At 24.9% G+C, this 144,179-nt stretch overlaps 6 protein-coding genes across 6 annotated transcripts; 2 read left to right on the forward strand and 4 right to left on the reverse strand.

Annotated features, from left to right (window-relative positions):
• The first annotated feature begins 3,334 nt into the window (after positions 1-3,334).
• On the forward strand, positions 3,335-24,271 carry LOC145831601 (N-alpha-acetyltransferase 35, NatC auxiliary subunit-like). Its single transcript, XM_082938907.1, has 18 exons — positions 3,335-3,494; positions 4,837-4,870; positions 5,464-5,551; positions 6,378-6,479; positions 7,096-7,245; positions 8,885-9,013; positions 9,846-9,986; positions 10,571-10,638; positions 10,699-10,809; positions 11,065-11,176; positions 12,377-12,604; positions 13,659-13,751; positions 14,919-15,059; positions 15,153-15,226; positions 16,351-16,546; positions 17,597-17,770; positions 19,423-19,530; positions 23,821-24,271. The coding sequence occupies exons 1-18, from the start codon at positions 3,380-3,382 to the stop codon at positions 23,959-23,961; spliced, it is 2,205 nt and encodes a 734-aa protein (XP_082795033.1). The 5' UTR covers positions 3,335-3,379; the 3' UTR covers positions 23,962-24,271.
• Positions 24,272-31,823: 7,552 nt separating this feature from the next.
• LOC145831360 (uncharacterized) lies at positions 31,824-58,670 on the reverse strand. The gene is made up of 11 exons (XM_082938596.1): positions 58,543-58,670; positions 48,598-48,766; positions 48,399-48,469; positions 46,843-47,020; positions 45,509-45,806; positions 45,052-45,173; positions 44,200-44,284; positions 42,843-43,022; positions 41,229-41,407; positions 37,002-37,214; positions 31,824-35,824 (listed from the first exon to the last, which is right to left on the reverse strand). The coding sequence occupies exons 2-11, from the start codon at positions 48,704-48,706 to the stop codon at positions 31,902-31,904; spliced, it is 5,358 nt and encodes a 1,785-aa protein (XP_082794722.1). The 5' UTR covers positions 48,707-48,766; positions 58,543-58,670; the 3' UTR covers positions 31,824-31,901.
• Positions 58,671-69,519: 10,849 nt separating this feature from the next.
• Positions 69,520-77,877, forward strand: LOC145832297 (cytochrome P450 2D3-like). The gene is made up of 6 exons (XM_082939614.1): positions 69,520-69,658; positions 69,948-70,057; positions 73,767-73,899; positions 76,238-76,356; positions 76,778-76,957; positions 77,533-77,877. The coding sequence occupies exons 1-6, from the start codon at positions 69,520-69,522 to the stop codon at positions 77,875-77,877; spliced, it is 1,026 nt and encodes a 341-aa protein (XP_082795740.1).
• An 11,969-nt stretch (positions 77,878-89,846) lies between these two features.
• On the reverse strand, positions 89,847-116,674 carry LOC145831392 (protein slit-like). Its single transcript, XM_082938645.1, has 33 exons — positions 116,502-116,674; positions 116,156-116,227; positions 115,893-115,964; positions 113,772-113,918; positions 112,952-113,121; positions 111,277-111,418; positions 111,081-111,152; positions 110,797-110,868; positions 110,661-110,732; positions 109,920-109,991; positions 109,590-109,661; positions 108,507-108,636; positions 108,053-108,240; positions 107,604-107,750; positions 105,793-105,864; positions 105,534-105,677; positions 103,221-103,444; positions 102,326-102,470; positions 101,379-101,522; positions 99,524-99,595; positions 99,216-99,379; positions 98,970-99,086; positions 97,874-97,973; positions 97,677-97,814; positions 96,705-96,815; positions 95,986-96,132; positions 93,408-93,582; positions 93,133-93,234; positions 92,716-92,883; positions 92,450-92,651; positions 92,102-92,308; positions 90,625-90,786; positions 89,847-90,423 (listed from the first exon to the last, which is right to left on the reverse strand). Exons 1-33 carry the CDS (start codon positions 116,654-116,656, stop codon positions 90,071-90,073), a joined length of 4,530 nt encoding a protein of 1,509 aa, XP_082794771.1. The 5' UTR covers positions 116,657-116,674; the 3' UTR covers positions 89,847-90,070.
• A 12,350-nt stretch (positions 116,675-129,024) lies between these two features.
• LOC145831536 (tRNA (adenine(58)-N(1))-methyltransferase non-catalytic subunit TRM6-like) lies at positions 129,025-138,146 on the reverse strand. Its single transcript, XM_082938821.1, has 8 exons — positions 137,968-138,146; positions 136,710-136,791; positions 135,546-135,755; positions 133,673-133,860; positions 133,372-133,569; positions 130,386-130,584; positions 129,657-129,828; positions 129,025-129,283 (listed from the first exon to the last, which is right to left on the reverse strand). Exons 1-8 carry the CDS (start codon positions 138,140-138,142, stop codon positions 129,197-129,199), a joined length of 1,311 nt encoding a protein of 436 aa, XP_082794947.1. The 5' UTR covers positions 138,143-138,146; the 3' UTR covers positions 129,025-129,196.
• Positions 138,147-139,239: 1,093 nt separating this feature from the next.
• Positions 139,240-141,504, reverse strand: LOC145831515 (methionine--tRNA ligase, mitochondrial-like). Its single transcript, XM_082938793.1, has 3 exons — positions 141,223-141,504; positions 140,766-140,893; positions 139,240-140,659 (listed from the first exon to the last, which is right to left on the reverse strand). The coding sequence occupies exons 1-3, from the start codon at positions 141,498-141,500 to the stop codon at positions 139,419-139,421; spliced, it is 1,647 nt and encodes a 548-aa protein (XP_082794919.1). The 5' UTR covers positions 141,501-141,504; the 3' UTR covers positions 139,240-139,418.
• Between the last annotated feature and the right edge of the window lie 2,675 nt (positions 141,505-144,179).

The following is a 144,179-nucleotide window of genomic DNA, read 5'->3' on the forward strand; positions in this document are numbered from 1 at the left end:
ACTGCTTGTTTTAGCTCAAAAACTTTTCCAAAATTTAGTTCATTTTCAAAAGCTATATATATACTACCAGAAATAAAGAAATTAAGATTATGTTAAAATGTAAATATATTAATGTACAATAAATGTAAACATATTAATGTACAATTTTAACTATAAGCAGTAACTATAAAAGTATTCTTTTAAGTTCATTTGACTAAAACTAATGCTGTTTATTTATTACAAAAAATTTTGATAATATCTAAAATTTTAATAAAAATCAAATGAAATTAGTTTTAAGTCGAAGTAAATTATTTTAAGAAACAATTTAAACGTCATTTTAGTTATGTCTGGGTGATATAACATTATGGTTTAATTGAAATCTTTAGTTGCAAAACCTAAAAACAAACAAAAAAAAAACAGTATGAGTATCTAAATAAATAAAAATAGGGCAAAAAAAATTATATGAATTTGCTGTTATATAATCAAGATTTTGGATAAAATAAATTTTATTAAATTAAATTACCTGTAAGCTGGTTTTGTACAGAACCCTAAAAAATTTAGAGAATAAAAAACACTGTATTATTTATAATACAAATAACTATCTGCAAGGAGGTACAGAAAATGTTTTACTCTGCATAGAAACTTTGGCTAAAATTAAAGGTTGTTTTTATTTAAATTAATTTCAAAAAAATGTTTTTGATAACTAAAATGAATTTTTTAATTAATATGTTGCAAACACAAATAAACCATAATTATAACAAACTTTGTTTAAGAAACTTGTTTAAGTCATTATCTATTGTTGAGCTACCATGGATAACTTAGGCTAGTTTAAAATTTTAGAAACACTAAGCTTAACATAGAAAAACTCAGACAGAATCAGACTAGTCTATATATGTTTTAAATATAAGTTTAGTTTTTCTGATTCTAAAAGTTATGTTTTTATAAAGCCCTTCTGTTATTATTTCTTTTTTTTTGGAATCAAAGCTAGACAAAATAATTTTTTTTAATTTTTTCAATTTTCTTAAGTTCTCAGGCTGACTCGACTCAGGATAGCTTATTTTAACTCAGCTAGCTTTTGGTCACTCAGGCTGAACTTTTTGAATAAAAAAGTGGAAACCCTTTAGCAGGGTTGCTACAAGGTCAGGAAAGTCAAGAAAAACTAAAAAATGACAAAAGGCAGGAATAAATGGCTTTTGACAAAAATTCAAGAAATTTGACAAAGTTTGAAAAAACTTCAGATTTTGTCAGTTCAAATTTACAAATTTTTTTACTTTCCAAAGCCTTCAATTGGTAAAAGATTAATTAAAAATCATTTAAAGCCAGACTAAAATTGCAAAGTTTTCCTAGAAATTTACAAATTTACTTAATTTCCAATGCCTTCATCTGGTAAATATCAATAAAGTATCCTTTATAAAACTGCACATTTTTTTCTATTCACATATTCCCTACTAGAACAAGCAGTTTTTTTTATTGATGATCTGTGGCAAGGACACTTCCATAGTGAAACTGTTATATATGCACAAAAGTTTTCTTGCATTTCTTTAGTTATGTGATATCTCTAATGGAGCCTTTTTTGACATTGTACCAGAGTACCCATCCTGTTGTTGCCTTTATGCATGAGGACATTTTGTGCTTGGTAATTAAATTTCTCTGCATCATTATGAAAGAGGTGATAGTTACGAACCTCAACCTTGACCAATTATTCAAGGTTGAATTGAATAATCAAGTTTCCCTAAAACAGGCCCTTGATCGTGGTTGTGCTGCAATTAATTTGCTTGCAAATTTGAGAAAAAAGAAACCTAGTTGAGGAAAAAAAGGTCTTATATTTCAACAAAAAATATAGAGTATTTGTTATAAAAGCGGTTGAAAATCTCTGGAGCAGAATGGCTATTGGAAGTACATTTGTAAAAAATATGTCATGCCTAAATCCGCATAGCCTTGAAAAACTAGGAGTCACAATTGTTGTTAAGAGTTTTGTCAACATTGTGCACTCCTTACAAAGTGCTCCACTCTGATGGTGATGCTAGCATTGAACAATTTATAACTTTAGTAAATTGTCCAATTGATGCATTAAAGTTCAAGAAATTCAAGCAAAGTGAAGATCTTTTGGACCAATTCTATTTTCAAACATTGAAAGTTCCTGCCAAATCTTCTCTTGAAAAGTTGTTGCAACCATTATTTGTGTTGCACAATGACCAGGCTGAGTTTGAACGAGTTTTTAGTATTAACAAAGCTCTGCTTGAAAACATTATGAAAGGAGAAACTATTACACCGTGAAGAAGAGTTAAAGTTATATGTATGCACACAAACTAGAACTGTATCAAGTTAGAAAATACAAGTTAGCTGTTTATTGCAAATACATCAATCATACCTAGATAGTTCAAGTGATGTGATGGAAGTAAGATGATTGAATTCATCAAAAAAAATTGTTGTTTTAACCTGTATAAAAATAAGATTGAAAGCTTTCTATAGTTTCAAGTGTTTTGTTATGTATTTTAGAATATGTTTAGATTAAGAGTTTAGATTTAGAAAAGTCAGGAACATTTTATTAAATGGTCAAGAAAAAGTCAAGAAATTTTTCTCAGCTTGATCTGTGGCAACCCTGCTTTAGTTTGAAGTCAATTGCTTAAATGATAGAGAAAATATTTTTACTGAATTTCTAAATTTCCCACAAAACTGACAATGAAATATTTTCAGTCTGTATGTTTGTATTGGAAAATTTTTCCAAATGCCACTATATTTCAACAATTAAATGAAGTAAATAAATTCTATAAAAACTAGTTTATAGTTAATACTTTGAGCTTTGAGGTAAAGCAAATGTAAAATTCTGTAAAAAAATCCTTTACTCCTATGCCTTTAATTAATTCTATAGTAATAAAATGTTCATTTTATATGCAAGAAAGACAAAAAAAAATTCTGTTGGTTGAAATTACAGAATTTTAATTTTATAATATTTAGCTTTTTAACTTTTTAAATTATATAAAAATAATTTTTTTGTACAGTTCTTATATCTTGTAAACTATATAAAACCAAAAAAAAAACAAGAATTTATCAAAAAGTTTTTTCTTATTACCAAACAATAATTTTCAAAAACTTATACTCAGTTAATAATTAAGTAATCACTAACTTAAATCTTAGTTGTTTTATTGTAGGAGTATTAATAAATTCTTAATATATTTCACTATTGGAATATTGCTAGATACAATTACAGTTTTTCTTTCTTTTATAAACCTGGTATCTCAGTATAGTATTTTTAGTTAAGTCTTTTTTTATTAAAAAAATTACTATTACAAAAAGTATTAAAAAAGAAAAAAAAAATTATAAAATTTATCATAAAATTTTTTTAGTTATAGAATAAGCAAGTGGTTTAAATTAAATTATTTTTTAATTTTGTTTTGGAATGGATGCTTTACCAACAGTTACTCCTCACTGTAGTCCTACTTTAGAAAAGAAGGAAATTGCTTCACTTTACAACTGGATAGAAATAACTGATGATTTTAAAACCTCTGCTGAAAGTAATTTTTTTAGTTATTTTAAAAGTAATTACCATTCATTACTGATATTATTAAATATAACTGATATGTTTTTATTTTTTACAACTTGTACAGCATTTTAACTTAGTTATTCAGGATGGACATTTATCTTGGAACTTTAGAAAAACCTAAAATTTTGAACAATTTTTATATTTAGTAATCAATTTAATAATTAGATAACAAATACGCAAAATAAGTGTTTAGCATTTTATTTATTATATAACACATTTTAAGTAACATTAAAGTATCTTTCTAGTAGTTTAAATATAGTTTTTAATCTTAAATTAAATTATCTTTTTAAAATAAAAAAGATAACTTGTATTTTTAAAAACCTGGAAGAAAATCAGAAAATCTTGAAGAAATTTTAGAAAAACAAGTGGTGATTGTGATTATTTTATTTTATTACATATATTAAAATTGTTGATTATTTAATTTTATTACCAAAATTTTTGAAAATGTTAAAACTTTGCAATTGAAAATAAATAAAACTAGCAGTATCTCAAAAAATAAGGCTATTGGGGTTTAGGCACTTTTTTACATGATGATCTTATTTTAAAGATCGTTAACTTAACTAGTAGTTGCTCTTTACCGTTTTGTAAAGTTCAAATTATTTTTTGTGATATGAGGGTGCAAAGTTGAGAGCGCAATAGGTTCCTTGTAGAAGGAACAAAGTAAAAAGGCAAAAAAACTATTATATAAAAAATGTATATTTTCCTACAGGTTTTAAGTAATCTTTCTGGAACTTTCTCAGTAAAATCTTAGTTATGTAATAAACATTTCTGTTGTAAGTTTTATTACTTAGGTTATAGATTTCCTAAATTTAAACTTTTAAAAGTTATTATAATACAATTTTTTTCTTTTAATGCAAAGACCATTTCCTGAAAATTTGAGGTTAATTGAGCATTAAATGAAGAAGAAGATAGATTTTTCTAAAATCTCTAGAAAATAGGCAGTGAAAAATCTTTCATATGGTTGTATCAAAAAAATTTTACACAATTGATGATATCTCGAAATTTAAATATTTTTTTTTACTTAAGGAAAAGTATTTATATTATTTAAATATAGCTTTCATATAATATAAGGTCTAATGTTAGTTTTTGTAAAAATAAATCTTTGAACCCCTATGGCCTTAACCAATTCTTTTAGTTGTGGTTGATACGTTAAAAAGTTTTCTTTCAATTCTATAATTTATGCTTTTAATGTTCATATGACGTAATAAACTAATTTACAAAACTACTGTGTAAAATAAAATGTATTGAACTTTAGTAAAAAAAAAAATACACTTTTAAAAATAATTTTGTTAAGAAAAACTAATGTTTTTAAGGTTTGGAGCCTGGTGAACTTATCAAAGATTATGGGTAAGTCTATTTTTTACCCAAACTAAGCTCATTTTTAAATTAAGTGTAAAATGATTTACAACCAAAAGTTAAATTTGATAATTTGCCTCTTTTGATATAGCTTGTGTGATTATTTTTATTTACTTTTAAAACAAAATACTAAATATGTTATATAACAATTCAAAATTTAAGGTTAGAAGTTTGCTAATAAAGATCATAGCAAAACAAGTTCACTGGAATATATAATAATAAGAAAAATTATAAAAAGTACTCTTTTTAATTATTAAACTACCACCACTTTATTTCTACAACTATCATAGCAGTGTTGAAGTGTGTCAATTTGTTATCACACAGAAACTTTTGTTAGTTTAATAAAGAAAGAGTACTGTTTAAATTTGTTATTATTATATGTTATATACAAATTTAACAAAATGTTATATGTAGAATGTTTAATAGCTACTAGATTTAAGTTAGTTTTTTATAAAAAAGTTTTAAATAAGGTGACTACTACTAAAGCTACAACTAAATTTTATTAGCTAGTAAAAATGTAAATTGCAACTAACCGAATGCTGCGCACATACTACTTCTGTCTTATTTTTTGTTTTATTATACAGGTTTTCATTGTACGAAGCAATGAGCGCAATTGAGCTGATGGATCCCAAAATGGACTCCTGGATGGTCAGCAAGCAAGTTAAAAGAGAGGTAGATACTTTTTGATATAAACTAATTCTAAAAAAAAATTGAAAACTATGTTATATCTATTGTAACTAGATTTTTGTAATATAAATTTAACAAGAGTTAGTTCAGATTGTTAATGTGTAAAAACATTTATTAAATTTACACATATATATAGTGTATAGCTCACAATTTGACTAGATTTCAAGTGTTTTATATTTAAAGCAGGAAAAAGTAATGTGGTAAAGTCGATGTTCTCATTTTAATTTTTTATAAAAAAGTGTTTGAATAGTCCTAGAAGTAAACTTGAAACTTTTACTAAATTTTAAAAGTATATACCCCTGAATTTATTTTTTTAAACCAGAGATTATTTTACGCTGTAAAAAACTAATTCTGACTTTTGTTTTTTTTTGTTTTTAGATATATTTTATCAAAAATCAAGTAGTTTTATAAGCTACCTATTTGTTCCTTTTTAAAAAGTATTGAAATGGCTTAGCGTCTTCAAAATTATACTTTTCAACATTCTGTTGATAAGTTGTTTTTTTTACAATGAAGCTGATTTCAAATTAAAGCTAATAGTTTTATTTCAGTTCACATAGATATATGTACCAATTTTTTTTTTAAGTTTGAAACATATGTCATTTAACAAAGCATTTTAATAACGTTTTACTCAAAGTTGAATATATAAGACTATATTAAAAATTTTATTTTTTAATTAAAATAAAAAATCTTATTAATGAAAACTATTGCCCAACCTGAATGCAACTTATTATAAATACTTAAGAAGCAAATATGTATAATTAATAAGCATATATCTGTATATATTAGTAATGTAAATATTGAACTGTTACAGATATACACATTTAAAGAACGCATAGAACAAAAAAGTATAAAACTAGATGATTTTTCACCAGGTGAGCTTATGGTGTTAATGGACCACAGCCACGCTTGCTTTGTTAGTTTTTTTTTTTAGTAAATAGATTTATAAAATACTCCAGCAAGATTAATGCTTAAGATATATTAAATGCTATTCCATAGTAGTTGTCTCTACGGTAATTAAAACATGTGCACTCCCAGGTCAAAACTCCCCAAAAATATGCTACAGACATTTTTTGCTCTTCATCATAAACACCATAATTTCTAGTGTAATTTTCAAAATTTTCCCTGAAATGTATACATAATGTAGTACAAATTTTAAAACTCCAACACTCCTAACAAATATGCTGAGGACTTTTTTTGCTCTTTATCATAAACTCCAGAATGTTTAGTATAAGTCTAAAAATCAATTAAATATCGAGCATACCTACGAAATATTGTTTTGTAAATAATTCGATTTAATAAAATTTTTAAAATTTATGTACTTGTGTTTAACAATTAAACAATTATTATTGCTTAGTTTAGAACTTAAATCGTAATACACGAAAATGTTTAAAAGAAAATGCACAAAATACAATGTTTAAAATACATCAATGTATTTTGATGTTAATTTTTTTATTTTGCTTGCATGGTGGTTTAAAAAAAATATTTTTTTGTGGAAAAAAAAAACGTTTAAATTTAGTTTTATTTTTCAGCTATCATGGTTAGATGGTCAATCACTTGCACAAAGCTTGTTTACTTGTCTTTATTTACATAATCCGAGTGAGATTCAAAACAAATGTCTTCAAACGTGGTCTTATGCTATGCTTAAGCTGTGTAGGCTTGTAAAGGACATTATAATTATGGTTAGTGCAAGATAAAATTCAAAATGTTGTTAAAACTACGAAAAAAAGTTTGTTTAAGTTCAAAGTAAAGTATAAATATAGTTCAATTTTCCAGTTTAAAAATTGACAGGCAACAAATGACCAATTAAACAAATTTATCTGAACTAGAATATTTTTTAGCTATTTAAACTTGTAAAAAGTATGATAAATTTAGTTGTGAGTGAGCTGTGGTTACAATTAATTTCATAATTATTTTGTTGATTGGACAAAATAATTGGACGTATAATGATTGGATCTGATGACTTGACAAAAAAAACATACTCTTTAATTAAGTAAAATTTTACAAAAATACAGTGGCCTGCGAAAAGATCTGTCCAATATATTGAGTCCCTTATGTAAGAATATCTGCCATATTTGACTCGCTGGTTAGAGAAGTTGAATTTCCTTTTTTTAAACGGAGTGTATATAAACACACAATGATAATATATAAATTAAAACAGTAAACTGAACGGCTATGTATAGATGAATTGTACTTGTAACTGTTGAGATATAAATTTTTAAGAATTTTATAACAAGGTAGAAAGTCTCATTTCCGAGGTACAAACAGATACACAGTTTATTAAATTAAGTCACATCGAAATAAGAAGATAAACGTTTGTGTAAGATTAAAAAGAAATTACGATGAAACCCATATTTTTTGTGATACGTAATTTGTTTTCTCCTGACTAAACCATGTTTAAAACTTACTAAGCTAGTTTTAAATTTTATAAATGAATAAGCTCACTAATTAAGGGCATACGGGAGTAAAACACTTTTTTAATCTTCCTTTTTACATAAAAATCTAAGCAACTAGTTACTTTTTACCGATTGATAAAGTTTGAAGTATTTATTGAGATATAAGTGGTCAAAGTTAGAGATTTCAATAAATTCTTTATAGGAGGTGCAAACTAAAAAGGCGAATCTAGACTATATCACTAAAAACCTATCTCCTCCTACACTTTTGAGATAAATAATTCAAAATTTTACGCAATGTTCCCTGCATTATTAAATAAATATCTCTTCAAGAATTTTAGCGTTTTTGATTAAAAATAGATTTTTTTTCGTAATTAAAATAACTTTTTTTTTGTTTTTTGGTGATAAGTTTTGTACTTTCAAATTTAAAAAAAATTGTTATTGCAGATGTTTGAAATTTTAAAATAAAATTGTAAAAAAAGTTAATATGTGCCCTTAACTTTTGATTAGTTTAGAAAAAATAACTTATGCTCCTTTGAAGATTTTTAGCAAGTTTAAAAATAGTTAAGCTTGTTCTGTAAAATCTAGGCTGTTTTCAACTTTTTGTGTGTTAAAAACACTTTTTATTTTAAATAGGTAAGCGATAATCAATACATAACAACTATCTTTATAATTGGAAACTTAATTTGAAACTTTGTAACAACTATCTTTATAAAGTTATTTATGTATCTCAACTCGTTTGTTTTAAAACAACTGAAGTTTAAACTAGTTATTCTGCTTAACATTTTTTTTAATTTGATTATTTTGTAAGAAGTTGAAAGAAAATAATTTAGTTCGAAATAAAATTGATTGGGCTTATAGAAGTATATATTTGTTATTATGGTTATTTTTATCTTTTATTATTTCAAATTGAATTATTTATAATTAGGCACATGTGGTTGAAGATGAAGACTTTCAGATGAACCACTTTGGTTTCAAATTGTTTGATGACTTAAAAGTCAGTAAAATTGTTTCAAATTTACGTGAAGTTGAAGACGATTACGGAAGACTAATAAGAGTTAGTTTAAGTTATATTGCATATCAATGTAATCTATCGTATTTTTTACTTGTCTCATTTCAGTTTCTTTATTCAACGTAATTTCTTATTATACATTTTATTTTTGTCTTATGTTAAGTTCATAAATACTGTTGAATATTATTGTTTTATAACTAAAAACCTTCTGAGATCTAAAATAAAAATTTGTATATAAAGTACTTTTTTGTAATTTGCAAAGCTTGTCCCTATGACACAGACTACTATTAGTTACATTTTTTAGATCTTATATAGATAAATATACATTAAAAATAATAAATGTTAATAATTTTTAGATCAATCAATTTATTATTTAGTATAATATTCTTCAACACAATTATTTTTTTTTTGTTTTAAAATAGTATACTTCAACGTTTTAAGTGTATCTTAGTCTTTTTTTTCTTTCAATATTAACAGTTTTAGTTTAAAAAAAAGAACATGTCAGTAACTGATTTTTTATAAACTTTTTGTTATTGTCAAACCAATTTAGTTACAAAATAAGACTTTTTAAATTCAATATTTGCTAAAGTTTTTGGTATCTTATATATAGTATGATAGTTATTAAATATTAAAAAAAAGTATTACTATTTTTATTTTATCTGTTTTCTAGCGCTTACATCTGAGATTTTTAATTACTATATATTTAATAAATTTATTTAATTAAAAAGTGTCTTGTACTTAATTAGGCTTTAAAGTTACCTTAAGTGTTTTTTATTGCTGTTGTTAAATTATATTACGAGGATATACAAGTATTAAAAACTACTGACTCAATTTTTTAGTTTTGGAAACTTAAAATTCAGTTTTATATGTTTTTAAGGCAACAAAGTCAAAGCAAGAAAGTCAAAACGTAGAAAATGTAAAAAACATGATTGAAGATTACGAAGGAGTGCAACGTAGAATCAGGTTCACAAGAACCCTACTGCAAGTTATCGAAAACTTCGCAACTAGCAGGCAACAGGTGAAACATACTTTTTTGTAGTAAATATCAAAGTTTTTCAAACTTTTGATAGTGTTTTACATTTAACACTTTATTTGATCTTATAGTTGAACTTAAATCTTTAAAAAACTGTAGTAAATTAATTACACCTAGAATATATATTTTTCTGATAACTGCTTAAATTAGTTTCAGTTTTTTGATATAAAATAAATACAAATGTATACATAAATTGATATATAAGTTTGTATGTAATGTGATACTCTTTGACCATCTCATAGCCATATATCGAAATAATTTGTTCATCTAAGAGAAGTGACATTGTTGATTTATTAGGCTATTTCTTGCTTAAATATTATTAACTTCACTTTTGTATACTTTCGAAAGCAGTGTTAATATGTTAACCTTCTACAGTTTTAATGAGACCTGTATGTTGCTTTTTAGCTTTCAAAGATGCATAGAAAATTCCTTCTAGACTTTTAAAACTTAATTAACCGGATAAACTTATGCCGGTTTAGCTTAATAAATCGGCTATGATCAATATCTTTCGGAATTTTTCGCCTATCAACTTCGTAGGAAATGTTTCTGTATAACGATTTTTTTTACAGAACAAATCTTCTATATCAATAGAAAAAACTCTTCAGCAAATGACGGAAAACTTGAAGTTCATGGAGAAGTATGTTTTGTTAATAAACTTAATTAATTTAATAAGCTAAGAAGTGTTTTTATTTTTTAGAACATCCAAGCTTGATGTAAACACAATTACCAACCCTTTTGACACTGAGCTTGCTATACCTTCCTTCGAACCTTTGATCAATCAAAGTATTTTACCTGCAACTTTTCCTAGGTTAGCAAGACTTCCTAAATTCGAAATGTATATACCCCTTACTTATACTAATAGTACTAATTGAAAAATAGTTACAGGTTTTTCTTTAAAAGTTTTTCACTTAAATTTAAACCAATGCATACTGTTTGCCTGGATTTTAATTACAAAAGTATTTTTGATTTGAATCTTTACAAATCTAAAATTAGATCAAATAAAATCAGTAAATTAGTTTGATAAGTATTAAAGTGCTTCATAACAACTTATTTTATTTCGTAGGTGTGCGACAATTATATCAATAAAAGAGTCATTTCAGGTCTACGAAGACTTGATTAAAAAATTTTTACATTTAGTTTCCATTTCAAAGACTAATTCAATTCAGTATCTATTAGTAAGTTAACGTTTTAGTTTGGTATTAAATTGTTTGTAGTTTTCTAAAACCAATAGACAAATATTTTTAGAATAAAATGTATAATTATTAATAATAGTGTTAATGAAAGTTCATTACTTCTTTTATATCAAGTGTTGCTTCTTTTAATATTTTCTGGAAACGGAATATCTTAATTCATAACATTAAGTTACTTTTAAGTTCAATGTTATTATATAAAAAATTATATTATACTATTATAACAACTTTATTGAAAAAAGTATATTGTTTTTTATAGATTTAAAAGACATGTTTTAATTGAGCTAAAAATTCACCAATTAGTTATCTTGCAAAAATTTTGTATATATTTTTTGTTTATATTTAAACAAAAGTAAGTGAGAATGTTATAATTTTAAGGTTATTAAATGCAATTTTGTGCATGTGAAAATACTTTCTAAGGTCTATTAGTTAAACTAATACTTACTCTCTATTTAAGATATGTTATTTAAGTTGAAAATATTTAAGATGTGTTATTTAATAAACTTTATATAAAATATTGTCTAGATGAAATACGGTCAATTGTACTCGTTATTAACTTAAAGTAAGTCTTAGCTTTGTTACTTGAAACGGACTACTAGCACACTATAAATTGAATTTTTATTCACTACAAAGTATGATAAACGTATTTAGGAATATTTATTAATGTTTGGTACTTCTAGGTTCTTTGAATAAAACGCACGCATTTTTACAACTACATATCTTTATTAAACTAAAGTAATCAAAGTTGTCTTCAGTAAAACAAATAAAATTTTCAAATAAATTAGCTTAATAGGTAACCACGAAAGCTATTTAAAACAACCAGTTTTTCAGTTGCTACTACCGCACTAAAGTTTTAACGATCAAGTTTAGATAATAATCATAACTTTCAAATCAAGCTTAAGTTATAGTGAATGTTTATAAAATGAAAGTTTATAGTTAATTTATTATAGTAGATTAAGTTTACAGCAAAATAGATGTACTGTATCTAAAAGCTAAAACCAAGATTAAATTCGGTAAAACTATATATTTGGCTATAAATTACAAATACAAATTAAGACTGTAAAACTTTTTTTTTACTGTTGACCTTATGCCTGTTAAGTTATTCTACAAATGTATAAAAAGCCGTTTAGTGTTTTTATTTTTAATTTTGATAAACTTCAAACTTAAAGCAGCATTTTTCTCCAGAATTTTTTAAAGGAGTTTTCAAGAGGCCATACTTGTGTGCTCTCTCGTTCCGTTGCTCAACTTCTGTTTCTGCCTCTGGTCGATGATTCTTTTTCTTTAGACGCTGTTAGAGATTGCATGCGCACTCACAATGCTCCCCCTACACTTTCCACCATTTTGCCCCGGTCTATGTCAAGTCAAGCCCAAATAAAAATTCCAGTTGAAAACTTTCTTTCCCAGGCTCTAGTAGTAAGTTTACACATAAAATTTTTAGTAATAAAGCTGAACGTGAATATTTAGTTCTTTTTCTAATTCAGGTTTAATTTGCTAATATGATATTTTTAGTTCTAGATTCAGCAATAGTAAATTTCAAATTAGATAAATTTAAGGATATAAGTTTTCAAAATTTTAGAGTTCTATTTGAATAAGGTTTAACTTATAACTGAAGAGTCTTACAGGGCGAAACATTGTTTTGTAATTAGTATCTAGTTAAATAAAAATTTTAAAGTTTAATTTATCAATTAAACAAACCTGTTTTTTGAATCACTTTTTATTTTCATATCCCTGGTTAAGTGTAATGTTTGTTGTTAAGTTGAATATTTCTTACAATATGTATATACATTTAGCATTGTTTTGTTAGTTCATATTAGTCAAATTGTTTCACTGACACCTGTTTTTTATATATAAACTGATACTGTTGCATTTACTTTCAGTTGAATAGTCATATTATTTTAAATACTTGGCGTAGAATCAGTTTAATTCAGGGTTGTCACTCTTTAAGTCAAAAAAACTGCTTTGAGTCACCCTGATTTTTTTATCGAATCCTTAAAAAATATCTTAATTAATAACCCTGATTGTGCAAGTAATTAAAACTTCGAAAGATTTAAAGTTATTGAAAATTATTTTAATAAGAAAATCTAAGTTGTATATAGCTGAAACATAAAGATTTTGATTATACTGTTTCTTTGTTTTCATAAATTAAATAGTTTTATATGTTATTACGTGTATTTTATTTATTTTTAGTTTCATAGTAATTAAAAGTGCTTATATATTGTAAATTACCCTTTGCTTTTTATAATTACTTTTGCATTGATTACCTTTTGACTATAAAAGCTAGATTTGAAACTTTATTTTAATTGCTTAGTAAACAAGTGAAGAGTTAAGCACGAAGTATATATTGTTATAAAGTTTGATTATGTGTATTTTTTGAACTATATCATTTAAAACTGAATTTTAAATGTTTAGCAAAATAAAATGTAATTGATATTTTAATTTTTCAATTAAAAAAATATACTATAAACAGACTGTGATCAAGTTATTCCAAGTTTATGGGTTCAATTCAGCGCGTCAACGGGAAAAACTTTCTTTGGTGCTAGAATGTTTATCTGAGTTACAGGTTAAATTTATTTTTTGTAGTTGTGGTTGATATATACTGAAGTAAAAGCAATAATACAGGGTTGCCAAAAAACCTGGAGTTAGACTGAAATAAAAGCTATAATATAACTTAGGCTTAATTCAAATTTGTATAAGTTAGACTATAAACTTGAATTATACAATTTACAATCTGTCAATACTGTATACCTTGATAGATAAAATACAGTATGCTTTTAAGCTCAGGTTTCATGATAAATTATTATTATATGCGAGTATTTTTTTCTTTATATTAAGTATAGAATAGACATAATTAAAATTAATTATAAAAAGTGTTTATAAAATAAAATTAATATTTGGAAAAATAAAACTTATTCTAAAGTAGCATTTAAAAAAACTTAAATTGAAGCAATGTTTATTTTTCTATTATCAACTGTACAGTGATAAAATACAAAAATAATAGTTAAATGTAACAGTTTTTAAAGTTTATAAACAAAATTTAAAAGGTATCTATTGCGATAATAAAGTTTATTAATAAACTTTTCCGACTGTACTTACAAACAGTTGATTCAGTTATTTTTTGTCATTACTGGTTTGTTGTCTAACGTTGGATCTATGCATTAAAATCTAAGCCATTTAAACTGTAAGACACACGAAAAAAACGTAAAAGAAAATTAATGCAAAAAGTTCATTTAGTATAAAATTGTAAAACACAAGTTAAATTTTGTAGATAAACATTAAAAAAGAAAATTAGCAAGTAGATTTATTGTATTTTGAAAAAGTTTTAAGCTTAAATTATTTAGTATAATTTAGTTTTTTAAAGAGTGACACTGTTTTGTATTTTTATACTGTGCATGATGCTTACAAACAAGTTGTTAAAAAGTACAACTTTTTCAGCATTATAACCCATTAGTTTTATATTTTTTAAATTAAACAATTTGTTTTAAAGATAAGGCTGTAGTATAGCAAGTTTACTTTAGTTTGCTTATAAAAATATTATTTTCCTTATTGAATTGAAAAGTTGCACATGAATAATGCTTAGTGTTGCATTTTTTACAAACATAGTGTATACAACATCAAATGTACAAATTAAAGGGAAACAAAACTTTATATCCAGCTTTAGTTTTTTAGAAAAATTTAAAGCTGCTACCTAAAAGATTTTTATGCAATTTTACTTATATTTTTCAATTAGGAATATGGTGATAGCTGCGATTCAAATCTGACTGATTTCATTAGAAGATGTGATCATGAAATTATTAATCATCAGCCTGCCAGCACAACTATAACTCATATGGCTTACTTCGGGGGTTGGAGTCTTTACTACACTTTAAACGTACGTATTTTTAGTTGCAAATTGACTAAGAGTCTAAAATTTATTTTGATTTAAGTTTGTTAATTTTTTTTTACTCACTTCTTTTACTTTTAGGTCATGATTGCATACGTGAACAGCGGTTTTTTACTGGATCTTTACAGCAACCATGAGCTCCATTACATTTATTGGTAAGAATAAGTTTTTCATTGTTGCATTCGTTTATAACAGTATTATTAACATTTAAGAAAGATGGTTATACGCTTTTTGGTATACTTGTGTTTTTTTGTTGCTTTTATACAATATTTAAGTAGTAGGAAATATTTAATGTTTTTCTCTCATTACAGAGTAAAAGTTGTTAAGAACTTTTTCAAATAATGTGGTGTAAATTGCTACTACAATTATTGAAAAAGTTGTTTAAATATTTTATTATTATTTGGTTTATGTCTATACACATTTTAAGTTTATGTTTTGAATTATTTTTTTACTTTCAATAAAAGTGTTATTAGCGATAAATTATTCATTATAATTTATGTAAGTTAAGAATATTTTTGTACTAAAAATGTTATCCGCAGTATTTTGCATAATTATTTTGAAAATAAGTTTTGCTGATTAGTAACCATGAACTAAACTTGTAAACAAAAGATCATCATACTAAAAAAAATAATATTAAATATATAGTTTTCAAAAAAGTTCAAATACCGTGTTCGAATTAGATTTATTTAAAAAAAAATTTTCAAGCACATAGCTTTGTTAAAGCATTTAACAGCAGACATTGTTTTATTATTGTATTATTTTACTAATGAAAGTATTTACCATTAGTTTTAGTATAATTTTATATATAATAGTTTTTAACAATTAACAGTAATGTTATTCTTGCTAGCATTGTCTTTTGTTTAGTTTTAAACTCGAATTCTAGACTCAATTATTATGTCATTTTAAATTAAAAAAAAGGTGTTTTGATTGAAATATATTATTATTTTAGTTTATTATTTATATAATATTGTTTTTGTACGCCTTAGTTGGAATATCTCAGCGATATTTTATTATTAAGGAAATTAGTGTTGTTAAATGTTTTAATTAATTTTGTATATGATTTTTCTATAAAATTTTAAATGTACAAACACTTGCTGCATAATGTTTTTCTTCAAAGTAAAGCGATTAATATGCATTTTGAAACTCTACACTGAGTTACTTCTTATTACACATAATTAATATGAGCTAAGAAAATCAGCATCACATTTGTAAATTTGTTATTAATATCACTTAAATTAAATGAAAACCTAATATTCCAGTAAAATAAGTGCTTTTTAAGGTATTTAGCCGAAACTCTACTTTATTGGAAGATGCAGCAATTAGGACGTGCAAATACCCAATTAAATTGGGAGAAAGATTTGGTTGAAAAATTAGAAATTAGCAATAAAAGCGGAAGAAGTAGAAAAAATACTAAGAAAGCTAAAAAGAAAACTACAATTATTAAAACTCATATCCACGAGTCAATTTGTACTAAAGTTCGTTTTTATTATTTTTTTACATTAGAGTAAGTTTTACATTAGTATTGTTTTTAAATACAAGTAAATTTTATAAGTATATTTTATTTTTTTGAAATTAATTTATTTTGTTTTGTATTTAGACACAAAATCCTTATACATAAATTACAAAATAGATCTAATATTTTTTCGACCTAGATCATTTGATGCAGTTAAAATTATATGTAATTTAATATTGATTAATTACTAAAGAAATTATCTGAAAATTAAATTTTATAGTTTTATATATAAAGTTTTTTTAATACAAATGTTTAAGTAAAAAATCTTCACAATTTTTTTAGTAAATTTTTTGTCCATAAAACGATTGTTGCTAAAACCTTTATAAATCGAAGTCTCATTCATTTATACTCTTGAACTGTATTATAAAAAGATTATAAGTTATACAACTTAAATAAATATAACTTTTGATATACTTATCGTACTTTTCAATAATTATAGAATTAACCTAGTACTTATTACTAGAATTACTTCGAGTTTATACATGACAATGATTAGTTAATTGATTTGTTTATATGAACAGTTTTTAAAGTGACATTTAAATATACAAAATTTTCAGGATTGCCACAAAACCTGGAAAAACCTGGAGTTTGACAATTTAGGCTTAAAAAACGTGGAATTTTGAACAATTTTTACATGTAAAGTAATGAAGTTTTGACACAAAAAGTCTAACATAGAGATTAAAAAAAATTGTCATCATAATTTTTTTATTAAATAACACATTTAAAGTAGCTTTACATTATCCTTTTAACGTTGTTATACTATTTAACACAGTTTTTTACCTTAAACTTAATTTAAAACTAAAAATAGACCCAAAAACATGTACCTTCAAAAACCTGATAAATTTGCCAAAACCAGTGACAACCCTGAGTATTGTACTTAAACAATTTTTATAATTTTGTGTCTAACATAAACCTCTTTTGTTTCATCGTAGTTGATGCTTATACAAATGCAACTAGTTTGTAATGTTAATTTTCCTATGCAAATCTATTATCATTTCGAATTTTCACCAAGGTTTGGTCAGCATTGTGCTGGGGAATGCACAAGTGTCTGTTGGCTTTCGCGCTCCAAGGCAAGTTTCTTCCGCCGCAGTATCAGTTTGACAACGAAGAGATCAGATACGAGCACCGTTTTTCACCTTTTCAATCCATCACCACCCCTCCCTACTACCCATACAAGAAATACATAGTGAGTTTAAAATATTTCAAAAAGCAATTAAAGAGGCGGTCAAGCTCTTTTTTCAAAAACTTTCTTCAAATAAAAAGTGTTTTTTATTTTAAATTCACGATTTTTTATATGTTTTTTATTGTTTTCTACCTCTAATGTTTGTTATTTCTCATTTAGTCCACTTAATTTTTTACCTTTGAAATACCAACACTTAAATATATATCTTATTTATAATAAAAGTTGTATAGTTTAGATAATTTTTATATTTTTGTTAATAGTTATATCTAAAAAAAATTTAATTTATTTATCCTGTTAATGAAACATAAAGATTATTAAATTACTCTGAAGAAGTTTGTTTGAAGAGAATTATCTAAATGATGATGTGTCACCCTGTAAGATGTTTTTAAAGAAAGACTCACTCTGTAATTGAAATATTTATAACGTGTGTTTTAAACTTAAGTTATGCTTTAAATGAAAAAATACAGGCTTGAATAACTACGCAAAAAACAACTTCAGAGTAATTTAACAGTCACAACCAACTTATCACAAAAACACGTTGTGCATAATTTAAGGAGATCTAAAGTAGTTTTCAGGGTTGCCACTTTACCTGGAAAAACCTGGAATTTGACAATTTAGGCAAAAATAACCTGGAAAAACCTGGAATTTGAGAGATTTTGAAAAAAACATGGAAAATCTGGAAATTTGATCATAATACCTAGAAAAAACTTGGAATTTTTAATAATTTTAACATTATCAGTAGTAAAATTTCGATTTGACACAAAAAATCTATCATATAAATAAGATTTTTTTGTCATCATCAAAAAAAAGTTTTATTGAAAAACACAATTAAAGTTACTTCACAGTATCTTTTCAACGTTTTTATACTATTGGATACAGTTTCTTATATAGAAATCAACCTAAAACTAAAAATAAACCCAAAAATGTGTACTTTTAAAAACCTGGAAGAAATTTTGAAAACCTGGAAAAAAATTTGAAAAAATGAGTGGCAACCCTAAGTTTTTTGTAAGAACTTTTGTATAGTAGTTTTATTAATTTTTTGTAAGTTTTCTTAAATAAATACTTTCTTTTCAAAAAATCAAAAGGCGCCGCCACTAAACTTTATTTAAATCGACTTAAATTTTGAACAATGAGTTTTTGTTGTAATTTCAATATATATAACAATATCCAGCTAAAAACTCTAAGGTCGCAGTTTTTGGGTCCAACAGAGTTTGCATTTGGGTGGTTTTCAGAAAATCGAAAAGTGCCAACGTAAAAGTTTCTTTAAATCATCTAAAATTTTGCACAGGGTTTTTTTGTGATGTTTGGAAAATGTAAAAAAAAATGCCTTTAATTTCATAATTCGCAATTTTTTAAGTACCCTCATGTATAGGATTCGAAATTAATAACATTAGTACACAAAAATAAAAGAAATAAAGACGTAATTATGAAATTTTGTACAGAACGCAATTAATGCGAAAATTCAACTTTGTTCAAAACAAACAACTACAGATAAGTGCCTACAGAACTTTAAGTTTTAAACTTTGTTGAACTTTCAGAAAAGCTTTTTCATATGTTGGCATGACGATATGAATTCGCTTTTGTTGTTTAAGCAACCCTCTTGTTTCAATGCATACATAGCGGTAGTATTTTAGACTAAAGTATTATTTTTACAGGAATACACTGATAAACTTAGTGATCGGACTCCACATCAACTACTTATAAGTTCATCCCAATATTTTGATCAAGCAAAAGCTATTTTGTCTGATGAAGAGTTGTTGGAGGTAATTATTTGTTATAAACAAAATTAGTAAACTTTTAGTTTAACTTTGAAGCTAATTTAATTAACACTATTCTGGTTATTAATGTCAAAGCTAGCTTATGGTCGTTCACTCATGTTACAGTTTCTCTGATAATAAAATAGTAGTCATGAATATTCTAGATGTGTAAGTTTTGAAATACTAGGCTGGAAATGTCATTCTTAATATATAGTCTAAAAATTTTCGTCACCAAAACTTTTTTTTTATAAACGTTATCAGTTTTTTTATTTGTTTGTTTTTTACAAATCGATAAAAAAGAAACATACCTAGGGAAAAAATCTTAAAGTATTTTTTTTAAGAAAGTCGGTGAATTACCTTTTCTGTCGAAACATTGAAACTACCCGAAAATTATTAAGTTTATGAAATTTTTAAAACTTTATTTTATGTTTAGCGTGAAATACGACCATGAGCTAGCATATCTTATCTCTAAGTTTGATAAAAAAAATAATTTAATATATTGAAAATTCAGGACTGTTGCTTACTCATATCTGTTTTAATTTTTATTTGAAATTTTAGGTAAGTTAGATTTTTTGTCAAATTCTCGGTACTTTTTTTTGTTTGGTTGCATGAAAGTGATGTACCGGACCCGGATCCGGACTTTTTTTTCAAACTAGAATCCGGCCGGAACCGGATCCGGACTTTTTTTTCAAATTAGAATCCGGCCGGAACCGGATCCGGACTTTTTTTTTCAAATTAGAATCCGGCCGGATCCGGATATCAGACAAAAATGGCAATATCCGGCCGGACCCGGATAGTGAGTCCGGTGCATCACTAGAACAAACTAACCTGAATCAGAATGAGGTTTTTAAAAACTGAAAAAAAAGAACTTTAATCTAATAATAAGTAGAACAGCTAGCCACAAGGTTTACAAATTTAGGTATTATTTACAATTAAAAACTTAAATCAAGTTCTTGAACAAAATACACTAGAAGATTACAAAATATTGAAAACTGGATCAGCTCAAACTCATTCAAAATCTAAAAGAAAACTAGCCTGAGTTTTTATAAAAAACTAAACTAGCCTGAGGCAGTCAAAGATTTTCTAAAGTTCTCAAAAAATTTCAAACTAGCAGGGTTGCCACTGTTTAAGTCAATAAAACTAGCTAGAGTGAGTATACACAAGCCTGAGTCAGAATGAGGTTTTTAAAAACTGAAAAACTACTTTAATCTAATAATCAGTAGAACAGCTAGCAAAGGTTGACAATTTGGTAGTAAAGTTGTGGACTGATTGTGGTTTACTTAACTTATTAGTACTACCCATCATAATTAAATCCTACCTTATTTAATTAATATCTAACAAATACTAAAATCTGACTGAGACTACTTTCTATAATCAGACACGACAGTTTTGAGTGATGAATCTTTTATATAAAACACAACAAGAAATACTAGCATATACAAAATTATTAATTACTTTGGTAACACTTTAAAAACTGGAAGCTATTTAAATCTATATCAAAAGACTTAAAACAAAAAACTAAAAATTAAATAAAACTTTTAGTAAACAAGAAACAGTTAAATTTTTAATTAACTTTTAAACTATAAACCTGGCTTAAATATTTAAACAATTAAAGACCTGTTGAAATATTCACTTTTAAGACAAAACACTACTTACAATAAGCATTCACAAAAACGTTCAAGATATTTTGTTGCTTCAAGCTACACACCAAACTAACTGCTTACATATAAACTGCCTGTCATGTTCTGATGTTTTGTTGCATCAGTATTTAGTTTGAAACATTTCGTCATTTGACTCTCATTTGCTCGTACATTCAATCTTATTAACTCTAAATATTCTCTGAGCTCAACTTTAAACAATAAATAATGCAAGTTATCATTCCAAAGTTTTCAATTTTACAACATATGTAAAGAGCTGCATTTCATGAAATGTTTATTTATAGTTTAAATGTAAACAAATGTAAATTAGTCACGTGTACAAAATGAGACTATCACGGTAGGTGTTTAATTTTAACTGACGAAAATGACTCTTATTAATTTTCACAGGGTTTGTTTTTGAAAAAATACTTTTCAGTATGCTATTTTTTACTAACTAGATCCGGGTCCGGCCGGATCTCTGTTAGGATCCGGCCGGACCCGGATCCGGACTTTTTTTTCAAAATAGAATCCGGCCGGACCCGGACCCGGACTTTTTTTTCAAATTAGAATCCGGCCGGAACCGGATCCGGACTTTTTTTTCAAATTAGAGTCCGGCCGGACCCGGATATCAGACAAAAATGGCAATATCCGGCCGGACCCGGATAGTGAGTCCGGTACATCACTACATGAAATACACTTTGATTACTTTAACGTTTATTCTTCATGTATATTGTACAGTACTTCTGCAAAATTTTCACTTTATATTTTGGCTACCAATATTTTTTTGTTAGCATAATGTAATCTTTATCCATAAACAGGTTTTGTTTTTCTCCACAAACTGGCAAACCCGAAATTCTTAATATAAATTCAGTTTTGAAGATAGTGTAATTAATTTAAACCTGTATGTTTTAAAATAAACTAGGAAAAATACTTCCTAATAGTTTTTACCTAACTTTTTTTTGTTACCTACTAAATAAATTTAAACAACTCAGTTAAAATTTTAGATACATTTATTCAATTATATTCAAGCAAAATTTTCATGTTCAACCAAAAAATTCAGTTCTAATTAACATGAAATTTTAATTAAATAAGCCATGTATCAAATAATTTATTTTTGCAAAAATTGAGTTTGTTAAATTGTCTAACTAGATCAAAACTATTTTTTAAATGTATCAAAAAACTAACCCTAAAATTCTTTCCTTTCAATTTTCCTTAGGTGAAAGAAATTTATTTACTGACTAATCAATCTGGTTTATAAATTAAATATATTTTTAATAAGTCTTACTAGCTCATCTAGCTGTACATTGGTAATCATACTTTTGACATCTAAAGAGGACAAAAGTACTTGATTTTTATTATTTTTTATCCTCAATAAAATTAATATTTTTTTCTTTTTAACTTTTAGTTTAAGGCATTTAGGGGGGTCCGCCTTGACTTTTACAAGCTAATCTTACTTAGTAGAGTTTTATCTAGGCTATCAGAAATTTTTAAATGCTTTAAAAAAACTTAAGTAACTTTTTAGATAAAAGCGTTCAAAGTTGACGTGCTAATAGGTTCCTGATAGAAGGTGCAAACCAAAAACGCGAAAAAAGACTACTTTATTAAATACCTATCTTCTCTTTCATTTTTTAACCAATTTTATTCAAATTTTCACAGAAAGTCCACTACTAAAATGTAAATTAATTGAATGAAGAACTTTTTTATTTTTAAAAAATAAAAGTTTTGTTAGAAAAAACCACCTATTTTTTTTAATCTAAAATTTTAATTTTTTGATATTTTTAAATTGCAACAATCAAAGTTTTTTAATCTATGAAAGGAATGTTTCCTGAAAACTTGAGGTCTATAGCTCAGAAAATGAAGGAGAAGAATAATTTTCAGTGATTTTTAAATTTCCGAGGAAATTGACCCTAAAAAAAATGCGGTCCATACGTTTGTACGCAAACTTTTTGTAAAAATTAAAGTATCTCTAAAAATAGATAAAATTTTATTTTCTATAAAAACTGGCCTGTAGTTTGTACTTAAAGCTTTCATATAAGAGTTGATGTTATTTTTTTATAAATAAGATATTTTGGACCCCACTATGCCCCTAATTGGTTAGTTTAATTGTTGTAGTATATATATTTTGCACTGTTTTAGTTGTATCTTCCCTTGAGCTAATTGAAAATTCTATTGTAAATTGAGTCGTTTTATTGTATTTAGCACAAAAAAAATATTTAAAACTTACAACCTTTACAAAACTAAATATATTTATTTAAACTAGATTCACTAAAATTTATAAATTTCTTATTATCAGGGGTGTCAACACACTCAGGGTTACTCAAACTAGTTATTAATGTTTCTTTATTTTTTAAGGATTTTTCAAATTCTCAGGCTAGTTCTTATGACTTTCATAGTTTTTTCATTAAAAGGTTTTTTATTTACCAATTTATTATTAGAGTTTTATGCGTAAGTATTTAAGCTTAGTCAATGAGAATATTTTCAAAATTATGTTCTTACTGCATAAAAAATAATCAAAAGCTGATCAGTCGCTATTTTTTGGTATCACAGACTGAATTTGTTGCTTCCAAGGGTTGGCAACCCTGCATTATAAAACTTGCAGTTTATGTATTAGTTTATACAGTAGGTTAACTATGAAGTCAATTTTAATATGTTTACACAGAAAGAATGTTTATTGAAAGTTGCAAAAACCAATTTCATTGTGACCAAAATTTTGTCTGATCCAAAAAATTCCGCCAATGAAAAGAGAATAAGTCTGGACTTTACTACACATAAAACTTTTCCTATAATAAAAATTTCTTAAATTAAGTTTATTTTTTGTTATTTTATAATGCAATGGATTAGGTTAATTTAGTGGCTAGTTTATGAATATGCAAGTTGCTTGTTTGCTACAGTTTGCTGGTTTATTTATTTTTTGTTAACTATTTATTGCGTTTTTTAAATTAAAGAAAGAATTACCTTGAACAGAAAATTTTGTGCATTTAAATATCCAAACTATCTGTATACGACTTCTAACTTTTACGCCTTGTTTTAGGTTTCTAGGAAAATATACATAGTTTGTATCTAATTTTGTTGACTGTGTTATTTATAACTTGAAATAAATAAAAATTATTGCTGAATGTGGTCTTTTGTATCTAAAAATAAAATTATAAAAAGAGCCGATCATTTATTTTTTTAAACTTGCATTCAATTCAAACTTATACTTTTATAACTTACACGTTTCTTACTTGATATTTTCTGACTCGATAAGTTTTTAACTAAACATTTTGTTACTTGATATTTTCTAATTTTTTTTTAGTCTATGCGTTTCTAATATTTACCTCGTTGAAACAGTATGGTTCTCTTTTTATATATTTTTCGCACTTGAACCCTTGAAACAATAAAATTAAATTCATAGTTTAAAATTTTGGTTTTGCTTTAACTTTTTTGTTTCAATTTGTAATAAAATTTAAAACCTGAACTAAGTTATAGCTTCAAAGGTTGGCCAAGTGGCAAGTGATATTTAATGTTACACGCTTAGTAGGATTTATTTGTTATGCAAAAAATAATATAGTATATGCTTTGTATTTACATGAGTCTTGACTTGGTACGTCACGTTTAACTACGCCGTTTACCCGCGCTTGGTCTACTTATTAACTCTTGTTAGAGTTGAACTAGGTTAAAACCTTGACTGAGCGATTATTTGTTCAAATATTGAAACGTAGCTAACCAGTATTTATACAATAAGATATACAAGACACACAAGTTCAGTAAAAATAACTGTATTTTTAGCAGTTCTCACCAAAAGAGTACAAAGTTAACAAAAGATAAGATTTTACAAACTTATTTAGTAATCAAGAGAGTAATAAAAGCAATTAGTAACAAATGAAATCATCTAAGTTTGCTAACATTACAAAAAACTATACATTAGTATAATGACAATAACACGCCTTATTAACAATTATGAAAATAAATAAACTGTATAATCAAATTCTTAAAGCTTAAACAAAACAAGTTTCTTAAATAAATACAAATGGCTTCTAGTTTACTTAAACCGAAAGCATTACTACTAATTTGAACTATTTTTTTATCTATTTATATTATAACAATGTTATGCAATGGAAAACAAATATGTAAACCTACAGTAAACAAAATGAATTGAAAAAAGCTTTTGAAACTTGGAACTTCTGGCGTTAAAATTAGTTTTAATTCTTTAATTTATTCCCAACAATCCGGGATGGCCATGGGATCCCTCTTAAAACCAACATTGGCTAACATATTTATGGGTTATATCTAGTAAAAACTATTCCTTCTTTCAAAGTAAGTTATTGTACCTTAGGTATGTTGATGATTGTTTTGTGTTGGTCAGATGCTAAAAAATTATTGATGAATTTTCTAATATTATAAATAATGCTTATGACTCTATCAGTTTCACAATGGAAAACGAAAATAAAAATGAGCTCGCTTTTTTATTTGTACAAGTTTAACAAGAAGAAAATAGATTTTTAAATTGGTGTATAGATATAAAACCTTTAAAGGCTGTTATTTGAATTTTTAATTCAATTGTAACTTAAAGAGAAAAGTGAATCTAATCAGAACTCTGTGTCATCGTGAACATAAATTTTGTTAACCAGAATTGCTACTAAGTGATCAAGCAGATCAGGTTAATATTAAACAAAAATGGGTACCCACGAAGTTTCTTTAACAAAACAATCAATTTACATTTGAAATATTTGGATAAAAGAAAGACCTAAAAAATGTACTTTAAAACTCTCGTTTATTAATAAAAGTTCAGAAATGTTAGAGTATAAAATTAGACAATTGATAAGAAATACTTATTATGCAGCAGACCCAAGCATTGGCTTCACGTCAAAACCACTATTAAAACCAGAGGGTAAAGATTAGATATCCAACTTAAATAAAAACATGGTAATTTACCAATTCAGCTGCTGTTGTAAAGCAAGCTATATTGGATTGACAAAAAGACAAATAAGAAAAAGGATAAAAGAGCATGTACTAAAAAGTGTAGATAGTTTTTGCTATTCAGAAAAGAAGGATGATATACCGGTAAAATTTCTAAATGCTTCAAAACCTTCATCCATTGCAGAACATTTGTAAAATAACTCTACGTGCGAAAACAGTTATAATCTAAACAGATTTAAAATTATTCAAGTGTGTAGTAATTTTTTGGATTTAATTAAACTAGAAGCCATTTGTATTTTGTAAAGGAAAGCTGTTGATGTAAGCAAAAAGTTTTGATTATACTGTTTCTTTCTTTCCAAAGTAGTTTATAAGGCTTGCTATTGTCATTATGTTAATGAATAGTTTTACTGTGGGTTAATTATAAAGCAAGTAAACTTAAATTATTTTAATGTTACTAATTTATTTTATCTTTTATTGCTCTCTTGATTACTTGGTCATTATAAAAGTTTGTAAAATTTTATCTCTTGTTAGCTTTGTACTATACTGATGAGAACTACTCGAAATACAGTTAGTTCTACTCAATTTGTGTGTCTTGTATATCTTATTGTATAATTTTAACATATAATAAACCTAAATTTATTTTAGCTGTTTAGAGTTATAAGAAAAATGTTCAAATGTGTAAATTCTTCTCGTTTAACAAAGGTTAAAACATATAACTTTGTATTTATAAGAGAACAAAATAGATACTAACAATTTTTTTTAGTGAGATTTAAAAATTATCTATAATATGAAGCAAGGTCTAGAACTTATTAATATAATTTCACACATAAGACTATTTTTTCTCTTCATCATCAACTCCAGAGTATCTAGTAAAAGTTTAAAATTATCACCTCATGACCCCTTTACTGCTCATACCCTCCTGTTCGGCTCCTTTGTTGCTTATGACCCCCTAAATTTCTGTATTGGCCCCTTAGGGGGGCACTTAGCCCACTTAAGGAAACATTGATATCAAGTATGAATGACATCACAACTGCCTTTATTCCGCAGTCTGTCAAGACAATCCTTAAAATTATCAACCTGAGGGTTTTATCTGAAAAAAAGTCTTTTTTGCTGTCGAAGAAACTAGTTATTAGCCTAGAGCTCTCATTCGGTGAAATCATGACTTTGTTTACCTTCAGGTATTGATTGCTGGTTACAAGAACATTAAGAGATGTTTAAAAATTAAACACAAAGAAGTTACTTAACAAGCTTTATAGTAGTAGATTGAGTACTTAGCTTTATAATTTATCTGTTGGAATTAATGAGATCGAAGATATCTTAAAAAAAAACTTTATCATTAAAAACACGTTTGGTCAACAAGTGTTTATTGTCGTTTTATAAAGGTTTTTACCACATCTTCTGTTGTTGAAGTTCCACCATGGCCTGTTGAATCCGCTTTTTAAGAATAACTTTAATTTAAGTTTTGACAGCACTAGAAACATTATTGTTAAGCTTTCTTACTATTACTTACAAGTATTACTAAAAACTGATTTTTAACTTTATTATGTGAATATTTGGTGCCAGTTCTTCTAAAATGTAGCATTTAAAACCCTAATAACTCATTTTTGTTTTTGAAAAATGTTTAAAAAAATGTTAAGTTCCTTTTGACTCACCACAAACATTTCAATAGTACAAGATCCTCTCTCACACTTACTTTTTTTATTCTCTCACATCATATAAACCAAATATACAGCCTCGAAATACTTTGCTGTTTAATAATAGATTTTTACACCAAGCTATTTGTATACAATTTAGATGTAATTATTTTGATCATTATTTACGACACTTAAAGTTCTAGTGAGTACCATAAAATTAAAAATTATTTCTCAGGAGTGCAAAACTAAGTATAAACGAATGCTTAAAGCTAAAGAAACAAGGTTTGAAAGCTGAATAATCGAAACAAAAGCGAATTTTTTTGCACAAATTTTTACGTTTCTGTAGATTTGCAGAAACGTACCAATCTACGTGCCTGCACCGCACAGTTACATGTCTAATATAATATTGAAGTTTGAAAAGCAAAAATTCTGCATTTGCAACATTTTGTTTTAAACTTTGGATTAAATAGTATCTTGAGATTATATAACCGTTTAATTTTGTTTAAGATTTTGATAAAAAAATTTTATATGCAAAACGTATTATTTGGAGTTTAACTCAAATTATACATTTTATAAGCTAAATACTTTATATTATTTATATTATTGATTATAAGCTAGTTTCAATTTTATAAACATGAAATTCAAAGTTTAAGTGAAGCCTTTCAAGTTAATTTAATTTATTATAATATTTTTTAACAAATAAATGTTGTTCTTAAACTTTAACAATCAAGTTATGACTTTGTTAACTAATATATTTATTATATGCTCAGGGTTGCCACAGATCAAGCTGAAAAAAATTTCCTGACTTTTTACTTAAATTATTCTTACTTTTATAAAACTAATTCATAATTTAAATTTATTCTAAAATAAATAATCAAAAACTTGAAACTATATAAAGCTTTCAATATTATATTTCCTCTTATCATTTAGTATAAAATTTGTAACAAATAAATGTACTCATAATTATTTTAAAAACTTCAATTATTCTTCAAAAAATTACAAAAAAGTAGACTTAACCATGGCATATACCTCTCTTATAACTTATCTTTCAAGTTTAAACAATTTTGAAAAAACTATAAAGAGATTAAGTATACACATAAACTTGTTAAATATAATATTAAACTTAGTTCTTAATTATTCACTTAAACCAAAAAAACTTTTATTCTAAAATTCTTCACGACAAACTTTTGTGTATATACCACAGCTTCACTATGGAAGTGTCCTTACCACAGATCATCAATACTAAAAAGCATACAAAAACTTCTTGTTCAAGTAAGGTAGTTATTCAATATATTAATAGAAAAACATTAGCTTTATAAAGGATATTTTACTAATTTTTACCAGATGAAGGCATTGGAAATTAAGTAATTTTGTAAATGTTTAGGAAAATTTTGCAATTTTAGTCTGACTTTAGAAGATTTTTAATTAACTATTTTTCATTTGAAGGCTTTGGAAAATAAGGTATTTTGTAAACTTAAACAGACAAAACCTGAAGTTTTTTTCAAAAAAACCTTTTTTTCCTGACTTTTGTTATTTCTTTTAGTTTTTCCTGACCTTGTGGCAGCCCAGAATGCTACATATTTTTGTAAGAGCGCATAGACCATAAAATAATTTTAAAACAAGATTCTGAACAATTTTTTATTTAAGTAGTTTGGGAAACTTAGAAACACTGAATGCAATTTGAACTACAATAACTATGCAGTCAATAGACCAGTGGTCTCTACGGCGAGCATAAAAAATATTTTGAAACTCACACTAGATATTCTGGAGCTTATGATAATGAGCGAAAAAAGGTCTTAGGTACTTTTGAGCTTAGGGAGGGTGCAAAGAGTTAAGTGTGCACCGACTTCAATTACAGTGAAGACCACTACTATAAACCTATTACTTTCGCTTTTTTAATTTCATATATTTAATTTCGATTGTAAACCAATGTTATAATCCTCTGCTGACACAGTTGGGTCTGATAACACATCGTGTTGGTCAAGAACTGCATCAATCTCAGGATTACCTTTATTAGTCTGCCTACTAATACCTGATGTCTTCTCGGCCGATTGGGCACTTGTAGCGTGCTTAGTAGCTAGCTTTGCAAGGCTACTGGCCGAGAGCGCCTTGGGCTTTTTACTGGTAGTACTCATAGCTTACTATAAATAGAATATCTTATTAAAGGCTAACTAGATCGTATCTACGTTTAACTAGTTGTCTTGAGATATTCTTAATGAAACGTTTTATACAACTTTTAATATTAACTATCGTTCTTATTTAACTTAGTCTACGAAGATTCTAATATTTAGTTAATATATAATCTTAAAATAGATTAGAAAGTAAATACTTTATTTAATCTTAGTGATTTCAACGTATACTTCACTATATAGTTTTAATAGAGAACTAAAATACGATACACTAATTAGATTAATAATACTCTTACTTAATTTCTTTTTACTGTTAATACTTTAAGTATAGATTCGGCATTCTAAGTTTATTTTGCAATGTTTAACAACAAGCGATAAAAAATAACACTCACACGCATGCAAGTCAGAGCTCGATGGCTTGTTTGCAAGGCAACTTTTATTAAATGTATTAGCGTTTGTTTAGTCCTCAGCTGTTCTTACTGAAGTCAGAGCCAAGCTAGGACTTAAAGCGTATGAAACGTCTAAAAGTCCGCTTTGGTTGAACTACAATAGAAGTATCTACAAGAGAAACGGTTGTTAAAAAAACATCGAGCTAGAAATCAAAACAGGTTAAAATATACACTTGCTTTCGTTTTTCGGCAATTCTTACAGGAATATAATTCACTGCAGAAGTGTAAAGCCTAAAAAAAACGGTTGTAGCAAACTACGTAAGCTGGAAAGTGTAATAAACTACGTTTGCTTTAGTTTTTCGGCAATTCTTACAGGAATATAATTCGCTGTAGAAGTTTAAAGCTCGAAAAACGGTTGTAGCGATCGACGAAAGCTCGGAAGTAAAATGAATTACACTTGCTTTCGTTTCTCAGCGGTGTTTATTGAAGTCAGTGGACTACAAAATAAAATGCAATGCTGAGCAATAGTCGCTAAAAAACAACGAAAGCCAAACGTATATATTCGCTAAAACACAATTTAAGTGATTTAAATGTGGTTCTAACAAAAAATAGTGAAAGCTGGTTCACTAAGAATCTAACAAGTGCCTGCTAAAACAAAAGAGCGTTTGATTTGATTGTAGCGTAAAATAACTATGCTTGCCAACAATGTTAGCTAGCCGAAACAAAAGCGATAACGAATGGACAATTCTCTCGTGGCGATTGGCTTTATATAGCCACGCTACAATCAAAAACTCTTCTTTCTTTCTCTCGGCGAGCAAGCGATAGTGCTTACAATGTATAAATTTATCTTTGTGTTATAGATAAACATAGGGCTTATCTTAAGATTTTTTTTTTAAGATTTGATATATTTTAGTTTCAATGTTTAAATAAAATTTTCAGGTTTACATCTTAAATAAGAAACAAGCATACTTTACTGCATAAGGTGTAACCAACCCTGTGAATATGATTCTAAAATATAATATATGCCAATGATAGAAAAACTTACTGCATAAGAATTTTTCGATAGACTTCTGAAATTTATCTGTGTATTTTTACGACTGTTAATTTAATTGTTTCAAAATATTCTATTTGTTAAATGACTTTTAATTAATATATTAAAAAAGATTTTATGCAGTATAAGTATTTGATAAAGATTATGAACTAAGTAAGTTATATATTTGAACAATACTACAGAAATACATACTTCAACAAAGCTATAATAAAATCTAAGACGTCAACTATAGTTGTATAATTTTAATGAAACATAATAAACGAAAAAGTATATGATTTTTAATAAAAGAAAACCTTATACAAAACAATAAAGCAATTTAGTACAAACAGAAATCTCTTAACGCCAGTCTTTGTTTAAAATTTATAATTAACCTAATTTTTTTTTACAAATTAAGTTAGTCTAATTAGCTGTAAAATATGCTTTTTTTAAATTTAATTAGAAAAAAAAATTTAATCGTAGACAAAAACAACTTTTGCATGGCTGTATTTTTTATAACTTAAATTAAAACTAAAAAAATTGAAGAATGTTTTCTAAAAAATACAGTAACAATACGTAAGTTTTCAGTCTAAAACTTTCATAATTCAGGAATAAAAAATTTTACATACAAAAACGTGTTTCATGATAAAAATATGCCTATTTTAAGATTTGTTACGAAACGGTTCAAAGTGGGAGGCAGAAATGTCTGGTTGCTTTCCTGAAGGATCAGAAAGTGAATTTTCATCGTTGACCGTAGGTAGCACAATGGTTTGTCTTTTTTTAAAAGAGCTTGGACTTGATGATGCAGAAGGGTCAAATATGTAAGTGTTTTCATAACAATTATTGTCAACAGTGTTATTTTGCATTTGATGATAGTTTTCTTCAGAGTTCTTCTTAGACTTCTGCAACTTTCTGTTAGCTTTTTGTATTTTACGAAGCTTTTTGAAATCGTCAAATGACGGAATGGGACTTTCTAAACTTAAAACATCTTTATCGCTATACTTTAAATAATCCATTTCGATTTTAGGACTCAACAAGCTATCGATTTCACGTTCTTCCGGCGATTCAATTCCCACTAAACTGTTTCTTTTTTTCAGATCCAATAGCTTGTGACGCAGAAGTATTGGGGTTTTGGCCTTCTTGGCTGTAGTTTTCTTTCTTATTGTATTCGGTTTTAACAATAAAACTTTTTGAACCTCTTTTTTTGTCTTTGTGGTTGTAAACGAATCATCTTTTTTTTTTTTTATTGATAAAATCTTTAGAAATTGTTGAGAGTGTTTACCGTTATGTTTATCAGAAGAAAGTAAGTTTTCTTCTTCTATTTTACCTATTAAATCGTTAATACAACGAGAAACTTCCATTTCGATGATATCAGTTCCTTTAGCAAAATTATTAATTAATTTCGAATTGTTTTTTGTCATAAATTTACAACCAAAACCAGTTAAAGGTGAATTAACATCAACGTTGTTATGCAAATTTGACATAAACCCAGCAGATACCGTTAGATCTTGACCCATTTTATCTGATGCACAAACAGGTAATATCTGGGAATTTCGCTTAAAGATGTTTTGTTTTATAAAATTTTCGGACAAAGAATTATTACCTATCATAAAAGAATTATGTTGATAACCGTCTAATTGATTGTCAATGATAACTTTTTCCGTACTTTTAAAAAACAAATTTTTAGACGATCCATCAGCACCACTAAAGGACATACTAAGGTCGTTATTATCAAGCAAAAAGTCTTCTTTGTAATCTTCGGCTACAGCAGACTGTTGCTCAGTCAAATTCAAATCACTATTAACACTGTTCAATGAAAACAAAGAATTTAGTTTTGACTTTAACAAATCACTTTCATTGATATGTTTACAATCATTTAAGAAAAGACTTGGCATGGTAGATGTGTTGTTGTGAAAATTAGTATTTTTAAATTCAGTATAATTAATTTTTTCTTCAAAATTTTTAGTATTTTTCGTATTATCATATGAAAACTTTTTAGTAGAAAATAGATCACTAAGTCTCTTTGTAGCTACTTTTTTTTCTTTATTTAATCTACGTTTTAAGCTCCTGTTTACATTTACATAAGACTTAATTAAACTTTTCGGTAACTTCTTGAGCTTTAAAGGGTGTACGTACTTTTTAAATATAGATAAAGCACCATCATTTAACAAACATGATATTTCATAACTTTTTTGGTTTGAAAAATAAAGTGGCTGTAAAGATTTTTTCTTTTTAATACTGTACTTTTCATGACACAGTAAACTGCTTTTCCGTTTCTTCAAAGGTGAAATAGCTTTTAGACGACTTTCTTTTAAAATCCAGCTTTCATAACTTAAACTTAGTGAGCTTAAAGGTTTGATTATATTGTCTACGACAAACGGCGTTCCACGCATTATATAATCTGAAAAAGGTTGCTCGTATTTATCATTCTGTTTCAAAACTCTTAAACCGACTAAAGCTTTATTTTTTATATCTTCTTCTTTAGACTTAGTATCTCCGGGTGTAAAACAAGAGGATTTCTGTTTCGAAACATAGTTTATACTTGATTTTGTAGAAAAACCCGTAGTTAGAACAGCATTCTTTTTTATATATAAAACACTAGTCTTATCTAATTCTTTTACTAAAACTGACTTGTCTGAAAAATTAGTGGTCGACTGGTCAACACTAAGTTTATTTAAATTAGGTTGAAGAATATTTTCTTCGGAGTTTAAAACTTTTATACTGAGTTCTTTATACTCTTCTTCAGGTTCTGAAATATCTTTACATACTGCATCTTTAATTTTTGAATCTTCAAAATGATCTGCTTGCTTAAGACTACTTCCTTTTCTGCTAATATCATCTTCGTTTTCAAAGCCATCTTCATCAATAACAAGATCACCAAAATCATCATTACTAGAACAATAACCATCTTGTTTAGAAAACAACTGTTTTTGAGAAACTTTTTGATACTTATCCTTCGACTGAATTTTAGGTTGAGTATGATTTTCATAAATTACCGGATGATTGTTTTCTTCAATTACATTTGGTTTACTATTTTTATCGTCAGTGTTAGGTGCATCTAAAATATGGGAATCTTTTAGTTTGTAGTTTTCATTTTTATTCTCTTGAGTGATACTAGAACTACTAATTGAGGATTCTGCGGGTTTAGGGTAATAGTTATCATTAATTGTAGCAGTAAATAACTTTTCTTTTTTTGCGGAACTTCTTAAAACTTTAGTATAATTTTTGGGATCAGTATTCTTGTATTTTTGTAAGTAAACTTTGACTTCTGGATCACTTCCTGAAAATTCATCTGAGCTGAGCTCTGGAGTTTGTGATGCTTCAAAGAAATTCAAGTTTTGTTCAGCTCTTTGAGCAACATTTGAACTTTCAATTGCTGGAAAATTGTAATTTTTGGTGTTTTTATTTGTAATTTTGTTATCTGATGAAGCTGGACTAATTAAATTTTCAGGTGTATTACTCACAACACTGCTTTTAATATCATTAGAATGATCTTGAATTTTACTACTTTTAAAAGCTTCATTGGTACAATTCCCAGTTGTATTTAAATATAACCCTGCATCAGATGTTTTATTGGACTTGGCAGTGTTTGAGAATGATTTATTTATTTCAGGTTGTGTTTGCCCCTGCGTTTTTTTGAAAATGTTCAATAAATCTTGAAAGGTTATAACACCTTTTTCTTGCAAAACGTGAGTACTATCTAAACCACTAGGTTTTGAACTGTTTAAATTTTCATTTACCTGTGTTACACAACTTAAAGATTTTTCCCTAGATGAAGAACTACGCAATCTCCTGCAATAATTTTCATTAGGGACAGTACGAATGTTTTTATACATTTTATCAGGTTCATTGTCTAAGATTTCCTCTACGGATGATTCTGATTTTTCAGATGAAAGGTCTTCGTTACTTTCAATAACTTCATCTGTAATTATATTTTCATCTTTAAAATGACCGTTTGTTTCAGTACCAGAACTAGCTCCGACAGTATTATTAGCATGTAAAAGGGGTTGTTTAGAAATCGGTATATTCTGATCTTGATCAAACAGATCTGAGTTTTCACTGCGTCGTCTCCAGGTTCTGTTTTTAGTAGTAACATTGTTTCCAACGGAAGCAACAACCTTATCCTCTGCATCTGACACATATTTAGGCTTTTGTGATCGAAGGTTTCGACTATGTTTCGCAATAACAGCTGTATCATCTAAAGTTGTGGGACTTTTTCTTTTTCTAGTCGATCTCTTGCGTAAAGGCGTGCTTTTACTTAAAGGGGTCTTTTTCAGATAGCTCTCACTTATAGTTGAACTGCTATCATCTTCTGATATACTCTTGACTTTGCAATGAAAATTATTTTCTTTATTTAGTACACCAACAACAGGTTCGTTATGACCATTGAAAATATCTTTATGCTTTTTTACTTTATTTTGCAAAACATTGCTTTCAACCTGTGTCCCTTTACTTTCTGATATCTTACTTTCTTCATGGCCTAAGTTAGTAGACAGACATGGATTTTCTTCCACTAATTTTGCAGGAATAGGTAAAACTGGTTCATCTGACCAACTTTCTTCGTTCAATTTTGTGACAAGAGTATCTGTAATAAAACAAAATTATTTTGAACTGATTTATAATAGGTTAGTGATTACTGCTAAAATAAATAAAAAATATGCAGAACTAGTTACAAATAATTATTGGTTTTTTTATAAGGTTTTAAAATTCTGAAAAAATCAAAAAAAAAGAGCTATACTTATAAGGACAAAAGAGGGGTTTACTTTTTTACATCTTAATATTTTATTCATAAAAAATATCCCAATATATTTTGAATATAAGATTTAGGTAATAAGAGTTTAGCTTCTTGAGGAAGATGCATACTTCCAAGGAGAAAACCACTGTTTGTATTTTTAATAAATATCACCTTCTAGACTAGAACTTTATAAAACTTTTTAGAGGTGCCAAACTTAAAAGTAAAAAAAAACAGCAAAAACTTCAAGTTTGATTTGAAAGTGAAGTGAATGTTCAAAAGAAATTATTGATACCTAAAACGTGTACCAAATTGTATACTTTAAACTAGTTTAAATCTTAATTTTATAAAAATAAGAATTTAAATTATTATTTGAAAAATTTAGGAAATTTTAAATAAAATTGAACTCATTTAATGGTTAAAAACAAAAAGATCTACACAAGGATACTAGTCTGATCAACAAGTAACACACTAGGTTTTTTTAATAGTAAAACTACTTTAGCAATTAATTACATAACTATTTAAAATTTTTGTAGCAACTTAACATATTCAATTATAAGAGTACTCAGGGTTGCCTGTTGTCAATTTTTTGGCAAATTTTCTCCATGTTTTCAAAATATCTTCCAGGTTTTTTAAATTACACGTTTTATGGTGTACTTTAAGTTTAAGGTAAAAAACTGTGTTAAATAATACAACGATAATAAAAAGCTTCTTTAAAAATGATTTTTTAATAAAAAAATATTTTGATGATTACCAAAAAGTTTTATCTGAACGATAGATTTTTGTGTCAAATCAAAATTGTACTACTTAACTAGTAAAATTTGTTCAAAATTCCAAATTTTTTAATGATTTTGTTCACTAGATTTTTATTTTTAATTTCTCAAATTCCAGGTTTTTTCAGCATTTCAGGTTTTTTGGCAGCCCTGAAAACTGCACTGAATAGTTTATAATCAAAATTATACCGACAAAGCTTAAAATAAATAAAATTAAGTGAACCTAAAAAAATGTTTTAATTTGTTAAAAACCTAACCAGAATTTTCTAGATGACAGTTAATTGGTTTTAAAAGCTTATCAACCATTGAACAGTTTTTCTTCAATTCCTTTGAGCTGCTTTTCAACAAACATCTCGCTCCTAACCGACTCCAGAAAGCCATGTGAACCTCGTCCGCCGGTACCAGGTCACTTTTGTATTTGCACCAACAAGTAGTGTTCTCGCCATCGTCAAACTTCATCCATCTTTCTCCTGTTCGTTTAATAAAAAAAATTTTAAGTTTTGTTTTCTCCTTTTTAATAATTACGACTTAAATTCCACTCCATAGTCTTTGTTATTAATTAAGGCCATAGGGGGGGGGGGGGGGGGGTAGAAGCCATTTTTTGACCAAAAATAACATATAGACTTATATTATAGTAAATTTCATAATCTTTCAGATGCTTTTTTTAGATTTTAAAAATAATAAGTAACTTTTTTTTTATGACCGGTTATATAAAGGGTTGTCTTAATAAAGGGTATATAAAGGGTAACTTTAAAGCCGTTTTTCTCGAGTTTTTAAAAACGGGCTTTAAAATCTATCTTCTCCTTCATTTTTCGAGCAATCTTCTTCAAATTTTCAGGAAATGTTCCTTACATTATGAGAAAAAAACGTTATTTGTGAATTTTAATAATTTAAAAAAATAAAAATTTTATGACAAAAATTAAAAAAAAAAGTGATTTTTTATCAAAAAAAAATTTTTTTTTTTTAAAAAAAGGTATTTTTACTTGAAATTTTTTAAAGTCACAAATAACGTTTTTTTTGTTATTGTATAAAGAATAGACTGTGAAAGTTTGAAGAAGATTGCTTAAAAAATGAAGGAGGAGATAGATTTTGAATGCATTAGTCTTTTTTCGCCGTTTTAGTTTTTCCTTCCCCATAAGGAACCTGTTATGCGGCCCGACTTTGGCCGGTCATATCTCAAAAAATAATTCGATTTTTTAAAAACGGTAAAAAGCAACTTGAAGCTTAGTAAAAACTCTATAAAATAAGATCAACTTGTAAAAAACATGGCCTACCCCCCCCTATGGCCTTAATACTTTATAAAACATTTAAAAAGGGGTTGGCAGCTTTTTCAAGTAACAGGCAAAACTTCTGAGATTAATTACACGCGGGCCTCGTTGTAAGGCAAAAAAATCGTTCGCAAAACGCAGTTATAAAACAAAGTCTAATTATTTAACAAAATACTACTTTGTACTAAAAGTGTGATAAAATGTGAAATAATAAACCACTTATTTTTGCCAGTTTTTCGATTAACCACATAAACAAGAATTTTCACTACAACTTTTTTCATTGTTTCAAAAACTATGTTTTTAGCTGAAAAAGCATTGCAGGCTGCAGTTTGCCGAGTTTCTGCTTTAAAACAAAGTCTAAATTTCACTTATTGCACTATTTGTAATTTTTACTATCAGTAAAAAAAAAACTGACAACTGACATCAGAATAATAGTTAAAAAGCTTTAGTTTACTTTATACGATTTATAAATAAGTGTAATACTTTGTTAGCTCTCAAAATAATTGAAAACAACTTTGACTTCATCTTTTTGTATAACTACCTCAAAAGTAATTTACCATTATGTGAAAGATTAGAGCAAAGATAAGCTTTAAAACTTTTCTAATGTAATGACTGAAGTCTTCTAGTTAACGAGCTTGTTTTAACACGTTTTGTTTTTGATACAAATACCTTTTTTTGAACTATTATTAAATACTGTCTATTTTAAGTAAATAGTTATACAGTGTGTTATCTTTATGCAAACTTGATTAAAATTATATACTTAATTTTTTGTTTTAAATCAATTTAACTTTTATTCTTTGTTCTTCAATTCCGATTTACCAATTATGAATAAATTTAACTAACTTCAACTATTTCATAAATTAAAAAGTAATACTAAGATTTTTAAAGATTTATAATGCAAAGCAAATTAATAAAAGAAAAACTGCTTTTTCATATTTTTAAAAATTGATATAAACATTTTCGCATTTAACCTTGAGTCAATTTTAATTAAATTGCTTCGAAAGAATTATTTATTTTAACACTAATAAACATAAATTCAGTTTAATAATTTGCTTTGCATTCATTTAACAAGTTAACTTTTTCAATGTTTTGAAAATATTTTTAATACTAAATTAAACTCTCAAAAACTTTCTATAATATAAAGTTCTTTGCTTATAAAACTTATAAGTATATATACTTATTTTGAAACAAGTTTTTTTTACTCCTAATAAAACTTTCTAAAACTTCTATAAAAGAGTATTTTCAACGATCATCATCTTTATTATCTAAATTTTCTCAACTACCTTAATTTAGTACAATCGCTAATACTTAACAAACAGCTAGAAAAAAGAACATTCAGACTTAAATTTACGAAGTTAAGCTTATATCTTTTGCTTAGAATATATCTTTAAATAATTAAAAATGATAAAAACGTTTTATTAAAACATTATAAAATTTTTAACTACGGCCTGTTAATTTAAACTTAAAAGATAAATAACAAAGAATATTTTAGATTCATGAAAATAAGTACTAATGTATGAAAAATAATCATCGATAAAACTTAAGTACTTTAAATTTTAACGTTTAGAATCACAAATTGTAATTTCGTAAAGATATATGTCAGTGGTCTTCACGAAGAGCTAGAAAATTATTTTACTGTGCACAGAAAATTTAGTAATGTAAGCATTGGTTGCTTTTTCAGTGAGAGATAAGAAAAAAAGAGTTTTACTCTAGCGTAACACTATTTAAAGCCGAGCGATGCGAGAGAAGCGCATTGCCCGCGCGTAGTTTTAAGATCACTAAGCAAGTACACTTTGCACTTGTAGGCGTATTTTGTTAAGATTCTAAGTAAGCGAGTTACGCTATTGCTAAGCAAGCGCATTTTGTTTGGGCACATAGTAATAGATTCTCTCTGCAAAAGATGCTTTACTTGTTATAATCGTGTATTTGTTAACTTAACAATAGACAAGATCCAGAAAACTTTACAAGAACGTTGTATTAGTTTAGTTTGTCAAAGTCACCTAGATTGTATTTTATCTGGGCATGAGTCTAATATGCACAAGGGGACATTTTTGCAAGAAGACACTTTTGCATGGCATCAATTTAGAACAAGGGGTCACTTTTTTAGAAAGACACTTTTGCACAGATTGCAAAAAAAAATTTTAGTTCAACTTTTCATTAATTTTTTTTACTATCACTATTACCCCTAACCCTTACCCTCGATCGGTGATTTTTCATTTTCTTTTTATTTAAATATTATTTTTTATCACTGTTACTCCTAACCCTTACTCTTAGTCGGTAACTTTTTTTTTGTATTAGTTTATTTTCTACGTGTGTATTTGTTCTATTTTTTTAATACTTCAACTTTTGTTATTTTTACTGCTCTAACCCTTGGTCAACTTTTTTTTCAAATTAATTTATCTTTTTTTTTTATGTTCTTTTTTTACTCTCGTGCAAAAATGACCCTTCGTGCAATAGTGACCCTCCATCACTAAAATAGAGATATTGTGGACATGTTATGTCACATTATTTAGTGAAGTGTCATCATACACATGGTATATTGCTACTTGTGAAGGTAAAAATGAAGATAGGAATTACAAGATGGACCACCTCATGTGAGTTCAAGATAGAAAAAATTCGAAGTGGAAACACCCACCTAAACGTGATTTGCTGAACGTGCATATATATTCTATTCTTGATTGTAAAATCGATGGGGAATTGATAGTTTATAATGAAAGATCTATTACTTTTTAAATGAGAAATCATTTCTAAACAGATTTTTTAGTAGAACAGATGTCTTTTACAGAAAGTTAAATGATCGTCTTTTGGATCTTTATGGGTATTATGTTTACCTAATTATTTCAAACAGATAGTTCATGTGACAGATATTTAGATTATTATCTTATAAGTATCAGTCATTTTGCAGTAATGTTAAGTGTTAATACTAAATGATACAGTGCAATGTTCGTTTTATTTTGCAATGTTCTTTAGTTCTTTTATTTTGCTTTTTTTTCACGTATAAATCAACGAAAGTGTATGACTGAGTTTAATAATTAAACAAAGTTTATACAACATTAGTTTTATCAGTTCTTTCTGAATTAACATTGATTAAACTTTATTAATTGAAATATATTTATAATATATGATTTTACAGGTAAGCTTCTAAACAGAGATGGTTTAAAAATATTACAAATTACTGTCTTAAATTATACACAAACAAAAAACTAAAAGTAAAACCTTTTCCAATACTGCATCCATGTATATCACGAATCCAAAGCACAAAATGACGGTATTTTTTTATGAACTGAACTACAGCATACAATCGATATTCTGACCCATTTAATATAAAATCGTACCGAAGCAAGTCATTTTGTCTTAAACCACATTTGAAATTCATCACGAACATCGGTGAAACACTATGTAAAAAATTAAATGAACTTTTTAGCTGTATACTTATGCTGAAGTATAAAAAAGTTGATACTACTTATTCCAGTTTTCAATTAAACATACTTATTACGACTTCAACAAAATTCAGGGTTGCCCCAGATCGATCTAAAAAAATTTCCTAACTCAAATCCTTATAAAAACCAATTAAAAAATACATAACCACTTGAAAATATTTTAATGTATTCAAAAAACTCAACTGGACCCTTAAAAAAGATTAATTTTTAATACATTTTTTTTAAGAAAATAAATTCACCAAAATGCAGGTTTTAACGATGATAAACTTTCTTATTACAACATGTTTCTATAAAATTTCCTGACTTTTGTCTTTTTTACGTTTTTATGGACTTTTCCTGATTTTCCTGACTTTGTGGCAATCCTGAAAATTAAGTTAACGTCTATTTAGTAACAATACAATATTAGCATACGTAATAATACTTTAATCTATATTAATATATATTACAATCGAACTACAACATTAACTTGAACGAAAATTTAAGACAAAGCCTTACATTAATATTTACAATACTAATTTTTTGACCAATCAATTAGAAACTTAGATAGATTTGTAATACTCTAAAAATAGAAACCTTAATCCCACTATAAAAATCTGAAGCGAGCCAACTCCTATTCACTTTAATAAAGAAAAGTCGCAAGTTTTTGAAGCAAAAAGAGTTGAAAAAAACTAGACTAATTCAGCAATAATTAATAATAAAACAATTTTTTTTAAATACAAAGACAGTAGTAGAAAATTAAATAGATACGTTAAGAGTATAATGGGTGATTATTATTTTCTAACATTAAAAATTGAGTAAAAGTTTATAAAATTCAAACAATAATCAAAAGACATTTTAAGACGAGGTTTATTCAACAATCAATCATAAAAATTGAAATATAAACTAGCCTAAGATGAAGAATAAAATATAAATTATTATACTGCAGTTTAAAATACTCAAGAAGTCTTATTTATGGCAAGTTTTTAAATCTTAATTTCAAATCCTTCTCGACAAGAAGGTGATTTATAAAATTAGCTAATAGTTAGAAATCTATTATAGAAAAATTTGAAGTTTTAAAACATAAACTAATATATACAAATATCATATTACAAGGTCAATGCATAAATGCATGTTTAGTTACTCGTTATTATTCACGAAACAAAACTATAACTGTATTTTAAATTCTACAATACCTGTAAGTCTTTTCAAGACGACGTCTCTAAGAACATAGTGCCATAAATTAAAATATAAGTAAGGTTTTTCTGATACGGCTAAGAAGCTCGTTTAGCATTGCATGTATAAAAATAGTTGAATTTATCTTTAAATATTAACTTACGTTTTCCAAAAAAAAAAACTTTAAAGTAATTTATTCAAAGATTTACTTTAAAACTTTAACTATTTTTTAACTAACTCAGTAAACTGTATATGTCTGATTTGATCTTCAGAATTACAATCGGGACAGGTGTACAAATGGCCGGCATTAGTCATTGGGTGAAAATCGTCAACCAATGTACCTTCAAACGACAGAACACCGGATGTTCTCAAGTTGACTTCACGCGAATACTTACAATTACTGCATTTCTCAGTCCATCTAAAATTCAAAACGTTAATGAGTATTATAATTGTTATTTTTTTCATTTTAAACTTAAAATATTAACATAATATTTTTTTAATCGAACAAAAACACTCAAAGTTTGAGTTTTTATATATTTAATTTTATTATTAAGGTTTTTATCTTAATCATTCACTACCAAAAATTTTACCTATTTTTTAATTATACAAGGTTGCCATTGATTTTTTTCGGATTTTGTGCTTTTCTTACATGTTTCAAAATACAAGTTTATTGCCCATTTTTAGCATAATCGAATATTATTTTAAAGTAAAAAAAAATTGAAAACTTGCCGTTATGCTAAAGTGTATTTATAATAAATAAAATTCGAAATAATACATAAATCTAAATTTTATTTTCTTACATGTAAAAGTTGTTAAAAATTCTAAATTTTATCACATTTTTTCTCAAAAATACTCAATTTCAATGTTTATTTGCCTAAATTGTGAAATTCCAGATTTTATACTTCCAGATCTTATGGCAGCACTGTATATATTAATTGTTTTAAAAGTAAAAATGAAAAAATTAATACAACAATTTTTTTATGTAGCTTATTGCTACAATTACCAGCTAATTGAACTAGAAATGAATGCATAAATGTACAGTACAGGTAAATAAATTACTCAAAAACAAAAAAAAACATTATTTTGACGTAATTTTGAATTTTGTCCAGGACGTTTTATTATTTTAAACCTGAATTTTTAACACCGTAGAAAACTTTAATCTAAAATTTTCTAGTCACAGGGTTTACTTAGACAAAAAGAGTCAAGCTGTTTAAAAAATAAAACGTTTGATGAAATAACAATAAGTAAAAACTTAAGACGTCAATGTATTTTTTTTTAGATTTTTAAGCTGAGGAGAGACAATCTTGACTATATCATCTTATAAACTTTAAATGTTATGCGAAAAAAAAACAGTAGTTTATTTTAGTTATTAATCTTCAGTGCAAAAAATCTATCTAAATTACTATTAATAGTCTTATATATCTATTTGGACAAATAAATCAATCCAAAAATATCAGTTCTAGTTTTAAATATAAACTTTTACAAACAAACTTTCAAAATACGTTTTAAAATTTTGGTTTGTAAGCAATCATAAAAAAAGAATAGTTAATTAATTCTATTATTCCAAGCGTAGGTAGTGATTTTCATTAACGAACCTTACACAGCTAGTAAACAATGTTTTCAAAGCTTCATTCAAACTGGTTAAAATCGAAAACATCTCCAAACAGCTTTGTTTGTGACCTATGATTATTTAGTAATATAAACTTTTTTGTTTAAAAACCCCTTTAAATTAAGTAAAAACTTATAAAAACACTTCAAATAAATATAATATACGTTATTTAAAAGTCTTCGAAACTTTTTAATTAACTAAATGTAAAAGATTTTTTTTTATAAATAGAAAAGTATATTATTCAAAACGTATTTAAGAACTATGTAACGTATGTAAACTGAAAGACTGTAAACAGATTTAATAAACAACAGGAAATACCATACCTTGCTCAACAAAACATGTTTAATTTTATTTAACAAAAATAAAATATAGTTTTGAAATTATAATTCTCAACAATATCTTTTAAAATTCAGTTTGTTAACGTGGGTCAACAAATTGTTTGATAAGGTTTAATAAAACTATTTAAGTACCAATTAAAACTGAAAACTAAGTAAAAATATACTTACTCATCTCTAAATAAATTAATTATCGTTCTATCATACTATATCTTAGTAAAAAGTTAACTATTAATATTTATGTAATAAAACTATTACCTTAAAAAAGAAGGTAATAAGTAAAAAACTTTGAAGCTATCTGTTGTAAAAATTTTATAAAACGTAAATGAAAAAGCTTAACATATTTGTTTAAAAACTAACTCATTTATAGTAATTTCTAGATATCTTATGCGTGTTAATTCGGAAAAGCTTCTTGAACTCAATTATAAATGATATTTCCTTTATTTGTATTTTTCTTATTTGAAAGTAAGGTTATTTAAATACTAAAAAAAAATAAACTGTACCTATTTTAACAAATTCTGTTGAAGATAACTCATCAACTATAGCCTTTCTTGCTTCTTCAAATCTTTCAAGTCTCTTCTTTATAGAGCTAGATTTTTGAACCACATCAAACTCATTACAAGCACTAGAAATTTGAAAATAAGTTTAACTTATGCCTTTACAAAAGAAAAATTAACAATTATTTAGGGGTTGTGCATTAAACTGTAGCATACTTTAAGAACAACTGTAGTCAGCAGAACAACAACTCTATATTAAGAATGAATAATTATTTTAGCTACCAATATAGAATCGCATATATTCAAAAAAATACAAAAAGTAAGTTAGCATTATTTCAACAATTAATAGTATAATTTTTTCAACTACAACCGTTAAAAGTTTGATTTCAATACATAGAAACTAACAATTTCCATAATTAATCTTGTTGCCATTTTGATGACTTATGTATAAAAATTAACTAACAAATGAAATATTGTTGCTTCATCTATTTTATTAAGGAGAAGACGAACGATGTCGGAGTGTGACATCATAGTAAAAAGTGAGTCAAACCAGCAGAGGTTTTTTTTATTAGTCCATTGATAAGCAACTCTTTTACTGTAAATTAAACTTGGACAAAGCTTTTTTCTATTGCTACCTCTTGTGTTTATCCATTCATCAAACATAAGACTTAAACTTTGTTTTTTCTTCTTTATTTTTGATAACTTTTTAGTGTTTAAAGCTGCTTTACCTTGCTGCTCGGTTTCTTGATCTACTTCTAAACCTGTTTTTTGTAGATATTGTGGGCAAATATTTACTTTAATGTTTTAATATTATCAATCAAAATAACATAAAGCACAAACAGTAAATTACTATATAATCAAAAAAACTTAATTTTTTATGCATTATATCTATAAGACAAATATTGATTTATTTTCTATTTTGTTCAAAATTAATTAAAATTATAAAAATAATAAAAAATATACAGTAAGATTAAGAAGTTGGTAAAAACAACAGTATTTTTTTGAAATAGTTTTGGCTTGGAAAATAAAAATATAAATATAAAAACTGAAGCGTTTTTTAAACCAGCAAATCAAAACTACAAAATTTAAACAAGTAATTGTACAAAAAGTTATGAAATTAAAACTTAAATTAAACCACAAGTGGAATTGATTCTTTTTTTTCAGCTTTTTTATAAATTAAAATAACACTTATGTTTCAAAACATGTTTTTTTGCTTAAAACAGAAAGATATTGACCTCAAAATAACTTGCGAGAACAAAAAAAAATAAACAAGCCTATAGCCAAAATGGTAAAAATTTGTTGTAAGGTATGCAAAAGCTACCATTATTGAATATGTGCTAAAGGAGCAAAGCTAAATTTACAGTATGTGAATTTGGTAAACAACTGGGAAATCTAAGTGAATAAAACTCAAACAAGAAATCTTTGTTTTATAATTAAAAATTTTTATTAACTAAGAAAATATCAGTTATGAAAAATCACTGTGACTAAATATAATTAGTAGAGTCAAAGATGGACATCATAACGCTTCTTTTTTTTAATTTGAGTAAAAAAGTTACTTTAAACTAGTATTTTACATAGAGCTTGGTAAAATCAAATTACATATTATAACTAATAACAAGTTCTTTAAACTTTAATTAAATTTGTTAAGTTTTACCACGACAATACTTATTTGAATATTAAAACTAGAGTTTTGAGCTAAAAGACTAAAATATAGAGTTATAAAAAAGTTGATATTTTATAAAATACGTGTATATATTTTTTTAATATTCATAAAAAACGTTAAAAAATATTTTTTACCTGACACTTTTCTTTGTTTAGATTCATCAATTTGTTGTTGCGAATTCAAAGTACTTTCATCATTTTTTGAATTAAAGCTAGCTCTTGTTGGAGTGATAGTCTCATCTGGTTTTGTTTGGTTATCATGTACATTATCTAATGCTACAGATTCAACTTTTTGAGAATTAATATTAGAAATCTGTAACAAAATCGCTATAAATTATATTTTCAAATAATTTTAAAAGCAATAATGAGCACTAAAAAGAGTAAATAAAAGCAAAGTTTCAACTTAGATTAGAATTTATTTATTATGAAGAATATTCAAAATTTTATACAGCAAATTAAGTTTTACTCAAAGAGCTCTGTAGTGCTTATGATAAAACTAGGTTTAAAATATATGTAAAAGTCAATAGAAGTGAACAATTGAGCAGTTAGTTAAGCGCATGGGAGTCAAACTTTTTTTAACAAAAAATAACATTGCCTCTTATATAAAAGCTTTAAGTACAAACTACAAGCAAGGTTTTATGGAATTAAAGTTTTTTTAGATACTGTAATTTTTATAAAAAATATGCGGTACAAACGTATGGACGCAAAATTTATGGAACCAATTTTCTGGGAAATTTTAAAAATCACTAAAAATTTTTCTTCTTCTTCATTTTTTAAGCTAGAGACTTTCAGGATATGTTCCTTTTATATTTTTCAAGTCTTTTTATGTTGCAGTTTTTGAAACTTTATAAAATGAAAATTTTTGATAAAAAAATTAAAAAATAGGTAGGTTTTATTAAAAAAAATTTCGGTTTTTTAAATTAAAAAAAATTCAGTGAAAATTTGAAGTAGATTGGTTAAAAAATGAGAAAGATATATTTTTAATTAAATAGTCTTTTTTTGCGTTTTTTGTTTGAGCCTTTTTTTTAAGAACCTATTGAGCACACAGACTTTGATAGCTTATATCTCAAAGATTACTTTCAATTTTTTTAAGCGGTTAAAAGTGTCTGATAGCTCAGACAAAACTATAAAAATTACATCAATTTGTAAAAATCAAGGTGGACTTTTTAGCCCAATGCCCTTAAAATATAGACTAAAAAGAAACTACTACCTTAAAATAAAAGCTAAATAACTATTTAAGTAACTAATAAGTAAGACACAACTTTAAAAAAGAACATTAACTAAGTTATTAACTTTAAAACTTCCATACAAAATTATTTGGTCCTAAAATTCAAATAATTATATTTAGATAACTTGAGAACTTTTGTATGAAAATTTGTATTTTAAAAACCATCTGAAAACTATTTGGTACAAAATAAGATCACCTTCTATTTTTAAAGCAAAGACACCCACCTATGTAGATTACTTAAAAAAATCCATCAAAATTAATTTGTAGGTACCTACTTCAAAAATTGCTATATTTTTAATATGAAACTGTTTTGCACCTTGTACTCATTTAGTGTAATTTATAAACATACAATTATGCTAATTTTTAAGCAATTTAAGATATTTTTACAGCTCAAAAATGTATTTTTCCTACTTTAATTAACTACGAGATAATTCAAGGACAAAAGTATAAACAATTGACTTACTTCCGAGTCACAATCCAAACAACCATCTGAGACACCTTCTGCACTATGGTTAAGATTAATGTTGGTTGAATCTGAGCCATAAAACATAATTATATTATATTTAAAAAAATTTAATATCTGAGAAAATATTAAAAACTTATTTTTTAAGAGTTTTGAAACTAAATCAAAGTAAAAAATAACTAAAATTCGGTAAGCTCACCAGTTGTTAAGTTTGTTGTTGAATCAAGTATTTCTGAGGCATCACTTTCAGAATCAACAATTTTGTTAGACATAGTGTTCACTTGTTTATCCATCATTTTAGTACTCATTAATTTTTCAAGTTTTATAATAATATTCTTATCTTTTATTTGTTCAAAACTTAAGCACACCTGTACAAAACATTATGCTAAAGGTAATTTCTGTTTTTATTAAGGAAAACAACTAACACCTTTTTTTTTAACTCCACAATCATTAAATTTAAACTTATTGAATTTAAATTTAAATTAATTAAAATACCACAACTAACAAAGTTACCACTCTTTGAGTAAAAAACTGTATTGAGTGACCAATAACTTTCCTGATTAACTTAAAACTGTCCTGATTCATCCTTAGTTCTTTAAAATACCTATAAAGTTATAAAAATTTTCAAAATCAATAAATATCAAGTTATTCAACTAAATTGGTTATAAAATAACAAAAAATTGAAAATAAATCAACCTAATGTAATTCAAAATCTAAAAAAACTGTCCTGAGATTTTCATAAACCTTTAACCTTAAAACTACCCTGAGTTCTTTATAAAAAACTAAAATGGCCTAAGTCATCCTGAGGTTTTTATTTTGTTTTCAAATTATTCTGTGTTATCCTGAGATTTTAAAAAATGTTTAACTATCCTGAGATGTTATGAGTGTGTGGCAACTCTGAATTACTGTTAAGTCTATGGGGGAGGGTAAATAACTTTCTTTTAAAGATAGTCTAACTTTTTACTTAAAAAACTAAGCTACTAGTTCTTTTTTGCCATTTCACAATTAAAATTAACTTATGAGGTATAAGCTATTGAAGTTCGAGAGTTCCAAAGGTTCATAATGGAAATCTCAAACTAAAAAGGCAAGATAGAGTGTTTCACTAAAATCAATCTCCTCATGCAGTTTTTGAACAATTGATTTAAAAGCCTATCAGTCTAATCTTGTATAAATTTTTCAAAACTTGTAGAAAACAGAAATTTTATTTCTAAATTACGTTTTTTTAAACTTTTTTTTTTGGTCAGAAAGTTAAAAACTTATTTTCAAAAATCTCTTCCTGCAAGTTGTTTGTAATATTGAAAACTTGTTTGCTAAAAACTTGAGGTAAATTACTTTAAAAATAAATGAGGAAGTTTTTCTGTGAAAAAAATTTGTTCCATACATTTGTGTTAGCATGCTTTTATAAAACAAATTATGTCTCAAAAATTTATTGATTTTTTCGTTCTATAAAAAGTATTGTTTTGTATATACTATAAGTTTTAAAATACAGCTAATGTTAATTTTGTAAAAATGTGTTGGGTAACCCCTCTATGGCCTTACTTATGGCATAAAATGTTTTTATAGTACTGAACCTTCGCTAAACATTTAAAATATTGTTAATATATAGGGGAAAATTTTGTATTTCAAACAAATATAAAATATTAATTTAAACTAACTTAAACAGTTTAAAAACTGATATTTGTTTAGGCTTGCAATTTTAGGGCGTGTATGAAGAACAAATATATAAATTTGTTTATAAAACATTAGTGATATTTTTAATTATAGTATAGGATTATAAAATTTGTCTAATGTAGTAATTCATATTTACTATTTATTTTTCACTAAAGCCTTTTAAATGGCAAGTTTTTGAAATTCAACTTCAAATTAAGGTTTCAATTCAATTTCACAAACTAATATCCTAGGGATTTATATCACAAAACTTTTTGTTAATGCAAAATAGTTAAGCTTTTAAATGCTTGATAAAACAGTTATAAAGTTAAATATTTTTTATTTAAATTAAAAATTTTCATAATTTATCAAGCAAAGCAAATAAAGATTTACTGATTTTTTTTTATACATTTCTCTTTTAGTAAAACAAATGAGCATGGTTTTCTTGTTAAAGATAAACAAGTTGACTCATTAAGCAAGTTATAATATATATACAATTAATTATAACAAAGTATTTTATAACATGAATGTTTTAATTATGAAACTAAACTGTAATAAATACATTTTCTTTTTGTTTTTAATTCTTCAACAATTTATTAAATAAAGTTTTACCACCTGTAAACAGGTAGGTCATCAGGATCAAAAATAATAATATAAAACTAAATCTTAAAGATAATTAGTAAATAAAGGGTTATATTTTTATTTAAGCCAATACACAGATTCTATTTGAATAAGATTTTATTCAACTGGTGATTTCGTTTGATAAGGTCCAAGCAAGTGAAATATTGTATTCTTAATAAAATTTATAAAATTTTAAATAAAAAAACAGTAAAAAATTAAATCACAAAAAAACACATCAAAATAATCACAAAAGTATATAATAAACAAATATCTAATTATATAATAAACAACAGTATTTTACAGCTGTTTCATATATGAGATATTTCTATTTCACATAATCCTCAGAAAAGCTTTACTTTATTAGACATGTTCTACAGAATTTTAGAATTTGAATTTTTTATAAATATTGTAATGTAGTAATAATGTTGAAGATTTTTTTGAATAAGTTTGCTTTTCAAGCACTATTGACCAAAACTTTAAAGAAACTATAAATAATAAACAAATTAATAGACAAATAAACAATGAACGTTAAACATGTATAAAACTTTAACAAATTTAAAACAAATTAATATCTGAGCTAAATTGGCTAATGTTAGTTAGTGAAGACAACACTATTAAATGTTCTAGTTTTTAAACTTTTATGCATTTATAAGATACAACAGTTAAAACTTTTTATAAAACTCAAATTATCCAAAAAATGTTTATGTTAAAAAAAGAATTTAAAAAAAATATGTTTACCATATATTTAGTAAACTTTATTCTTAATTTATTAATTAACCTAATTAACTTTAAGAAATTATTTATATAATTTTTAATAATATTACTTTCATTTTCAAGTTTTTTATGAAAACTTTAATTCAGGGTTTGGTAAACCGCAGCCTGTAAGCCAGATTATTTCAAGTTGGTTGCAGCCATAAAAGATATAAATGCAGCCTGCAAGCATCTAAGTCTAACTAGCTAAACCAGAAATTGTTTAAACTTAGACTAGATTTTCTGGAAATTAAAATAAGAAGTAAAAAAGGTATTATTGGAAGGGTTTATCAGACAAATTTTGATAATTGCCCCTTTATTCAGGGATCAGCAGGCAAACCTTATAATATCCATACATAATAATATGTAAGTATTAAATCTCTATGATGCAATTATTATCCCTCAGAGAAATTTTTTACCCTACATTACAAACCCCATAACATTTATTGTAAGTATTAAATCTCTAATCAAATATCTCTCAGTTTTATTCTACTCTTCATTACAAACCCCATATGTGAGTTAGTTTTAGTAATAAATCAAAATAGCCCAAATTTCTAAACTACATCATTCAGAAAACCCTGGTCATTAGCATAACTAATGAAAGATTTGAAACTTACACTATATTTTCTTGGTTTTGGATTTTTTTAGGTTGTACTAGATATTTTGGGGTTGGTATAGAAGGGTTAAAAATAGGTCGAATTGTAACTAAAACTACAACTATGGCCAGGGAAGATTTTTATTTTCGAAATATAGCTTGAGTCTCCTAATACCCGCTAAAAAATATTTTACAACATTTTAAAAAGCTTTAACAAAATAAAACATAGTTTTAAATTATTTTTTTTCTTAATATAGTAAAACTACTTTTACCAAGTAGTCAGGTATAAAACTTGACGTTTTAACATTTCATGGCTTCTAAAGTTAATGATAATTGTAAATCTAATCAAGTGAATTTAAGAAAAAGATATAAACATTTTTACCCATAAAATAAATTTCAACAAAAATTTCTAAAAATACTATATAGTTTTACCTTTCAAAAGCAACTGAAAAAATTCTTATTAAAACAAAATTTTACTGACCTCTGAGGGACAAATGGCATATTTTGAACTATCTAATGTACATCTTCCTATTTTTAATAATGAGTTGCATGACTTGCAAAGCAAACTACAGTCTTGAGAAACGTTGGACATTTAAGCTCTGCTTTGAAAAGTTCCAAGTTAATTTTAATTTAAAATTGAGTTTATCAAAAAAAACTATTATCAACTTTTTTATAGAAATTTAACATAATGAAGTAACAACAAATTAAGAAAACATATATTCACAAAAAAATATCTTGAAGAGGCAGAAGTTAAGTACATAAAAAAATTTTAGTAAAAAGTGAAGTAAAGTACTTATAAAAGGTTTCTACAAAACTATTCAGAAAATATCTAGGTCTCCCTTACTGAATTTTGCATAAAAATAATACAACAAATTTTACACTGAAAACTTTAGTTGTTGAAAAGGCTTCAATGAAAAATAGAATTTATTTAGTCAGACTTTTTTATTGAAAAAATTAAATACTTGCTGAAGTATTCCTAAACCTACATCAATAACTTTTCAAACTGTACATAAAAAGTATTCATATTATTACAAACTTTAATTGCTTTTTATCAAATTTTCTTTGTCTAATCAATGTTCATATACTACAAGTGTTTTTTAAAGTTGCTTTCTTTGATGGTTGTCAGATAAATAATTGAAATAAAATTATAAACTAGTATAAAACATATAAAAAAGTAAAACTAAAGTTATAAATAGAGAGCCCTACGCAGTACAATATTAAAACTTAAAACAAACAATGTTTTTATGAAAAATCAGCAAGTGTTGTGCCTTTTAAATTACAAATTATCAATTATTTTGACTGAAAAGCTCTTGATATTTTAGGGGTGGCAAAAAACTTTATTCAAAAACATATATTTCCATACAAAAATAGTTGTAATAAAAATCATACAAAGCTAAAACTAATAAACATGAAGTATCAATGAATGCAACTAATAGAATTAGATCATTTATTTCTAATTAAGTCTTGAAAAACAAAACTTTAACTGTTTAACAAAACCCCTATTTCCATTAAGATTTAAAAATAAACTCCAGAATTTCAATTAAGCTGTAGGAACCATGTAAAGAATGATCAAAAACTAAAATTGATAAATATAAACAACTTTATAAGTTAAGAAAATTACATTACTACAATCAAAAAGTTATTAATAATCAATTGTAGAACAATTACACGATACTATGTTAATATGTATTTTATACTGGAAAAGCAACAAAATGTTCAAGACCATAGAGGTAAGAGAGTTTTTCTAACTTTATGTTATTTTACAGATGTATTTTTTTTTGTTTTGCTTATGAAAAATTAATGAAGCTCTTGAAATATAACAGATCAAAATTGGAGAATTCAATTAGGTTTGAATTCATCTGATTGAAAACAAAACAAAGAAAAATCACTTATTCATTATTAATATATCTCCTTTTACAGTTTTATAACAATTCATTTTAGTCTTATTTTTATTAAATAATAAACAACCACATTATAAAAATGTTTAATAATTTTAATTATACTCAGAAATAGATAATTTTTCATTGATTTTTAGATGCTATATTTTTCAACAAAAGTTTTATTTACAACTTGACAACTAGTTGAGTTGTAAAAATCCAAAACCTTGCCTGAAAATATAAGGTGGTGTTAGATCATGAATAATCTAAAAGAAAAAATTTTAGAGATTCTTCTTATTTTTGAGAAAATTGGCTATACATTTGTATAAAGAAATTTTTACAGAATTGACTATATCTCAAAAGTTAGTTAGAGTTATAAGTAAGTATCTTAAAGTTTAAGATTTTACGCTATTAGTATAGGCCAATGATAATTTATGTAAAAAAAAACTTTTAGATAACCCTCTATGACTTCAAGCATCTTCTAAAATGCATGTCTGCTATTTAGTATTTTCATTTTATCAAATAATAAATAAAAAATAAAAAATAATTATTTTTTAATTGCAAAGAAAAAAGTAAAACTTCAAAATAAATTTGATACAAGGTTATAACATAACTCACTTCATCTCAGCCTGTTTACAGGGTAACCATTAGTACTTGTGCAGACACACTTTTCTTTTGACTATGAACAAATCAGTCATTGATGAAAGCGTGTAAGTACTTTTGGTTAAAATTATAAATTAAAAATAACAGTTTAAATAATTAGTGTTGTTAAATTTCTGAATAAAAAATAAAAATTGACTGACTTAGTTCTTTGAAAGTTGTAATTACAAGAATACTCTAAACACAAAATCATAACATAAAAAAAGCTATACAAATATAGAAAATTTTCAATATTTAATTATACAGAATAAATTATATTCTGTCAAAAAAATCTAGATAAGTTTAATTTTATTAGTTTTAGTTTTAACTACAACTATATAAATTATATATTTTTTTCTGTGTATGTGTAGAACATTGGTTTCAATCTTGAAACATTCAAATCAAAGAGTTTTCAAAGCCTAAATTAGGACCCCTACACCATAAGGAGACCACATCATGTGAGCAAACACAATTTTTATCAAACTTATTTACTTGCTTCAGAACTTAGTTATGGACAAATAAATTTTTCCATAATCAAAATTGATATTAAATACTATTATAGGAAGGTTTTTAAACGTTTTTGTATACCATCTGCAACTTATTTAAAAATCATTATTCACTTTATTTTATATTTTATTTCACAAAGCTTTTCAAAATTTCATTTTCAAGTGGTAATTATTAAATGAACTTGAAATTTTTTTTTATCATTCCTACATTGGAGAAACATCACTGCAAATCTTCCAACAAATTACAGACCACTGCGGAACAGATAAAAACAGCACAATATTTGAAAATATTTTTTATTGCACAAACTGTCAAAACTCTGACATAGTTCAAAACTTTAAAGTTTTGAAACGATGTAAACAAAGCTAACTCTACAGCCTGGAATCAATATTGATTGAGTAAGAGCGACCTAAGTTAAATACGCAAATAGCATTCAATGGAAAAGCAAAATTATAACAATTTATTAATTATGATATCTTTACTTTAGTTCTACTTGCTAAATCTCTTAAGTTTGTATTTATTTTAATTTATTCATACATGATAATTTAAACTTTAATTTTTTTAACTGTTTAATAACCAAAAAAAAACTTTTCAATTCATTTAACATTTACTACTTGAAAATGAAACTAGTATAGTTTTGAAAAGCTTTGTGAAATAAAATGTAAAAAAATGGGTAATCTGTTAATAATAAGTTGCAAATAGTACGTATAAAAATAAATTTCTATTATTTTCATACTCAGGGTTGCCTTTTGTTTTTTCAAAATTTTTTCCAGGTTTTCCAAATTTCTTCCAGGTTTTTAAAAGTACACATTTTTGGGTCTATTTTCATTTTAAAGTTAAGTTTTAGGTAAAAAAATATGTTTAATAGTAGAAAAAAATTAAAAAGATACTGTAAAGGTACTTTAAATATGTTTTTAATAGAAAAAAATTTTTGATGATGACAAAAAATCTTTATTTATATGATAGATTTTTTGAGTCAAATATAAATTTTACTACTGTACATGTAAAAATTATTAAAATTCCAGGTTTTTCCAGATTTTTTTTTGACTAAATTGTCAAATTCAAGGTCTTTCCAGGATTCCAGGTAAAGTGGCAACCCTGCATACTTCTTTAATTCTGTCAAATTTAAAATGTAACCAAAGTTAAATGAAATTTTACGTTTTGTAAAAAGATGTTTTTAGTATATACTTAAAGCTTTATAATACAGCCAATGTTAACTTTTGTAAACAAAAAATGCTAAACTCCTTTATGGTCTTAACCAATATTTAATGACTGGACAACTAAGCCCAGACAAAAGATATTTGATACTATCTATATAACAAAATAGTTATAAATGACTGCCAACTTCTTTAAAGGTTAATATTTTAAATTTTTAAGATTAAGGGCATAGGGGGGGTAAACACCCTTTTTTGGTTTTTTATCTTATTTTATATAGTTTTTACTAAGCTACAAGATGCTTTTTACAGATTTAAAAAATCCAAAATAATTTTTGATATATAGCCGGTCAAAGTTGGAGGCAACAATAGGAACCTTATGGGAGGCGCAAACTAAAACGGCAAATAATTAGAAATCACTAAAAATCTATCTTCTCCTACGTTTTTTGAGATAACCACCTCAAATTTTCAGGAAATGTTCCTTGCAATATTTAGAAAATTCTTTCGGAACAGAATTTGAAAAAATTAAAAAATCGAAATTTTATATAAAAAATAAACAAAAATAACAATTTTTTTTTAGTTTTTCTGTTATAAAATTTTTATTTTTTAATTTTTTTAAATTTTATTCCAACAGAATTTTCTAAATTTATCAAGGAACATTTCCTGAAAATTTGAGGTAGTTATCTCAAAAAAAGTAGGAGAAGATAGATTTTTAGTGAAATAGTCTATTTTTGCCGTTTTAGTTTGCGCCTCCCATAAGAAACCTATTGTCGGCTCCGACTTTGACCGGCTATATCTCAAAAATTTTTTTGAATTTTTTAAATCTGTAAAAAGCATCTTGTAGCTTAGTAAAAACTATATAAAATAAGATCAAAAACCAAAAAAGGGTGTTTACCCCCCCTATGCCCTTAATCAAAAGCCTAACAATATATTAATAGGGTGGCCAACGGTTTTTGAGTATTTTTTCTAAGTTTTATAATTTTCTTCAAGGTTTATTTAAAGTATAAGTTTTTCTATCTCTTAATAAAAAAATAGGTAAAAAATTGTAATTAATATTATAAAATTATCAAAAAATACTGTAAATGTGTTTTATACAGGGTTACCAAATATTTTTGGGAAATTTTTTTCAGGTTTAAATTTTTTTTTTTAAGGTAGAAATTACACATTTTTGGAACTATTTTCAGTATAAAGTCAAGGTAAAAAACTAAGTTATATGGTATAAAACATTGAAATGGTACTGTAAGCTATTTCAAATGTGTTTTTTAATAAAAAATGTTGATGATGACAAAAATTTTTATCTTTATGGTAGATTTTTTGTGTCAAAAAAGAATTTTTCTACTTAACATGTAAAAATTGTTTAAAAATCAGGTTTTTAAATGATTTTTGTTCAAACTTCAGGTTTTTCCAGATTTTTTTTTTCAAAACTTCTCATATTCCAGGTTATTTAGCCTAAATTGTCATATTCCAGGTTATTCCAGGTTTCCAAGTTTTTTGGCAACCCTAATTATACTAAATAAAATTTTTTTTCTGTATAATAGTATTTTTTATCTAATATAAATTTCCATGTAAAAAATTGTTAAAATTCCTGATTTTATGATTTTGTACTAAAATTACAAGATTTTTTAAATTCATAAGTACAAAATTTCTGGTATATCTAGTTACTTTTACCACAGATGTTTTTGTGTTAAAACTTTATTATAACTAACATTTTTTGCATTTTTACAATTTAGAAAACATATAATAATTGAAAAACATAACACTCTAAACACAGAATTGTTTACTTATTGAAATAGTTATTAAATCTATTGATCACTCATCATAATAAACACCTAGTACACAAAAGTTATAATAAAACAGTTTGTGGTTGCTCTTGTAGAAAGGGCAACAAGAAAAATGTGAATGCACATGATCATAAAAATAGAAATCTAGGGGAGGAGACGGTGTGGAGCCCATGGTAGACTATGGTTTTCATGGTCAATATTGGCAGTAATGGGTTAAAAAAGGGTGCTTACCATTTTTAAACTTTAAAAAAAAAATTGTACATACAGTTACTTTCTAAGTTTTTGTTTTTATTTTTTCATTATTGTTTTAAAGTTAGCTCAAAGAATTAGTTACAAATAAATGGTGTGCAGCTCGATGACCAAAAGGTCTTTCTCCACACCAATCCATCAACCTTAGTTGTGAGCGTTCACATTTTTCTTTCTTTCTTTCTTTCGTTATAAAAATTACAAAAAATATTAGATTTAAAGTTATATTATATAAAAACTAAGATATAAATAGTTTAAATGTGTTTTAAAGAAGTTTTAAGTACAAGGTTATAAAATATTTTAATACAATTGAAGAAAATAAAAACTCACCTATATAGAATGGTATTTAAGTATGCTTTATAATCAATATTTTCTTATTACTTTTACCACTTTAAGAAGCTAAAATTGAGAATAGAATTAAAGATAAAATACACTTGAGGACAATAAACAGGACTGTGTGTAAACTATTAATTGTATTTAGATGTCCAACAAATTGATCGAAAAACTTTAAATAGAAACATTTTTTTAAACGCAAGAATGAGTACAAATTAAAATTAACTTCAACATTCAAATATAAAACTTAAAATGAATATTAATTTGATTGTATGTACTAGTATTTGGAAACAGACAATAAAAAATCTCTAATATGTATTTATATCTTATAACTTAAGGTATTCGTTTTTGTCTTGTTTGAAGGTACGCACTTTATCAATCATTCTACACTTACTTAATTAAAAGGGGTATAAGAATATAAATTATGAAAATTATGGTACTACTAGTTTATTCTTTTTCATGAAATTCTAACATTGTCATATAAATAAACTATTGATTTTGTTTGTCTGAACAGGGAAAAGTTTTTAAAAAATACGAATTTTTGTGCATAAAAAAAACAATCTTTTAGGTTATTCTATTTTTTATAAACTGTTTCAAAAATTAAACCGAAAATTTACATAAAATATTTTTTTTAAGTATTTATTAAGCTTATATTTTTACTAACAAAAAAACTAATAGAATAATGTTCATAATTTTTTATATCGAAAAACTCTCAGCTCAGTGAACAGTACAATAATGCTTTAGCTGTATATATTTATTGATAATCAATAAGCCGTTGTAATTAACAAAAACAGTGCTACTGTTATAAAACAAAGCTTTAATTTAAAGTACTGTACTTGTGAAAATTTACAGGAATTTGAACTTAAATTGAAATTTGTATAAAATACATATTAGCATATTTGTTTTAATTTTGCTGTTAACATTGCTAAACAGAAAATTTAAAAATGTAGATACTTACATCCAAAAAATTAAGAAAATAATTTTTTTATCCAAAAAAAAAAAATTTTGTACATTTTAAATTCATTGTGAATTGTGAAAAAATATAATTTTTATAAGCCATACTGTTTGTCAACAAACAATTAATTTTGGTCTAATTAATTAATACTGTGTTTTAAATCTTATTTTGTAATTGTATATAGTGTTTGTTATGATGAATATTAATAAAAATATTTTTAATTCTAGTTAATAAAGTGTAACTAAAAGTTACGAGTATGAAGTTAGCTTGGTAACGTTTTTCAAGAATTAAAAAAAAAATTCCAATTATTTTCCTTATCTTAATAGCTAAATAAATACTTTTTTTTATTCTAGAAAACAGTCCTTTGTGTTTAATTTTTAAAAAATCCATTGGATTGGGGCTTGACTTTTAGTGTGGGGCCCCTTAGAAAAAATGTGATTTTTATCAATTTTTACTTAGCTCGAATTTTAATTTAAAAAAAAATTATATACATATTTATTAGTGAATAAATTCTGTAAAACACTTTTTTTTCCAACTGTTAGTATTTTGTACTATTTAGCCTTATTCCAGAACTCCTAATTCAGGAATAAGGCCAAATAGTACGAAATATGAGTTTTGTTATCGATTTTTACTAAGCTCGAATTAAAAAAAAAATTATTTTTTTTTAATATGTGATTAATGTTATAAAACTTTTTTTTTCAACCGTTAATATTTTGTTTTATTTGGCCTTATTCCTGAATTAGGAATTCTAGAATAAGGCTAACTAGTACAAAATATTAACAGTTGGAAAAAATAAGTGTTGTACAGAATTTATTCACTAATAAATATGAATATTTAAGAAATAGCTAAGAGCTAAATAAAATTTGATAAAAAAAACTCATTTTTTCTAAGGGGCCCCACACTAAAAGTCAAGCCCCAATCCCACAGATTTTATTTTTTAATTAAACACAAAGGACCGTTTTCTATAATAAAACAAAAGTTTTTATTTAGCTATTAAGATAAGGAAAATAATTGGATCTAAATTCTAAAGTTTGGACATTTTTTTAAAATTCTTGAAAAACGTTACCAAGCTAACTTTACACTCGTCTAAAAGTTTACTAAAAAAGACAATTTGTTCACTATTTTAGTAAGCAATAGTATTTTGATAAGCTGTACTGTTTAATAAACTAAGTATTGTAAATCAAATTTATAATAAATACAGAAATAAGTTTAAATACTTATAATTAGAGTAAACAACAATTCAATCTGCGGGCCGAATCTGCATTTAATTTTTCAATACTGGATTTATTTAAAGATGACTTTGCGGCCCTGTAAAGAATATTTTAAAAAGTTGTACAAGTAAATTTTAACAAAGCTTTCAAAATCAAATTTCTTTGTCATGGAGCAATCATTTAATAAGTACTACAATGCGATGTAACAAAAAACAAGTTAAGAGCAAATTTTATGATATGTGTTAAAAAATCTCAATCTTATTTCTTTTGCACAGGTTGTTTTTAAGCAAAAAATAATGTCCCAGGTGAGAAGATTTTGATTGGTGAGCTGGGTTTGATTTTAATTGTAAACTCTGTATATATAAAATTTTAAAAATTGTGTTTAAAAATGAAAAGTTTTGGAATTCTTGCATTTAGATTTAAATATAAAATTAATATTTCTATCTGTTTCAAATTTTTTATTTGTTTGTTATTAAAGCTATCAATTAAAATTTTTCGAGAAGGTTTTTTGTATATTTTTGTAGTTAAAGATTTAAGTTTTATTAACAATTAATATGTTAACGATTACATTTTAATAAAGTTTTTTTTTGATTTAAAAAAATATGGTTTCCTTATTTAGTTGGTTTAGTATAGACTATAGATCTGATAAAAATTTAATCTAAAAAAGTTGTTAAACTTTTATTACGAAAAATAGTCTCTAAAGTCGGCAAAGTTGTAAAGTATTAAAACTCTTATATTAAATAAAAGATAGTAGAGTAAAATTCAGATTCCAAAATATAATAAATCCGCAGAACTTTTTTAATATACTTAAATTACAAAAACGTCATAGTTTTTAAATGATATAGTACTTTGCAAAACGTAGTGATATATTTAAGTGCCCCTTCGCAACCGAAAACCTGTAACATTTGGTGCGCTCTCAAGATTTTTATACATCATAATACAGAACATAGCTGCCATATGATTTTTCGTAAATCTAGCAGTTGTGAAAAAAATGGTTTCCTGCGTTTGTTTTTGAATAAGTTTAGCCTTGACAATTTAAGTGCAAAAAAATATAGATTTTAGAAATATTAGACTTGGTCAAAAGATGTAACTTTTCACACATCTCTGTTTAAAAATGTAGTTTTGTAGAATGTAATTGTAGTCAAATTGTATTTATGAAATATAGCAAAAAAAAAAAACTACCAGGAAATATGGCAAAAATAAAAATTTTATATTAAGTTTAAAAAGTTACAACTAATTAAAAATAAAGACTTATTCAGTCATTAAACCAAGTTTACATGTTTTATATGTATTTTATATAAAAATTATCATAAAAAAATTTGTCGAAATCATGTTTCTGTAGGTTTTTCATAATTAATTTAGGTACTATGTTTGATTTATCTATCAAAAAATAAAGAAAGCGGCTTTGTTGAATTGATTTATTTATAAATAGTTTTAAGTAAACTTTTAGTCTTATAAATATTTGTCTCGTATTTAAGGCTCCAAGTTTTCTACTACTTTTAGTATACACAATTTTTTTTATAATTCTATTTACGAATAAACAATTTTTATAGCAATGTTTTCTAAAGTTTAAAACAAGGTATTTTGCGTTTAGGGCAGCATAGTACACCATAATTTAAAAAAAAACAGTTTGTACTAACTCTTTTACTTTTTAAAAAGTTATGTGTTTTTTTGTTTGATTATGAAATATCCTAGATATAAATTTTTGTTTAGTTTAAGTTATAAAATAGTGTGATCAAAATGCACTGTACACATTTTTGAAAATTGCGATATACTTTTGCTTCAGTCGTCAAAATGTGTATAAATATAAGCCAAAAAGTACTGTTATGTAAACCATTGATCTTAATCTAATAAATTTGTTTTAAGATGAGGTGCAATAGTAGGAAATCGTTTTTTCGCCGTTCAAAAGTGACAAATTGCGATCAGTTCCTCCCGATCAACCCGAATCAATTACAACTTGATCAAATTCAGCCTAATTAGTTTTCATTAATAAAAAATTGTACTTGACTTTTAATCAGCATCAAGTTTTTGCGAAAAGTCACTTTTAGACGTTGTAAATTGGTTTAGGTGTCATCTTTGCACCGAGTCACTTTTGTATGACTGCATTTGCGCAAAGTAATTTTTATGAATGGCGTAACGTTTTCACCGGTGCCATTTTAGGCAAGTTGTCAATTTTGCACGGCGTCATTTCCTCGGATGACATTTGTGAACTTAAGATAAAGTTAAGTTGTAGAAAATTACTTAAAATATATTTAAAAGAGTATACAATTAAAGAAAAATTGTATTACAATAATTAACCAATTTAAAAATCAATCTAGTATTAAACCTTAATAAACTTGAATGCAAATTAAACTAAATTTGACATAAAGCTAAGTAAAACTAAACATATTTCAAAGCTAATTGAAATTTAATTTAAGTAGAATAAAAAAAAAACTGCGATTAATTAAAAAAAAGTTACGCACGATTTACGAAACAAATTTTTTACTTCTATTTAATCTCAGACTAAGTTTTTGACTTGTTTAAAATTGACGCCATGCAAAAGTAGATACTCGTGCAAAAATCGATTAGCTGGGGTGCGATTTGATCTGATGGCAATTGATCGGGTGGGAATTAATTGAATTGGAATTGGTCGGGTAGGAACTGATTTGAATGGGAGTTAAACGGGTTTGAGTTCACTCAGTTATGAACTGTTCGGGTGGGATTTAAACCGGGTCGGAACAGTGGGTTTATCCTTTTGCAGAAATTGCTAAGATGATGAGCTTCCTCAAACTGTTTTTAGAGTTTGCAATTGAGATGCGTGGATAGACTTTTGCTCAACTAAAAACACCTTATCTATAACAATAGATGTCAATACAAAGTAGATGAATCATGTTTTGCGCACAAATATATACCACGTACTACTACGAAATTTAACTTGTAGATTTTAAATCTAACTTTAACTTTTTTAGATATAAAAACAGCTTTATCATTTACGCATGTTGATTAGTATCATGTAAAGCAACAAGAATGTCAATACTTAAAAAAATAATACATACTTATCAATTACCACTCTTAAAAAAGCCCACTAACATCTGATACTAACTATGAAAATAAGCTAATGGTGGTTAATATTTTTGATATTGTTATAATTTTTACAAAAACGTTTAAAAAAATATTGTGTTAGAATTAAATACTTAATTAAGTATTCAAAAGAATAAAATAAGAAAAACCACAACAAAGCAATTACTAAACAAACTTGTGACTTTTAACACAAAAAAAGTAATTTAAAGTTATATAATAAAAAAACCCATCAAAGTTTGTGAATAGTATGATATTCTTAGAAGCGCATTTCCTCTATGAATGATAAGCCCTTTTTCAATGTGTTCAATAAATATCTATTTGACCTATCTATTGTTAACGTGTATGGGTCTTTGGTTTTTTAACTTTGTGGTTAGTCAACGCATTTAAAATTCTGATGCTTTTTTCTCATAACTGTCTGTAACTTAGTTCTTGTATTGTACGTTTTTAATTGTATCGATTATGCTTTTGCAAAGCAATAAAAATAAATAAAGAAAAAAATTGGTTTGTGCAGAACCAAATCATCAAAGTCATGATTGGTATATAAGGGTAGTTATTGTTCAAGAAAAAAAATCAGTATTGAGTTATTTGTTGTCGTTTTCTGCTTTGAAATTATGTTGTTTTCCGAATTTATTGGATAAAAGTGACTCAGAACCCTATTTTGATGTTGAAGTGCGTGATTCACTAAGTTGATAACTTTTGCACAAAAATCACTGATATGATTAACTTAAGCGTATCAGTATGTTTTTTTTTGAATTTTGCAGAGAAGGGATTCTATTAGTGAGAAGCTAGAAGCTGATGCTAAAATTGATTATTATGCATATTCACCTAGTTTTGCTGTCATTGGATCTCATAGATCATTGAAAGTGATAACAATGAAACTGCTTTTTAGGAGGTGAAAAAACAAGATTGACAAAAACTTAAGCATCAAAGCGTAAACAAGCTAATAAGCTGATATGTTAAGAATTAAGTTATTTATTTTAATCATCAATTTTAGATTAAAATAAGTATGTAGTTACTTTCTTAAATCATACAGTATGAACATTTTGTGTTATTTTTTGTTTTTAGTCTTGTCGTTATGTGTCTTTCAATTTAAGTGGCCCAGATTATAATGTCTGGATCTATCGTATTGACAATAAGTATGAAATAAAAATAAGCAAAAATAGAGCACAATTGTAAATTTTTATTATAAAAAAGGTTAACCTTGTTTTTACTACATTAGTTTCTTTCGTTCTTTACAAAACACGTCACAAGCAAAAAAAAATATTTGCCTGGCAACATCTAGCCCGCGGGACGCAATTTACCGACCTCTGCTTTATAGGTTAATATTATAATATTATCTTTATTTTTAGATTAATATAAATTATATATAGAAGCTTTAACTCTAAATATTATTTAATATACCATGTTCCGAAAAGCTTTTATATCAAGGGTTATAAAACTTAACAAAGCAAATATAAACAGTTTAAATGTTTGCATAAACGTTTATTGAAAATTTTACTTCGTTTCTTTCTAAATTACTTTTAGGTTTTTTAATTCAACATTGAGATAAAAAGCCAACTTAAAAACCCAATGTTTATATTCCAACGATCAAAAGTCTGAAACTTAGATAAGTAAACACAACATTTATTTTTAGTTATTTGTGTAATTATAGTAATTTCGCAGAATAATGTTTAAGTAAATACAAGACTTTGTATTTGCTTTAAATTTGGATAAGCCAACATTTTACCAGAACTTTGATATTGATATTTTTAAACAAATTGTATAATGAAATTTATCAAAAAAAACCTTTAATTTAAATAGTAAAAAGTAAAACAAAAAACCATATTTGATATTTAAGAGTTTGACATAAAGCTTAAAATTAAAATATATTTAAACTTTTAGTTCTTCTATAAGTTTTATTTTAAATGAAGTTTACAACATCTTTAAACTAAAATTAGACAGATATTGAACTCGATTAGATACGATTTAAACATGCATTTTAATAATTTAAGTTTTTTGGTAGAATATGGTTTATAAAATTTTAATTTTTTTATTCTACAACATTTTTATTTTTACTTAACATAAGGTACCAAAAATGTTAGCTAAATGTAAACAAATATCTTTTTCTAGTACTAATGATTAACTAGGTTTAAAAAAAACTCGTACTTGCAAACAAACAAGTTCTACTTAAGAACATTTTATATTTATTTTTAAATTTTAATCAATTTATTCGATGTCTGTTTTAGATGACTTTTATAACTTAAAGTGAAAAAATGTTTTTAGAAAAAGCAGATTTATTTGGTATTAAAGTTTTTAATCATCTTTGTTTGGCATAAATGTTGTTGAAAAGCAATCGACAAATATTTATAGTAAAGTTTTAGTTTAGTATACAAACAAACCTATTAAAAGTAGTTATTAAAGTTTTGAACTCTTCTTATCAATTACATAAAAACTAAAAAAAAGAAAATCAAGGTTATTTTTCGTCATTGCACTTTGTATTTGTTTAGTCTTCATTATTCGTTAAATACATGCACCAAGTCATTTTTTGCTCAAAACGAGTTTATAAAAACAATAAAAGGTATGTCTTCGAATGAGTTAATAAAGTAGTTTTAACAGGTATTATTTCCGCATTAGCAATTATAATTTTATTACATTTCCTGTTAAAGTATTTTTTCGGTTATTATATTAGTTGATTGATGTTTTTGAAGGTGTACGATATATTCATAAGATTATAAACCTTTTAAGGTGGTTTTTATGTATTAAGAAGATCTGCTTTTATAAATTTTTATCGGTTATAGGAAATATTAGTGTATTGTTAGTTAACAAAAACAGTTTATGAAGGATAAATTTAACTATATTAATAAAATATTTTGTACTATTGTAGCAGAATAGATATAAAAAAGTTATAAAAGGTTCATGATTTGTATTTAGACGTTTAAAGTTTTAGATTTTTAAACGAAATATTTAATAAAAATCGAAAAAGTCTGAAAAAATAATTTAAATGGTCATTTTTTTGTGAGTTTATACTGTAAAATAAAATAAAAACCTTTTTTACTAGAAAAATAAATTTCTAATAGATAGTTTAAAATTGAAGTTAAAATATTAATTGCGCAATTATAAAGCTTAAAAAGCATAATTCTAAGTACTTTGATAATAATGTTGTAATAAAGTAAATGTTAAAGTAAACATATTTGTTTTAACCTACCAGACTACATTTTAAAGTGTTTAAATTAATCATGTTTGAGCCAGCAATTACTTTTGAGAATTTAGTGACGGTTTCTTTTGTCTTATTCACCATAATAATGTCATTAAAGCTCAAAAGTAAAAAGTCTATAGCATGGCCTCCTGGACCAAAAGGATTTCCACTTATTGGTGTTGCTCCTTTACTAACAAGTCGACCAGATAAAAAGATAAAAGTTAGTTTTACTAATAGAAACTGAATAAAATGTTATTAAACATAAAATTGATAGGGTAGTTTTGTTTATGTTTTTATTAGTATATCAAGTTTGCGAGTATCACTTAAAAAACGGTTGAAAAAAATGCAGCTCTCTACATTATACTTTCTGTACTTGATAATAATATCTTGCTTAATTTAAAATAGAACAAGTATTTAAACATATGTAGATCTAAAAGTCACTATGATGCAAACAAATTTAAATGTATTATATTTAGGCAATTTTAGTTGAAGTACTCGTACGAAACAAAATAGCTTGTATATATATTTTTAAAGTATAATAATAAACAACTTTTGATTTTTGTTTTTAATAAAAGTACAAAAGTATAGTAATGTTTGAGATATTTTTCTATTTTATAAGTTTAGAATATATAAATATAATTTAAAAAATAAACAAACAAATACATAACAATTGATTAAACTTTGACGAGTTTAAAGTTTACTGAATAAGTTTAAGTTATATTTTAATCAGAATTTAATAAAATTTAAACAACATCTACTTAACGATATTTGCTTAAACAATATATTTTTTAACATACACTTAGTATAAATAAAAAACAATACAGTGCATACAAAGTTATTAGTTTTATATAAAACTCTTTTAGCTTTTGTACATGTTTTTAAAAGCTGTAAATGTGAACACTAACGAAAATTAAACAAAAACATTTAAATTCCTTTATAAAAACAAAATAAAATAAAGTATTCATTATTCCTGATGCTTTCAATAACTTAGAATATTTATTTTGTTTAAATTAACTGGTTTATTATTATTATTGGAGTTTATTGTGCGAAGATGGACTCGGGCATTAAAACCTGAGCCGCTAAAACAATACACACGAAAAAAGAAACAATCTAATTACATTCAAAGAAAATTAAAAATACTAAACATAACATAGTAAAAAATTACAAACATATAGTTTTGTATGATCAATTATAACATAGTATGCACAAAAAACAAAACGAAATAAATTCTCATAAACAAACTTATGCATAGACTATAAAAGATTACACATGCACAAAAAATATGAATAACAACTTATAATCTGTACGATTAAAAAAACTAAGAATGTCCTGTACATTAGTCTATGGACATTTATTGACAAATCAAAATACAAAATACTTTATAACAATTTATTTCTAAAAACAAAGTTTAAAAAACAAACAAAAACTTTTAAATAAAGAAAAAAACTAAATTTAATTAATCAGGTGATTCTGGTTTTTACAGTAGCAGCTTAAATTAACCTCATAAATTCTTAACTAGCTGCTCTGATCAAAGTTAAAAAAATATCATGTAACATTTAAATTTTGACAGCTTTATCAGAATGATTAAAAATATGTAAAAAGGATTTTATTTATTAATCATTAAAAATAAAATAATAAAACAAAGTTATACAGTTTCTTTAAATCAATACTTTACAGTGAAATAAACAAAAAATGAATTTAACCCAATAAAAAATATTAAAAAAAAAGAAAATAATTTTTTCTTGAAATTTATTATAAACTAAAGTATTTATATAATTTATACGAAAAACGGTTTGTTTGAATATAAGAGCTCGTACTTATGAAAATAACTTGATTGGGAACACTTTAGAAATGTATGGTGTCACTTTTTAACTTATTGTAATTTTTTTTGAGAGTTATTTTCGCATGGATTACAATTTTGCAATAGCTAAATTATACCTTTAATTAAAAATTACTTTTTATTAATAAAATTTTAAGTATTTATAATTGAAATACTACTTGAACTTGTACAAAACCATTAAAAACTAAAAATATTTAAATAATGAACAATACTTTAAGCTTTACTAACAGTATTAAGTTATCTAAATATAAAAGTGTACAAAATACAATTACCAAAAGACAGAGTTAACGGTTTTAAATTTATAATCAAATAACTTTTCCAGACTTCTCAGACTTAAAACTAGCTGTTATACTATTTTTTAATAAGATTTATCAATTATTTACAGGTTAATTTTACGAAATTAAGTATTGAAATTACTTAAAACCACTTGCAAGACAAAAGCATAATATTAAGATTGAAGTTTTGAAAACAAAGTCACGATTTTTTTTTTTAATTACCCGTGCGTAAGTAGCACTGTGCAAAATTTGTAGCTTAAAAATTGTTATAAAAGAACAATTGACCACAATTGACCAGTATTATAATCAATGTTGAAAAATTTTTTTTTCAAATGCATTTCACGTTAAAGTTAATAACCGAAGTAATGTGCTAAAAGTCGAACGGAAATTTCTTTTTTTTTTTGCTTAAAAAGAATAAACATTAAAAAAAGGAATGGGCAGACGAATTTGGAGAAATAATGACTTTGAATTTTTGTGGAAACAAGGTTGTTTGTTTGAATTCGAGGGCAGCGCTCACTGAAGGTCCTATAAGAAAAGGTGTTGATTATGCAGATCGCCCTTCTTTCTACCTTAAAGATGAAGTCTTTAAAGATAGTGGTGAGTTTTAAGTAACATTCTATAATGATAACCAAACAAAAGTAAAGTACTAGTAAAAAAATTACTCATGAAAAAGAATAACTTGACAATTTTTATTTCTTTTTGTTTAAAATGGTTTTAAATACTTTAACAAAGTACACTACTTAAGATAATACATAAACAAAAGAATATTTAGATAAAATTTATGAAACAAAACTTTATTAAAATTAATACTATAGTTTAAGTTTGAGTTTAAAATAAAAAGTACAACTATAGAACTACTAAAAAAGTACTCAATAATTAAACGTAGGAATCACGGCTACAAACTTCAGTCCCGAGTGGAAAGATCAAAGATCATTTGTACTTAAATCAGTTAAAAAATATGGATTTGAAAAAAGTCATCTTTGTGAAAGTGCTGTAGTAAGTGATATATTCTATTTTAAAACTAAAAATTTTTTTTCACTTATTCGTTTTAATTGAATTTTTTTTTTAACATACCAAAAACAAATAAAAATGCTACTAAAGTTAAAAATAAATGAAGTAGAATACCAGTTACATACTTAACCACTTTTGATGTTTACTTGGTGCATCTTCAAGATACTTCGTTCTATTTAGTAAAATACATTTGTTGAAAATTTTTTATTTCAATATAAGTATAACAATACTATTAGTTGTAAAGATTATTTTGTGTACTTGTTACTTTAGAGATTACAATAAAAGTTCTCGATTTAATAATAAAGAGAACAATTGCTTTAAATGTTGATAAGATAATTAATAAGTTTAAAATAAATATTTGTCAATAGTTTATTAGTCTTGCTATTATTTTTATATTTTGTTTATAGTTTGAAACAAAACAATTTTGCAAATTGATGATTGAAAAACTAGATGGAAACTTTAATGAAGGACGAGTTAGTTAAAAATGTTTAAGGTTTTATAAATAAAATATTAACAAGTAAACAACTGTAAATATATTGTTTTTTTAATCAGCATTGATAGTAAGTAGTTTTTATATTTAATATTTAGTTTTGAACTCTTAGGATATTCGCCGGTAGATACAACACGGGTAAAAATTAATAATACGATTTTAGCTCGACTTATGTATAAGGTTTTCTAAACATTTTCTATTAATAACTCTTAAAAATATATATAAAACAGTTTTTTATAGGTAGAAAATTAAAAGTTTTAGGTATTTTAAATTATTAGAGTACTTTTCGCAAACTTTTAAAAACTATTTATGAAATGTATTTTAACTTTAGAATAAAAATGTTTTATTAAAACTAAATGATGACTAAAAGCACCTTTAAGAAAAAAATTATTAGCACAAACTTTAATTGAATTTTAATGTGTAAGCTGTTAAACGAAATAAATTTTAACGATCTTTTGTCTTTAAATTTAGAAATAATTTGTAAGGATATCTTAGAAATGGGAAGCGACTAAGGTACTTTAAAAAGCGGTTACATAAATATTTAAATAGTTTTAGTATTTATGTATTGTTTATTTAACGGTATAAATAAGCGATGAAAAAGTTTGGTCCAAGTACCTCGTGTACGAAAAAACCTTCCGATATTCGAGTCGTACAGTTTACTGTCTTTTCCTAGATATTTTTGTTTTTCGAATGAATTATTATAAAAAGGTATCTATAATTAATTGAAGTACAAAACTAGAAGCAGCAGATTAAAAGTAGACTTATGAAGTCTTAAACTGTTGCTACAAATTTAAAAGAAAACTACTTATGTTGCTATTAGTAAAAAGCCATGAGGAACATTATCAATTTTTTGGAAATTACTTTTATAAATGAATTTATAAAGTTTATAATTGTCATTTATTCGTTTTACAATGTACTAGTCTATCAAATATGTTCCGTTAAAAAAAAATTAGATAACTTAATATTCAAATAATTTTTAATAGTTTTTTATAAAAGCCATTGTTTTTATACAACTAAATTAGCTTAAGCTTTTTAGATAAAAATTGATTTTAAGATAGATAGCAGCTTTAAAAAAAAAATATATATATTCTTTTTATTCAAACCCTATCTTAGTTATGATGTAAAGTTTAAAGTTTATACTTAAACATAAAAAAAAATACTTATTGATGTAGGTAAAACTGAATAATTAAAATCTTAAAAAGTTAGTTCCAGCTCTGAAATTAAAAAATTAAAACAGAAACTCATATTTTCAAAACATTGCTGAATACTTGGTCCTTAAATTTTTTAACTTTTTAAAATAAAGAGACGAATTTAATGATTTATGTGTTCTTATATTTTTAAATAAAAACTTAAGTTTTTATTACGTTTTAATACTTTGCTTAGAATTTATACATTTTATTTTCAAAAAAAAAATGTTTTTAAAAAAAAGTAAAAATATTATAATTAAAAACACTTACAAAAAAAATGTCAAACATATGTAATAACTTAATGAAAATTTTAAAAATCAATATATATTTTTTTACAATCTACGTTGTTTAACTTTTACCTTTCAAAATAAAAAAAGTTTAGTTAAAGCTGAGTCTATGTACGTACGAGTATAACTATTTTCTAATGCTTTTAATTTTAACTTTTTTAAAATATAAAGTAGACGTTGCTTAACATTATATCTAAAAAAGTTAAAAAATTTTTAGACTATTTATGTTTTTATATAAAAATCTTTTTTTTTGATTCTATTAAAAATTTTATGTTTCAAATAGGTTTTTTAACTACATACATAAAGGTTATTGTAAAATTCAGTGATAAGTTTTTTCTATAAATATTATTTGTTTTACTAATATTTTATGCTTTCTAATAAAATGATATAAGTTCTACTGAATATATTCTTTATACTTAATTTTTCAAGAAATGTAATACTAACTTGATCTTATCAAAATATTTATTTTTGATAATTTTTTTAGTTATATTATTTTTATTTACTTTTGTTTAGACCTATATACTATAGCTTACTGCTTAAAAAAAATTTTCCAATAAAAGTATAACTTAAGTTGTTTATTTTTTGAAAACAAAATTTTGATAATAATAACTCTGTAACTTTAAAATGCAGTTTAAATCCTTGCGGTCACATCTATAATGCTAGGTTTATTCTTATTAATATAAATAGCTATTAGTTTTACTTTTAAATAAAATTTTAAATCTTTTAAATAACCTAAATTGTCCTTGAAAAGACGTTAAAAGGTATCCGTGGCGTGCGAAAGGTTCTTAAAGCACCAGGTCCTTCGACCAAATATTTGATCGTCTTTTTTGTTGTTCACTAAACAATATAACTATATAACAATTTAAAAATAACTTAAAAAAAATTCAAAATTGTATAAGCAATATAAATAAGTAAAAGGGCGAATAATTATTTTTAGTATTTAAAACCATAAAGTTTCTACATATTCACTTAAAAAGTCTTTAAGTCTATTTGATGGTAATTTTACAGCTAAAGAAAAAAACTTTCAGTTTAAGCAACATAAATAAAATTATAAATGCAAATGTTAAAAAAACAGCACAGGTTGATTGAAGTAGGAGCTAACTTGATTAGTCAACTTGTTCTGGGTCATAGATTTGATTATGATGACCAAGGGTTTATGCATTTTTTTAAGAAAAGTACTACTTATATAACAGAAGCATCATGGACTATCCAAGTTAGTTTATTTGTGCAAAATAAGCATGATTATGAATTTAACATTAACATATTTTAATTAGTTGGATGAAAAAAAAAAAAAAATAAAATAAAAACGTTGAAAAATTAATCACATAATATCTTTGTCGCTCTTAAATATTTCAGTTCTCTTAAATTTTCTTAATACTATTTAGGCTCAACTGTTTATGACTTGGTTAGAGTATATCCCACCTTTTAGAGGAGAACTACATCAACTAAATGGTATTTTTGAAAAGGTTGAGTTTTTCTAAAACTTTAGAGTTAAGGGACTATACTTTAAGCAAAGTTTTATGGTAGTATTGTTTGAGTAGAAGTTTTATTTCCAACTTTAGACTAAACTAAGTTTCTACGCTAAATTAGTTTAAAGTTTTTCTTTAAATTTAAAACAAACATGCGTTAAATTTATGAATCCATAACGTCTTATATAATTTTTTAAACATAAATTAAAACAGATTAAAGTCGGTAAATCAAAAGTTACTTATATTTTGTTTAAAAAACAGCTCGTAGAAGCGATTGAAGGAGAGATAGAAAAACACAAAAAAGTTCATGACAGTAATAACCCAAACGATTTAACTGATGAGTATATTACAGAAATCAAGAAAAAGGAAAACGAAGTTGGATCTTTGTACAATGGTAAACTTATTTTCATTTATTTCTATACTTATATATTTTAAATACAATGAGTAAACAATATAAAAAATACATTAACTAGTTTTATAAAAAAATAGATAAAGATAAACATTGTCTGAAAAATAAAAAAAAAACAGTATATTAATTTAATGAAATATTAATTTAATAATTAATAAAAAAAAAAATTCTATTATTTAGAGCTACAAAAATTTAAAAACTTTTACGATATAATAAACGGTAACTCAATACAAGTTTTTTTCCAAGATCTATATTGGTAAAAATACATAAGTATGACTTGTATTAGTAGATAATTAAATTAATTTATTTTGATAAGTCATGTTGTAAAAAACAACTAACTACTAAAAACAAATCGATTTCAACAATAAGCTTTAAAAGTGATGAATTAGTTTTTTATATCTGAAGATATAAAATCGACGTTTAACTTTTGAGTATAAAAGATGGACTCTTTCCTTAGAAACGTCATTGAAGACAGAAAAACTGTTTACTTATTGTACCAATGATTTTTTTTGTACAACCAGTTTTAAAATTAACATAGTCAATTTGTAGCTGAATATAAACAGTTTCAATTCGATTAAAATTCACAAGCTTGTTTGCACTTATAAAAATATATTTTTACTACAAGCACCTTTTTTATAGACATGCTATATGTATGAAAACTTTTTTAGTTTAACAAAAGTTTAAATGTGCGTACGCTGAAATAGTAACTAAAAGTTAAAGTCTAACATATATGACTTTTTATTATTTTTTGGGTCACTAGAATTAAAATTATATGATTTTACTCAGTAAATAAGTATTAATTACTACAAAGTTTAAACTTTTTAAGGTGAGAATTATAGAATAAAATTATATGCAAGTCTTAAACTTAAATGTTTTAGTTTTATAAAATAGCAATATACAGAGTGACTTAACCGTTTATTCAGTAATATTTGAAAACTTAAATCTAGATCTGCGCATATTAATAATAAATTTACAAAAAAAACTAATTGCACTCGTGTTTTAATATTTATTAATACAATTTTTTTTTCACGTTCTTTAAAGCTATAACTTCAGATAATAAAGTAGCAGCTATTTGATATGTAACTATATAATTAAAGACATTTATTTGTTTAAGTATACTACTAATTTTTTACCTAACTAGAAAGCTGAACTAACATTTAAAAACTACCTTTAGATATGCCTAAATAAAGACATTTTAATTTTAATTTCTGATTGCAATTGATTTTATCGAAGCAAATTAAGTTTTGAATTGCATTTACATAAAATTTTAAATAAATGTGTGCGAAACATGTTAATCATATAAATAAAATACTTTGAAAAATATTTTAAACTTAGTTTATTAAAAGAAGAGTTGCTTGACAACACAGCAAAGCTTAATAAATTTTTTTGCAAGCTCTAAAAGGCGTCTATCTTAATTAGTCTTATGCTAAAAGTTAATCTCATCATTTAATTAAAAGTTATAAATTTTAGTTATAATTTTCTGGAATTGTAAAGTAATAGACCAACAAAAAAAAAAGTAATAGAGAATTTTACACGAATTTTCGCAAACCTTTTTTGAATAGTAGTCTTTTTTGTAATAAAATTACAAAAAAAAACATATTTAGAAAGAAACTACTTCTTTATAATTTTATATTATGTACTAAATTAGATTATAACTTTACTATGATCAATTTAAACCTTTTTACAAAAGTTATATCAAAATAAAATTATTAATTAAGATTATGACAAAAGTTGCTTGATATTCTACTTAATGTCTACTTCTCAAAAAAAAAAATTCACAAAAATTAATTTATAAATAAAAAATAAACTTTACTCAATGTATTGAGTAATATATGTCCAACTATTTTATCAACTAAATTTAATATACCTATTCCGGTTCTCAAAAGAGCTAATGAGCTACGAGTTAAAATCATTTTTTTTAAACACTAAACGTTTGATTACACAGTTTTTTGTAAGATTACTACTTTTTGTTGTACTATTTTGTAGAATCATTTAAAACACATGGAACTTTTATATATCATTTGCAACTAAGGATATACTCATTATATTAATTTATTTTTATTTCATAAACGTTTTCTAAACTACACAAATCTTCTTTTTAAACATATAACTGAATTTAAACTGTTTACTTGGTAAATTTAAAAAAGAATTTATTTATTATATGAAAATAAACTTTGTGTAGTTTCGAAAACGTTTGTGAAATTAATAAAAAAAGAAAGAAAATGAGTTGTCTAAATTCATATATGTTAAATGCAAATGGTACATAAAAACTTTCAAAAAACCTTCATACTATAAAAAATAGAGTTTTAAAAAACAAAAACAGACGAAATGATGAAATATGTGGTGAGAGATATGTTTGTCGCTGGAACAGAAACGTTGGCAAGTACTGTTACTTGGGCTCTTCTTATTCTATGTAATCGTCAAAATACTGTTCTGAAAAAGGTAAGTAATTTTTCTCTAAAAAATATTTTATAAGTTTATACGCTTGTGTGTAGTTTTAATGACAGTACTCTGATTATCTAACCTAAAATAAATAAGTTGTAAACTGTTTGAGATATACAGCTTACAATTATCAAATTTTTAGTTGTACAACGGATTAAGCTAAATCAAAAGAGTTTATTATTTACAACTTATTACAACTTATTTATATTTAATAATACCTAGGTTTTTAAACGTTGTCAATAAAAATATGTTTTATTAAACAATTATTCAGCAACAGTATTTATATAATACAACTAAAAAATTTTTGAAGTAGTGCAAAAGTTCTTTAAAAGTTGATAAATAGTATTTCATAAAAAATGATTCGTAAGAAACTAGTATATATTTTTATATTACGTATGCAGTAAATATTAAATGTTTGCAGTTGCAGCAAGAAATAGATGAAACGCTGGAAGGGAGAGATGTGAAACTAGAAGATAGAGACAACATGCACTATACTATGTCGTTCATGCAAGAGGTTATGCGATACCGAACTCTTCTCCCGTTCAGTGTTCCCCGCATGACTACAAAAGATACACTTCTTGGAAAATATGTAATTCCTAAGGTACTTTAGCTTATACTTTACTGAGATTTTTGGTACTTTTAGTTTAAAAAAACTTAACATTTGTGGCTAAGCAAAATAAAAGGTTTATTTCAATTAGTTTCTGAAGCCTAAATTATATACAAAATTTATAAAAATGATTATTCTTAAAAACCAACGATAATAATAAGATAATTTGGTTAAAAAAAAAAAAATTGTTATCAAAATACAGTGTTATTATCTTAATTTTTTTGTCGAGTTTTTTATTTATTCTAACAGTAAAGTTAATCTAAAATATGTTTTTTTATTTTAGTAACTCACTAACTTATTCAGTTCGATCAATAATAGATAAATTAGAAGTAATTTGATATATTAATTAACGTTTTTGTAAATGTTTATCAAGTAACAATATACTATTATAAACACCTAAATTCGATTAATACGTTATAAAAAAATATTTTATGTTGTTTAAAACTAAACTAAACTGTCTGAAGCGTTTTACTGTCTATAAAAAGTTTAATTTCATTAAGTTTACATTTAGGGTAATAATAAAATACAACAAAAATTTTTTGTAAGCTAATTAATTTTTTTAAATCTAGGGCACGACTGTTTTAGAAAACCTTTATGCTGTCCACATGGATCAGAATGTTTTTGAAAACCCTGAAGAGTTCAGAGCGGAAAGATTTTTGGATACGAACGGTAAATTTGTAAAATCATTTGATGTCGTTCCGTTTGGAGTAGGTTACAGATATTGCCTCGGTAAAACCTTTGCTGAAATGCAGTTTTTCATTGTATTAGTTACATTGTTGCAAAATTTTAATATCAAACATCCGACTGGTAAGAATATTATACAAGATGAAGATGTAGGTGTGTGTGGCTTCACAAATATGGCACCTTTGGGTTTGCAAGTAAAATTAGTCAAAAGAAAAATAAGTTGCCTATGATAAATTGTCTTTTTTTGTATTTTGTGTTTTCTAAAATATTTTTGTTTAAGGGTACTTATCTATAACTTGCACCTTATTTATTACTCTTTTAAGAAAAAAAAAAAAAGAATTCCAATGACTTGCGTAAATAATTTACTAATTTATAAAAAACTTGTTGCTAGACAAATTTTACTAGTTTGGTTGATAATAAGCCAAACAAACAAATTTTATGTAAATATACCGTTGGTTAAAATATTGCTTGTTTGCTTACTAAATATATATTGGCCTTGATACGTTTTTATTCGAAAAAACTCACACTTCGAACGTGATTACTTTTATTTAAATTATATAGATTTGTACTACAAGGTTGTTCAATGTTCATATATGTATACTGTTAAAAAAATGGATTAAATTTTCACTGATATATACAATTTTTCCAATTTAATTAGAGGTTTATGCCAGCTACCCTTTATAAAACAATAAGTGTTTTTAGCAAAAAACTAATGTCAAGTCGAGAGTAGGTAAACATTTAAGTATTCAGTTCTAATTGATGAATTTTTCAGCTTTTTTAGTTAAAATCAATTCTAAAAAAAAACTTTAACAAAAATAGAACAAAGAAATCATATACAACTAAAGAAATCTATTTATTTACTTTTTGAGAGTATTGTGGTAAAACATGTTTACCTCGTATAATTATGATAATAAAATTATAAATTCAGACAAAACAAATAATTGATAAACTTTGCAACAAATAAATTTTGCAAAGTCAATAAAACATATTTAAATTGTTTTTTTTATTTTCCATGTTTCAGAAGTCGCTTACTTTTAAGTGCAGTACAGAATAAAGGGTTTGCAAATTTGAATTTAAGAGTATAAAAAAGAGCATTTAACTAGAAATCAGATTTCAAAAAAATATGTAAATTGTACTGCCGACTCTTTTGCTCGGTTTAATTTTATTTACGTGTATATATTATTAGTAGATACTGATTAAAGTACATAGTTTTAAGTTGTTATTTTGAGCTAAACAGTAAACACTACTTTTTACACGATAATCATACGTGCAGTGTACTGTTAATACTTTTTTTTTCATAAGTTTAGCTTGTATTTCAAATGGTTTAGGTATAATAATCTAAATTATTATTTATTAAAATGATGAAAATTTTGGTTTAATGTCTGCTTTATGCGTGTTTTAATTGAAAAAAAAAATACGACAAGAATCAATCAGTAATATCTACAAAAACTATACTTAAAATAAGATTAACATCTTAATAAAGTACTACTGTACGTAATCAAATAACCGTATGGGTAGACACTTGTAATGGGTATTTCAACGGAAAAGATTTTGAGGGCAAATTTAAAAGTTATAGTGAGGTTGTATTGGATAGTAATTTTTAAGGCTTTGGTATGGGTTAATTGTATGATATTAAATGATAAATTAAATGATGAACTACATGTAATAAATTACAGTGTAGGAGTTGAAGAACAAGGTTAACAATTAAAATTTACTAAAAAGAATTAAAGACTAAAAAATAAAAATAATAAAGTTTTTATCGAAATACCATATGCTATTTGGATAAAGAAGCTAGAACTTATGATATCAAATACGAAGTTCAAATTAGCGATGTAGGTTAAATTTTGATTTTATCTAAAAATAAACACTCCGTGTAAATTTTAACTTGTCCACTACAATATGACCTTTGACTGACAAATTACAAACTACTTAATTCAGTTCAAAGTTTCGATATGTTAGTTGACTTAATTGTCATTTTTTAAAAATAGAAGAAAGAACACTTTTAGATAAAAAAGTTTGTGTTTATTTTTTTGAACTCTATTTGAGAACTCTAATTATTGCTTTTAAAATAAACAAAATGTGTATAAAGATAATAGTTGTTTGTTGTATGAAAGTTATCACTGACGTATTTCAATAAATAGAAATTAAATGACAGTATGTTTAAGTTATAAAACAAATTAAAAATGAAAAAAAAATCGAATTTTAAAAAACAGCCTTAAACCTTTGTAATAGTTAATATATTATGAGCAACTATTTCCTGTTATTTTAATTGACAATATCAAAATAATCAAATCTAAATTTACTAATTTCCGAGTACTAATAATCTGCAGTTTTAAACTTAACTTGGTTTAGAAAAAATTAAGATTTATAAAGAAAAAAGCATTGTTTACCAAGTAAAAAAAAAAGTATGTAGTCTGTAATATCTAATTCTACAAAATTATGTAATTTTGAAAGCTAAAACGTACTATATGCTATACGTACTAAATAAGTTAGCTATAACACAATACTATTAAATACATTAGTTAAATCAGTTGTTAATAAATTTGTAGATATCTGCTCATAGCATACCGATAAATGAATGACTATGTATACGTACTAGACTAGGAGTAGAAAACTTACGGCCCGCAGACCAAATCTGGCCTGCCAATGTTTACAAAAAATAAGTGGAATCTTGCCCACGAAAGGTATAACATTGGCTTGCAAGTACTTAGATCTGTCCAACTAAACCAAATTTTAAATTTTTCACTAGATATTCTTGGACTTAGAATGATTAAAAAAAGGTTTTTTGGTACAATTAAAGAGGTATTTAAAACTAACACAATAATTAGTATTTTAGCGAATTGAATCGTATAATTGAGTAAACTTTGTTAATTAATTAAAACTGAAATGCTCCAGCCCGCTAAGAACTAATTTTTTTTCACATTTTGCACGGCGACAAAATACGTTGCCTACCCCTGTACTAAACTATTATAAACTTACTAGTCTAAAAACTTGTCAAAAACTTACTTTAAATTAGTTGCATTTTTTGGTAAAGTTATTCTAACATATTAAAAGAAATCAAAAAACTTAGAGTAGAACACAATCCTTTTTGTTTCATATTTACATACTTTTTTACAGTAAAATAATTTTTTTGCGCATTGCTTTGATTATAAGAAAACACGAAGTCATAATAACATAAATTTTTAAAAGATACTTTATTTTTTTATTACGACTTCTTACTTTTATTAATAAACATGTTTGCTATAAAACATTTAATATTTACAAAGCTTGAAAAAACAAAGTTTACACAGATATATAACTACAAAATTGTTAGTTAAAAAAACTAAAATAGAGTTATAATTTATTTATTATTGCGACTTATATACTTTTAACGTAATATGTTATAAAAATGCAAATTTGTACTGAAATACATTTTTTGATCAAATAAAATGATTCTTGTTCATTTCTGAAATTCTTGATTAAACACACATTTTTATTATCGTATAATCGAACCGTATAAGTTTTAACAAAACTATGTAATCATTATGTCACAAATCAGCAGCCTTTTATAAGTCGAGGGCCACTTTTCTAAGTAAAAGTTACACGCGGGTCGCAGCTATTTAAAACTAATTTATTAACCAATATAAAAAAAACTCTTTAAGCTAGAAATGCAATGGAATTAACAAAAAAAAAAGAAGTAATAATTTTTAATTATTTATAAAACCTAGTTGTAAGATTTACAAAAAATATAGATTTGTATTGTATTTTAAAAGTGTGTTTTTAGCTGAAAATACCATCTAGCCTACACAGTTTTTCGACCACTGTATTATGTATGAAAGTTACTTTTAATCAAAAACAAGTTATTAACTTTTTAAATACTAAGCAAAAAAGAAAGTGTTTAAAAATATTAAAAGCCATCATTATAATAATTGTTTCGACGTTAAGTTTTGTTTTTAGCGAGTAAAATTTGTTTAGTTTATTCTATTTTTGCTAAGTCTTATTAGCTGTAATTAATATTTAAATACTTAAAAACTATTATTAACTTTAAATTAATTAAAAAAAAAAAAACTTGTTTGTTTTATTTTCATGAACATTTTTATAAGCTCTTTCATTACTGCCATCAAAAAGATACAATTTGCTTTAAAAAAAAATCTTTTTGAGTAATAAACAAAACTGGCTTTTTTTCACTAACTAACGTATTAAATGTTAGCCTAGCTAGAACCTATAACTTGTCTAACTAGATGTGTTATTAGAAAATAAAAAAAAAAATTATAAAACAGTTTGATTGCGATGTAATGTTAAAAACAGTCTACTAAAAGCATAATTTTTTTTTAATAACTGGTTTTTCAACCTACCTTGCTCGTATTAATAACATTTTTAAGCACTATAGTTTTTAGAAAACTCTTAACTAAGATAAAAAATATTGTAGTTTTATATTTGTATTAGTTACCCTTTTTGTCACAATAACTTTGGAATACAATACTAAGGAATAATATAGCAGTTCATGGTTAACTTTTATAATAAATAAGCTTTAAATGATATTATTTTTTAAGATACAATATGTTAATTTTTAAAAGCTTAAAATAAACAGCATAAAACTTTAAAAGTTATAACTACAATAAATTTTCAGACAAACAAGATGACTACCTTAAAAGCATAAGAAAGCTAAAAAACTAAATAAATATTGTTTGAAACATGCATCATAAGCAAATATTGCACAAATTTTACTTCAAACAATAGTTAAAAGTTAAATAAAGTTTTTTTATAAAAAAGAAAAGAAAAAATAATAAAGACGAAAAAATTAAACATATTTATACTCATCTGTTAGAATATACAAATGCTGATCAATTAATTTTTTCTGCGTTTTAATATATTTACAAAATTTTAAATTTTAAAAACGAAACAAAACTAAAACACTTTTATTAAGTTTGTAATTACAGAGATTTAGAATAAGGTTTAGTTTAGCCACGAATTCTCTGCAAATTAAAAAACTTTCTTAAGGAATCATTTTAAATTGTCGAGAAATAATAAAAATTCAGCTTCAGGTATTTAGCATTTAAAAGATATACTAAAATTAATAACCTTAAAGTTTGTGAAAAATTCATTTTTTGTAGTATGACACTAGTTTAAAAATTGTTTTTATAAAGCACTAACGGTTAGAATACTTTAAAGTTTTATTTTCACTAATATGCTTCAAGGTGCGGGTGTAGTTATTTAAAACAAAGTTGATAATAATAATAAAAGCATGCTAAAAACTACATATGCTGTTTAATTTTTTAGAAGTAAGGTAAAATGAAACTGACTTATATTATATAAGGAACAAACATTTTATTTAAAAATATAAGTACGTTTTAGAAAACAAGCATCGTGTAGTGTTACTTTATACCAGGGGCATTATTTGACTATTTTCCTGTGCGACCGTGAAAAAAATTGAATAAACTAAATAAAAATGCAATAGAATATGATTTTCATTTTAAGTAGTTTAATGAAAATCTTTATATATATATATGCTAGATTTATATATATATATAAATATTAATCTCTGCTTTAGCATTTAGAACTTTGACTTTTGTCGATTAAAAAACAATTTCAAACACTAGCTCCTTTATAACAAAGTAGAGCCTCTTAAATTGATCATTATCAAAAAAAAACGATGAACTTTGACCCAATAAAGTTCAACTACTCTATGAAGAATATACCGCTGTGCAACGAGAGACAATATATGTCTAAGATGTACAACCATGTATACAAATTCGTCGAAAGACTGAGATGGCGCTTCGAGTTTCTTTAAGATCTAGAAAACTGAAGAAAAGAAGCACCAAGAACAAGACAAAAACCATCAAACAAATGTTTTCCCTACAAGAAAATTTTCTACTACAGAAAATACTCAATTATTAGACAAAAAATTTTAATCCTTTTAAAAAAGGCTAGACACGCCTCTGACCTTCTTTAAAAAAAGTTAAGTTAATGTTTTTTTATGAAAATATTTAACATTATATGAACAGTATCATATAAAAACTTGAGTTATAGTTTCAATAATATAGTGCAACAATATAACTTCTGATAAGATGTATAAGCAAAAAAAAGATTAATGTATTTTTAGACAATACGGTTTTAAATGTTAGTTTTATTTTAAATAATTCTAAAAAAGGGCTAGCTAATACTATTAAACAGAAACTTTAATAACAACAGTTTTACGAGTTATAGTAACTTTCCTGTTTAATGAGCATTGTTTAGATGCTTTTTTCCCGTTTACTACTTTTAAGTCTCGTTGCTGCCAAATCAACACAACTTAGCATCGGAAAAACCTAGAGCTAAATAATTCCAAGCTTATAATTTAAGCTTTACATGGCTCGTGTCGTGTCATAGATTTTCAGATAAACAAAACACACATCTTAGACACACTCAAGCTTTGTGGAGCATTATTTGAAGCATTGAAGGTTTACAATAAATCTATGTGTCAATACCATAGTAGACTAAGTTCAGTTTTGTCAAATTAGTATTTTTTGGTTACTAGTTTCTTTAGCATCAATCGCCACACGGCAGTGACACCTCGTAGAATTTTTTAAAGTTTAAACATATAAATGATTTAATTTATATAATGTTGCATTGAACTTCAAAACTTAAAATAACTGTTTAAAACTTATAATCTATTAGACAAACTAATCAGGACCAAAGTGATCTTAATACAAAACTAATATCGGGATCAGGGTCTGGCAGGATTTTAAATTGAAGATAAAAATCCGATCTGGTAGACCAATGAACATAACCTTATTTTGTAAAGTTTACTGACACAGATCGATCTTATTGTAGAATTAACTATGATTAATTTAGACAAATACTGAAAATAACTAAATTAACTATTAATTCAACAAACTATTTTTTACTAACTACTAACAAAATGTTATTAAATATGGTTTAAATAGTTGTATTTGACATTTAAGACTAATTATTATACTGCCGTTCTAAATTTTATTTTTAATATATTTATATATATCAATCAATCATGAAAATAGACTATGATCCTGATAGGCTCGAAGCTCAAAATCCTCTGTGAAAAATGTTAACTTATATAAAAACGCAAAATTCTTTCAATTGACCTATAACAAATAAAAAAATTGACACAGCTAAATCTTTACTTAATATTTTTAAGCTTTACCCACAAACGGTCGCTTCTGTACTTTGTACTTAAGCCCGCTTGGTTAAGATAACAACAGCGGTTTCACGCGAATATGCCTGCCTGATGAGTCCTAATTAGGACGAAACCGGTCGTAGGTTGTCTTGGATGCTGTTGTTGTTGATGTTTCGGTGAAGTTCATGAATTATTATTGATGGCAAGCAACATCTCAACTCTGTTGATGATGGCCGTAATACCTACTGGTTAAAACTTAGTGAAGAAAGGCTTTAAATTGTTTTTTGTTTAGTACTATATAATAAAATTAGCATCTAATAAATACTGTATGAAATATATTTCAGCCGACATCAAGCTTGAAGAAAATAATTTCATTTAAAATCTGAAAGTCTACAAAGTCTATTTCAAAACGAATTTTGAAGAGAATAGGTATAACTAAATACAAAGTATGATGAATGTAAATACCAATTTGGTAGTTTACAAATTAGCTGATATATTTAACTCTTTAAATCTCGCTCAAATATGTATGGATTATACAGAAAGCTGATTTACAATTGCTACTGATACTAAAATTTTATTAGAAATAGAATTTGCACTGGTTTAAAAAATTCTTCAATCTTTTAAGCTGCATATTACTTCAGAACTTAAAGTATTTACTGCAGCAAATAATTGGTTTACATACAACACTGAAAAAAGAAGAAAGTTCGAAATAGATCTCTTACTAACAGTTCGTCTTCCTTTGTTGTCAGATCCAGCTTTGAACCATCTTTTAAGTGAAGATTATTTTTATTTGTTCAGTTGGTGAACTCAAATCGGCAATAGATAACATTATGCTTCAAAAAAACAGCTTATTGAAAGGAATATTTAAGATTATTATTGAACAAGATACTGCGATAAAAACATATTTGATATTGTAGTTGTTAAAAAATACAGCTGTGACAAGCTTAAAGCAATTAAACAGAAAATTGACCCAACAAAAAAAAAAAACTACCGTTAAAAAAAATATGATCTGCTTTTAAATAACGATGAAATTTATAAGACGTTTTTCTTGAAAAGTTACTTATATTCATTTGTTGAAAATAACAGTATGCTGAATTTTATGAAATATTGTAAAACATTAAAATTTTGGTATTGATGCAAATTTTTGAACTAACTTTTGTGCTTCTTCTTTATTTCTGACAAAGTGTATATTATTGTTGTTCAAATACTAATACAGATACTGAATTTTGCGATTCTTGCATACAGTATGATACGTAAACTGATCAAATGAACGAAACTTCAAAACTGAACAAAACAAGAGTCCAAGCTGCTTCTACTAATTTTGAAGGGAAAATTGTTCGTGGTTTTGAATTCTCAAAAACTATTGAAATATATGACCATATTACTAATGCTTGGTCTTATATACCAAATATGATAGAAGTAAGATCTAGTAACAGTTTAGTGGCTATAAAGAATAAGATGTTTGTGTTTGGAAGGTATGATAATTGTGAAATACTTTATAAACTTACTAACAAGTTTACTATCATTGAAATACCAGTCAAAATTACAACTCCCTTTAATTACAGAGCTACTTCAACAGAAAAAAAAGCTATCTATGGAATGAAAAAACTAACAGTTGTGATATTATGATACAGTCAAGGATGACTGGTATGATAAATCATGTTAAAATTTAGAAGGAGAAGAAGAAATTACTTTTTCTTTTCTAAAATGTAGATTTCATAGTTCTGATATTTAACAAACCTTTTAATGTAATATTCTTGCTAATAGGTGAAAACTACGTGTATTTTTATTTTTTAAGTTTTTCTGTATTAATAATAAAATAAGTGTGCATTTAGAAATGTTGTCTTGTTTTTATTTACTTTAATATTATTAATTTAAAGACCACCATTTGATGGATGTGTTAAATGTTATTATGTAAGTAAATACAAAACTTTATAAAAAACGTTTATCAAATTTTATCCCTAAATAGATAATATAAAGTTTTTATCATATTACCTGGCCACAAGACTTCGGAAGACAGAGACCTGGGTTTCGTTTTCATAGAAATTTGTCAGTCTGCCGTAACTGAAAAACCTTTATGAACTTGAGCTTATCTCATGGCATATAAAAGTCTATGCTTATGATCTTTATACTTCCGTCAATTTTTTCTTTGATCAATAGCTAAAAATCTTGTTTTTATAATTCTCTATTTGTTTTTATTTCTTTTTTTACAAAACATTATTAGGTTAACACAAATAAATAATTATATAGGTTATAAATATAGTTTTTTTTTAATTACCAAAACTTTCAACTAAAACTTGCTTGATTCAGTTTATATAACTACTGGTTTTGTTGCATACTATGTTTTTGTAACAAAACTTTATCAATTTTAATTTCCTTTAAAACTATAATTTAGGTTTTTATATTTAAATAAACGAACGATCTCTTGGATCTTCAAGTAAAGTAAGTAAAGTTATAATGAGAATGTGAGTAATGGGAGTTCTAATAAGTTCTTGCCTCAAAAAACACTGCTATTAAAAAAAGTTGATGATTGAAAGTAATTAGCTTTGTTTTTTTAAAACTTTTTATAAAAACAGCTTCTAACAATTATTTATCTGAAATTGTAGTTAAATTTATAGAAATGTAAAATATTACTATTATTTTGTCGATGTTTAGCTAATTATTGTGGTGCTATACATCGACACAAACTATCTGTTTAAAAAATTGTTTATTAGAAATTTTTGGCAACTAATTTATAGACAATTATAATTATTAGATATCAATATAGAAAAAATTTGGGATGTGAAGCTAATTCAATATTTTTTTTTACTTTATTACCATACTAAACTTCTAAAAAATTTAAATTAGCATATGTTTTGTTATTTAAAACATTCAACTCTTTATCTGAATATTTATTTTATTAAGATACTACCACAATTTAAGTTAAATTATCTCTTGCTCCGATGAAAGCAGGGGCGTTTTTTGTTTTCTGTGCAAAACCTGAAAAAAACTGGAATAGACGTAATAAAAAGCGATTAAATATGGTTACTATTTTGTCTTGAAATTATTATGTAAGGTTTTTTAATACATGTACAAGCAAAACGAGTTTAACTTTTAAATACTGCTGCTACCTCAAAAAAAAAAAAAACAAAGTATTAAGGCAGATCAGTTTTGTTTATATTTTTATCTTCAAAAAATTTCTTCTAGTTCTAATTATTTCTAACGTATTCGGATCTAATTTGCACGTTATGAACTTGTGCATTTCTTTCTTACGTGCTTCTTTCTTTGAATTTGTAAATAGGTACGTTTCAAACTTTCTTGTTCCTTACTTGTTGCGTTTTATTTTTTTTTAATTTGCATATTTTAAATTTATTTAGTTCTCAACAGTTTACAATAAATAGACTTCATTTTTAAACTGTAATAACAATTAAAAAACTTTTTCAACTATTTCAACTAAAAAATATACAAACTTTGTACTACAATGATATGATAGAGTTTTTTAATTAGGCTGTTATACAACAGCGTTATAGAAATTAAAAGTATATTTCGGCATCTAGACATTTTTAAATAGTCATTTTTTGTTGTTGTAAATTACAAAAACAGAATAGATGTTAAATTTTTACCTTGCAAAACTTGTTTCTTTTGCACGAGTGTTACTGTTTGACAAGTCATAAACTTTTACTAACAAGTAAATTATTTTAATTCAATTATAATGAAAATCAGTGTATAATACCTAGTGTGTTTTAATATTTTTTAAAATAGGTTATTAATCATTACTTATTTTAAGCTCTATCGTGAATTTTTTTTTATTTCACATCATGAAAAAAATTTTACACCATTTTTACTCATGGAAAAATTTCATCTAAGCAAAAATAACAGTTTTTATACTTTAAGTCTGTTTTTTTCAAAGTGTGCACAAGTGCACGTTAACGTTTATTATATATAAAAAGTTTCATGATTGAAAAAAATGTTTTTTAAGTAGGTTAGTAGTCTATCGAAACTTGTTCATAGTTTTATTAGCTCCTAACTTTTCTATATATACTGTGTTTTAATATGAACTTAAATTTAACAAGTACAGGCTCATTCTTTCATATATAAAGTTTCTGTAATAGTTTCTTGTATAAAATGTTTATTCTCTTGAAGTTAAAATAACCGAGACTAAACATTTTCATTAAACTAGAAGTGAGTTAAAAATATAAAAAAAGAAAACACAAAAAACTATAAAAGTAATTAAAACTCTGAAATATCTTAATTTAAAAAAATATTTTTTAGTTAGTATCATACACACAAAAAAAAATAAAAGTTAAAAACACCAAACTTAAAAATGTAAAAGTTATAAATTATAGTGAAACATTTAATATATTTTTAGACTTAATAGCACCATCTATCGATAAAAATTAGGTTTATATTTTTATATTATGAACAAATTAAGAACAAGTTTACTTATACATTTCAAATTGCTAGACTGGTAAAAGTTTTTAAAAAACATTTGTTAATATCTACAAAAAATTATGCAACGTTTTTTAAGTTTATAAAAACTACTTAAACTATTTTAAAACTATAAAAACCACTAACAAATTTGTCTCTCATAGCAAATGAAAATCATTGCTTATGATTGTTTTTAATTTATTTTTTTCATCAAACAGACACAAAAAACTATATAGTATGCATAAAAAAGTTAAGGCTGTTATGAAAATGAAAGTATTCACGTTTGCAAATAAAGACTAAAAAATTTAGGCAGTTATAGTAGCAAAAAGTATAGTATGAATTTACATATAATATCTGTTAGAAAATTTTAAGTTTAATATTAAACGTAAAGTATTTTACAAAAATTAGCCAATAGACAAACCAAAATTGTTCATAACATTGATTTAGATAATAATGAAAAATGACTTTGTACATTTATTTAATATAAAACTTAAGAGTTAACTTTGATTATATAAAACAAAATATACATAGAAAAGTAGTAGGGTTTGTAACAAAATTAGTAAACATTACAAAGAACTGTAACAAAAATTATAACAGCTTAAAGTCATACTTTGCTATTGTTCTAAAAATGTACAAACAGTTCGAAAATAAAAACTATATGTTAATAACATTTGTTAACTTAAAGTTTAATACTCCAAACCAAATTTTCATTTGTTTAACACCTTAAAGACATGTGATGCAGTTAATAAAAACGAAAGTTTGCAACTAAATCGGAAAAATTAACGTTTTTGAAAATTTCTATCTATATAAAAGTAACCAAGTGTACAGTTAATGAATTCTTAATTATGTTGACCTTACTAATTATGAAACAAACGCAAAAAAATCTTTATAAAAACAACCCAAAGTTATTCGGTAGGTTCGCACTTGCAGGCGCACGACTTTGATTTTTTAACAAGCGACGTGAACTGGACTCCATCCTCGCAAACGTACCTCACTCTCCTCACTCTCACCTGGTGTGGCTGGCAACCCGAACAACTTCCCTTCACGTGGCACTTTCCATCTCCACACTCATAGTTGGTGATGGGTCGCACGCTTTTGCAAAAACTTTTGGATGCCCTTTGAGAGATCGTTGAAGAAGAATCTTCACCGTTAGAAAACGACGTGTAAAGATGCAGTTTGTTTGACGTGTTTTGACTTATAGAAGGTTTTTTCATGTATAAGTATTTTCTTATCTTTCTTCCTTTACAACGCCGAACTCCTAATTTAATTTTGAATTTATAGAGTTGCTGCTTTACTGAATGGTATTGTACTTATTTATTGACACTAAATGTATTTTACTGATGCATCACATATTTTTGTGTATGTAAAAAGAATTCTTTAAAAAAATCTAGAACAAAACAGCGCTTATTATTTTTAACAACCGTGCTTTTTATATCAAGTATGAGTTTAATAAACTTACTTGTTTGACAATTTTCACCAGACCAAGTAAATGGACACTGACACTTGGCAATGCCCCGTAACCTTCCGCGACGCGGGATGAAGCAGCTTCCGAGTCCACATTTAAGTGGACAACTTTGAGCTGGAGCAGATGTTTTTTCTTGTTGAACATCACAAAGTTTGCCTAAAAATATTTTCACATAAAATAAAAATTTATTTAATTTTTTCATGCACTTAGAAACATGGTAAATTTATCACCATCAAACTTTTAAAAAGTATTGTATTAATTTAACTTAGATACTAGAAAAAAATGATTTAGATTAGTTTAAACTTTTGAAACATACAGTTTTTATCTTATATTTTTGTAAATTGAAAATCTTATAAATCCTTAAACTCATGGGCTACAACAATAAAGTAATCAAACTTTGATTCATAAATTTATCTTGAAAAGGTGTAAAACTTTTTATTTTTCTATTATAAAACTTATTAAATGGAACTACTTCATATATAAATTTCAAATTTTAAAGGGCAAGAAATTTAAGCTAATGAATAACAGTACGTATACAAGATCTATCTGTTTAAAAAAGCTGTTATAAAAAATGTTAATGTAAAAGTAGTTCTAGTTTTACTGTTTTAATTACTAAAATATTACCTTTATAATTTTGTAAAATAACAAAGCAGTTTTAAACTTAATATTGTTTAATAAAATAAAAAAAATTATATTAGCTATGTACAAACGACGTTTTTATTAACAAATACAATTTTTAAAACAGTTTTTTATTTGATTTTAAGGTCTAAATTTTTTTTCAAGTTTTTAGCAAGACATTACTTTTTAAAGATGATAAAATAAAGTTTTATTAATAGTTTAATGATAAAAAAGAATACAGCGTAAAAACATTTTTTATATATTCTCTACTAATAATCTTTACAAGATTATTTCAAGATTTAAATTTTAGTATTTAATTTCTAGTTTTGTTCAAACTACTTAAAAAAATCCTTTTTACTGTTGCTAGGTTTACCTGTTTAATTTAACAACTAAAGTTTGTTGAAATAGAATAGTAATTGAAATGTATTTAATTTAAAAATGTATTCAAACAGTATTTAAGCAGTTGACTTATATCAAAAATTTCAAACTTATTTTGAAAGTATAAGCAATGATAGCATAGTTAGTTTACTACTGTAAGTAAACTTATAATAAATCTAAATCTTTCAAAAACATATTTCAAGTATTTATAATTTTAAACGAACTTCAAGTAATATAACAAATATATGTTTTGCTTAAAAAAAACGTGTAGTTGTTTAAAACATTTGAAAAATGTTTAATTACTGAAACAAAAAGTTTGTTTACGATACTTTTACCATTCTATGTTTATATTTTTTTAGTCATAACAATATCAAATCTACAAAAAACAGTTACTTTAAGCATTTTTCCACATAACATAATTCAATTTTTTAAAGATTCATCAAAAAGATTCTTATATGCTAAGTATTTTATTTACCTTTATAGCCTGGATTGCAGTTGCAAACTGGATTATTGTCATTTAAAACACAGTATCCTTGAACACAACTTAAAGGACAACTGTATCTTTGGCTTGCAGAATCATAATTCGAACAACCTGGGGTTACATCTTCATAATTACCTTTTAGGTTCGAAAGAGACCGAAAGTTGTATTGCTCATTATCGAACTTGATTGATTTCAGACAACCTTAAAGTAATAAAATAGTTTTAAGGTTGAAACTAAAAGTCTATTTAGTTTTGTATAAGTTTTTAAGCTTACAGATAAAGTTATATAATAAAGTTTTACATAGGTTTTTTAGTATGATACGTATTTAATAATATAAAAAACCTTTAAAAGTTGTTGAGTTGCTGAAAAACCAATGCTTTGTCCCTTCTTCAATAATTTCGCTACTTACGCCTCCGATTTGTATAATTTTTACTTGATTAGGTTCGTTTGAAACCGAGCTTAATTTTTCAGTGTTTTCCCGAGTAATCTTACGACCATCATCAATCAAAATAGAAATTCTCTTGTTACTCACAGATATTTTGACCTTAATAAAGTTTTAAATTTAATAGATGCAAAGCAATTTTATTTTATTTTTGAACGAAATTTACCTCGTGAAACTTTCCGTCATTTATCGGGTTTGGACTGTAAACCGTTGTCCAGTCGGATCCAAGCATCCCCATCTTTAACTTAACATGGCCAGAGAAAAATTCAACTGTTACCAATGGACTACTTTCGAAGATCGGATCTGATCCCCAGTAAAACAGTATTCCGTTTTCCTGACAAGTTTTTAAATAACTTAAAATCAGTTTATCAATAGCTTAAACTTAATACTTATACTCTAGCTCTTAAAAAAATTGACTAACTCATAACATTTTTTTAAAGTTTTAAATTAGATAACGAATAATCTTAATAAAAAGTTTTTATTAAGTGTTGAATTTTTATTCTTAAATTTTAGATCATAATAATCAATTTAGATATTATTTTAGTGTTTTTTTTTTTTACAAAGTTACATAACACCGACTTACTTGAAGTGTAGATATTTCTAACGTAATCAAAACTTCATCTGAAATTCTTCTATTAGGTATGTTTACATAACTTCCATTTACATCAAACTTCAACCCGAATAACTAAAAAAGACAAAACAGTTTGTTATTAACTCTATATTAATGATTATGTAATACAAACTATTTAAAATAGTAAAGATATAAGTTACTTTTAAGTGGCTAAACTTGTAAAAATTAGTAATTTTCTTTGATTGAAGCTAAAGAAATTGTGACTTTTTAATAAGAAAAAGTAATACATTTTGACATTGCTTTCCAGTGAAACCAGGCATACACAAGCATTCATGACCAGTATTTTTTTCAATAGATGGACGCTGACACTGCGCTCCATTTAAGCATTCATTGTTTAGACACGGATCATCTTGCAATAAAATATTTCTCGATGTATCCTTTGTTTCATCACAAAACTGACCTCTATAAGTATTAAAAGATATGAGTTTCCTTTTTTAAACCTTTGTGAAATCGTTTAGCTTAAAAATTTAAATTTGTAGTTGGAGAAATAAAAATAATTTCAATTAATACTAAACCGTTTTTCATAGAACTTTTGTTAGAGATTAAATAATAATTTTCATATTAAAGTTAGTAAAAGCAAAAAATGTTTTAAGACATTTTAAAAAACTTAAAACTTATTTTATTTTTTAAACATGTTTAGTATATTCATTTTGTTTATAAGTCATTTAACGATTTTAGTTGATTTGTTAAACTTAACAAAACCATTTAAAATTAATTTGTTTAAAACTTATGGTTTCAGATTTGTTTTAAAAAATTCATTATTCAAACTTATGGCTAAAAATAATTTAAAGCTAGAGTTTAAAAAAGGTGGTAAAGTTAGTAAATAAAATTACACTAAATATTTACAGCAACACAAAATCAACATTAGAATTTTATACTAAAACTATTTTTCTTAACTTGTAAGTCAAATACTGTGTACTAACTTAAAGAAATTTCTAAAATGATTTCGTTAAGTATCAACAAAAACATTATTCAATTGACCTTATTTAAAACTTAATGTTTTATTTTTACCTTATCTTATTAGAACCAGTCGTTGTTTCTATTAACGTTTTTCTAGTTTGTTAATCAAGATAAGTACGACTAGAAAAATAAACTTAGAAAAAAATCAGAAAAAAATTGTTTGTTGGTTTCAAAACTAAAACTTTTAGAAGTATACATAATCGCTTTGAAGAAAAACTAGAAAAACTTTAATACTATGTCAAGTAAGGGCTTTCTAATTTAAAGATTAATTGTTTTAGTAACATAAGTTTCGTTATATAAAAATCTACTTATTAGAAAGCAAGAACTTTTAAAAGTTTGTATTCATATGAAAAACATGTTTTTTATCGAGCAAATTATCAAACATTCTGATGGAAATGTTACAACAAATACAGTTTTCAAACCACTACCTTAATGTAAGTAATGATAACTAATGATCTTGATATTAAAATAAAAAAAGTTGATATAAGTTGTTTGAAAAATGCTTTGAACTAAAAATTATGAAAGTTTCACAACTGTTTGTTTTAACAAGTTTTTAACTCAGCTCAAAGATTAAAAAAGTTGCGCTTATTTGTTGACACCTAAAACTAATTTTCACAGCGAAAGTCAACAATTGTTTATGTTTATAAACTTAATTACTTTAATCTTTAAACTGTTGTATTCTGTTATAACTATATATCATTTTTTGAACAGTTAGATTTAAAAAGATCTTCATACTAAACTATTATATAACTCTTTTGTTCATCAAAAAGTGCATTAATTTTTTCAATTTCCAACTTTATATGATGAAGAAAACAAGTTCTTCAAAAAAATACAAAAGTAAATTAATTTTAGATTTATTTCTTCTTCTTGATATTTATGTCGTGTTTTACGTCTTGCCAAAACTTTTGACGTAACAATACTCAAAACAACTGTGAAGAATTTCATTTCAAATTCATAAAAGCTCATGTGCAAATATTACTCATAAAACAACAATGTAAAGACAAAATATTCTTATAGCCTGTTTCGCTTTTGTTCTGCTTCCAAAATTTTAAGCTTATAAGTTTGAATCATTATACTTTAAAAATGGTTATTACGCTGAATTTCTTGTATAACTTTGCAAAACCGTTTTCAACTGTTATTATAATTTTAAAACTAACATAATAAAAGTTCTAAATATCATTGATTTAAATAACTATATTAAATTAAAGTTTATTAAAACTGAAAAAAAGTTTTGAAAAAAACCTAAGGTAAAATACTACTTAAAATATTTAAATATTCAAATTGAGAATGCTCATAGTCATTACTGTAGAGTAAAAAAACAAAATTTCAGTTAACTTAAGTTCAGATCAAAGCTGTAAACTACACGGCATGTAAAGAAAACTTTTGAAGTTTAAATTAAATTTGAGTGTGCAGTTTTATTTAAAAAATCAATTTGTTCCCCTTGATTCCTCTTGATAGTCAAAATAAAAAAGAGGATGACAACTTCAAAAGAATTCAAGTTTAGTTTTTAATAAATAAAACTTTAGTCGCAACTCTGACGTACTTTTTCAAAAACTAAATACATACTGCTTTGATTGCTAAGATAAACATAAAAACTTTATCTGATTTCCAAAAATAATTCATATTCAAAACTGTCGTTACTTATCTAATAACTAAATTAATTTAGATCAAACTGTTTTTTACTTTTTAATTAAAATTAGTAAAAATGTAAGTAAAGTACTATAATTGTAATTTATTGTAGAACTTTATACTACATAGTTATACTATTAATTCTTAATAAGTATCTAAATCCAACAAAAGCTGAAAAATTTAACTTTTAAGGTGCTTTATTTTTCTACAACTTACTTGTACTTTGAACCACATATGCAACGGTATCCTGTAATCGACAAAGGGTCAGAAACACAAAGAGAATCCATCTGACATTTGTTTCCGTTACAAATTTCCACCTCGTCAGTGCAGTTAACACCTTCAAAGTTCGATTTGCATTGACACCTGTTTTTCATTGAAGTAGCTGAATACTTGTAGGTTTATGAAGGTTTAAGCTTCCTAGCACATAGCTAATAAGCATTATTTAATTAAAACAAAATTTATTTTAAAATATTTTTTTGTGGTTTTTATTTTGTCAGTACTGTTTAAATTTAAAATTATAAAAAATATAAACATAAATTTTAAATTTATAGTTTTAAAAGAATATTATGTAAAACTTTAATCGTCATTTTCCTAATCAAATACGTCTAAAAGCAATTTGTTTAAATAGTGGTATGCATATTTCATTAGATAAAGTAAGTTTTATTGATTTGAATGTCACTACAAAAAGTGGTGGTCGTTTGAATAGAAAGTAGTTTAAAACAGTCAAAAGAAACACGCCTACAGCTTAGCTACACAATAAAAGAGCTCAATAAATCATTGGTTTTTAGATTGTGTTTCACTCTCCATCGACTATGCATTTAAGAATATTTAAACTGGATGTTTTGTATAGTTTACAAAATAGTATTTCAGCTTTTGAAAATAAACAACGTAACCATTCATGTTTTTATTAAAACTGTTGCGATGTGTATGCTTACTTGTACTTTTTTGATGAATTCCTAAGAATGTTTGTACAACGGCCTCCGTTGGCGCACGGTTGGTAAAGTAAACAAAAATCGACTACTTGTCGGTCACAGTTTTCACCTTCCCTGTTAATATGTTTTGTTTCTTTTTTTCCTTAACTTTAAGTTACTGTACATAATATCTTAATTTCAGTTTTTTAATTAAAGTTAGAAACTTTCTACTTTGATGATTTAAGCGATTTATTTATAGCAATAAAACAAAAAAATAATAACACAATAGTTGAATCATGTAACAATTTATGATTAATTGCGCTTAAATAAGAAAAAATCACAAAGCTTATCAATGTTAAAAACTTATGTTTAAATATCTAGAAACTCATATTCAGTGAAAACTTAAATGCTTCTAGAAGAATTAAGTTCATGAATAGGTAAACAAACAGTTACAAATGAACTTCTGACATATCAAAACAGTCTTTTTATTTTTCATTTTTACCAAATGAATACATCTAAAACTTAAAGATAATATGAACTGCTTTAAAATAACAAAGTATTGCTTTACAAGCAGCAAATTGCTTTTATGAGTCAAACAGTTTGTAAACATTAGGAGATCAACTTAAGGAAAATTGCATCATTGTAACAGTATCTTATAGTTTAAGCTTTGTTATTTTCTAAACGGTTAGTCATTTTGATTTATGTCAAAAATTCACGTTTCCTGTGCAAAAGTTTAATTTAAGAAACTTATTTAAAATAGTCTAATGTTTTGAACTTTTTAAAACTAGTTAAGTAACTTTTTGTCTTTACTTCGCTCACTATTTAAAAACTTATAAACTTTATAGTTTTTTGTATAACAATATAAAAACTTGCATTAAACTTTTTAAAAATCAAACTTATAACTTTAAAAAAAAATTATAGTTTTTGAAAAAGTAGTCGAAACAAAATTTGAAACTTTTAAAGTATAGGATTTTGTTAATAAAAATTTTTGCTTACCAGCCCTGATCACAAATGCACTGGTAACTGTTGATACCGTCAATGCAAGTCATATGCTCATTAGGACAAGACACTGACTCACAATCGTCGACATTCAATTCACACAAGTCTCCTCGAAATCCCGGTTTGCATGAGCACCTAGTTTATTTTAATGGATAAATTTTCAAAAACATATTTCAACTAAAACAACAACTAACTGAAAGACTTTCTCATTTAAAGCATGGCATCTCGCGTCGTTTTTACAAGGCTTAAGTATACACGGATCAATTGGTAAGTCGCAGTCACGACCTTTGAAACCTATATTTTTGTTTGTTATTGTTATCGTAAGTTTGTTATTGTTTAGGTCATTAGCTGACAAAACTACTTTCTTTAATGTGAAGGTGAACATATAAAGTTTTAATTTGTTAAAAAAAATGAGTGGTAGAGACTTTTATATATAAATTTTAAATTTAATTACTGTTTTTAAGCAATTACAACTAAACAAAAAAAATTTTTGTATGAAATTTTTCTGAACTATTAACAGTTTCTAATTTTTAGAAGACGCTTTAAAAGTTTCTAAGTGTTGTAAAAAATATAAAATGGTATAATTAAAAACTCACAAAACAACTATTTTTTTAAACAAATTAAATTTAAAACAAATAAGTAATTTGTGCAAATTAACTTGTTTTTACTTAGACCTAATTTTAAACAAGATTCGATAAAACAAGGCAACAGACTTATTCTAAGCTATCTAAAGAAAGTTCTTTAACTGAAAATTGATACAACAACTTTAGGCTAAGTATTTTGTTATAATTTTTTTAATCTGAATTTATAAAAAACTTTGAATTGTTATTGTTTTTTTTTATGATTGATAAAACTTATAGTTTTCAAACTAATAAACAAACTTCGACCAGTAAACTACAAAAAATTTAAATACTTTTCTTGTCTTTTATTGTTTTTGTGCCTATTAAAAAAAAATTGTTCATATTTAGAATACTTAAGTTTATCCAAATATTAAAAACTATGTAAAATGCAAGGTTTAACAGTTCTAAAGTACACTTAGTTCAGTTTTTAAACTTTTAGACAAATAAGTATAACTTCGTTATTTCAAAAAAAATTTCACGCGTACAAAATATACTACCCCTGAGTCACAATTAAAACAAAATAACAAAAAAATAACTTTTTCATTAGAGTACTTGCTTTCGATTCTTTTAAGCTCAATAAACATGACCATTAATGTTTAAAACAAACAATAGCTAAAAAATATTTTCAATTTTTTTTTAAAGCTATTTTTATAGTAAAGTTATAAATTACCAGGTTTGCATTCACAGCTGTAAACCTCAGCATCGTCCTGACGACATACTGCATCGTACTTACATGGAGACGATAGGCAAGGGTTGCATTTTGACGCTACTGATAGATCTAACGGTCCTGTTTTTATCATTTAAAATATCTATAAAATAAATTTTATGCATGTTTTTACATTTCAGTTAAATATGTGCAAAAAAGTTTAAACATACTGTTAAGTCTAATTTACATAAGACTAATTTGTTTCCTAACCGTTACAAGTAAAAGAAGCCGGAGAGTTTGAAGTCAAAAGGCGATTTTTCATCGTTTTAGGACCGTCGCAACGGGAAATTCCCGGATCGACTTGATGAGATTCCATCCACTGCAGCATCCACCGTAGATTGCAATCACAATACCAAGGGTTTTCACCGAGATCTCTGTATCAAAAAATAGTTTAGTGTCTAGATTTTTTACATCAAATGCTTTTGCTGCTTAATGTAGGCATTTGGTAATTAAAAACTTTACACTTTTAGATATATGAAACGAATAAGTCAAAATTTGTGTAAAACTTTAAAACTAACAATCTTCTAAGTGATTCTAAATGTTCAAAAGCTCCTTCAGGAATTGAGGATATTTGATTTGATTGTAGTGATCTGTAATACAAATACAATAGCATTATGAATTTTTTATTATTAACAGCTTCAATGTAAAAGACGTTGTTTATTGCTACTTACTTATATTTTATATACAAATAGACTTTCAAATAATTTGTTCTTATATACTTTTAAGTCTTTAAGATCAAATCTAAAAAAAGAATTAAGAAACTTTATAGTAATTTAAATTTCAAGGTCGATTTTATAAATTTAAAAAGTTTCTTTAAAAGTGTGCAGTGCATACGTAATTTGCATAGAAAACTTTGATGGGTAGTATATAAAAGTTAAAGAAATGATATTTATCTACCTTCAAAAAAAAGTCAATGCATTGTATGCCAATCAAGAGAACTAACCTACATTAAGATCAGTTTAAAAACAAAAAAGAATTACAAAACAGTCAAGTGCGGACAGATAATTTTGAATTTTTTAATTCAAATAGCTTTTGGAAATTTTAACAACTAACAGTAGTAATAATAAGGAAAAAAAAACTTTTTCAAACTGTCAAACTTGATTTAAATGTGTCTTAAATGTAAGAAGTGTTTTATTTTATTTTAAAAGCTAAGAGCAAATATCGAAAGCTTACTGCTATATTTATACAAATTTATTTCTTTGAAGTTCTTATTGAAAGAGAATCGAAAAAACCGTAGTAAAAATAGAGGAGTTCACAAGGATTGAGTTTTGTACAACTCAAACATAGTAAATAAAGTAGTAAACAAAACTTTCTTATTTAAAACTTAGGAAAACTTTTTAAACAATATTTTGTACTTAAAAGTTTTGTTAATAAAAAAAAAATTATATTTAAAACCTTAAACTATGAAATTAAGCTGTTATAACTTTATATAACTAGTATTTGTTGTTTATTTAAGCATGAAGCAATCTTACCTTGGTATTAAAAGTATTTTTTTTAATAAAACGGAAATTGAATTTTACTAAAATAACAAAGTAAGCATTTTGAGATTACATAATAAATTAAGTCATTTTTTTTAACTAAAACGTTTTATTTTATACATTTTTCAGCTGATTCGACGATATAAAAACTAGTAGGTAAGAACTAAAAAGAAATATCTGTATTATTGTGTTCAAGATAGAATTTAAAACACTTAAAATACGTCATTTTTTATTTTTATGTCGTATTTTATAGCTGGTTAGCACTCTTTAAGTTTTGACTACTTTTTTTAAACTTACTAAAACTTATAACAATGTTATAAAAAAAAATTATGACATAGTTAAACAGTGGTTGTAAAAGAACTCTAGTTTATTGTATCTTCAAAAGTATATGGTATTTTACGATGAAGATAACTAATAAATATTTTTTGTTTTATACTATTATAACTTTAATACTTTTTTTTATTTTATACACTTTACGATATAAAAACTAAATTAACAATTTAAAGAATAATTTTAGTCATAAATCTAAACTTCAAGACATTTTAAAGGTTTTAATAACATTTTTAAATATCGACGTTTGTTTAACAATAACATTTATGTATAGCCTTCCAATACGCATGGCAAAATATTTTCAGCTCTGCTGACGATAGTCGAATTAATTTGATAATTTATCTTACATATGAAATTAGTGTTGTAAGTAAAACAAACGAAAGCTAAAAACTAAAAGTCGTAAAAGAAAGTTAGCACAATTGTAAATAATAAAAACGGTTTTATTTTGTTGTTATTTATTGTAACATACTATAACATGAAATTGTGCCGATTTTTGTTATCTTTTATACAACTAACAAACAAGAATAGTTTACAAGTTTATAAAAGAGTAAATAAACTGGCTAACAATGTCTCGAGAGAATGAAGGTTTTTGAAGGCCATCATATGGACACATTGTATTTTGTTGTAAGCAATCATCAATTTACTTAGCAAAGTTAAGTTTGTAAATGCAATGCTATTGATACGCGTAATTTTGTTGTCACTTAAATCCCTTAAAAGTGTATAGAACTATTAAAAACTGGTAATATAGTAGGATATTTGTTTGAACAAATTTTAAAATAATAAAATCGTATCCATGGATAGAGCATTAGTACTAAAAAAAAACTATAAAAACTGATAAATAAAAAAAAATACTTGTTTTAGTCACCTTAAAAATTTTATACTAATTACATATTAAGAATAAATAAGTAGTTTTGTTGTCGTGTTACTGGTACTTAAGATATTTAGTTTAAAAAAAATATGTTTTGCTCTTTGCAGTAAAGCAAAAAAAGTGTTTAATGTTCGATTTGTTTTATTAAATCATTTTTTTTATTAATGGAATTGATCAAATAGTTTAAGTAAACCTAACTTTTATTATAAAACTTATTGAAAATTAATGAAAAAAAAAAGTAAAAAAAAAGCCACCTAGTTGTTTATACTTTGTATGATTTACAATTCATAGCTCAAACTTAAAATAAGCTACAGTTATGAGTTTTAATTTATACTCTATAAAACATATTTGCTAATAATTCTTTAAAATTTAGCTTGTTGAAAACAACATCAAGCAAGCTTTTAACAAACTTGTATTAACCAGAATATATTAAATAAACTTTAGTTAAAGTAGTTTTAATTTTTTATGCTTTGAATTCTAGTTTGTACGAACATTTAATCAAACGTGTACTTAAAAAAACGTATCACCTATGATTGAATAATTTTTTTAACTAATTACTATATATTTTATTTAAACCAAACTATATACGAATGTAAAACGTTTAGAGTATCTTTTTGGTTACAAAATTTTCACAAAATACTCACAGTTTTTCGAGCTTAGTAAACTTGTTTATTTCTTGACCAATTGCTTTTATTTTGTTTCCGTCCATATAAAGTTCTGTTACGTCGTCAGGTATGTCATTGACGGGTATTTCATAATAACTAGCACTATGACATCTTACTACAGTTCCTATCAAAATGTTATACAAAATTTTAGATTTTTGAAATAAGTTTAAGCATGTCAATTATAAAAAACAGCTAAACATTTATACTGCTTGAACAAATGTTTTTTTTATTTGTAAAAACGTAAATTTTCAGTCAAATCTTTGACAAAATGCTATAACAAAAAACTTTATGAGAAAAAAAAACATTTTCGTATTGTAGTAATAACGTAATCGAATTGAAACAAATTAAAAAGACAACCAGCTTAAGTAAATTACATAAACTTTATAAATAATTTTGACAAACTAAAGTTTTATAAGTGATAACTTTGTTGGAATAAAATTGTAGTTAATAAGAAATTAAACCGGTTATATATATTTTTTTTAATGAATTTAAAAAAAGATTTATAAATTCATAGTTCATTGTGCTTTATACTTTTAGAATGATTTAGATATATCAAATAACTTCATTATTAAACCTTAGTATACTGTGACTAAAATTAATTAAAACTTTTTAAAACCTAATTATCGCAACTAGATATCAATAGTTTTAAAAACATACAGTACAGACTTATAAAGTTTAGGACTAACAATGCTTATCTGTTTTTAATCTTTTGTTTTAAAATAAAACAAGTATGAAAACTTTTATTAAATGTTTTTGAACAAAGCTTAAAAAAATGGAAAAGTATATAACTTCTAAAAGTTTATTTCGTTAAATTTAAATGAAATACTTTTGTCCAAAACATGTCTGAAAGTTTACTTAGTACTGATAAACACACCTTCACAAACGCAGTTTGACGGACATTTACGTTTTGGGGTACAACTTTCTACGGATCCAGAGCATCGAAAGTCTGACGGATCAATGTCGGTAAGAGGAAGATTTCGTTGAATTCGCGGTAAAGCACATCTTGGTTTTCCTATAGAAATGTGAGGGTTATGAAGAATGTAATTGCGAAGCCATTTGACTCGACAGTCACAAACAAGCTGGTTGGATAGGATGTTTCTGTTGAAAATAAGTTTATAGTTATTTGAGTATAAAGGTTATCAAAAATAATAAAGTAAAATATGCCTTATAAAATAAATATTGATAGTATAATTTAAAAAAAAGTGTGAAAATCATTTAAAAGTTTTTAACAATATTTTTTCACAGTTTAATTTTATTTTGAGTCTTCAGGAATGAGTTAAACAATTTAACTAATGTAAAAATAATTTCACGAAAGACTTTAAACTAAATTAAAGAGAATTGAGTTTTGTAATGAAGTTATTATTGAGTTTATTTCTACCGACTTAAACGTAAACTGAATACGGAACCATTAAGCTGTAAGTTTTGAATTTTAAAACAAAACAAAATCTTAAAACTATTCAGACAATGTAAATTTATTTGATTTTTTATAATCTAAATTAACTTCAGCTGTTTAAATATTTACATGTGGCTAATGTTCTTTAGAGCTAATTGTTTTTTGTTTAATGTTAGCGTAATTTAGTACGTGCTTGTATTTTTCAATAAATTAAGGTTGTGTACAATATAATTTCTATAATCATAAAACTTGTAAAGGTTTCCTATTTATAAATACTAAAATAATATTCCTAGTTAAGTATACAAAAACTGATATTTAGCTACTATTATGACAAAAGTTTATTTATATAAATACAATTTTTTATTACGCTATAAAATAACAAAATATGTTAATAAAATTTGTAGTTACTAACTTTAAATTGTTAATAAAAACAGTTGTATTATATTTAAAGAAATTCTACAAATATTTTGAGAGTAACTTTTTATTTTTTTAAACAGTAATAAAATGTAGTAATAACCATTGTGTAATTACAAAATTCACTTATTTACTTTTATCAAAAGTTTGTTATTTAGTAGCTTCACTCGGTATTATTACTAGGAATACTAGGTAGCATAAAATGATAGACTAAATTCATACACGCGTTTATAATTAACTAATATAAATAAATTCGTTACCGTTTTTTTATATATCTTAATATTTAGTTTTTTGGTCTTTAGCAATATTTTTGTTGATAGTTATTTTTATTTACTTTGTATCTATTAAATAATCGAAGTAGTCTACCAAAACTTAAGTTTCTAGATTAATCTAGAATTCAACATCTTTTTTTTTGGAAAATATTTAAGAGGTAAGCTGTGTATACAAACTAAACAATTGCTTGAAATTTTCAGTAAAATAAAAAATAAATGTGGTAAATTAAAACAGAAAAATAAATTTAACAATACCTTTATTGTAAAAGTCTTCTTGGGAGGTAGCTACCTTAGTTTACAGTAAAAACAAACAAGCTTAAACAGTTACAGACTGTACATAAAGTTTACTTATCTGTTTTTGATAACTTTTTACACAGATATCTTAGAAATCTATACCTAACTTCGTTCAATATTTTAATAACACTGACTAAAGATTTATGTATTCAGTTAAACATAAGTTTAATAAAATTAAAAAAAAATAAGATCTTCTAAAGTCTCGAACAAAAGAATTGGTAACTGGTTTTCCATAAACTTAAAGAAATTGTGAGTCATTTTCAGTTGACATAAAGTTATCAGTATAGTAGAGATACTAAAAACTTTAAATTAACAGTTAAAACTTTTAAAGCTATTTTAAAAAACGGAATTTTTTTAAAGTTTTTAAAACAGGTTATTGTACTTTTAGTCTAACTTTTATAAAATTTTTATTCTATATTTTATACTGGTTATTTATTTCAAATTTTGTACACATGAACAAGCTGTGCTGTTTTTTTATTTAGTTTAATAAAGAAGTTATAGTTGTTTTGTTAAGTTTTGTACTGATAAGATCCAAGGATTTAAAACTAAACTACTGAAAATAATAAAGTTTGTAAAAATTTATAAAGAAATCGACCTCAAAAAGAAATCGAGTACCTGGTGTTGTATAGAAAAACATTTCGGTTATTGATGATAGTTATAACTTAATATTAAAATAACTAAAATGAATAAAGTATTCAAGTCTAAAATACATTAAAATTTATAATAACTTTTTAACTTTTTTTTCAAGACCTTTTTTCAAGCTATTAAGGGCAAAAACGATTTTAAGTATTACATAAATAAAATATAAACTAACAGTGTTTGTATCGAATTCAAATACTTAAAACTTCCTTGGTCTATTGTGCTAATCATGTTAGAAAATAAATCTAAATGCTGTAAGTTTCGCATTTCTAAAAATGAATGGTTTCCAATACATCCGACTCGGTTGTTTCTCAGTTGTCTATATTTTATTTAATGAACTTTGGAAAATATTATTTTAAACTTTAAACTTATCAAAAAAATTATGGTCAAATAAGATTCGAAATCTATGTTTATTTTCAGTTCAAAAAACTTACAAAACCATTAAGCTTTCTAGTCCCGAAAACATTGTTGCTCTTATTTCGGTAAGTTGATTGTCATTTAATTTTCTGAAAAACGTAAATTAAATTAGCTTGTTTCTTTATTATATAGTCTGTTGTATTTTTAAGTTTTTTAAAACAGTATTTGTCAGCAAAATGTATCTTAAGTATTGACTTTTTTTAGCTTAAGTAAATATTTCATTTCTTATATGTTGTTATACAGTTTTGAATAAATAGTAAAGAGAGTAATTGCTAAATGTAAATATTCAAATTCATATTTTATCTGTACTAAGCTATAATATATGTATAACTGTTTTATGTATTAACTTTAAAATCCTAATACTTTTACATACACCTAAACTAAAAATAAAGTTTAATGATTTTGTCCTTTATTAAAAACTGTCTTGTGATTGCTAATTAACTAGAAAAAAGACTTTTTACTTATCCTTAAAACAAGTGGTTTTAAAAAATTAACTTTTTTTTACGGTTTTAATGTATACTAATATACTTGCGAAGAAAAAAATATTGTAAGTATATAAGTAAAGTATTTGTACTAAATACTATAAAAGTTAAAACGTAAATTTGTTTTATGTATACTGTTAAAAGACTTATAAGTCAATCAAACAAATGTATGTATATAATACTTAAGTTAAATTTTTAAAGTGTTTATACATATATATATTTATTTATTTATAATACAAAAAAACAACTAATGTTCGTATTGTTTACTAAAGTTTTAACGTATTTCACGTTTCATAATGACAGTATAAAGCAAACTGCAAATTTTTTTTAAAGGCTTACAAAAAATCACATTATGACGTTTAAAATGAAATTGAATAATTTTAGTTAGTTAATCTCAAAAACAACTTATGTACAAGTTAATTTATGTTTTGTTTTGCTTTGTTTGTTCTTATTTTTAGTATTATTTTGTTGCTTTTTTTGTTATTGATTAGTGTTTTTTGTTCTTTTAAAAGTCATATTTTGGTTGTGAAGACAGGATTGATGTCTTTCTTTTATTTTATTTAGTGATAACTTTTTTTTAATTTATTCGATTTCATACTTTTCCAGGCTACATAAATGGCAAGTTTTGTTGTTTTTCGATTTTGTTTTAGTTCTGCAGAGTATTTACCATTTTTAAGTATAGTCTCTGTTTGCGTATTATATATACATATATAAATTCTAATAATTTAATTTCGTCTAATATTTTTAAAAGTCATATGTTTAGTGTTTTTCTTTGAACATACATAAACTTAATTTATCTGTACTGATTTTAGTTAAAACTAAGCTCCGTTCTTATACTAATTTACATAACAAACATGTTCTGAAAAGCTTTAACTAATTTAATAGTAAGAAAGCTAAACACTGTTACAACTGCTTTCTATTTGTCGACAAATTAAAAAAATCTACTTTTGACCAACTGAAATAAAATTACAACTTGGAAAAAATTTTGCTTATGTTTTTTTTTTCAAACATTTCTAAAAGTATCTTAGTATGACGAACTAATTATTTCAATTACTTAGAAAATCAAAACTTCTGTAGGTTGCTTTTAACTTGTAATTTAATTTAAAAAATTAAGCTGTATTAAAGTGATTTTTTTTCTATTAAACTAAATATCACCATATGTGTTTTAATTTATCTCAATCCTTAACTTATATTTTACTTTTTACTGATTGAAGTTAGAAAAAAGGTGATGTATGTGCTACCTAAAGAAAACTCGTAAATTTGTTTTAGAAGTGCACATTTTTTACTGACATTAGCTAATTTTTTAAACTCAAAAAAAATTTTCAAAATAGTAAACACAAACAAACAGTTCTTCAAGATTTTTTGCTCCTTCGAACGCACCATCTTCAATTATTTTAATTTGGTTATTTGAAAGATCAATACTTTTTAAAGATGCATATTTTCCGAAAACACCTGTGTTTGTGATCGCTTCAATGTTGTTGAGCCTCAAATCCCTGTGTTTTAAGTTAGTTGTTTATAAAATGCCACAATTCATTTAAAAAAAAAGTGAAGCTAAATACAGTTTTACGTGATAATAAAGTGTAATAATTATTATTTATAGTTTGTATAATTTTTATTCATATAAATTTAAAAATATTAATTACTGTAAGTCCTCACTTCTACTTGTTGTTGTAAACAAAGTTTAAATATCTGATTATATTGTTTCGAAAAACAAAGTAAACAAAACAAAAACAGCTGTTTGTCAAAATGTTTTTGAAAATTTTTCTTTTAGTTTTTTTTTATTGTAAAGACTTACAGTTCTGACGTGCTTATTGGTAGTTCATTAGGGATGTACGTCAAGCCGCTGCATCTAACTTTAGTACCTTCGCATGAGCAGCTTTCGGGGCATTGGTTGAGCTCGTTACACTGGCTTATTTCTACTAAACTTTCCGGATTGTTTTTTAAGCAAGTTGTGCGGTATTGCCGACGTTTTAGTTTTGAGACCTTTTGGAATTTCATAATTTCCGTTTAGAAATTATAATAATTTGTGCTTAAAAGTGTGCCTAAAAACTAACTTAGTAAAAAAAGTTATTATCATACTTTTGAATACTCTAAAAGCTTGTTGAACACAAAATAAACACATTTAAATTTTCTATATAACATTTTAGTCAATACAAAAATAAAATCGTTTACTTTTTATACAATGAACATATATTTATTTTATTTTCTAGCGGTTCACACTAAAAAAACCATTGATTTTGTTTAATTACCTGCCATCCTTGTACAGATACAGGCCCATGACAACGCACATCTGACTTTTCAATTGCTTGATTTTTACGCAAGTATCGAGTCAACCACTTTGATTTACAATCACATTGTATAGGATTTGAAGCAAGGTATCTTTTATGTAAAACAACTCAAGTTTTTCATTATTTTTTTAATAGTTTTTATAGCTTAGTTTACTTCTTTAAAATGTTGTATTTAGTTATCTTGTTTTATTTAACTCTAAACAAAAAATAAATTTCTAAAAATATTTATGTTACGCTGCTTTAATGCTAACATGCTTTAGTAAGTAATATTTTTTTGTGAAGATAAGTAGAGTGAATTTTTTTGAATTAAATATATATATAAATCTGTTCAAAAACAATTTAATTCAAAAACTTTAAAAAGTAATTGTTTTTTATTGTAATAAGTCATTACCTAGTTTTTAAACATTTAAATGTCGAAGTTACCTTATAGTGTTACTTGATTTTGGTTTAAAAAGCTTTATTTTTTTTTATTTTTCTTGTTTAATGTAAACACATATAAATTAAATTATCATATTCAAATTTAAAACAATACTAAGTCGTTATTTTCAAAATGTTCAACAATAATTATTTTTTATAACTAGTCGCTAAGTTTACATAGTGATATATATTATTTGCTTTGAAAAAAATTTAATTTTTTCAAATAACATAAGTACTGTAATACTTAATGATAATCTAAATCTTTTTTAACTCATGAAAAGTTATGTAAAGTAATAAATTTTTAAGAGGGTAAAATCGGTATAACTACAGTGTGTTAAGACCGCAACATGGTGTTATAATTAATCTTTCATCAGTTTTTTTTTTATAACAGCTGCTTTGAATTAATACTCAACTTGTTGGTGTAACCAAATATCCTTAACGAAGACTCGATTAATTTTGTTTTGAAAATAAAAAATTAAAAGTACTTTTATAACCATTTTAAAAAAATTTCACAAACTATTTTTTTTTATTTTATTTAAATTTAGTTAAAACTTATGTAAATAAAAACTCAACAACATTTTTTTAAAAGACTTTATAAAACAAATAGTTACTTTCTAAAAAACTTACAAGTTGTATAATGTACGTAGTGGTTCAAACAAGCCATAAGGTAAAGATTGTATGCGATTTCCGTACAATGATCTGGATATGTTTTAGTCTTAGTTTAGTTACAATGGAAGATTGTAAATAACTCTGTTTTAGTTTGATTAGATTTTATATTAAAAGTCTAAAATATATGTTGTTTTAAGATTACAACAAAAATTTAAAAAGCTCACAACAAAACGTATCAAAGTTTTTTTTAATTTCAAAAGTTATTATAAAATGCTCTATTTTACTGCTAAATTACAAACAAAATAAATTTTTAAAAAATCAAAACACTACAACTGTACTATAACATACAAAGTTGTTAAAGATTTCAACGAGTCGAAAGTTCCGACAGCTAAACATTTAATTTCGTTGTTCTGTAAAAATCTGCAGGAAAAAGGTTATTTTATAATCATAAAAAATTCTAAAAACATATGTTAAAAAAATCAGTAGATGTTTTACTGAACTAAAAAAAATTAAAAAGTTTATTTAGTATGACACTAGAAAAATAACATAAAATATTAAACTAAATATGCTTTAAAACTGTACAGTTTCCAAAAGTCTTTTTAAAAACATCTAACAGAAAAAAAAATTCTTACAAAAACAAACTGTGTTAGTTTGAAAATAAATGGTTAAAATTATATAAATGATAGTTAATATATTAAGTTCTTTGTTTGACATCGTTAAAGTATTTTTGTTTTGCTAAAGTTTTAAATATAAAAACGTTTCTTGCAACTTTACTACTTACAACATAGTTAAAGAGAAAAAACACAAATTTAAGTTTCTGAGAAGTAGTAACTTTAAAAGTAAGTTTATAAGGTGTTTTTTTGGTTAAGTCTTAACTTTTTCATATTTTAGAAACTAATCAAATAGAATGTAAATAAATAAAATTAAACTTACTTTATAATTTTCAAAACCATAGCAAAATAGTGCAGGTGATTTTTTATAGTATTTAAGTTGTCTAAGTCGTTAATAACATTATAAAAAAGTGTTACCTTTAGCTTCTAAACAAAATTTATTTACGTAAACTAGTGGCTCTGTAAAAAAAAAACTTACAAGACTTCAAGGTTTCGTAGTTGTTTAAAAGTTCTAACGTCAACCGCGGATAAACGGTTGTGCTGCAGATGTCTGAAACAAAGTTGCAATGACTTTCGTAAAACATATATAAGTGTACACAAAAAACAACACTTACAAGGCACGCAGTTGAATTAGGCCTTCAAACGCGTCTGGTTCAATGATTCGTATTCCGTTGTAGTTCAAGTTTCTTTAAACGTTATGCAATTTAGTGTTGTTAAACATTATACTTTCTTTGACTACAATATATTTTAAATGATTGTTAACACTGATATTTTTTCTGCATATAATATTAAGCTATTACCACTTACTAATTACTACTAAGTCTAAAATCACTTACATTATTTGTAGTTATTTTTATTTAGGTCTTTTACAGACTGTTTTATTTAGAACACAACTTACATCAACTTTAGTTGAGAAAAGTCAGCAAATGAGTAGTCGGAAATTACGTTAATGTCATTGTAGCTAAAAGTCCTGTAATTAAATTAAAGGTTACTTAATACCTTTTTTTAGAACAATTGTTGATTAGATTAACAAAATAAAAAAATTCTGCTTTTAGATAAAACAAAACTATTTAAAAAAAAATTTGTAGACAAACAGTTCGTCAGAATTTTCCGGAAGTATTTGAGGAAGCAGCTTTAAACTTCGGTCTCTGCAGTCAACTGAACCTATTGCGTCACACTGGCATCGCGAAGGACATGAATGCAATTTGCAAGAGAGCTTTTTTGATTTTGTTATTTCTGTTTAATACATTTCGGTACTTTACAAAACACTAAAACTTATTTTTGTTTACTTGAACTTTTAGCGATATTTTTAGGCGAGCCAAACAAAACAAAGTTTCTAAACAAACAAAAAGACGATCAATCTGCGGACTCTTTAAAAGGGAAACAAAATTGACACCTGCGCTGAAATTTGTACGCGTCACGGGACGAGCGCAACAAAGCACGCGCCAGTTCAACCGTAAAACCTAGCACTGAATCAATTTTTCTCGCCGAAACGTAATTTATATTCGGACCACATTATTATTGTCACGCATGGTCAGTTTTTTTTGTTATTTTCTACTTATGATAGATTAAGGTAAACTAGACATTTTCGAAAATAAAAAAATTATACGCTTAGTTTTATCAAAATCATTTTTTAAACTATTCAGGGAAACTATGTTCAAAATCTCTATGAAAAAGTCCGTTCAAAAAAATCTATAACAATTGTACTTAAAAATTACAATATTATTAAATAGATATTTTTTTTTACGCGTTTTAACACTATAAAATACAAACTAATCGTATAAGAAAGTCGAGTTAAAAAACACTTGTTTAAATTTTGAAAATAAAAAGACAGTTTAATAAATAAAGTGATTATGCATGTTTGGACATTTATTCCTCAACAACTTGAATGCAAAATTATTTTTTGTTTATATACACAACTTTTTAAATCAAGTTTTATTGTGTCTTTAAACTTATAGCTGACTGTATCTGTCTTAGATTTTTAACACGTTCTACAATATTTTTCAGAAAACAAAGTATAGACCACCAACTTCGAGCAGTAAATTAAACTTTATGGTTTCTAAAGTAAATGCGATAATTTAATTTCCTACCGAGATTCCGGTAAATATTGTTAAAAGTTAAGATGCTTTATAAAAACTTTTTTGGAATTATATGGTCTAGTGCTTTTTAAAATAGAGTTTTAAGTATATGTGTTCAGATTTGGAAATTACAAAGTTTAAAAGGCGAACTTGAAATTTTTTGATGCTAGACTTTTTTTTAAACTAGTAAAAGTTTTAACTTTGAAATATAAACCTTAACAATTTCAGAAACTAATTGTATATCTAAATTTAAGAATTGCGTTTTTTTATTTAAGCAAACTATGTGAACAGCGAGTTTTTTTGTATTAATGCGTATACGAACTTATACTTTTAAAACTTAATTATTTATGCTAGTATATAATTTATTGTGTTGTCTATAAGAGTTTTACAACTCAAGTGTTATTAGATATATGATTTTGTTCTTTTATTTCCTTACTAGATATTAAAGATGAAATTCAAGTTATTTTACGTTTTTGATAACTTTTTAAAAAAGGCTGCGGTAACAAAACTTTTTTTTTTTAATTTAGTAGTTTACCTCATAAATAAAAGTTTTGTTTTGTGCTTTAAAACACGATAGAACCCTTAAACAAACACTTTTACAACTTTTATTTTAGTTCAACGTTTTATTGATCTAATTTAATGTTCACTTTACTACACTTAAACAAAGAAAACAAAAGAAAGCTAAAAGTACCGTTGCATATAAATTTTGCCCTTGGAACGTCCTTTAAAAACTGTCCTCTCACATCCAAAGGTTGATAACATGTTGCTAAATTAGCTAGGCCTCTATTTTGGGGTCTTGCTAGCCACGACTTTAGCCATATTAAGTGGCAGTCACAAGTTAATCGATTACTGTGCAAGCGTCTGTTATAAAAACAATAATAATAAATTTCTCTCATATAATTCTTTAATAACGTTTTAATACACTAAATTTCAGGATAATATGCTAAGAGTACGAGTAATCTTTTAAAAAAGTCCAAAAACTCTCTTAAAATTAAAAGGGTAAAAAGATTAAGCAATTTAGACGCATTTAAAGTTAAAACTAGTTTTATTAGTTAACTCGATTAAGTGTAAGATCATAAAAAATTATCTATTTTATTAGCCCAAAACCTGTAAATTTTTTTTTTATCTACTTAAACAAACATATGCATAAGCTATAGCAAAATAAAATTCCGGTTTTTTATTTTTTATTTTTATTTTATATATCTAAACATCTTTATGCTTTTACAACAGTATTTACGTTGAAAAAATTATAAAATAATATCTTAAAACGCAATCATCAGTAAAAAATAACTATCAAAATTTGAATTTTTTGCTTAAAATACAATGTAACTAAAGTTTAAAGTATAAGAAATAAAAAAAATTGTGTGATGAGTGTTAAAACTGATAAATGCACATTGCATAATTATAAATATACTTTTTACTTAACAGAGCGTAAAAATCTTTTTCAAAAATTTCGTATCTAAAATTGAATGATGATAAATTCAAAACTTTTCAGTAATTCAATAACTTACAATCTTCTCAGCATAGGCATTCGAAGCTTGAAGGCTTCTACATTTATAGAAGTCAGATTATTGTCTGATAACGTCAAAATTTGAAGACTTTTCTGGTTTTGAAATGTTTTGTCTTGTATACATGATATTTTGTTGTGACCAAGATTTCTGTTTTTTAATTTATTACGAGTATTTTATTTTATAATAAGACATGTTTATTAGTATTTATTCTTTATTTTCATTTGCCTACAACTTACAGTGTAAGAAAAAAGTGTTCTTTATTGACGAAACTTTATAAATTTATTTAAGCGATAAACCAATTTAGGCATATTAAAACTCGATTTCAGAAATAAAATCCCTTATTATGACGATGAAATTTTTTGCTTGTGAATAAATTCTAAAAAATAACCAAGCTTATGAATTTTATCATAGGTATGAAAAATTTGACTTTTTGTATAGCTTGATATACGTAATTATGCCCTTTGACGCTTTAAATGTAAATTTTACGGTAGTTAAATAAATGTTTATAGCATTTATCAACCAGTTTATCTCGTAAAGATAACTTTTAAAACAGTCTTTATATCTACGTCCAGTTATTTTATATGCTAACAAAATTTTATTTAACGTAATACAAAACTTAGGTTTCTGAAAAGTAATCGAATTTACTAATAAGTATTATATAATCTAGAAAGATTTTTTTTTAAGCAAAAATATATTTGTTACACTTAGTTTAAGTTTTTTTTTGCAAATTTTATTGATGTATTTTTTTTTTAAATACAGTTATAACAATTTAAAAATAAAAATCAAACTTTTCGGCTTAAGTAAGCGTTTAAAACTTAAAACTTGTTTTAATTTACCTTTCTAAAAGTATAAGTATTTCTTACTTATAAAAATTATATGTAGCTGTATGGAACTTTCTTTTCAAGTTTATATTTTAAAATTTTAAAACAAGTTATTTATTCAAAAAAATAAAGATAATTTCTTGAAAAAATTATACTATTTGAAAGTTGAAGCGATAACAGGGTTTATATTTTGTAAAATCTTCATCTTATTAAAAGCTTTAATTTTATGATTAACTAAGTTTTATAATAAAAGTTAATCGAGATCAAGACAAATTTAAAAACAATACAAAGCAGAAGTACCAAGAGCAAACTGTCCTAAAAATTAAGTTTTTTTTTATCGTCGTCGAATCTTTAACCGATTTGATCTTTCATAGAAAAAAAAAAATTTCGAATATATTTTGTAAACTTAGTTTTTTCGCGTCCCTTGAAGTTTAGCCATCAGCTAGTTTATAAGCTGAAGTAACAATATTTGCAATCAAACATAACGTTGACGCGCATGTGAAATTATAAGTTGTTTAAACAAACTTTTTTTTTATTTATCAAAGTTGTTTCTCTTTTGTACCATCGAAAAAATATAACACAACAGCTTTAAAGTTTTAATATTTTTAACATTCAGCTTGAAAAAGTCATCAAAAAAAATGATTGTTGTTAAAACATATTATAGATTTTATGAAAAATTCAGTTTGATCGTGACAAAAACATCTGTATACGATGTCGTTTTCTTGTTCTGTTAGATCTATTTTAGCGGCAATTTTTTACTTTTAAACTTAATATAATTTGTATTTAAAGACACTTTTACTTTTAAAATTTTTATTGTTCTTATATAAGCTACATATTGATTTAATTTTTATAGTAAAAAAAAACTGTTGTACAGTTTAATTTTCTACAAAAATATTTCAATAAACTTGGATACTTTAACTTAATTTTTTTTTAATAAACATGAATAATAAAAAATCATTACAATTTCAATGTGAAGTAACTTTTATACTTATATCAATGTTCAAATATTAAAAAGTCTACATGTAAAAAGCTGTTTAAGTTGATTAAGCTTAGATAAAATTAATACATTCTAAGTATAATGAGGTATCTCTGTGTAAAAAAAGTCTATACAACGTTAAGCTACAGTTTATTGCTAAAACATTTTAATCACATTTTAATTACCTAACTTCCGGAAAAACATTTGCAGAAAATAATGACTAACAGCAACAATTAGTTTAAAAGGTTACAACTTAAACTCTAGGTCTAGGTAGAATTTAGTTTACTTCATAAAGTACAGTAATTGCATTTTGAACAAACTTACAAGCTTTCTAGTTTAGATAGTTTTTCAAATGCTCTCTGATGGACCACAGATATATGATTGTACTCTAGGTTTCTTTAAAAAAAAGTTACATTATACTACGATTAAGTACTTTTAATATAATTTTACAACCATTCAAAAAATAAAACAATAAAAATCTAAGAAGTTTAGTTAGTTATACTGACTTTTAAATATAAATAGATTATCATTTCAAAATTTTCAAAATCAATTTTTAAAATTAATATGAACAACTTTATCATACTAACAGCCTTGTAAGTTCAGTAAGGTAATTGAAATCTCTTCCAGATATTTGTGTTAAGTTGTTCCTTTGTAATAATCTGTTACAGATTAGTTAAAAGCAACTTTATTAAGACAATAACATATTAATTTTTCACACTAACAACTTACTTTTATAATTAATAAAAGTCGACTTTATATATAAAGCTATGTAAAAGTTATTGTTTACAAATAAACATAAAAATAAAATACTTATTCGATTTCATCATCGGTAAAATATAACGTTTAATAGTGTTATCTAGTATAAACATCTTTCAATATATATTTTTATTTTATGTTGCTAAACTATAAAAAAAGTTTTCATCATATGCTTACAATTCTTGTACTGATGTGGGCAGGTTCTTAGGTACTCTTGTCAGTTGCCGACCACTGCAATCTACTTGATTTCCCCGGCACCTGCATTGGCTTGGACATCCTTTTGCCATGATTATAAGTAGCGTTGATACAAGAAACATTATGCAGTGCTCCATAGTAGAGTTTTATTTGTTAAAAAAAAGTTACTTTGAAAATGATTTGTTAAATGTAAAATAGATTTTAAAATTTGTAGAAAAAAGTTTTAAGTATTATTATTAAAACACAAAGTTTAATTCTATCTCTAGGTTTTAAATTATAATTTAGAATTACAGTTCTGCTTTAAAAACATAAAAACACTCCTTATTTTACTAGCAAAAAATTTAATTAATTTATTTCACGACGGGAAGCCAATAAAGAAAAAAAACACTCAACCTACTTTAAATAGTTTTAAACTTTGAGTTTATGAAATTAATAAAATCTCGATAAAAAGTACCTAATTTATTTATATAACCAACTTTATGATAATAAAAAAATTATGTTTAAAGTAGTAAAGCTATTTTTTTTTAAATACATTACAAAAATAGTATAACATAGATTGAAGCTATTCAAAAAGTTTTTTATAAAATGTCTTAAAAAAACGTTGTAAGTTTTAAAATGCTGTTATTTTTTTTCAAAAAATCCTAAACTAACTAAAAATGAGTTAGTAAAAACATACAAATAGGTACATTTGAGTTTATTTTTGATTTATGTATAAAAATCAGGTACGTGTATCTAAAAATAAAAACTTTCTTTTTTAACATAATGTGCGACTACTAAACTATGTTTGATTGTGTTGTACACTCGTATTGAATTTCACAAGTCTCGTAACTTTTTTTAACTTCAGGGTTTCTTCTCTCTCAAAAAATTTACATCTTTTTATTGTAAACAAATACTTTTTTTAAAGACATTTCACAACAGAACTATAACAACAAAAAAGTTATACTTTACTGTTTTTAGATCGTTTAAAAAAAACTGTTTCATAAATTTAACATTGATAAGCTTAAGTTGTAATAAAAAATATTTTTCTTTAAATATTTACTTATCTAATGATTTTACCTGTAACAGAGAAACTTAAAAAACAACTAGATTTATCTTAACTACTCCTAATATATTATACTTAAAATATTGTCTAGATACATTTTACTAAACTTTTTTTAATTACTTCTGACCACTTACCTACATTTGATAAAACAATCAATTACTGTTCTAAATTTCTTAGTTACTTTAAGAAAAGAACAAAAAATCTAAGTTATGAAAAATAAACATACTCGAAAAAATACACTTTGTAAAATTTTTATTCATATCAGATTACTTCACTGCTAAAAGTAAAATATAGTTATTGTTTACGTACTGTTATAAGAAAAAAAAATCAACAGTACTAGAAAATAAAAAGTAAGTAAAAAGCACCTTTTATTTACTTAAGCAGTTCGCATGCAACTACTGCAGAATGTTCTATTTTCTAACAAGTAGTTTGAAATACTTTTATTTGTTTTTAGTTTAACTCAATGAAAACTTAAAAAAAAATTTTAGGACACTTACAATAAAAATAACTGTTAAAGTTTCAAAACTATGCCAGTATAAAAAAACAAACTTAAAATCTGATAAGAATAAAAACAATTAAAATTTTAAAAAATTAAATTAAATTTATTTTTAATAAAAGTTACAACAAAGTAGATTTTAACACATAAATAGATTTACTGCGCTTAATTAAACGTTTCATTAAAAGACATTTTACGTAACAACGTAAAAAATAAGTTATCTTCGTATTAATATTGAAGTTAAACCACAAAGAATATTTACTTTCAATAACAAATGTTAATAATTTTCAACTAAAAACTTAAATACAAAAATTATAAGAAATCAAACAAACAAAGAAAATATTTTTTTTAATTGGTTTTGATTTTCTAAACATCGTTCATTTTTTTGCGAAATGTAGTAATATCGGTCGTTATAAGTTTAAAGTCTCACTTTAGAACCAACACTTAAAAAAAACTACTTATAAGTTAGTAATAATATTAACTTATTATAAGTTAGTTACCTTAAATTCTAAAACACAATTAACTTTTGTTTTCTGAAAATAATCTATAACTGAACTTAAACTACCAGCTCTTGCTAGTTATTTGAATTAAAACTTAAACCACAACATTATTTATGATAAGTTTACAGCTGTTTATGTATTATAATTACTAATTTCAGTTGTAAGCTCAGAAGTGTTTTATGTAGTCTTAAAGTTAGTTATCTACTAACTTTAAATATACAAACAAAAATAATTTCTTTAAAATGTTTAAGATTTTTTAAATCTTTTCTTTAAAACTACAACTTCGTTTCTTTTTTTTTTTGTGGAAATAATGAAATATCTATACTAAAATAGTTTACAATTTTAAAGAAACACTTTAAAAAATCTCTAGTTACTTCTGCGACAAGAACACGCAAAAGACTTAGACTATATTTTAATTTGTTCTCGGAAGACCATTTTCTTTCTTATATATTATTTCAATTTATTTACATTAATAACGGTTATGTAATTTGAATTCGAAATACTTGCTCATTTTATACTCTACAGTTAATCTAAAATACTGCTAAATAATTACTAAAAGACAGTACTTTTAGCTATCGCACTGTTGCTGCAAAACTTTGATTGGCTTTTTTATAATTAAGTACTAAATTGTTTTATAATTTAATATATTTAAGATGTTAGTAGTTGTTTTAGATTAAATTGTTTATTAGATTTGTACTATATATAGTCTCAGCCATAAATATCAAAAGGATTATAAGTTTTCACGATTAAAAAACACTATAGAAACAATGATTTAAAATATTAACTATTGTTTTGCTTTTAATGGTCCTTTTTTAATTTGTTTTTAAATTGAAAACCCTATTTTGACTAGTTGTTTAATTTATTTTTCAAAATTTCAATTAGTTTTATTATAATGAAGTCCGCCGTTAATCACTAATATTCACAAACAGTCTATTAACGTATTATCTCTTAATTTCCGTATACGAATCTAACAAACATTCAATCATCTATAAAAAGTACTTTAGAAAAGAAATGATTTGTACTCTTGAAAAATACGTAATTGTATACTATTAAACATTTAGTGGATTATCATTATCACTATTATTTGTATTTTTAAATGTTTTCTTAATAACAAAGTTTTTAGTAATTTACGATAAACTTTTTTTTTTTTGAATTAATAAAAATGTTTTACAATAAAGTCTACAAATACGTATTTAATTTTATATAAAGACATTTTCATTTTATTCCAGTAAATGTTACATATGAGCTATTTATTCAAGAAATATGTTATCGTAATTAATCTATAAATGGCCTTAAAAAAAGTATTATAGGATTATATTTCTTCAACTGTAAATCTATTAAACATTTCTAATTTCCGTAAAGTTTTTATCCTTAAACAGCACAGAATACAGATGTTAGAATTTTAATTTGTTTATTATTTAAAGTACTTAACCTATTATACCAGATCTAAGTACAAAACAACTTTTCGTTCTATCGAGCTCTTCAGTTATATTTTAAAACTTAATCAAATAGAAATATCCAGTTACATAATACTAAAAAAACCTCGATAATTTGTCTCATTATATTCTAGTTTTAGAACTTTTTTGTCAACTTTAGATGTTAAACTACAATATCGTACTTAACTTATTAAAAATAGCGAAATCTCTGTGAGTTAAATTACTAACTATTTCTAGGAAGTCTCAAAAAATATAAGTATTTCAAATATGAAACTGAATATGCTAAATTAAATGCAAAAAGTGTTTTTTTTTAAATAGGCTAACTAAGTTAGTTAGTTCAAATTTATTCGATACGTCACTTAAGTTATTTTTGCAAATTTATAAAAAAATTTCGAGTAAAGCTTTATTTTTGCTCTAAAGAGATGCTTTAAGCATCAAAAAGGTTAAAAGAAATTTGAAAAATATTTGTATTTTTATATAATTAATACTCTAAACTTTATATATTTGTTTTTAACTGTTCAAAATATAGTTTTAATTGTTTGCTAAGAAAAGATCCTAGTAAAGTAACTTCACTGGAATATAAATAAAAACAAATTATACAGTAATCTTCCTTTATTCTACCAACATATGTTTCTGTGTGTCAACGAATCAACACACTTCAACTGGGTTCTGTAAAAAAATAATTACTGTAATGAGAGAATAGAAGCATAGAATAAAGTAGGTGTATATATGTTTTCATTAAAATAAGATATATTCTACAGATAATAGTTATTAATAGGTGAAATACTTAATATTAAATCCGACTGTTATAAAACTATATGATATTTGTAATTATTAAGTCTAAAATAAATATATATTTGTTTTTATAATTTAGTTACATGTTGGAAAGTGTGTATACTTTAACAGTTTGTTTATTTTTTCTGTTCATTTTTAAATTAAAAAAAAATATCATGTTAACCGTTAAGTCAATTTTTTTTAATTTGTTATTGAGTTTTTAAAAACATTTTCGTGTAAACATTCCAGCTATCGTAAAAAGAAAGTTTGTCAGTTAATATAACAAAGCTAATCCTAGTCGGAAGTTTTTAGTAAATAGTTTGTATGTTTGTTAGGACAATAAACCCTTAGTTTCGAGTACAAGCAGTTATAAAAAGCATGTAAAAATATGAGAGTAGATGTAATAACTTTACTCGTTCTAAACTTAAAGTAAACAGTTTTCATATTATTATTCTACATTTGTCTTTTCAAAATCACTAGACCAGGAAGCTAATTTAATTATCGATTATTGGTAGCAGGATTACTTTTTAATTTTTTTACTAGTCTATTTTAAAAGCGTTTTGAATTGAAGTTTTGTACTTTTTTAAAATAACTTTTAAGTTCAAACTCAATGTTGAACTAACTTAGTTTTTAAAATACAATAAAAAGTATCACACGGCTCTAATAAATTCTCTCCGTTTATTGTCATTGATTAAATTGTGATTTTTTTTTTCATTGGTGTTTTGAAGTTTTTTTCATACTAAGCTTACAATTTAAACATCGAATTTTATACACAGTTAAACTTAAAATTTTATTTTTTCATTCTGAACTGTTTAAAGATAGTGTCTTAATCGTTTTTGGCATAAAATTAACAGATAATTTCAAATAAAAGACTACAAATCAAAATTTTTAGAACATAAACCAAAATCAAATGTAACGCGGATAAAATAGACTTGTTTATGCTAAGACTAACTAAAACCTTTGTTAAACCTGTTGTGAAAAAAGTTTAAAATACAAACTGTAATTCAAATATATTATTAAAAATTTCTTATACATATTGTTCTGACCTTCGTCAAAGTGTAAATTAACCAACTGTTTTTATTATGAAGTTGTTTTACTAAAAGCTGCAAAAGGTTTATATAGAAAACATTCATATGAATAGATAAAAACAGTTTTTATTTGCAGCTGATTAAAAGTTAAAATACAATTTATTATACGTTTTACATACAATTATAAATTATAGTTATATATTTTAACAATTATCAACTTTTTTCAAAGAGATTGATAACAAAATAAATTAATGTTAGTTTTATCTAAGGAACATGAACATGTAAAATAAATCAAAAAACATTTTACTACAAGTAAGATTAATGTGGGAATTTAATGATTTTATTTGTTTCTTTTTAAAAAGCAGTCGTTATGTGAAACGCTTAAAAATCTTATATACAGGTTTATTGGAGAAAAAAAAGCTTTGCAAAACGAAAAAACTAATATAGAAATAATTACATAAAAAATATAGTTTTGAATTCACAAACTTTATTAAGTTTATAAGAGACGTTTGACCACAAGTTTTTTTTCTTTCAATAGTATTTTATTAGTGTAGATGTCAGTCAAATTCCTGAGAAATAAAGATACTCTTTATTATATTTTTATCTATATGACAGGTTAAAACTCAAATAAACAAACTCAAGTATTCAAATATCCTTTAAAGCTACTAAGAGCTTGATTGTATATTTTGTGTCACTATTTACAAAATAATCCTTGTAAAACTATGTAAAAAACTAACTTAGAAAAATATTAATTAAAGTGCAATATTTTTTTGCTATGCCATATCCAACCGTTTACTTTATACTGATTTGAAACTTAGATCCTCACTTTTGTTTTGTCTCAAATAAATGAAACTAATTTTATAGACTTAGAAAACTTGAGTTAAACAAAAATTTCCTAATATATTTTCAAAACTAAATAAACATATATCTTTGTAAAACAATTTTAGTTTTAAGAACTGGTCTTCTATTCTATACTATAAAGTATAGTTTCTTTGTATTACATTTTTATACATAAAATACTACAATTGAAAATAAATTGTAAATACTTAGAATTTGTTATTCGAATAAGTATTTCTATAAAAAAGCTTAAAAAACATATATAATTAAAGACTCGCATTGTTATTGTTTTTTAGTTTAAACTGTTGAGTCTTTGTCAGAAAAGTAACAAACTTTTTATTTCATTTTAGCTTTATTAATTATACTTTTCAAAAAATGTTTTTAAAAATTTTTTGAAGTTTAAAATAGTAACCTTTCTATGAGAAAATTACTTTAAATATTTTACTAACTAATAAGTTATTACTAATTAAAAGCTGAATTTATTTTCTGTGACAATTGTGACCCTATTTAAGGATTATCCAGATAGATTAAGTATTGCGGCGCCATTTAAATTAGGATACATAAGAGTCTTACTAAAACCTATTACAAAGGTAATCTTGTTATGAACCGAAATTTTGAAAGATTTTAGCGTAAAAATACTCGTATTCTGTAAAACATATCATGTATACTTACAAAACAGTATTGTCTAGTTTTGTTGTTGTATAGTCTAGATAATTTAGGAATTTACTTTTAAAATAACTGACTTAAAAAAATTTATTTTAAAGTTGGTTGTACTAAATTTTTATAAGTATAAAGTATAAGTATTAAGTATAAACAAACCGCTGTATAAATTAAATTAAAACGCTTAAATTAAAATTTAACAGTATATTTAGTGATAAACAAGAACTAGACGTTTTTCAACATAAATCTATTTATAAGAACGTTAAAGTATGCAGTTTATATAAAATTATTTTGAGTATGCAGAATACTTTAAAATTAAACTCGTAAAGCTTAGATTAACCTAATAATAATATTAACTCATAGAAATACACAATTCACATTATAGAACAAAGTATTTTTGTTGTGGTCTAATATACTTTGAAAGTAGGTTGTTAATATTCTTATTGTAATCAATAACACTAGTCAACACTTTTTACGATTAAAATACAAACTTTTTTTGTTATTATGTTATTTGGTAGAATCTTTTTAAACATGTTAAAACAAATATGCATAGTCAAATTCGTACAGACAAACATTTTTTTTAATACACAGATACTATATATGTTTAGTAATCTATGTTTATTATTATATACTAAATATTTAGTGCACAAAATAATTGTAAATTTACTTTACTACCAATATCATGTGTGCTAAGAGTCATTTAAGTATAAAATTAACTTCTAAAAGTCCATTAAAAAATATCTAAAACATTAACAAAAGTCTGAAACTATTATATTCATATAAACAAGTAAACGTAAACAAGTATTAAAAACTTGAGTAACTTAAACTTATACCACAACTTTAAAGTACTAATGAAAAACAAATACTTATGTGTATTCAGTTATCATTTTAATTTGAAGTTAAAAATAAGTAGTTATTGTGAACAAATTTTATCTATTAAAGAGCTAAATTTTATCACAAAGTGTGCAAAAATCGGTTAGTTTTTAGTTTTTTGATAGGCTTATAAGCTATTACAAAAACTTAATATAAATATTAGTATTACATCGATTAAATTAAATAACCTTATTTGAAATCATATACTTTTCTGTAAGAATAGAAAACAAAGCCTTAGTAAGTTAAAAACCGCTGGCATAAGTTACAATTCTTATATTACAACAAAGCTTATTAATGAGTCATAAGCAAAATAAAAACAGCTTTACAAATGTTTAAGTTTTATTATAGCTTAAAAAAGCAATTAAAAGTATCCACCTATAAATTAATAGTTTATATAATGATTTTTAGAAAATATTTTCAAATAATTACAAAATATGCAGTTTAAAAAATGTATGGTTTAAGTTTTTTATTTTACTATTTTTTCTTTAAACTTTTAGTTCAATATTGATAGCTACAGAAAATAGTGTAAAACTCTTTAGAACATTTGTAATCACAAACTCAATATTAACAACGATCTTAAAAAGTTTTGTTATTTAACTCATTTAATCTATAAATGTTATTAGTTTTTACAAAGTAAAAACTAACTGAAAAATTTAAAATTTAATTTAAAAAAGTAATTAACAAAAACATCACAAATAAGTTTTAATTACACATTACTTAAAAAATGTTTAGCATAATTAGTTTTTATTATTTTTGAATAAGTATTTAATCAAAACTGAAGATCTCTAGTACAGTTAAACATTATTTTATAACAGAACTTTATTAAATATAATAATTGAAGTTAGTTCGGTATAGAAGTTATAAAAACGAACAGTTGTTATTTACATTAAAATAGTTTTATCAATAAAAGGACAGTGAAATTTTAGCTCACCAGCTTAAAAAGTTCATTATCTAATTAACTAATAGTTTCTTTTATAGTTCAGAATACTTATTTTTGCTAATTAACATAAAAGTCATATACTAAGGTGTTGTACTAAAGAATTTTTTCTGTGTTAAGTTAATATAGTTTTAAATTTGTAGAAAAATAAAAGCACTTATATTTATTATGCTTAAAACATCACTGTCAAAATTAATAACGCTATATGATATCAACAATTATTTTAAGTTCAATATGATCAATAATGGGAATAAAGTTTTAGTTATAAAAACTTAAAAAAGAGTACATACATACTCGACAATATAAAGATTTAAGTTGCAAGTAAAAAACCACAATTAATTAAACAAAACTGTTTTATGGAGCTATTTCTAATGTTTTAAAGTTTCTAATTAACGAAAACATTTCAAATAAACAAAATACCTAAAAACTATATTTTATCATGTGTCTATAGGTACTTCATTGAATTTTTTAATACGTATAAAATATAAATAAGAATTCTATTTGAATAAGAATTGAAAATGTTTGTTTTTTAATAAACGAAAGATCTCTTCTAAGTGTGTGTATAAGACTGATACTGATTTTTTTGATGGTTCTAACCATTTTTTATTTTTGTTCAGTCAAATTTTCAATCCTGTTCGGTCTTTAGAATCAAAAGAGGCAGACTACCTTCATCCCATTTTAATATACAAAATATGAGTATTAATTTTATTGATATTCAAAATTTTTTAAATTGCTTATTGAAATCAAAACTTATCTAATTACAAAAGTTATACATATAGGCTTTTATAATTTGGTTAGATAGTCATTTGCTAAATTTTAGTTCCAGAAATAAAGTTTTCTAAAATCTAGCTGTTCGAAATCGTTTTGAAGTGTTGGTAGTTCTTTATGAAAAATGAAATTTAAAGATTGTTATAGTTTTAATAAAATATTCTTCAGCTTATTAACCTAAATACTTTACGGCGCTAGGCTAATTTTTTCTTGCTTTAATTATTTTTTTAAAAACAAGTTAGTGTTACAAATTAAGATTTATAAATACCAAAGATAATTCCTTTAAGTTGTTATGTGTTTTTGAAAACATATGTATTATAACTTGTTTATTTGAATAATTTAATACTTTTATTAAGCACAAAATAAGTATTTTTCATGAATCTACTAATTATAACTTAGCAGTCAAATTTAACAGTGTGTACATTTCTTGTTCACAATTTTTAATATTTAACTTTTTAACCAGTTTACAACTTTTTTATTCCTTAATTCTTTTAAATAAGAACAAAAGTTCTTAAATATTTTTTCAATTTGCCGAACACTGGGTTTCGATAATGTAACTTTCATATTTGAGATTTTTCAATGCCTTCATCTAAACTCAAAGTCCAGTGACTTAACAACTGTCCTAGACAAGACATTGAAAGTTATCAAAAAGGTGTGCGACTCGATAAGCGAAAGGTTTTTCGTGCACCAGGTCCAAGGACTAAACATTTTTAGCGCTTTTTTTTCTTGTTCAAAAAACTATATTAACAACGAGAACACCTTTTTTTTAACAGTCTTGTTGTAATGTAACGGCGTTTTACCTTATATTTGCTGAGTCAGCAAAATAAAAATTTCATAACTTTAGTTATTAAAAATTTATTTTTTGATAAACTTTTAATATGTTAGGGTAAGCTGGCTTAGGGGTAACAGTATAAATCAAAAAACAAATTGAAAAAGCTATTTTTATTTTGGATTTAAAAAAATTCTAAAAGATTTCTTTTAAAGCAGTAGTAATAATTGTTATTAAAATAGGTGCACACTAAATTGGGAAAAAAATCAATGCGTCGCTAGTGGTAGGACAACTTGACTTTTTCGTCAATCATGCTTAAGATATTTTTTACTCTTTATCGTAAACCCAAAGTATATGGTGAAGTTACGAATATATTTTTACTTTAGAGCGCCAAAATTACATGCAAGTAAAGTATTTCAGTTTGAATAATATATTTGAAGATGTAGCTTAATTAGATTATTATAAACATACAGTCTCAATAATCTTAATCATAACTGTTGTCATTTGAAAAAAATGTTGTACATCTTCTTGCATTTCTTTTACGATATGCTTAAAAGTTGTAATATAGCTCATTTTATTTAGCCATAATAACATTTTGTACGCCATATAAAAGAGAATTTGATCGAAATAAAATTATGTTGTAATTTGTTTTTCATTTGAGCTAAAGAGCTTATGTCTTTTTGATAGAAAAATGTGCAAGGGAAACTTTATATAAAGGTTTAAATATATATTTGTATTCATACTTTTTTATTTTGAAAGTTCATAAAAGTTGCGTCAATTTATAGGATTTTACACTCAAACGGTCGCTTCATTGTTTATGTACTTAGCCCCGCATGGTTATTTCACAACAGCGGCATAGTCGACTAGTTCTCATAAAGACGAAACCGGTCTTGGGTTTTCACGTATACTGGTGCTGTTGATCGTGAGGTTTGAAATTTGTTTTTATCTTTTGTTAATTTTCTTCCTTTAGTTTATATTATTTATCCAAAAACAATCCCAAGCTTCTGAACCTTTTAGATTCTAAATAGATATTTTATTAAAGTCGTTTTTATGTTTAAATGTATAAACTTTCAATGACACAAAAACACTTTTTTCGATCATTTTGATAAAAACAACTTTTTAAGCTTTCAATCTTATTTTGAAAAAGTCGTCGTAAAATAACTATCATGATATATCACTTTTTTTATCTGCATGATTAAAACAAAGTCTTCGAGTTTGGTATCAAATATTTTTTGAGAACTTAAATAATACTTTTAGATTTTGTGTAAAAGTTTTTCTTGTTTTCTTTGAAATAAAATATTTTTTTAAATGACTACATCTTTTTTAAAACATTTTAAAATTGTGCTTAAAATGTTATAGTTGTAGCAAAAATACTACTGGCTACTTTTCAAAAATATTATGTAAATCATATTCTAGTTGTGGTATCATTTTTCAAAATACTAAAACAGCTGATTAAATTCGGTTTCATCAATCAATTTTAACACAACTTTAAAAAAAATCAATTGAATAAAATCGAAATTTTTCTATAAAATCTTTCGAAATAAAAATAAATCATGTTATACTATTTCTTAAAACTAAGTATAACTTTTAAAGTTTTAACTGGCTTTTATCGAGTATAACTAAAAACAAGCTACTCTCTTTATCCTCAAAACCTTAAGATTTGTTTGAAAAACAGTTATAAGATTTCAGTCTAATAAAAAAACGCAAAAACTGAATATAAAGTTTTGTTAAGTATTTAAGGTATACGATAAAAGAACATATTTCTTACAATTTTTTTTTAACCGTTAATTGCATTAAAAAGTTGAACTTAAAAATTATTATGTGCTTAAAAATAAAGAAAATATTTAGACTAAAAAAATAAGGTGTTTTTTTTCAAACATTAAGTATTATTTTATAAATTTCATTTATTACTATAACCTATCATGGAACATTTTCAACGAACAATTTCAAAGAACTATCAAGGAAGTAATTATCTTTCAAATACAATATTTCTAGTTTTTTAAACGTTTATTACATGGGTGTGTTTAGGACTGGTTTCAGTTTTTTTACAGATTTTCCAACATAATTTTTTAATGAGACACTACTTTTTAACACTTTTGGATTTCATTTAATTTTCTGATAACTGATTAGAAGTCTTCAACAAATGTTGTAGCTTTGCTTTTTCTTAATAAAAGAAAGTATAAAAACATAAAAAAACTAAATTAAAAATCAAAACAGTATATATTGAAAATAAGTTTTATTAAATATGTAGAATAAAAACAATCACATACTTAAAAATAAATCTGTAAAATTGTGAAAATTTAAATACTTTTTCTATTAGATTCTACTTTAGTTCTATAAAATAAGAAAAAACATGTTTCGATTGTAAAAATCTTAGTTTCACTTTGCTACATCGAAATTTCACACTTTAACTAAATACTAAACAAAATATCCTATTCATTAAATCTATATGTATAAATTATTTTAGATTTTATAAACCTATTAAGAAGTTATTTTTCTAAGACTATTAACTAATTTTTTATTTGCAATTTCCTACTGCACTTAAGAACTCATTAAGCTAGTTGTCAACGACTTTAATACCAGACAGAATGAATCCTCTGTTGCCTGGCATTGTGACGAGCGGATGGGTTCTTTCTGGTAATACCTGGTGACACAGAAAATTTGCTATCAAACATAAACTCAAGGAAATACAGATAAGTTTATAAAATATAAACAAATTAAAGTACTTGAGAGCTTAGTAATGTTTTACAACTCATGGTTAGGTTATTTTAGCGCAAAGTGAATTTGTATATATACAATTTTAAAGTGTACCATTACTTTTACAGCTAAAAAAGTTATATATTATAAACAAGCTTAATTCAAGTATTAATATTTAGTTACGTTATCATTATATACGAAAACAAAAGTATATAACATGTTTTAGAAAAAATATTGTAAAATCTGTTTCTATTTACTACATTACTATTAAGTTTAAGGCTACTTTATTCTCTATAGATAATAAGAAAGGTGCAACAAACTTGGTAATATCTCATGAAAGTTTCGTTAAGTTGCAGGTTGATTGCGCACCCACTAGTAGTCAGGTTGACGAACAGCTCCATAAGAGGTTCGCGATGTTCACAATAAACTGCGAAAGGCCGAGAAGGAGCGAGCACTTGCATCAACATCATTACTATTGATGTGGGATGAAATCTCCAAGAAAGATTTTAATTTTATACAAAACTTAACAAAAAACAGGTGATTTAATTTGGTTCATTTTTGATGTTATTAGAAGATTTAAGTATTTTGTTACATTAACTTAATAAGGGTCATATAACATACATACAACTACTAAAAGAGCATAACTATAAGTTTCGGTAGCTCAGAAACAAAGACTCGATAAGGCTTAAACTGAACTGTTTAAAACGCATATAAAACTTTACGTTTTACTTAAATCAAGTTGGAATACCCAACTCTATCTGACTGCAGAAAGTCTGTCGATCATCCGGCTATGAATATGTCACACAAGAACTAACCTTAATAATCTATTTTTATAAAAAACAAAAACTATTAAAACATTTGTTTAAATACTCTATAAACTTGATCAGTAAATTATGAACTTTAGATACGACAATTTAGTATACAATCAGAGCGTAATTTCTGTATATCAATTAATTTATTATACTGTATGTTAGCAAACAAGTGTTTAAATAAACGAAATCAACATCAACTTGATCAAAGTACATACTATAACTTCTAAAACATCTTACCTGCTAGCAACGACCAACGAGTCTATATTATTTGAACGGAGCAGCTCAATAGCTTTACGTTGATGCATTTTCCTTTTGTTTCTACGGCCAATTCTTATCTTCCAACGTTCTTCGACTGACAATTTGCTTTCTTTTTTCGATGAATCAGTGTTTTCACTTTTAGCTGGTGTTTTTCTTTTTAAGTCTGATGCCTCCTTTTCTGTTTAGAAAATTTTAACAAATAATTATTTATTTAATATTACTTAATTTATTGATGTACAAATACCTTAATTTAATTTTTTACTTTACACAGTAACAAAACACTACAATTTTAAATTTAAAAATATGTTTCTTTTAATTTCCATAAAAATTAACAAACACTTCTGTTTTATTATCAAAAATATAATTGTATACTTTTGGTTTGTTTTAAAAGCAACAATTAGAGTTCTCAACTTGAGTTCAAGTAGATAAATACAAGTTAAATACTTCGAAGAATGTTTCGCCCTGTAAGGCCCAATTATATCAAAAATTTTAAAAATAAAAACAAACGTATATAAAGACATTAGGCTTAATTCAAATTTACAAACTATATTTGCGAAATGATATAAAGTTAATGAAGTCTATTGAAAAAATTTGACTACTTTCTATAAGAATATAAAAGAAATTAATTAGTTATTTATTTTAAAGGTTGGAATACATACTAGTTAAAGTATAAATACGAATATATAAAACTGGCCAACTAAAGAGTTCAGAAAAACTGTTTATAAACAACAACAATAACAAAAAAATTATTAGCTACTGAATTAAAACATTAACTATAACACAGTGTTTTGAAAAAGTATTGACTTACATTTAAAAAGGTAACAAAAAAACTATTAAAGACTAGTGCAGTGTTGCCACAGTTCGAGCTGAAAAAAAGCCTGACTCTTCCTATCTTTTCTATATCAAATTCTTAATTAAACCCGATTCAAAAATACACAACCAAAGACTTAAAAAATTAGTTAATTTATTTAAAAAGATAAAAGATAATAAAAGAATTTAATTTATTTCAAAAATTCAATTAGACCTTGAAAAAAGAAGAATTGCAAAGCCAAATTTTTTTAGAAAGTATCATTAGCAAAACGCATTTATTAGTAAGATAAACTTACTTATTACTAGCATGTTTACGTAAAATTTCTTGACTTTTCCATACTTTTTTCGAAAACCCTTATTTTTTTCAGACTTTTCATAACTTTAGTCATTTCTTTAAGTTTTTCCTGGTTTTCTGACTTTGTTGCAACCCTGTTAGTGGCCAAACTTTGAACAAAACTATGAAGAAAATTCCTTAATAAATTATTACAAAAAATTTGTAAGTAAATACTGACAGACATTTGTTTTAACTACTAAATGGTATTGTGAACTCTACCTTGGTTTCTACAGGGTTGTCAAATGTTTTTTGCAAATTTTCTCAAGGTTTTCAAAATTTTTTAAGGTTTTCAAAAGTACACATTTTTGGATCTATTTTTTGTTTAAAATTAAGTTTAAGGTAAGAAACTTTGTTAAATAGTATAAAAACATTGAAAAGAAACTGTAAAGCTACCTTAAAGATGTTTTTTAATATTAAAATATGTTGATGATGACATAATAATGTTATCCATATGACAGATTTATTGTGTCAAATCGAAAGTTTAATATTAAACATGCTAAAAATAATTTTAATTCCGGTTTTTTCAGTTTTTTTTAGTGATTTTTATTCAAATTTCCAGGTTTTTTTAATTTATTTTCAAAATTTCTCAAACTCCAGGTGTAATAGCCTAAATTGAAAATTTCAGGTTTTTCCAAGATTTTGAAAACCCTGTTTCTACAAATAAATTCATTATATAAATAAAATATACAAACTTGACTTATTCAGGGTTGCCACAGATCAAGCAAAGAAAAATTTCTCGACTTTTCCTGACTTTTTACTAAAATTTTCATAACTTTTTTAAATCAAACTCTTACTTTAAACTTATTCTAAAATACATAATCAAACACTTGAAACTATTTAAGTTTTCAATCTTATTTTTGTTCAGGTTAAAAACAACAGTTTTTTTCTTTTTGCTGAATTCAATCATCTAACTTGTTATGTAAAATACTAAACTTAGTGCTTAATTATAAAGAACTTAATTATTTACTTTAACAAAAAACACTTTTATTCTAAAATTCTGCAAGATAAACTTTTGTGTATATATCACAGTTTCACTATGGAAGTGTCCTTACCACAGATCATCAATACTAAAAATTATACAAAAACTGCTTGTTCAAGAAGATAGTTGTTCAATATGTTATTAGAAAATTTTTGCAGCTTTACATAGGATATTTTATTAATTTTTACCAGATGAAGGCATTGGAGTTTAAGCAATTTTGTTAACTTCTAGAAAAATTTTGAAACTTTAGTCAGACTTAAAGGATTTTTAATTAATTTTATACCATTTGAAGGCTTTGGAAAATAGGAATTTTGTAAATTTGAACTGACAAAGTCTGACGTTTTTGATAACTTTGTCAAATTTCCTGACATTTTCTGATTTTCCTGACCTGTGGCAGCCCTGATTATTACATTTGTTTTTGAAAAACCAAATAAGAATAAAAAAATATTTTAGCAGCTAAAAAAATGTCTGTTAGTACTAACTTAAAAATTTTCTGGTATTTTATAAATTATTTTCTTAGTATTTGAACTTACGACTTTTATTATTTTTTCAGAAACTAATTAAAACTCAAGAGTCCTACAGGGTGAAACACTGTTTTGTAAATAAGTTCTTTGAAATATTAAAATTGCAAAAAAATTACTTCTAAACTAACCAAACTTCTGGTTTTTAAAAATTATACAATTTAAATATTGTTCGTATATTTGAACTGGCCAGTATAAAACAAATTATACCAGTCCTTATATTTTTAAATACTTAAATTTAAAAACTTACTTTACAAATGTAATTTACTACTTAAAATTCAAGGTGACCACATTTATTATAAGATAAGCTAAACAACTTACCTTTAAGTTTAATAGATTCCATGTCTTCATCTTGTTGTACCAAATCCATGACAGGAATTTCTTCGGATATGGAATCGTTCAGCTTGTGCATTGGTAACGAATGCATTGTTTCCCAATATTCGTCTGGCAAGTTCAAATGCTGAACACAAGTCAGATTGGGTGCGGTCTCACCTCCAGTGTGCAAATTGACCACTTGACCTTTTACAAACCATAAAATTAAAAACTTGATCAAGTTAAATAACATTAAGAAGCCACTTATTATTTTTATTATTTATCTATTTACAAGCCAATTAAAGCTTACCGGTTCCAGACATTTTTTCAAGCACAGACGAAAGCAACAATCCTGCGCAAGTATCAACAACAACCACGTTAGAACCGGGTCTTACGTTGGAGTAAGTCAGAAGTTGTGAGAGGGAGTCGCAGCGCATGTTGCACACCTTGCCCGGTTCTCTGTTCTCATACAGCTTGCACAACAATCTGCTGGTCGGCCTGTAAACATTTTCACGTTAAGTTTTGACAAGTTTATTCATTGAGCTTATTTTCAGTTAAACCATGATTTATTGCTTTTTTCAATCATAATTATTTTAAATAGGCATCAATGAGATTAAAAAAAAGTAGAGGATGGAAAGAAGACTTCGACAACTTTTTGATGATGCAAAGTTTAATAACTCATTGTTTTTTTTATATGAAATTATAAGAGAAATTAACTAAGTATAAAAAAACAGAATTGCATTGGTTTTATAAGAAAAAACCTAATAAATAGTCATACAAAATGTTTAAAAAGCTTTAATTGTAACAATAATAAATTCAATTATACCATATAAAAACATATTTTTATAAAATTGAGCATTAAAGTTCATTCACAATAATTTTAATTTTTACTCTTTCACTTTTAATCACTTTTGCTAGAAGTTTAATACAAAATAACAACATACTTAACATTGAAAAAAAATATTTTAGTCTGCATAAAATCGCACAAGTAAATAATAAAATTTTAAAGTTGATTTTAATGATTATTATTTAAAAAAGGCTTTACTTGTTCAGGATTGTATCAATTTATAACTGCTTTTTTTTAACATTTTCAAAACTTACTTTAAAAAAGAATTCTAAAGTATACTATGAAATACTTTTCAAAAGAAACTTTGTTCATTTTGAAATTGATTAACTATTTTATAGCTGAACACATTAAACAAAGCCTTAATAAAATATATATACATGTATATAGTATTGAAAGGTTTTTAACAATATATAGTGAACACTTAAAATATAGCTTAAAATATTTCCAGTAAGTTAGTTATTTCCAAAGTTAGTAAACATATGATAAAGTTTTCTTTTCAATATACATTTAAATACAAAAAAAAAATTATCCTCGACAATATTTAATCTACTAATTATTTTTTTTATGTAGTATTGATTTTAAACATATATACTTTTAATTTTTGTATTCTGATTATGGCATATATATTTTTTACATAATTCTAAATTTAGTAACAAAATAAAGCCTAAGAACGACTGTTTAGTTTATTATATTCAGTGTTACAACCTTAAAAAATTTTTTTTAAACAACTTCAGAAAACTTTTTGTTTAGATAACAATCGTTGTTATATAGCAGAGTTTCTTTTTTTTTTCAAAATACCCCTTTTTAGAAATTAAAAAAGCTCTGGTCCCCTCCAAGAAGATTACTCAAAAAACTACCATTAAAACCGCCTAAAACTTCATTTTTTTGCTCTTCATCATCCAGAATATCTAGTGTAAGTTTCAAATTATGGCATTGTGGCCCCCCTGTGGCCCCTTTGCTACTCATGACCCCAAGGGGCCACTTGGCCCACATTAGGAAACCCTGTTATATAGTTTTACCCAATTAATAAATTGAAAAGCTAGTAAGAAAAAATAAGGCTCTAAACTAGGTGCTTTAAATTAAATTCCATTTTCAAAAATTAAGTTTTTCATTTTTCTTATAAGCAGTTGATTTTTATGGTAGCTGATAACAAGTCTAGCACCAATTTTTAGTTTCAATAAAATTTGTATTCTACATTTATTTAATAACAGCTAATGAAAAAAAAATTATTGAAACAAAAATTTCCGACAATTTGTTGAAGATAAACATACAGTGATAAGTCACAAATATCAACTTTTATAACATATATCAACAAAAAAGACCTTTTTTAACTTACTTAAGAAGCTGTATAACTTCACAATGTTTCTTTTGCTTTTTCTTCAGGTACTTATTTTGGGAAAATTTTGTTTTGGAACTGAACGATAAACTGTTTTCAACAATCATTTGAACAATTTTATCACCACTTGCACCTGACTGTTTTAACAACTCAATTTCCTCTTGCTTTAAAGACTGTGAATTTTGACCGCCGGGCATGTCAATTAAACACCTAAAAATGTTTCGAGATAAATTACTATAAATGTTAACGACTCAAGTGGTCAATCTATAGATTTTTACTACTACATACTACGAAAAAGTTTACATGCTGAGATTCGACTTATATTAATGGTTTCCAAAAAATATTGTTGAAATTGTTTATATATTTGTGCTCTTTCTTTTTAATACAAATATAAAACATACGTAGCATATAAACATATATAGCATATAAACATATATAGCATATAAACATAACATATAAAAAAATAAACATTGCTATAACAACTAGAATGTCACTATAAAAAAAACCATAAATGAACTATAAGTTGTGTAAACAAAATCTAACTAAAACTATTTCACATACATGTATTGTTTATTGCAGGTGTACATGCGACCCATGAAGGGTAAAAGTTCGGCCCGCGAGCGAGCACGTTTTCATTTAAAATGGGATGCTGCCCGTTAAAGGTGCTGCCTGCAGCCCGCGAGCATGTAAATGTGGCCGGCGAATGAAATATTTTAAAACTTATTAGGAGGTTTGAAGTGAAGAGCAGAAAAATGTTTTAAGTTAAATTTACCATATATTTGAAACTTACACTAGATATTTTGGGTCTAGATATAGCAGAAATAAAGCTATATTGGTTTTAAAATTTGATAAGTTTAAAATGTAAAAAATATTAAATTAAACAAGAAAAATCTACAATAAATGTTTAGAAAATGATATATGACAAGTTATTTACTTTAATTTGGGGATATATTTATTTACAATACAAACAAAATCTTAAGGAAAAATAAGTTGTTTATCTTATTTAAGTTAATAAATAATGAACTTCACCACACGACTAACAACAACAGCATCCGATATAACCTACGAACTAAGATACGAGATAAGTTACAAACTAATTAATTTTTCAAACTAGAAGTCTGTTATTTTAAAAATTAAACATTCAAGTAAATAAATAATACAAACCTGTTATCTGCTCCAGATTTATCAGTTTCAAAGTTAACTTCTTTTTTACTCATAGAAGATAAAACCAAGTCACCACCTATTACTGTAACAAAAATTATATTACAGTAAAATATGGTGTATGCATATTGTATATGTGTAGAAAATGCTTTTTTTAAAATATTGAGTAACACAAGTAAATTGTAAATTTTACATTAAAACTAATTGACACAATTTTTTGATAGTAAACTTGTTTTCCAATAAATATTGTTCTTGTAGTGATACATCGTATAAATAAAGTTTAAAAAACTCTTTACATAAATAGATTACATAGTTTTATAGATTATTACATAGATAATACATCGTTTTAAATAAATACACTCTAATAAAAAAATATTTAAATATTTAAAAAACTGCAGACTGATTGAATAAAATATAGACTTAGAACGTAAGTGCGTCATGTGGCTTAATTAATCCAAAAGTTTAGGGGTCTATAAAATGTAATAGGACCATGGGAGCCATAAGGCTACAATTTGAAACTTAAACTAGATATTCTGGAGTTGGTGATGAAAAGCAAAAAAAAAGTCATAGGTGTAATTACCCATAGTATTGGAACTTATACAAGAAAGTTTGAAGCTTATACTAGATCAGGGCTTCCCAAAGTGGGCTATTTTAGAAAGTAAGGAGGCTATAAGGCCATCATTTGAAACTTTAGATTAGATATTCTTAAGTTAGTGATGAATAACAAAAAAGGTCTTAGAGTAGTTTTTTTTATAAATCTTATTAGGGGGCATCGCCTATATTAAGCCTATATTATCATAACTTAATAATCTATTACAGCTTATATTAAAAAAATTTACCTTGAATCTTTTCTTAAACACATTCTTTTTTACAAACACTTAAGCTAGACTGACAATTAGGTAAAAAACTTAATTATTTTAATCTGCAATATAAGAGACAAACAAAAAAAATATTATATTAAACAAATCATTTAAACTACTAATTTCAACAACAAGCTTTATATTTTACCAAAGCTAGTTTTATGCAACTTTATTCTGACAAAAGCTAACGGAAAATATTTAAAAAAATATATTTCAAAATAAGTGACGCATGTATAGTTTACTAATAGTTACCACTAATAATATGAAAATATTTTTGCCAACTAACATAAGTTTTATCAACTTTTTACGTGGAATAAAATTATCAATGATGAACATGAGAAACTACAGTTAAATTAAATTTAAGTTAAATTTTAAATTGAAAACTTGAAAAAGTAACTTACTTTTGTAACTTTGTCCATATTCTTTATTTAAAACATTGTCACATTTGAATTTGCTTTTTTCAAAAAGTAGCTGTTTACCTTTGACAACTTTAAGTGCTTTAAGTACTTCATTTTTCTTAAAAATAACAGTTTTGCCTTCCAAAATAATATTATCTTGTAATTTAATAGTACTCATTTTAAATACCTAAAATTTGAAAACATTAAAAATACTTAAAAAGTAACAATTATTGAAAAAATAAGAGTTATACTAAAAAACATAATAAATATAGAAATTTACTGTTTTTATTTATATAAAAAATGCTATATATCTAACAACAAATGTTTAATTTTAATTTTAATGATTAAAATTAATAAGAACTAAATACTAATACTTTAGAAAAATTTATTTCAAGGTCATTGTATAAAACATATTGTTGAACTTTTAGATTAAATATAAAAACACATAATAAATAAGATGAATCTCTATGACTATTCATTCTAAACTTGTCTTAATTATTAATAAAGTTATCCTTTAGGGTTTCAAAACTTAAACTAAAATAATTCTTAAGTATGACAAAAAAACTTAGAAACTGTATATTGTAATTATTTCTACTTGTTTCAACTTCAATAAAAAAAATCTTGTTTGCTAAAAAATATTACTCAGTTGAATAAGAATCTTTGCATTTAGAAAGTAGACAAATATAAAATTTGTAGAAAAAATTTTAAAAATGTACATGCCTAATAACTTTTTATTACATTTATTAATATTTCTTCATTTTAAATCTTAAAGGATTGCAATTAAAGTAGTATTATTAACATATTTTAAATTAGTTACATTTGAAACTACTATTCCTTAACCCACAAATATAATTAATTTTTCTCAAAAAACAAAATATATTTCCTTTTTTATAATTACTAATGGAGAGAGAAAACATCAAGTAAATTTTAATTTAATTAGCTAAGACAAAATAATTTTAAATCGATTCAGCTTACTGGATATTCTGTTAACTTCATAAACCAAAATATAAAAGCAAAATTTTATAATAATTAATTTTTTTTAAATCATTCAAAAGACTATAGTCATACTAACATTAAAAATAATTTACAGAATATAATTTCAGCTTGGCTATATTTTAATTTGTACATTAAAAATTGCATAATTATTTACAATAAAATAACAGTAAACCTTAAATACATTTTCCTAATAGCAAATTATTTCCTACATAGCATTCTAGAAAAAAAAATTAGTAAAAAAGAGTTGCTAGTTAAATTTATTTGCTAAACTTAAAAAAGTCTATTTTGTCAAGCAACTTTTTTTTTTTTTTTTTCAAAATAATAACATTTTCATTGATTTCAAAAATATTCTATTTAAAAAAGTATAAGTAGTGGTTTTTCATCAATAAAAACATACTTCAACAACAATAATTTAAATAGAACTATACAAAAAGTATTAAAATTATAAAAGTTTCTAGTTATTTTCTGTTTTTATGCTTTGTTTCAGTGTCAGGTAATCTGATACTTTTAAAAAGTACACTTTTGTTTTCAGGTAATTTATTCCCTGAAAGTAAATCTTCAAGACCATCAATAGGTAGAAAACTTTTATTTGCACACTCCCAGTTTCTCATATCATTTGGAATACCAAGTTTGTCAAGTGCTTTAGTAGCTATATCTTTACAAAATGGTTGTAACAGGATTGAACAAACTCTTAAACCTTCATAAACACAATAAATTTTACTTTCAACTTCTTTTGGATCTTCATTATTCCACAAAGTATTTCGAGTGATAACTAAGTTTGATTTTCTGGTGGCATCAATTATATGAAATATAGCATCCTGATAATTAAATTGGTTAGCAGCTTTTTCTACTTTAGAAGGTAATAGACGAATATTATTTATAAAATCAAGGTCTTCTTCAGAAAATTTTGAATTATTTTTGTAAATATCTAAATTAAAGTGTGGATATATTTGATTTGGATTAACTTTTTTTGCAAGTGCTCTGTTCAAAGTATTTCCCATATCGTTTGATAAATCTCCATTTACAACTTCAACAACTCTTTTATTATAAAAACTACAATTGGTCTCAAGGTGACTTTGTCTAAGTAAGAAGTATTTCATTCCAATGTTTGAAAATTGTTTTCCTGCCATAACAGGATCAACAACATTACCTCTACTTTTTGACATTTTGAAACCCTCATATAGCCAATGTGAATGAACTACTAATTTTTTAGGTAAACTAAGACCACAAGCTAACAAAAATGCTGGCCAGTAAACAGCATGGAACTTCAATATATCCAGACCTATAAATTGGACATCTGGTGGCCAAACTTTTGAAAAATTATCTTTGTCTGAAAATCCAGCAGCTGTAAGATAATTTGACAAAGCATCTATCCAAACATATATTACATGGTCAGGATCATTAGGGACACTAATACCCCAGGGAACTCGACTTCTAGGTCGAGATACAGACAAATCACTAAAGTTGTCTATGGTAGATAAAACTTGATCTTGGTAAAGTGCAGGATATACAACATTTTTACTTAACCAAATTTTAATATCAGGAACAAACTTTGATAGGTTAAACATGTAATTTTCTTCTTTAATCCATTCAACTTCTTGGCCACTTACAGTACTAATGTGCTTTCCATTCTTTTGAACTACTTGCTTTTCTGTCAAAAAAGCTTCATCGGAAGTACAATACCATCCTTCATAATAACCTAAATATAAAAAATTTGATAAATGAAAAAAAAAAACTTTTTTTTTTAATTTAACTGTAAAATACTTCATACAGGTATAATAAAGTATATAGGATAAAAACAAAACCTTTGTATAAATGTCCATTTTTTTCTAATATTTCCCAAAGTTCTGTTACTGTTTGCTTGTGTCTTGGTTGACTTGTTCTTATAAAATCATCATATTCAATATTGTAAGAGTCAAATAGTTCAACAAATCTTGAATTATTTTTTAATAAACTATTGTTTTACAAACTAAAGTTTAGTTTTCAAGTAGAGTTAGTGTGGCTATCTACAACTAGAACCAGTGGATCATACATAAGGACTATTAGTTATACAAGTTTTATTTTATAAGTTTGTCCATTTTAACTTATTTAAAAATGTTGGTTTAAACATCTTTAATAATATAAATAGTAAATTATAAAGAAAAAAAATGGTTGGCATACCGTTAGGATCTGAGAAACTTAATCACTAAAAATATAATAATATTCCTGTAGAATTAAAACAAACATAAACTGTACAATAACCTTTAACAAAATTAAACTAACTTTTTTGATACTTGATCACAAAATTGCTGAGGTTGCAACTTATGCTTTTGTGATGCTTGCCAAATTTTAAGTCCATGCTCATCACATCCAGTAGAGAACAGTGTTGTTCTATTTTCATAAAATTTTCTCCATTTTACATCAGCTTCTGCTAAAGCTGTTGTGTACAAATGTCCTATATGTGGTTTAGAATTCACATAGTATATTGGAGTTGTAACATAATAGCTTTTATGTCTTAAAAAATTCAAATTGAAAAACTTTTTTAGTTTTAATGACTTCATATGAATAAACCTAAAAAATAAGTTTTTAAGTCTAGGCTAAATAATTTTAAAAATTTAAAGAATTAAAAACAAAAATCAAGTGTAGATTTTTATTTGTATCTCTTACATTTTTAAAGGTCAATTCTTTTATATTATCAAAAAAATAAGTAATATTTTCCAAACTTTAATTTATAACCTTAGTTTAGCAGGGTTGTCACTCTTTGAGTCAAAAAACTGTCTTAAGTGACCTTAAACTGTCTTGAGTCATCCTGAGTTTTTTAAAATCTTTAAAAAAGTGTTCTTAACTTTTCAAAATTAATGAAAATGAAATTATTCAACAAAATTTGTTATAAAATAACAAAAAATTGAAAATAAATCAACTGAATCTCAATCAAAACCTAGACAGGATTATTAAAAATGTAAAATTAACCTGAGTTTTTCATAAAAAAACAAAAATATTCTGAGTCAGCTTAGTTTAAAATAAAATTTAAAATTTTCTGAGTTATTCTGAGTGTGTCTCAACCCTGGTTTATGACAATAATGATTGTTATATTTTCAAAATACAAAAATAAAATTTTACTTCATTATCATAAAATAAAAAAACTTGAAGTGTTTAATTGCTTTTATTTTATAATAGAAAGTGACTATATCTATATAATAATTTATAATGATATTGATATTGTAAAATAAAATCAATTATATATTTAATAATTATTAAATAATAAGTAAATAATAATAATTTTTACCATAAAAAAAAAACATTAAAAAAAAAAATAATAAAGTTTATAATAATAAAATTAAATCTTTTTATGTATTTATACAGCTTGTTTAAAACCAAGAATCTTTTCAGATTAAACATATTAGGTTAAAAAAGACATTGAATACAATATAATTTCAGCTTGATATTAGTGCAACATCATCCTAGATAATTACTAAAAAAAAGTGCTCAAAATATTTAGTATTCAGACATGGTCGTTTTAATGCTGGACAAAATCTGACTGGACAAAAATTTTCAGCTTGATATTCGACTAAATTTACAAACTTGCTAAAACTTGAACTGGATAATTTCTAACTTAGTAAAAGCTGACTTTTAAGAAAATTTAACTTCCAAAAATATCCTTAATTATAATATATGTTATGTAATTAAACATATAATTAAATATATATAGTTATATACACGTATTAAAAAAATACTAATATATAATGAAGAATATAAAAATAAAAGTATTCTTTTAAACTTATAAAAATAATTAACAACATTATAATAAAAAACAATAGTAACACTGTTTAAAATAAATACTAACTAACACTATAACAAAAAAATTGTTAACACTATATAAATATACAAAATAATATTTGTATACAATTAAATTTTTTTTTGTAAAATATAATGAGTAAAAAATAATTTTCTCGAAAAGAAATATAAAAGCAATTGTGAAAAAATATTAAAAACTAGAAAATATAAAACAAGACATAAAAAAAAAAAAAAATAAATAAATTATTTGATACAGAGTGATATAAAAGTTTGTCACCATTCTCTTATGAGTTTAGGTTATAGACCTCTTTTTATCAAACTAAAATTTATTTACTACTTCTTCAAAATAAAAATTTAAATCAAAAACTTTAAATATTAAGTACTTGTTTAAGTTATATTTGAATAAAACAAAGTTTAAATTGTTAAAACGCCTGTTTTTACTTTAAAACTAACGATTTTATGTAATGTATTAAAATTTTTACGATCTTCTAAACTTTACCTTTAAAAAACACCTACATTCGCCTTTTCAAACTATATGCCTTTACAAAAAACATTTCAACACAAAAAGTTGTTTACAAAATTTGTTGAAAATTTGTACAACTGTTGTTAAATGCATATTCTAGTAGTTAATTTTTTTTTAATGTTTTAACTAATGTATTAAAAGTTTTACGATCTTCTAAACTTCACCTCTAAAAAACACCTTCTTTTGCTTTTTTCGAATACAAGCCATCACTAAAAGCATTTTTAACCAGAAGAATCTTTACAAAAATCGTTCAAATTTGCACAAATTAATTTAAAGGAATACTCTAGTCTAGTACATAAATGACATTTGTTGTTTTTATCAATGTAGTAAAAATTTTACCATCGTCTAAACTTAATCTTTAAAAAAACACCTTTACTTATTTATAAACACCTACATTTGCTTTTTTAAACTATATGCGGCATATAATATGCCTTTACAAAAAAAAACATTTTAACACAAAAGTTTGTTAACAAAATTTGTTGAAACTTTGTACACTTGTTGTTAAATGCATAGTCTAATATATAATGTGTTTAATGATGCTGTTAGTTTCACCGTTAGTACGGCTACTCGACCAGTATGCCACGTTGAGGCCAGCATCTTGTACTGGGTTAATTTTTTTATAGTGGTTTATCACTTATAATTATATAAGTCCTATATTCCACATGGATTTTCTTTAACTGCATAATTTACATTCATAATCCCTACTTGGTTCAATGGAGATATGAATATTGTTTAAGCAAGGAAGATGAAAGTTTCGCCGCATGTTTCACAACCACACCATTCGATATTTGCAGTAGTATTTACTGACTGAGTAATATCATATTGGTCTGAGCCACACAAGAAACAAAATTTTGACAACTTGTTCTCTATATCATACGGTCTTCCATGTCTTGATATATCTTTAGCCATCAATAACTTGAAC

This window comes from Thalia democratica, chromosome 3, assembly GCF_965202585.1.
Source record: "Thalia democratica chromosome 3, ktThaDemo2.hap1.1, whole genome shotgun sequence".
Classification (NCBI taxonomy): domain Eukaryota; kingdom Metazoa; phylum Chordata; class Thaliacea; order Salpida; family Salpidae; genus Thalia; species Thalia democratica.

Coding starts and splice junctions, on each gene's coding strand:
- LOC145831536 (XM_082938821.1), bottom strand. CDS start 138,142: ATGAGTACTATTAAATTACAAGATAATATTATTTTGGAAGGCAAAACT. Junction 133,861..135,545: donor GAAGTTATACAGCTTCTTAA/GTAAGTTAAAAA, acceptor AAATGTTTACAG/GCCGACCAGCAGATTGTTGT. Junction 130,585..133,371: donor GGAATCTATTAAACTTAAAG/GTAAGTTGTTTA, acceptor TTTTCTAAACAG/AAAAGGAGGCATCAGACTTA.
- LOC145831515 (XM_082938793.1), bottom strand. CDS start 141,500: ATGAAGTCATTAAAACTAAAAAAGTTTTTCAATTTGAATTTTTTAAGA. Junction 140,894..141,222: donor TGTGATCAAGTATCAAAAAA/GTTAGTTTAATT, acceptor AAATAATTCAAG/ATTTGTTGAACTATTTGACT. Junction 140,660..140,765: donor AAATGGACATTTATACAAAG/GTTTTGTTTTTA, acceptor TTTTATATTTAG/GTTATTATGAAGGATGGTAT.
- LOC145831392 (XM_082938645.1), bottom strand. CDS start 116,656: ATGGAGCACTGCATAATGTTTCTTGTATCAACGCTACTTATAATCATG. Junction 99,380..99,523: donor TTAGAATCACTTAGAAGATT/GTTAGTTTTAAA, acceptor TTTTTGATACAG/AGATCTCGGTGAAAACCCTT. Junction 90,424..90,624: donor TGGTGAAAATTGTCAAACAA/GTAAGTTTATTA, acceptor AAATTAAATTAG/GAGTTCGGCGTTGTAAAGGA.
- LOC145831360 (XM_082938596.1), bottom strand. CDS start 48,706: ATGAGTACTAAAATGATGGATAAACAAGTGAACACTATGTCTAACAAA. Junction 48,470..48,597: donor AACAACAAACTTAACAACTG/GTGAGCTTACCG, acceptor TTTATGGCTCAG/ATTCAACCAACATTAATCTT. Junction 45,174..45,508: donor GAAGCAACAATATTTCATTT/GTTAGTTAATTT, acceptor TCAAATTTCTAG/TGCTTGTAATGAGTTTGATG.
- LOC145832297 (XM_082939614.1), top strand. CDS start 69,520: ATGACTTTGAATTTTTGTGGAAACAAGGTTGTTTGTTTGAATTCGAGG. Junction 73,900..76,237: donor AGTTGGATCTTTGTACAATG/GTAAACTTATTT, acceptor AAACAAAAACAG/ACGAAATGATGAAATATGTG. Junction 76,958..77,532: donor GAAAATATGTAATTCCTAAG/GTACTTTAGCTT, acceptor TTTTAAATCTAG/GGCACGACTGTTTTAGAAAA.
- LOC145831601 (XM_082938907.1), top strand. CDS start 3,380: ATGGATGCTTTACCAACAGTTACTCCTCACTGTAGTCCTACTTTAGAA. Junction 3,495..4,836: donor TTTTAAAACCTCTGCTGAAA/GTAATTTTTTTA, acceptor AATGTTTTTAAG/GTTTGGAGCCTGGTGAACTT. Junction 13,752..14,918: donor AATGTTTATCTGAGTTACAG/GTTAAATTTATT, acceptor TTTTTCAATTAG/GAATATGGTGATAGCTGCGA.